Consider the following 144,179-nt stretch of genomic DNA (forward strand, 5'->3'; position numbering starts at 1 on the left):
GATGCCATGGGCAGGGGAGATAGGGGGAAAGGAGGAAGGGGGAGGGGAAGCCCGGGTGAGGGAAGGAGGGTGGGGATGGGGGAAAAGGAAAGAGAAGGGAGGGGGTGCCTAAAGGAAAGGACACAGGAAGTGGGGGGGAGGATCAAAGTTGATAGGAGCGATAGATGGAGGGGAGGAGGACATCATCAGGGAGGGGGAGCTGACAGAAACCACCTTGGGTGAGGGTGAGGAGGGTGGAGAGATGGAGACCGGGTGGGACGTGGGAATAGAGGCGCAGCAGCGGGCGGGTGGAAGAGGATGGGTGAGACAAGCGGATGAGGAGGATCGAGATTGCGGGAGGTGTACAGGATCCGTAGCCTTTCAAGGAAAGGAGGAGGTGGGGGAAGGCGATGAGATCATACAGGATCCGCGTGGGGGAAGGGAGACGGATGCGATAGGCAAGGCAGAGAGCATGGCGTTCAAGGATTTGTAGGGATTTATAATAGGCAGGGGGGGGGGTGGAGATCCAGGCTGGATGGGCGTAACAAAGGATAGGGCGGTTGAGGGATTTATAGATGTGGAGGATGGTGGAGGGGTCCAGACCCCACGTACGGTCGGAAAGGAACTTGAGGAGACAGAGTCGGGAGTGTGCCTTGGCTTGGATTGTCCGGAGATGGGGAGTCCAGGAGAGGCGATGGTCGAGGGTGACGCCAAGGTACTTAAGGGTGGGGGTGAGGGCGATAGGACGGCCATAGATGGTGAGGAGGCGGAAGGAAGGGATGGTTTTGCCTACAATGATCGCCTGGGTTTTGGAGGGATTGACCTTGAGCAACCACTGGTTGCATCAAGCAGTGAACCGGTCAAGATGGGATCGGAGAAGGTGTTCGGAGCACTGCAGGGTGGGGGCAAGGGCAAGGAAAGTGGTGCCATCGGCAAACTGGAGGAGGTGGACGGGGGTGACGGCGGCGGCATGTCCGCCGTATACAAAAGATACAGAAGGGGGGAGAGGACGGAGCATTGGCGCACACCGGCGGAGGGGATAAAGATGTAGGAGTCGATGTTCTGGATGGTGATGTAGGAAGGACGGTGGGAGAGACAGGAGCCGATCAGACGGACGTAGTTAATGGGAAGGGCGAAGGTTTGGAGCTTGAAGAGGAGACCGGAAGGCCATACGCGGTCATAAGCTCGTTCGAGGTCCAGGGAGAGAAAGAGTGCGGAGCGATGGGAATTAAGCTGGTTGGAAAGGAGATGAGTGAGGTGAAGGAGAAGATCGTCGGAGGAGAAGGACGGCCGAAAGCCACACTGGGTAATGGGAAGGAGGCGGTGGTGGCGGAGATGCTGGTGGATGCATCGGGTGAGGATAGATTCCAGGACTTTACTGAAGACCGAGGTAAGGCTGATGGGACGGTAGGAGGAGACAGCAGACAGCGGTATGCCAGGCTAAAGGAACATCAGGATACGGGAGGTTTTCCACAGGTTGGGGTAGTAACCGGTGGACAGGACTACATTGTAGAGCCTGGCCAGTGTGGAGAGGAAAGAGACAGGAGCTTCACGAAGGTGGCGGTAGGTGACACGATCATGACCAGGAGTGGTGTTGTTTTTAGTGCGGAGTGTGGCAATGAGATCCTGTGTAGTGATAGGGGCATTGAGTTCCGTGTGTGCAATGTTGTCCAAGTACTGGAAACCAGGTGCGAGGGAAGGGACAGAGGCGTCTGTTCGATCGCGGACATCTGGGAAGAGGGAGTAATCGAACAGGGGATCATCGGGGTTGGAAAAGACATCGGAGAGGTAAGAGGCAAAGTGATTGGCCTTACTAAGGGTGTCAGGGAAGGGGTGATTAGCATGGAGAAGAGGATAGTAGGGGGAGGGTTTAGTTCCGGTAAGGCGATGGAAGGCTGACCAGAACTTGGACGAGTTTATAGGTAGGGTAGCATTTAAACTGGTGCATGTCTGTCGCCAGTCCCGGCGTTTCTTAGCCGCGAGCAAATTTCGAACGTGTCGCTGGAGTTGCCGGTGGCATCGTAGTGTGTCCAGGTCACACGTGTGGAGGAAGGCACGGTAGAGACGGCGGGATTCATGGAGGAGGAGGAATGCCTGTGGGGGTAAGGTAGGATGGTGGGGATGGATGGCGACAGTAGGGACGTGGGCCTCCATGGCCTCAGACAAGGTGTGCTGGAGAAAGGAGGTGGCATGGGTAACATCGTTAGGGTGGTGGTAGGTGAAGGGGTGGCTATCGAACTGTGTGGAGAGGGTATCCCGGTAGGCATTCCAGTTGGCACGGGAATAGTCATGGACGTACTTTGGGGGAGGGTCATTACGAGGGTCAGGGCGGGGCCGACGACCGTCTGAAATGGTGAGGAGGACAGGGAGATGGTCGCTACCAACAAGCTCCAGGACATCCACCATTATGTGGCCAAGGAGGTTAGGGGAGGAAAGGAAAACATCGGCAGGGGAGTTGGATTCGGGACGGGTGTGCTGGGGAATGGAGATGAGATCGCTTTGAAGGGAGGAGAGGAACCGATGCCACTGCCATAACTGGGCGGCGGAACGACTATGGATGTTAAGGTTGGTGGCGATCACGTAGGAAGAGAAGGTATGGTTAATGTGGGAGAGGAAGTCGATGGGAATAGGGGCGTTTATGCGGACATAGATGGTGGTGCAGGTGACACTAAGGCCGGGGAAGAAGAGACTAAGGATCAGGTGTTAGGTGGTGTTGGGAAGGAGAGGTTGGTGCCGAACTGGGATCTGGCGGTGGTGACCTATGGCAGGGGGGGTCGGGCATTACATTTCTGGGAGTAAGTAGGATGAGGGAGGTTACAGGTATTACAGGAGGGAGGACTGGAGGTTGGGACACTGCTGTAAGAAGCGGGCTTGCTTACAGTTCGGGCAGGTGGGGTCCTCGCAGTACTCAGATTTCGGGTGTGCATTATACTGCAAGCACCTCTGGCAGCGGAGGGATTGAGGAGGGGAACGGGAAGGGTCAACTTGGTAGCGTTGGTGAAAGAGAAGGGCACCCTCCTTCAGGAGACGGTCTATGGAAGGGGCGTGTTCAGTAAAGACCCGCATAAGGCGGGTGGGGCCAGCGGAGTTGTGTATACGGTGAACTGCGTGCACCTCCAGATGGGGATGCGCCTTGAGCTCCACCAACACCTCCTCCTCCGTGATCGTCGGACTAAGCCGAGTGATCACGGCGGTGAGGGTTGGCAGGCGATGCGGGGGTTGGGGTTGGCAGGAGGGTGGTGGGGAAGGGGCAGGTTTGAGGGAGTCATTAGGGCCAAAGCGGGTGGCAGGGATGCGGGAAAGGAGATCTGTGTGAATGGTAGGTCTGGTGGAGGAGATGAGGACCGAATCACGGCGAGGAGTGAGGAGGGAGATGGGGGCACCAGGAAGATGCTGGCAAATGAAGAGGGCAAGGTTCCGGGCCTCAAGAAGGGAGGGATCAGGACGGGAGAGAAGGTACGGTAGGAGGAGGTGGAGGAGGAGGGGAAGGGGCAGGGACGGGTGGGGAGACATCCATAGCATCATGGGCTGGGGAAGGGGGACGAGGTGGAGAATTTTTAGGAGTAGAGGAGGCAGGGGTGCCACTGGGGCGTTTGACGGCGGCGGAGGAGGTGTGGGGGATGGGAGCAACTGGAATGTGGCAGGGAGTGGCAGATCCCGGTGCTAGAGTCGGCGCCGGAGATGGTGAGGGCGATGGCGAAGGCGATGGTGAAGATGAAGGCGAAGGGGAGAGTTGAGCATGAGCCGTGGCCCTCCAGGCGACCACCCTAGCGGGGGCTGCGGAAACGGAAGGAGCAGAGGGAGGGAGTGGAGGGAAGGGATCAGAGGATGCGAGGGAGGGGGGAGCCGGGGATGGGGTGGCAAATAGTGAGGGAAATAGGAGAGTGAGGAGTGGGGGGATGGCCACATTGGTCAACCATTACTGATTGTATACAGCATTCGTCAGAGAATGCATCAACGATTGTGATATATTCTTGTCATAAATCGCTCAAGCGCAAGATGATTCATAGGAAGGTAATCAAATAATTAAAAATATATACCTATTGGCCTGAGCTTTAATTCAACTATTCTCCCTTGAAACGTTAAACTGCGGAAAAAACTCGACTGCCACAATAGGCTATTATCGAACGGTGGAACGGCCACGGCACTTTTGCTTGGCGCCACCAACAGATGGCAGCGCGGTAGCTGCTCTTGCAGTTACTCCAGTGTTTGTTCGTGGGAGTGAAGTTTTTAACGTTAGTTTAAAAGGAAAAAAAAGCGAGCTGAATGTGTGAATTAGGGTCTTCAACGTGTCCGATAGGTAAAGATGACAGACTAGCGTCGTATGTATTAAGGCCAGTTCCCAGCAACGACAGCGGCAACCATTTTTTGTGGTGACGCGTCTTCTGGAGCAATTGCATTCCCACCTGGAAGTGGCAGACGCTAGCGGCAGCCAATGGCTACTTTGCTTGTGACATATCCTTCCATGTGTTTCATGATTCATGTTCACTTGTTTCACCGTACAGAGACTGGATGAAATATAGCTCATGATTGGTCCCTGTTTCATTATGTAGTCGATAACATTTAGAAAACTAATGGCCACTTGCTGTGACCCCTATAACAACTTTTAGTATTGACAGATGCAGTACCTAAATACAATTTACGAGAATTATAATGCTTTATGCAGCAGACATTTACCACACATTCGAGGGTTGCATCCCCTCAAAAGCCACCCACTTGCCCCGACCTTTCCCCAGACGAACTACACGACGAATACGATGTCCTGATAGCTGTTGCCGCTTTCCGCAACCATCCACCTCTGTCTGCCCCCTGACGCCCATGGCAGCGGATCCTACGACGGAAATGTGGCCGGTGAGCCCCTGTATTGGACGGAATTTTCAATGAACATCATTGCCGCCTTCCGCATACACCTCTCATCTTGTTCACGAAGATTTTAAATGGTTGTCTCACGTCTGGCTTTTCCCCCTTCAGTGGAAGCATGCCCAGCTGATTGCGATACCCAAGTGGTTCAAGGACCCTGTTGTCCTCACTAACAAAAGGCCCGTCAGCCTCTTAAATACCAGGGCGAAGGTCCATCAATCTGTGATCCCCCATCGACTTTCCCAATCCCTGGCGGTGTTTGGGACGATTCGACCTGAACAGTTCGAATTTACTTCGCACCTCTCTGCCGAACTTCAGGTCCTACGAATCACTGAACAAGTCACCAAAGGTTTCAACACCATCAAGTCGACAGCTGCCATTTTTATCGACTTGAAGAACTCCTACAACAAGTTCTGGCATGACAATTTTCGTTGATTTGGGGGAAGAGACCAAGCAGTGAGGTCATCGGTCTCGTCGGATTAGGGAAGGATGGGGAAGGAAGTTGGCCTTACCCTGTGAAAGGAACCATCCCAGCATTTGCCTGAAGCGATTTAGGGAAATCACAGAAAACCTGAATCTGGATGGCAGGACGTGGGAATCAACTGTCATCCTCCCAAATGAGAGTCCAGTGTGCTAACCCCTGCGCCACCTCGCTCAATGGTATGACAACCTAGTGCACAAGATGCTGATGCAGACCCCTACACCGGATATCTATGTCAAGATTGTAGATGACTTCCTCTGCAGTAGGTCTTCCCTAGTGGCTCAACAGGGAATGTGTTCCAGCATTCACCAATTGTCGGTAGGCACTCCACAAGGATGAGTGCTGTCTCCCATTCTTTCTAATATCCATGTGAATAATATGCCAGTCACCCTTGAGTGCCACCTGGCACAATATGCTCACGACATAGCACCATATGCCACTGGCCATATCATTGATGCCATCATCGCCCGCCTCCAGTGACTGACAGATGCCACCATCATCTGGTGCCGGAAAAACAGAATAGATCTTAATGTCGCCAAAACTATGGCTGTCTATTACATGAAACACCGCCCAGTCCTCCACTTCAATCTTTTGGTTGCAGGCGGGCAGGTGAACTGGTCCCTATCTAGGGGTCTGGATAGACCAAAAGTTACTATTCCGCTGACATGTGGTGTATGTAACCAACAAGGGGCAAAATTTGACCAGGGCTTTGTACCCCGTCTTTCGCATTAGGGAACTTAACTTGCATACCAAACTCCGCATCTACTGAGCAGTTATCCTGCCTGCCCACACGTATGGCTCCGCTGTATAGGCCACAGTTAGTGTCACTAGGGTGCGGGCGTTGCAACACTTGTAGAACAAGGTTCTCAGGTGCAGCCTGCATGCCCCACCACTCAAGAGAATAGTGACTCTCCATGAGGAAGCAGATATTGTCCCTCTCAAGACAACCACATGCAACAATGCACAGTGACTCTATGAGAAAGTGAATGCCCTGCAGTACGCTGTCCATGGGCTACGCCATGTTCGGACCACACTTATACACCGCTGGCATCGATATCTCGTTCCTCTAACCATCCTTGAGGAATCGGATACTGATCTTGGTTAATGATAGACCTGGCACACCCCATCCATCCATCCTCATTCCTTTGGTGGTACAAGCCCCAATTCTAAACCCAATGCTTTCCCACCCTACCCACCAATGTCGGGCTATGTTTTTCTGCCTGACTGATGTAGTACTGTCACCATTGGAGGGTGGTACAGTAAGTCCCACCATCACACCTCCAAAGTGTATTGCAGTGATGCAGCATCACTGCCGTGTGGATAAATTTACTGCCTCACAAACACAGTTAGACCTCGAAAGACCAATGATGCAGTATCACATATGAAAAAACATCCTCTACTGGATATGAGGGTTGGCTACCCTCAGTTGCAAAGAGTAGAATTACGCTGTTTGGGCTACAGTCAGGGCCTAATCGTCGCTTTGGAAGAGCCCCTGCCATTGCCGTCTGTCTGCTGGCCACTGCCATCTGTCGGTTTGCTCACCATCGCTGCTACCCATCACCTGCCACCTGACGCTTGCCGCCGCTCTGTGCTCGCCACCATTGGCCCCTGTATTAGTTCTTTTCCCACTTTGGCGACTCCTGTCGCCAGTGGACACTGCCTTCAATCATGGACACCCCCACTACCGTCATAATCTACACCTCCCCTTCGCCTGTACCCACTGTAACCTTGTGGGCCAAACCCTTCTACTCCAGCTCCCCTCTTCAGTCTCCTCCCCTTCTATGTCCCCCTCATTCCTATAAAACCATCAGTATGTTGCTCCTGCTCCTGCTCCTGCCCCCCCCCCCTCCCACTGCTATCGCCAACCGAAATGACTCCCTCCCCCCACCTGCCCTGCTACAACTACTCATGCTTCCCCTACCTGAGTCACCACCTGCGGCACCACAGTCGCCACCACATAGTGCCCCACCTCCATTCCCAGTGCTGTCACCTCACAAGAGGGGCCTGCCTCCCACCACCCCATCCATCCAGTCCCTCACCTCACCTTCCAGGCCACACCTGGCAAAAAACCTCCCAAGCACCCAAGTAGTGACCTCATCTCCTCCCCTCCTCCAAAAAACCACTGCCCGCCCCACTTTCCTCTGATCCCTTCATGGATTCCACCCCTCCTCCTGCCTCCCGAGCCTCCACCCTGTATACCTTCATCCTTGCCAACTGAGATCTGAAATCCATAGATGCCCGCAGCCCCACCCTTGAAATCTGAAAATACATCCCCAGTGCCCCTATTACTCAACTTATCCCACACGGAGACTCTGTTCTCATCCAATCCTCCTCTTTGTCTTTCCATACTGATCTCCTCTGGCACCTTCCCCGTATCACCTTTGCCCCCATACATCCCTCACCCCCTTCCTTATATCCTCCTCTCCTCAGCACCCCCAACCCCCTTGTCATCTGCCAACCCTCACCACTGTGATCACAAAACTCAGTCCTGTGATCACCGAGGTGGAGGTGTTGGCAGAACTGAAGACCCATCTCACCCTGGAAATCCGCTCAGCCTGTCGTATTAACAACTTCTCTGACACTACCTTCCATAGGCATATCTGTACTGAGTCCGCCTCCTCCATCAACCACCTCCTCACACTGGGAGCCCTGAATTTCATCACTACTACCCCATTGACCTGTCCCGTTTCCCTCCTCAATCCTACCACTGCCAATGCTGTCTCCTGTACAATGACCACCTCACCAAAAACTGCAAGAACCCCCACCCCCACCTGTCCCCATTGTAAGGCCTGCCACTTCCTTAAACAGTATCCCAGCCTCGCCTCTCCTCCTTATTGCAACACCTGTGAGCTGCAGTAAAATTTGCTGCTTTGAAGAGCACGCCACAGCGCGTAGTGTGAAGCAGTTGTCCTCCATTTCTGGCGGTGGCGCCGCTGTGGCAATTGCAGCTTTGGTGTCTCCCTCTGGTGCGAAAGGTTGCCTGTTCACGTGCATTTAAGGGGTCCTATGAGCTCAGCAGTCGGTCAGTCTGTCAGTCTCAGGATTCTGGAGTTGGTCAGCTGGGTCAGTGTGGGGCAGTCACTGTCTGTCTGCCGTCAGAGTGCTAGTATGACTGTAGTTTGGATCAAACTTTAAAGCCCGAAAATGAGAGTCTTGACACTCCGTCAGTAACAGAACTCAGCTAGGGGTCACCCGGTCGGGGCTGCGTTCCTGCATCTGAGTCTGCGTGTTAGGCCGCCAGTCTGCTAGAGTTGCTTGGGGAACAGTTATTGGTGGTTGGATCAGTCGATTGGTTGGTCACACACTGAGACACAAGATGACTAGTCCGCCTTGAGCGCCGGTGCATGTGAGGTCCCCACGTGAGTCCAGTGGGCCGCGCCATATAGAAAGGGGTAGTGGCTTCGTGGTCGACACGAGAGCAACAAGACTCAAACCATGACATGGGGATGGCTGGGGCGAGCTGCAACGCCATGAGACGGGAGATCAGTGCGCCTTCCTGCGTCCGTTGAAGCGGCTGGCAGCGGACGATTCGGGAGAGTGTTGGGGGTGCTGCGCCAGGTCTTCGACAGAAATCACAGTTTATTAGAAGTTAAGTGAGTGGAGATATGTTGTTTCATTTTCTTGTTAAATTCTTCCTGTTTTCTCGGTGAGCTCACCAGCCGCTTTGTTTTGGGGTTGTCCCACCATTCTTCTCCCTTTGCCCACCTGCAGGAAGGTGGTTATTTATGAATTTGGTGGTCCGTTTTCCCTTGCGGAGTTGCGGCAGGTTAGAACAAGCTGCAGTTCGGGTTGTTCAGTAATCCCCCTGTCAATCTGCCATACGTTAATAGCTGCCTCTGTCATGTTTGTCAGATTCGATGTTAACGAATTTATAGAATTAAAATGTAAAGGCAAAATTCCTGAAATATGTTTTTATCTTGCCTATCATCTTGTGAGGTGGTATATGTGTAATGTAGAGCATGTTGGTACATTTTGTGTAAAACTGCATTTCATTGATTTTATTTAAGTGGTCATTTTAGTATATAAAGTTGCCACCCTTCCACCGTAAGAGTTCTTTTAAAAACAAGTTGCACTTTCGGTGGCAAATAATTTTTATTAGTGTTTTGTACCATTTCCATCCCTCTTATGTGTTTGTGTGAGTTGTTAAAATTTTTTGTTTAAAGTAATCTGGTGTGTTGCAGATTTGCACCAGTGTAGTCTCAAAGGTTGTTGTGAGCGGTCGTGACTACAGCTGTGTTAAAAGGGAGCGGCAAGGTTCTCAGCCCAGAAGCTCATACTATAAAAAAAAATGTTATTTCTGCCTCTGAATAAATTGTAACTTGATATTTACAGGGTGCTTTCTGATTATAATTTTAAATCTGTTTGAAAAAAAAAAAAAAAGGCTTTTAGGAATAAAATTTCCATTGATTAAAAAAAAAAAATTGTGTCTTCAGTTACCATTGGCAACTACTTCCACACTCACATAGTGTGTTAATGTTCTTGATGAATCGCTAGTAAATAAAGTAAATTCTTAAGAAAAGGTTTTGAAAGTAAATTCACGGTTCAACCTGCAATGAACTCCCACCCCACCTACTCCACCAAATGGAAAGCCAAACCCACTACCACCAACCCTGAGCTCACTATCCCCGTTTGCCCCATTGACCAGCCCACCCTCCCCAACAATTCCGAACGCCCTCCCCCTATGCCTGAAGACATAATCCAGTTCCTGACCATCATCCTGCAGAGCATCCACCACTTCCAATGCCCCCACACCCTTCCGCAGATTTCCCTTTCCGTCTGTTCTGTCTTCCATCTGAATACCTACGCCACCTACTCCCACAACCGGGCCCGCTTTACCTTCAATTGCCTAGACACCCTCGTTTAAGTCCCTCTCTCCTCCCCCCTCCCACATCCTATTGCATCAACACTATCATCTCCTCTATGTCAAAATTCGCTCCCTCCCTGTCAACAAATACCTCTATCCCAGCACCAGGTCGACTCCTTCATCATTAATGAAACCTTCCCCCAACCTCACAATGTTGTCTGCACCTCTTCCTATCCTCTTCACCACACTGACAATCCTCACCTGAGGTAGAGTTACTGTTGGCCACCTTAAGCATCTCCCTGTCCAGCCAGCCACAACCCCCACTCAGTGACCCAACTGAAAACCTTCTTCCCCAGCATCTTTCTTCCCTCCCTCCCCATCACCTGTGCCACCATCTATATCCGGAGCGCCCCCCCCCCCCCCCTCCCTTACGACTTCATTTCCCAGATTGATTATACCTTCTCCAACTATGTGATTGCTGCCAACGTCAACATCCACAGCTGTGACCATGCCACCCTTTGGCAGTGGCATCAGTTCCTTGGCACTCTCCATGGTGACCTTGCTCCATCCATACAACACACCTGTCCTGAAAGTAACTCCACCCCAGATGTTCTCGACCCCATTGGTAGTGACCACCTCCCTGTCCTTCTCACTGTCTCCTCTGCCCATGATCCCCCCTCACAGCCCACTGCTAAGTTGCCCCTCCAGAGTCCATCCACAAGTACAGCCACACTGCCTGGGATGCCTACTGCGAATCCATTGCCTCACTGGTTGACAGCAACCCCTTCACCTTTCCCCATCCTGCTGATATCATACACGCCTCTTTCTTCCTTCCGAAGACCATCACTGATGCTGTGGAGGCCCACGTTCCTACCAAACTCGTCCACCCTCACCGTCCTGCACTTCCTCCACAAGCTGTCCTCCTTCTTCATGAATCCTGCAGGCTCTACTGCTCCTTCCTCCACACTGATGACCAGGATACACTTATCTACCACCGGCAATTACAGCGACACATCTGGAATCTCCTTACAGCAAAGAATCGCCAGGACTGGCGCCAGACATGCACGTACCTCCATCCTCCCTGTCATGTCCTCAAGAACTGGTCAGCCTTCCACCACCTTACTGGTAGCCATCCCACCCTACATTACCCTATTCTCCATGATAATCACCCCTACCCTGACAACCTCAGTAAGACTAACCATTTTGATTCCCACCTATCTGAGGTCTTCCCACTGTCCTTGACACAACTGATATCTCTCTCCCACCACTTGCCCCTAGTTTCAAGTACTTCATTTACTTAATGGAGCAGAAACTTTAAATTTAAATAGAAAGAGGGATATTGACGAAATTCAAAAGAAAGAAAGAAAGATAGATAGATTAATAGGAAAATATTAGGCCCACAGTTACTGATGGAGAAACTTATAGGCTGAGAAGTAATAAGGAAATACATGACTATACGAGAAAACAAAGACTTAAATTTTATGGGCGCATTAAAAGAATAGTACACACTAGGTTGACAAAAAACAAATTGCAGAATTCTATGAAAACAGAAGTAAGGCCAAATCTGAGCCAATTAAATGGATCACAGTAATTAAGGATCTTAAAGAAGCCGGTATAATTCAGGCAGATGTTAAAGATAGAAAAACATTCAGACAAAAGATATTTGATTGGAAAGCTGGTCCGAGGGAAATTAGAAAACAAACTGGAACACCATGGTCTGATGAAAGAAAGCGACATCACTCTGAAAGGATCAAACGAATTTAGACATAAAGGAAGGCCAACCATAAAAAGTGCCAGAGATGGATTGTACCTCACATAGTCTTATTGGGCCTGTATGTGAATAATAATAATAATAATAATAATAATTAAGCGTGGAATATACCAAGGAGACTCATTAAGTCCTTTCTGGTTCTGCCTTGCTCTGAACCCAGTATCCAACATGCTAAATAATACAAATTATGGATACAATATTACTGGAACATACCCACACAAAATCACACATTTGCTATACATGGATGATCTAAAACTACTGGCAGCAACAAATCAACAACTCAACCAATTACTAAAGATAACAGAAGTATTCAGCAATGATATAAATATGGCTTTTGGAACAGACAAATGTAAGAAAAATAGCATAGTCAAGGGAAAACACACTAAACAGGAAGATTACATATTGAATAACCACAGCAACTGCATAGAAGCGATGGAAAAAACGGATGCCTATAAATGTCTAGGATACAGACAAAAAATAGGAATAGATAATACAAATATTAAAAAGCAACTAAAAGAAAAACATAGACAAAGACTAACAAAAATACTGAAAACAGAATTGACAGTAAGAAACAAGACAAAAGCTATAAATACTTATGCTATACCAATATTTACCTATTCATTTGGAGTAGTGAAATGGAGTAACACAGATCTAGAAGTACTCAATACACTTACACGATCACAATGCCACAAATATAGAATACATCACATACATTCAGCAACTGAAAGATTCACATTAAGCAGAAAGGAAGGAGGAAGGGGATTTATCGACACAAAAAACCTACATTATGGACACGTAGACAATTTAAGAAAATTCTTTCTAGAATGAGCAGGAACTAGCAAAATACACAAAGCAATCACTCACGTAAATACACTCCTGGAAATGGAAAAAAGAACACATTGACACCGGTGTGTCAGACCAACCATACTTGCTCCGGACACTGCAAGAGGGCAGTACAAGCAATGATCACACGCACGGCACAGCGGACACACCAGGAACCGCGGTGTTGGCTGTCGAATGGCGCTAGCTGCGCAGCATTTGTGCACCGCCGCCGTCAGTGTCAGCCAGTTTGCCGTGGCATACGGAGCTCCATCGCAGTCTTTAACACTGGTAGCATGCCGCGACAGCGTGGACGTGAACCGTATGTGCAGTTGACGGACTTTGAGCGAGGGCGTATAGTGGGCATGCGGGAGGCCGGGTGGACGTACCGCCGAATTGCTCAACACGTGGGGCGTGAGGTCTCCACAGTACATCGATGTTGTCGTCAGTGGTCGGCGGAAGGTGCACGTGCCCGTCGACCTGGGACCGGACCGCAGCGACGCACGGATGCACGCCAAGACCCTAGGATCCTATGCAGTGCCGTAGGGGACCGCACCGCCACTTCCCAGCAAATTAGGGACACTGTTGCTCCTGGGGTATCGGCAAGGACCATTCGCAACCGTCTCCATGAAGCTGGGCTACGGTCCCGCACACCGTTAGGCCGTCTTCCGCTCACGCCCCAACATTGTGCAGCCCGCCTCCAGTGGTGTCGCGACAGGCGTGAATGGAGGGACGGATGGAGACGTGTCGTCTTCAGCGATGAGAGTCGCTTCTGCCATGGTGCCAATGATGGTCGTATGCGTGTTTGGCGCCGTGCAGGTGAGTGCCACAATCAGGACTGCATACGACCGAGGCACACAGGGCCAACACCCGGCATCATGGTGTGGGGAGCGATCTCCTACACTGGCCGTACACCACTGGTGATCGTCGAGGGGACACTGAATAGTGCACGGTACATCCAAACCGTCATCGAACCCATCGTTCTACCATTCCTAGACCGGCAAGGGAACTTGCTGTTCCAACAGGACAATGCACGTCCGCATGTATCCCGTGCCACCCAACGTGTTCTAGAAGGTGTAAGTCAACTACCCTGGCCAGCAAGATCTCCGGATCTGTCCCCCATTGAGCATGTTTGGGACTGGATGAAGCGTTGTCTCACGCGGTCTGCACGTCCAGCACGAACGCTGGTCCAACTGAGGTGCGAGGTGGAAATGGCATGGCAAGCCATTCCACAGGACTACATCCAGCATCTCTACGATCGTCTCCATGGGAGAATAGCAGCCTGCATTGCTGCGAAAGGTGGATATACACTGTACTAGTGCCGACATTGTGCATGTTCTGTTGCCTGTGTCTATGTGCCTGTGGTTCTGTCAGTGTGATCATGTGATGTATCTGACCCCAGGAATGTGTCAATAAAGTTTCCCCTTCCTGGGACAATGAATTCACGGTGTTCTTATTTCAATTTCCAGGAGTGTACATCGGCTACACCACTGCAATTTCATGACCACTTCTACAACCCTTTAGATCACATAACATCAACAGATACGAAGAAAGTAAATTGGAAAAAGAAAACACTACTTGGCAAGCACCCGTATCATCTAACACAGCCACACATCGATCAAGACGCATCCAACACATGGCTAAGAAAAGGCAATATATACAGTGAGATGGAAGGATTCATAATTGCAATACAGCATCAAACAATAAACACCAGATATTGCAGTAAGCATATTATTAAAGATCCCAATACCACAACAGATAAATGCAGTCTTTGCAAACAACAAATAGAAACAGTAGGTCACATCACAAGCGGATGTACAAAACTAGCAAATACAGAATACCCCAGAAGACATGACAATGTAGTAAAAACAATATATCAACAGCTTGCCTTACAACATAAACTCATAAAACAACACGTTCCCACATAGAAATATGCACCACAAAATGTACTGGAGAATGATGAATACAAATTATACTGGAACAGAACCATTATAACAGATAAAACAACACCACATAACAAACCTGACATCATACTCACCAATAAAAAGAAGAAATTAACACAACTAATCGAAATATCCATATCCAATACAACAAATATACAAAAGAAAACAGGAGAAAAAATTGAAAAATACATCCAACTGGCTGAGGAAGTCAAGGACATGTGGCATCAGGATAAAGTTGACATTATACCAATTATACTATCAACTACAGGAGTCATACCACACAATATCCACCAGTACATCAATGCAATACAGCTACATCCAAACTTATATATACAACTACAGAAATCCGTAATTATTGATACATGTTCAATTACCTGAAAGTTCCTAAATGCAATATAACATATACCGTACAGTTAAAAGGAAGTCACGCACGATCAAGGTCCACATCACTTTCCATTTTTGACCAGACATAACGTCTGAGAAAAGAAAGAAATAATAATAATAATAAATAATAATAACAATAATACAGTAAGTATAAAATTCATTGCTTGTTCTGCATGTTTGGCATAAATTTGGGGTGATAACTGTTTGTTGGCTGAATTATATGCCTGAAATTGATAACAGTGTTTGAAACAATTTTGTATGTATGTCGAAATAACTTGATGTGATAATTTTTAATTTTAATATCTAAAGTCTGTACTGTTAACAATGGAGTAATTGTTCAAAAGCAACTGTGAGAGTGTGAGTTAGTTCACTAGACAGCACTGTTAATCAGAGGATCTGTAACAGACTACCTGTGCCACTTTGAGCAATGAAAATGTAATGAAAAGCATAAAGGGACATCTGTAACTTAATCCAAATAGCACACTAAACGAACTTTAGAGCTGAATCCAGTTCTTGTGAAGAATTCCAGGATAATGAGTAAGAAAACAAGATAAGTATCCTAGTTACATCTGCCATACAGGCTGTTCACATTTCATCAAGTTTAAAATTGCAGCAAGCTCATATCTTTTTTTTTGTCAAGATGAAAATACATTTAGTTCAGAGAAAGAAAGAAGTTACTGCACTGAACCATGAAAATGCTGCTATGCCCCTTGCACTAGCTCCAGGCCATAAACAAACAAGTATGCCCGTTGCATGTCTTCATATCCTAATCTCAGTATGCCTGGAAAAACTGTGTCAGCACCCCCGATGATGAAAGAGAAGTTGAGTTCAGGAGAGTGAGAACATATTACTATCAAGCACTGTAGATCTTGGCACATGATTTTCTTGCAAAAACATTATATTGTGATCATACTTTTAGATTAAAGAAGACCACTCACCAAAAAGCAGAAGCGCTTAGTTGGGTTGGATTAGGTTGTTTGGGGGAAGAGACCAAACAGTGATGTCCCTTTCAGAGGAACCATCCTGGCATTTGCCTGGAGTCATCATCATCTTGGACAGTTTCCAGCCACTGGCTGGGTCTGTCGGGAACACAAGCCTCTCCACCGTGATCTGTCTTTCCACCATTCCCCCTCTTCCACCTTCGTCCAGTTCTCTCCTCTTCTCACCACACATTCCTTCACTCCCTTCACCCATCTATCTCTTGGTCTTCCTCTGGGCCTCTTCCCCTCCAGTTGCAGATCAAACATCCTCTTTGGAATTCTTCCCTCATCCATTCTCTTCATGTGTCCATACCACTGCAGTCTTGATTTTTCTATCCTGTCCTGTACTGGTTCCTCCTTTAGTCTTTCCCTCACATACAAATTTCGCAATCTGTCTCGTCTTGTTACACCCAACCTGCTCCTCTGGAACTTCATTTCACTAGCCTGTATTCTACTTTTGTCGCTTTTGTGCATTACCCATGTCTCACTTCCGTATGTCAATATGGGGACAAAGTAGGTTCGGTATATAATTCCCTTGGATTTCTGTGGCACCTCCTTGCTCCAAATAAGCCCCCTAATGCATTTGTAGAACTGCCCTGCTTTTCTGCATCTTTCATTTATTTCCATTGCGTTTCCCCCCTTACTTTCAATCACGCTTCCCAGGTACTTGAAGTTCTCTACCACTTGTAGTTTTTCCCCTCCACAAGTTATATCCACATTTGGCCTATTCTTCTTCCTTGTTGTGACGATTATTTCACTTTTCTTTGCAGAGAAATGCATTCCATATTGTGCTGCCGTTGCCTCCCATGCATCTAACTGCTCTTGCACCTCCTTCACGCAATTTCCCCATAACATCAGGTCATCGGCAAAAAGCACTGCTTTCATTTTATGATCTCCAATTGCATCTGATACTTGCTGTAGGATTTCATCCATAACAATAATAAACAATAAAGGCGAAAGTGCACTTCCCTGTCGCAGCCCATTTTCCAGCTTGAACCATGCAGTACGTTCCCTCCCCACTTTCACACAACTCTCACTTCCCTCATACATTTTTCTGACTTTTCGTGTAATCTCTTCATCTATCCCTTTTGCGTTCAGCACATCCCAGAGCTTGTCCCTACAGATACTATCATACGCCTTCTCAATATCCAAAAAGGCCATGATTAAGTCCTTCCCGTACTCATAGTGCCTTTCCTGCAGTTGCCTTACCGCAAATATGAGGTCCGTTGTTGATCTTCCCGGTCTGAAACCGTACTGCTCCTCTTGCAGTCTACTTTCAATACTGCTTCTTATTCTCTTCTCCAGCATCTTTTCATAGATTTTTCCACAGTGGCATAGCAGGGTGATTCCTCTGTAGTTCTCACATCTCCTTTTATCCCCTTTCTTGAAGATCGGGACTATAATTCCTTTCTTCCAATCCTCAGGAATTCTGTTCTCCTTCCACACCACCCTCAGCACTCTGTATAGCCACTGGGTTCCTACTTCTCCTGCTGCTCGTATCATATCCACTGTTACTTCGTCCCAACCTGGTGCCTTGCCCCCTTTCATCCTCTTTATGGCTTCTTCCACTTCATTCCAAGTTAGATCATCAATTTCCCCACTATTATAATCGTCTGCTGCCTTAGGCTCTCCATCGCTGTTAGTTACCTGCTTGGCAGCATTCAACAGATCTTCAAAGTACTCCTTCCAAATCTTTTTGAGCTCATGCATTTCCTCCACAACTCTTCCATTATTATCCATGATCCTCAGGCACTCGCTTCTGTCATTCCTCTTATTTCTTACCATGGTGTAAAGTACTTTTTTGTTCCCTTCACTGTCCTCTTCTAACATTCTTGTCCATTTTTCCATCCACTTCTTCTTCTCCGCCCTTACTATGGTCTGTGCCGCTTTCTTGCTTTCCTTATATTTTACCCTAGCTTCCTCTGTTCGGGTCTGGAACCATTCTCTGAAGGCTTTGTTCTTTCGAAGTACTGCCTCTTTACATATGTTGTTCCACCATGGGGTTTCCCTACTTCTCCTCTTTGTGCTAGTTCTTCCGCACACAGTCTCAGCTGCCTCAACTAGAGCCCTCTTAAAATCGCCCCATTCTTCTTCCACTGTTCTCTGATCTTCCTTTGGCAGCTTCTTCCTGATCAGTGTCTGGTACTGGGTCCTCCGTTCATCCTCTTTCAGCATCCATGTCTTCAACCTTTTCTCCTGTATATCTGTTGCCCTCCTATCTTTTTTCTCTCTTAGGGTGGCTACCAACAGCCAATGGTCGCTGTCTAAGGCCTCAGATGGTATGACCTTAACATCTGTGAGGCTGCTCATCATCTGCCTATCCACTAGTACATAGTCTACTACTGAAGTTTGGGACCAGTCCCCACTGTACCAAGTTATTTTGTGACTACTCCTCTTCTTGTACCACGAATTTGCGATCGCCAGCCCATTCCTCTTGCAGAATTCCAGCAACAATTTTCCTTCTCTATTTCGGTTCCCCCAGCCCTCTGGTCCCATTATCTCCTCGAATCCTTTCCTGTCTGTGCCAACATGTGCATTGAGGTCCCCTATTATAATCTGATCTCCTCCATTTAGCTGCTTTTGCATGTCATCTTCAAATTCCTCCTTCTCCTTTTTTGTACACCCCACCTGTGGGGCATATGCTTGGATGATTTCAATGCTTTTTCCTTTCACCCGTACTCTGGCTTTTATCATTCGATCATTGATACCTTCCACCTCCTCCTGCAGACCCTCTCTGACCACTATTGCCACTCCATTTCTTCCCCTCTCATTCCCTATCCAGTACAGTTTACATCCTTTACTTAGTGGTTTTTCACCAACTCCTCTCCACCTAGTCTCAGCAAGTCCCAAGATGTCCAATTTCCTCCTTTCCATCATTTCTACAATTTCTTCTAACTTCCCAGTTAGAGTCCTTATGTTTAAGGTGCCCAGCCGTAAACCATCTCGTAATCCTTTTCCATTGCTTGGTCCGTTTCCTTTAAATCCGTTCCGTGATCCGAGGCATGTTCCCTTTTTGAAAGCAGTTAATTTATCCACTACTGGCTTGCTAGGCCTATCGCAGCTTCACCAGAGCCCCGTTAGCCGTCACGTTTCAGGGTTCCCATAGGGCCTTCTCAGCTACCGTAGCGGTCCTGGGGCACACGAAGTCCCCGCTGTACATCGCCCCTAAAGGCAATCCCCTACTTTGTGCCGTTGCCCATCTCCCACGACTTGGACGAGGGGTTGGACTTATGGGAGAGTGATTTAGCGAAATCACAGAAAAAATAAATCAGGATGGCTGGACGTGGAATTGAACCATTGTCCTCCCAAATGCGAGTTCAGTGTGCTAACCACTGCGCCACCTCGCCCAGTACAGCCACACACATAAAGAAAGGAAATGTGGTACAGTAAAAACACACAGACACACACACACACACACACACACACACACAAACACACACACACACACACACACACACGTGTGTGTGTACTTTGTGTTACATATGAAGAATGTTTATACTGTCTTTTTAAACAGATATATTTTAGTAACATTTTTTAAATTTATTTCATTATGAGCAATACTGTTTTGCGTTTGTTTCTCCATGGTGAATATAAGTCCAAAGTGGCACTTCCTCCATGATTATGAATAGAAGTGTCGGTGAGATACTGAGAAAAGTTTTCTCTGATTTACACAACACATTGGTAGATTTACTCCTTGGTGAAGTAAGGATACCAACTTTGTTACTTAGTTCCATACAGTGAGGTTGGATTATCTGTTTTTTTGATAATCCTGATGGCCTATGGTCTCACCTAGTCTAAATAAATGACGTCTCACTGTAACTATGCTTTACTGGTTCATGAATCTGTACAGGAGGTAGAGTTAGGTAAAGAAAATATTGTCATTAATAGATTATGAGAGATGGAACAATGATTGCTGTCTAACATGAAGTGAGGCCACTACCTGTACCATCCCACATTACATGGTTGCATAGAAAATGGAACTATAATACTATGAAACTGGTACGCAGAACAAATGCATTTGGTAGATGAACAATAAAGATGGGAAGGACTGAACAGAAACTTCCAAGAAAGTAATGGTTCAGTCCAGTGAAACTGGAAGGAAGAGGTGTAGAAAGAAGCAAGTCTGCATTTAATTCTTTACACTACAAGCCACCTTGCAGTGGTGTGTGGCAGAGGGTACTTCTGGGACCACTGTCAATTGTCCCTCCACCTGTTCCATTTGCAAATAGTCAAAGGAAGGATGGCTCTCAATAAACTTCTGTAGGAGCTCTCGTTTCTCTAAGTTTCTCATTGTGGTCATTTCACAACATGCATGTGGGAGTAAGTAATTCAATGCTTGGCCGTTCTTGGAATATACACTCTCACAATTTCAACAGTAAACACCTCCACGATCCACAACAGCTTTATTCTAGACCCCCCCCCCCCCCCTGTCGTCTCTCTCTTTCTCTCTCTCTCTCTCATTTTGAGGTAGAAACCACCAATGCTATTGCAAGATGGAGACATCGGTAGAAACCACCATTGCTATTGCAAGATGGAGAAATCTAATGGTATACTGAGGTACTTCTACAAATATATTGCATTATCACTCTGTGTTTATTAACCAAAGTGGCAATTCTTCTGGAACCCCTGGAATTCTTAGGGAAAAATTTGAGGCATCTCATGGAATTTTGTAAAATGTTGGGGATTCTTTTTTTTCGTTTTTTTATGCAGTACTGAATTTTAATTTTATTGAGTTTTATGAAACACAAATTTTAAAATACTTAGTTGTTTCTAAATGTGTTAATTATATGAATATTATTCCATCTAAATTATCGATGTTTAAAAACTGCAATTGAACAACAGATAATATATTTTAGCTGAGAAGAAAGGAACATCATTATTGTGTCCCCCCCCTCCCTCCCTCCTGCTCACCATTGATTTATCACGAACTTCTTATGGCACCATCTTTCCCCCATACCTGGAATTCTCAGGGATTTTTTTTCCCAAGTATGAGTAGGCACTGTGTTAATAAAACTTGCTGTTCATATGTTTGGCAACTACTTTCAAACAACTTTTTCAATCTCAAGCCTGACCTACTGAGGCTACACCTAAAGTTCCTGATCTTCATAAGACACATCCGAGTCGCAGTACGTGCTTTACAAAGTGATCGCAGGTGACTGTCCCACTCAACATGCCCCTACTTAGCATGTCAAAGTGATCGCAGATGACTGTCACACTCAACATGCCCCTACTTAGCATGTCAGAGTCAAACTTACAGGCGATGTTTGCTGTGAAGATCAGGCACTTTCAGTGCAGTCTCAGTAGGTCAGGCTTGAGTATGAACCATCTGGTTTAAAACTAGTTGTCAAACTATGTACTGCAACTGTGACTGATCTGTTAATAAACACTTAATGAAATACCAAAAAAAACATTGCTCGTCATGTATCAACAAAATGTTGAAACTGAAAATTGTGCATTATACAGAATTTAAAGCACCAGTCAGCACAAATGCAACTCACACACACGACTGCAGTCTCTGGCAACTGAAGCCACACTGTCATATGTGAGAGAGTTGTGTGTGTGTGTGTGTGTGTGTGTGTGTGTGTGTGTGTGTGTGTGTGTGTGTGTGTGTGTGTGTTTGTGTGTGTGTGTGTGTGTGTGTGTGTGTGTGGGTGGGCGGGTGGGTGGGTGCGTGGGTGGTCTATTTTCAATGAAGCCCTTGCTGGCCGAAAGCTTATTTGTGACAGTGTTTTTGTTGTGCCTATCTGCGACTCCGCATCTCCGCCATGTGGTGAGTAGCAACTTTCCTCCCATATTGTTGTACTGTAAATTTAATTTTATGCTACTGCTTTCATGAGTGGTTTCAAAATGAATTTATTACATTTTATGCCTAATTTTATTGTTATTTTGGACTATAGTTTGTTTTAGGCATTATGAGATCATGGGAGTTTTGGAATGTCGGATCGTGTCTAGGAAAAATGTGATATTGCTTTCAATATATCACTTAAAATAATGGGTGATTAAAACCGTATGTCCCATTGGTTCCAAAGTGAAACCACCTGCTTAAAACAATTGACTTTTTACTTTTTACCCATTTCTTCTTATACTCATTGCTTCCTATGATAATAGAGATTAATTATATGAAAAATGTTTAAAAATTATATTCCAAAGTCAAACCACCTCCTGAAAACAATTCATTGTTTGCATTTGCCGATTTCTTGTCATATTTGTTGCTCATGACAACGATAAAGGTTAATTTTGTGAAAAAAAATTGAAATAGTTTTTTCTTATTGTTGGGACTGATGAGAAAATAGTCCGGAATTGCTCATACAAATGTTCTGTAAGCCACTCCTTTCATGTATCATTCAAATATCCTTACTATTTTTTGAATGAATTTCAGCCTGTCATCAGGCTTTCCTACATTTAATTTTATATGGTCAATCCAGTTTAGGTCATTGTGAATGTTTGGTCTGTGGTATGTCAAGTTTGTTGATTTATCCGGTGGTTTGTCAACAGTAGTGTAATTGGACAGTAGTGAATCTCTCTAGCTATTTACACACAGCATGTTGTTATTTGCATTCTGGGCCAACTGCAAGTCTGTACACCAATAACGGATTCATCGCAAGACTTCTTGCACTTTACTACAGCTTTCTGGCATTTCGACCTTCTTACAGAGAACAGCATCATCTGAAAACAGCCTCACAGAGCAACTGGCATTATACGGTAGATCTTGATTGTATACTGTAAATAGTAAACATCCTTGGAGTTTGAGCAGCTGCTTATGGCAGGTGCTCTGTCACATATTGGTGTGGATCCAATTGATTCTGTTAGCAGATGGGATTATACTAGGTACAGCCTTCGCCTCAGATAGAAACTCAATGGTAAACTGGCTGGGCTAGTAGCAGGGGACTTAAATGGGGGGGGTCACTCTCATGAGTGGCAAAACATCAGTGCTTACTGGTGTCACAGCAGCACATTTTTTTAGGACAGGAAAGTCAGAAAGAAATAGTTTTAAGAGAAGTTAGGATGGAAATAGACCTTCAGTTTAAGAAAGACACTGCATCCGCACAAACAGCTGTTGGTAAAAAATTTTCAGCAATCAGCAGAAATTTTTATTTTCAACCACTTACAAAGGGCTGACAGATAAAAACTGAACGCCCATCACAATGGGACCATGCAATGGTTCCATTCAAAAGTAATCACCTCACAAATCAAGACATCTATATATATACTAAGATGGTATCTGTTCTTTCAGACATGTCCGAAAGAACAGATACCATCGGTGACCATGCAGCTCGTTAGAATAAAATTATAATGAAATGAACACCCTTAGCTGCTTACAGGCATTGACATACGTCAACGAGGACAGATGAAAATGTGTGCCCCGACCGGGACTCAGACCCAGGATCTCCTGCTTACATGGCAGACGCTCTGTCCATCTGAGCCACTGAGGACACAGAGGATAGTGTGACTATAGGGATTTATCTCTGGCACGTCTCCTGCGAAACCCACATTCTCAAAGTATTGTCCCACACTACATTTGTAGTGCCCCCACCCATTATACTCATTTCTCGCGGTGCATTGCCTATTCCTGTAAGAGTTCGGCCACTGTTTGTGCATTTGCACAGAAGAAGAAGATGGTCAAGTGGCCGGTGAGCCTTAACTTCTTCTGTGCGAATGCACAAACAGTGCCAGAACTCTTACGGGAATCGGCAGCGCGTCGCGAGTAATGAGTATAATGGGCGGGGGCACTACGAATGTAGTGCGGGACAATATGTTGAGAATGTGGGTTTCGTGGGAGGTGTGCCAGAGATAAATCCCTGTAGTCACACTATCCTCTGTGTCCTCGGCGGCTCATATGGATAGAGCGTCTGCCATGTAAGCAGGAGGTCCCGGGTTTGAGTCCCGGTCGGGGCACACATTTTCATCTGTCCCCGTTGACGTATGTTGATGCCTGTAAGTAGCTAAGGGTGTTCATTTCATTGTAATTTCAAGACATCTATCACATTGGCACAAAAGATCATCAATTCACGTTTCACAGAACACAGTCGGCTGCTGACATATCCACAACCTCACCCTCTTGCACTTCCTAGGCTGACTGAAACTGATGTCCACACGTATTTCTTCAGGTCATCAAAGATGTGAAAATCACAGAGTCAATTCAGAGAACCATAGCCTTCATCTGATTGGAGGTGTGGGGGTGGGTGTTATCGTGCAATAGGATGATTCGATCAGACAGCATTCCTCGATATTTTGATGTTATAGCACGTCACAGTTTTGCCAGAGTGTCTTTCTGGCACTGCACATTGATTGTGGTTCCACACTTGAGGAACTCGACAAGCAGAGGAGCAGAGGAGTTGAAGGAGGAGGTTATCGTGACCTTACTGGAAATTGTGTGAACAGCTTTGGATTTCTTAGGCAAGGGAGACGTGGGATCTTTCTGCTGTCTGTTTTACAATTTGCCCTCTGGCTGGAATCAACCTGTTGCACAATTATGCCTGCCGCCACACCACCAATCGGACCAAAGCTGTGCCTCAACAATTTGGTTGGGAAATACTGCAACATCCTGAATACAGTCTGAACCTTTTGCCGTAAGATTTTTACATCTTTGGCAATGCCTTAACAAGTTTGGTGATTACTTTTGAATGGAACCATTCCACGCGTTCAGTTTTCGGATCCCTTATATATTTAAGTCATCATATATTTGAGTACTAACAACTAAAATTAATGAACTACAGTACTTATCTGCCTTGGTGAATAAAAGACATCAAATCATCTGACATAATTTACCTCTATGAACATTATATGCCCACTGATACATAAGTGATAAGTATAACAGGATTTAGATTAGTCTCTTGCTTCTGTAGAGCAGAAATGGAAACAGAAGGAGCTGCTGCATTCATCAGGAATTGTCATCTGCCTAAAGCAGCTTGTGGAAGCATGCAGGACAGAACTAGAATTTCATAATAAATCATTTATAATGGTAAGGTTGTACTGAACGCCACTGGGTAATTTTAATCTGTTCATAGATCACATTGATGTTATATAGGCCTATGTAACAGCAATAAAAAAAGATAAATAGTGATTCTGATAACTTTAATGTAGATTATCTTAAAGACTTGTCCAGTACGGATTTATCAGTTAGTAACACTATCATTCACGTAATCCATACTGTCACCTTCCAAAATAGGGTAGCTAATTGCTCAAACACAGCTATTGATAACAATGCACTATTAATATTATCTGCAGGGTCATTTATATACAACAGGAACAGCAAGGTCCCAACACGATTTCCGCACATCTGAAGATACTTCTACATCTGACAATAAAATTCTATGACTTCTCTACCAAAAAGTCCTCAATCCAGTCATAAATTTCACTCGACACCCCATAAGATCGTAGTTTTGATAATAAGCATAGGTGAGTTACTGAGTCAAATGCTTTTCAGAAATGAAGCAACACAGCATCTTCCTGACACCCTTGATCCAAAGCTTTCAGTAGGTCGTGGGAGTAAAGAGTGAGTTGGGTTTCACATGACTCATGTTTTCGGAATACATGGTGGTTGGCAGTGAGGAGATCATTCTGTTCAAGATGCCTCATTATGTTAGCGTTCAGACTATGTTCTAATATTCTACAACAGATCAGTGTGTGGGATATCGGACAGTAGTTTTGTGGTACACTTCTACTACCCTTCCCGTATACATGTGTGACCTGTGCTTTTTTCCAAGAACTGAGCGAGGATTTTTGTTCGAGGGATCTGCGATATATGAAAGTTAGACGAGAGAGGCCAACTCGGATGCGAGTGCAGTCAGACCTGCAGCGAGAAAGAGAGGAGACGAGGATGAAGGGAAAGATGTCAGAGAGAGTAGCTCAGGGATAAAGTACACTGCCAGCTTCAGTGCAGAAATGACACTGGCACAGTTAAAAGTAAAGATAGATTAGAAGGAAGAGGAATGAATAGTACAATTAGGAACTATGACAGTATAAGGGGTGGACAGAAAGAGGGCAGGTAGGTAAGAGAGTGAAGGTGGACAATAAAAGGAGAGAAAAGCTTAGTGAAACAAAATGAGGAGGAGGGATGTGTTAATGAAGATTAAGATCAGGATAGGATGGTGTCGAAATGTGAGGATGTCACAGATGGGCAGCTCCAAACTATGGAGTCCAGGAAAACAGTACCAGGTGGGAACTGGAGGGGGGAGAGGGGGGGGGGGAGGATGATCCAAATGGCCTGTGTTGTGTAGCACCCTTGAATCATGTGGTGGAGTATATTGAGCAACTGGGTACTGGATGTCCCAAAGGCAGAAAGTTCTTCCATGCACATTTGTATGCTCCACCAGTTTAGTGATGGTCAGGTATGTATATAACACAGCGCAGTGGACACAAGTTAATTGATAAACAACATGCACGGTTTTGCAAGTTGATCTGCCCTTGATATTGTAGGATTTACTAATGGTGAAACTGGAGTAGGTGGTGGTCGGTTGGTGCACGGAGAAGGATTTACACTATGACAATCCCAATGGCAGGAACACTGGAGTGTGGGTAATGGTTTGGGAATGTCATATAGTCTGACTAGGATGGTACGGAGATTAGGAGGGTGTTAGAAGGTGACACTGGTTGGTGCGAGAAAGATATAAGGGAGAGAGGATCCCATTTCAGGGCTCAACTTGAAAAAGTTGTAGCTGTGGCCTCATAAAGTAATACCCGATATTTGAGGCTGACTGCTGAATGAATCCACTGCTCCCAAAGTACATTTTCCACAAGGTCCATGACGATAAGATGTGAGATATTAGGACTTGTATTGACATTTTTAGGCAGTTGTTTTTTCCTCACTCTTTTTTGCTAGTGGATTAGTACAGGAAATTACTAGTATGGTAGAAGTTACCCTCTGTCGTGCTCTGTGCAGTGATTTGAGCAATGTGTATGTAGATGTAGAAAATATAGAATCATTTGAGGCCCGGGTGGTCCTGGGCACAAAGAGGGGTCCGTCAGCACTCTTTTGTGATTGAGAACTGCATTAACGAGAGGGAGAGAGTATGAAATTGGCCAGAAGATTTGTTTGTGAATAAAATCTGTGAGGTAGCTGTAGTTGAGGACAGTCAGAGAGAGACTGTCAGTGTCAGTGTATGTGTTGAGGGATTTTGTGTTGTTGTTGTTGTTGTTGTTGTTGTGGTCTTCAGTCCTGAGACTGGTTTGATGCAGCTCCTCATGCTACTCTATCCTGTGCAAGCTTCTTCATCTCCCAGTACCTACTGCAGCCTACATCCTTCTGAATCTGCTTAGTGTATTCATCTCTTGGTCTCCCTCTACGATTTTTACCCTCCACGCTGCCCTCCAGTACTAAATTGGTGATCCCTCGATGTTTCAGAACATGTCCTACCAACCGATCCCTTCTTCTAGTCAAGTTGTGCCACAAGCTCCTCATCTCCCCAATTCTATTCAGTACCTCCTCATTAGCTATGTGATCTACCCATCCAATTTTCAACATTCTTCTGTAGCACCACATTTAGAAAGCTTCTATTCTGTTCTTGTCTAAACTATTTATCGTCCACGTTTCACTTCCATACATGGCTACACTCCACACAAATACTTTAAGAAATGACTTCCTGACATTTAAATCTATACTCAATGTTAACAAATTTTTCTTCTTCAGGATCGGTTTCCTTGCCATTGCCAGTCTACATTCTATATCCTCTCTACTTCGACCTTCATCAGTTATTTTGCTCCCCAAATAGCAAAACTCCCTTAGTACTTTAAGTGTCTCATTTGCTAATCTAATTCCCTCAGCATCACCCTACTTAATTCAATTACATTCCATTATCCTCGTTTTGCTTTTGTTGGTGTTCATCTTATACCCTCCTTTCAAGACACTGCCCATTCCATTCACCTGCTCTTCCAAGTCCCTTTCTGTCTCTGACAGAATTACAATGTCATCAGCGAACCTCGAAGTTTTTATTTCTTCTCCTTGGATTTTGATACCTACTCCAAACTTTTCTTTTGTTTCCTTTACTGCTTGCTCAATATACAGATTGAATAACATCGGGGATAGGCTACAACCCTGTCTCACTCCCTTCTCAACCACTGCATCCCTTTCATACCCCTCGACTCTTATAACTGCCATCTGTTTTCTGTACAAATTGTAAATAGCCTTTTGCTCCCTGTATTTTACCCCTGCCACCTTCAGAATTTGAAAGAAAATATTCCAATCAACATTGTCAAAAGTTCCTCTAAGTCTGCAAATGCTAGAAACGTAGGTTTGCATTTCCTTAATCTTTCTTCTAATATAAGTCATAGGGTCAGTATTGCCTCACGTGTTCAAACATTTCTACGGAATCCAATTTTGTGGTGGAGCAGATATTTTTGCTGCAGATGTGAGTGTTTATCAGAGATGAGAGTATTGCCACCAGTGCCCCAGGGAAGTGTAATCAGACTGCTGTTGTTTTCTATATACATAAATGATGTGGCGGACAGGAGGGGCATCAATCTGCTGTTGTCTGCTGATGATGCTGCAGTGTATAGTAAAGTGTAAAAGCTGAATGACTGCATGAAGCTTCAAGATGACTTAGACGAAATTTCAATTTGGTGTGATGAATGGCGGCTAGCTCTAAATGTGGAAACATGTAGGTTAATGAGGATGAGTAGGAAGAACAAACCTGTAATGGTCAGATACAGTATTACTAGTGACCTGCTTGATACACTCCAGTCAGTTAAATATCTGGTCATAATGTTGCAAAGCAATATGAAATGGAATGGGCATATAAGGTTTGTGGTAGGGAAGGCGAATGGTCAACTTCAGATTATTGGGAAAATTTTAGGAAAGAGTGATTCACCTGTGAAGGAAATCACATACAGGATGCTGGTGTGACCTATTCTTGAGTATTATTCAAGTGTTTGGGACCTGTACTAGGTCAGATTGAAGGAAGACATTGAAGAAATTCAGAGATGGTCTTCTGGATTTGTTACTGGTAGGTTGGAACAACACGTAAGTGCTACGGTGATGCTTTGGGAACTCAAATGGGAATCCCTGGAGGGAAGGCAGCATTCTTTTCGAGAAATACTATTGTGAAAATTTAGAGAACTTGCATTTGAGACTGAGTGCCGAATGGTTCTACTGCCAGCAACATACATTGCGTGTTAGGACCAAAGATATAAGATATGAGAAATTAGGGCTCCTACAAAGGCGTACAGACAGTCATTTTTCCCTTGCTCTATTTGTGAGTGAAACAGGAAACAAAATGATTAGCAGTGGTACAGTGTACCCACCACCACACACCATATGGTGGCTTGTGGAGTATCTCTCTAGATGTAGATGCAGATGCCTGGGTTGTAGGGAAGGAAGCATTTGATGTAGACGGGGTGGTAGCTTTCATAAAGTGTAGGTATTGTTGGTTTTATATGGACTGAGGTTTGGATGTGAGCTTCAGTGAGGCAGAAGTCAGCATGAAAGGAATTTGCTTTGGGTTTGAAAAAAGACCAGGTGAATTTGATTTGGGAAAATTAGTTAAGTTTTTGCAGGAAGAGGAGGAGAAATTGTTCTTCACCACGAGTCCAGACCACAAAGATGTTGTCGGTGAATCTGTATCAAACCGGGGGGGGGGGGGAAGCTTATAGGTCTTGGGGAATGCATCTTTCATGCACCCATGAAATTGTTGTCGTAGGAATGGGGTGCCCTGGTCCCCATGGCTTTGCCTCTGGTTTGTTTGCAGGTCTGGTCCTCAAACGTGAAGTAGTTATGGGTGGGGCCGGAGCTGGCTTGTGTGACAATAAAGGAAGTTTTAGAAAGACTTTCAGGCAACTGTTGGAAGAGGTGGCATTCTAGGACAGAGAGACCATGTGTATGTGGGTATTAGTGTAAAGCAAAGTTGTGTTGATGGTACATAACAAGGATAGCACACTGTGGGAGAGCATTGGAAATAATTTGGACACATTCCAGGTGGTGATTGGTGTAGGAGTTGGACACAACTATTGAGGTATTTGAGCAATTAGAAACACAGATTCTTAAGATGGTGAGAGGTTTTGTTCAAGTTTATGGCTGGCTTCAAGGAGAACCACACTGAGTGTGTTAGCACATTAAGGGGCTGAGAGGTAGGGTTTTCAAGAGAGAAAGCAGCTGTCAGGAATGGCAGTTTGGGAGGCAGTTTATTTGTCAAGGGCAAGGTGGGTAAGGAGTACAGATTTTTCAGTCTGGAATATAAGGAGGGAATGGTAGAATAAAGGGCCACATCCAAAGATGGGTCTTGGCCTTTGGGAACAGAAACAAAGGTTAAGCATGTTGGGAATGTGCGTTTCGCGGGGAGCATGCAAGGGATAAGTGCCTGCAGGTGCACTATTCTCTGTGCCCTCGGTGGCTCAGATGCATAGAGCGTCTGCCGTGTAAGCAGGAGATCCCGGGTTCGAGTCCCAGTTGGGGCACACATTTTCAACATGTCCCCAATGAAGTATATCAACGCCTGGTTACAGCTAGGGTGTCCATTTAATTATCATTTCGTTCTAGCAAAGCTGCATGGTCATCTACGGTAACTGTTCTTTCGGGAACAGATACTACCGTCATATATAGTTAAAAAATATGGCTTCCCGGCCATTGACCTTCTTGTGTGAACGCACACACTATGCCCGAACTTGTACGGGACTTGGTAGATTAATCTGCCACGAGTAATGAGAATGATGGGCGAACATCTATTAGGCGCACTACGAATGTAGTGGTGTGGACATGTTGGGAATGTGCATCTCACAGGGAGCATGCAAGGGATAAGTGCCTGCAGGTGCACTATACTCTGTGCCCTCGGTGGCTCAGATGCATAGAGCATCTGCCATGTAAGGAGGAGGTCCCGGGTTCGAGTCCCAGTCAACGCACACATTTTCAATATGTCCCCAATGAAGTATACCAACGTCTGGTTGCAGCTAGGGTTTCCATTTAATTATCACTTGATTGTGGAATTAATCAAGCCTTAAAAAGGAGTAATTTTGCTGTAGTGTTTCTAAAACAGTTTTGACATCTTGTGCTGAGTTTGAGAGCGTTATCTTTATGAACAATCAGTAAATCACTCAGAGCATATTTCCTGACGGACTTAAATACGCTGTCACACCAATCTAGAAACTGGACAAACACAGAAAATCACTTTTAATTACAGAACTATATCACTCCTTTCAGGCTTTTCAAAAGTGATTGAGAAAGTGGCATGTGATAGAATACGGACTCAATTAACTGAAGAGAATTTGTTAACTGCCTCCCAGTTTGGCGTTTATAAAGGATTATCCACACACAAAGCAATACAAGGCCTCTGAAATAAAGTCTTAGCTAGCGGAGCTAAACAAGAAAAAAATCTTATTGTCATATTCTGTGAGCCAACCAAACCCTTTGATTGTGTGGAACGCAAAGTTATACTTTGCAAAATAAAGCATTACAGCATTAATGGTGTCTCTCTTGCATGGATGGGACCTTACCTTCATGACAGGAACAGACTGTACCTCAGGCTTGAAAATAACTTCAGAATGGAGGAACATAACACATGGAGTGCCACAATGATTGGTACTAGGCCTGCTCTTGTTTCTAACCTACAAACACTGATCAGCCAGACCATTATGACCACCTGCCGAATGGCTGGTTGGTACCACATCTGCACACACAAGTCACCTAATTCCTGTAAGGGGGGTGATGAGCTCTGATGCCAGTTTCAGTCACATCCCAGATGGGTTTGGTCGGGTTCACATCTCGAGAGTTGGGGGGCCAGCACATCAATTGGGACTCGCCACTGTATTCCTTGAAACACTCGATCACACTCTTTTCATTGTGACATGGTGCATTATCTTGCTGAAAAATGCCACTGCCATCAGGAAACATGAACATCATGAACTATGTGGTCTGCAACGAGTGTACAATACTCCTTGGCCCTCATGGTGCCTTCCACAAGCTCCAATGGACCCATGGATGTTTACATGAAAGTTCCCCAGAGCACAATGTAGTTGCCACCAGCTTGTATCTATCCTGAAGTATGGGTGTCAAGGAGCTGTTCCCTAAAAGACTGGGACTCATCACACTGTGCAATGCTCTTCCACTACCCCAACGTCCAGTGCTGATGGTCACGAGTCCATTTCAGTCGTAGTTACCGACATTATAATGTTAACATTGGCACTTGCCAGGGTCTTCAGCTGCAGAGGCCCTTCGTTAGGAGTGTTCCGTCTTCTGTGTGTTCAGACACACTTGTACTCTACTCAGATTAATGTCCGATGGCACAAGTTGCTACCTGTCCTGTTTTACGAGTCTACTCAGCCTACAATGTCCAACATCTGTAGTGAGCGGTGGCTACCCAACCCTCTGACATCTAGACTTGGTTCCACCTCGGTTTCGCCATGTGTTGAAGACACTAATCACAGCACTCCTTGAACACCTGACAAGTTGTGCTGTTTCCGAAATGCTCGTGCCAAGCCTCCGGGCCGTTACAGTCTGCCCTCGCCCAATCTCAGATAGATCATGTACCTTCCCCATTGTACACACAGACAGCATGCTCACCGATACAACATATACCGTGCATGTGCTGGACTATGTTATTCCTCGGCAGGTGACACTGCTATCACCTTGACGGATTTATATTTATAGTAGGTCGATGGTTTAGTTCTGTATCATTTTTTTATGGTACAATCTACATCCCCCAAAATATTGTTCAAGCTTTTAGTAAGGGTTCGAAGTTTTTTTAATAACCCAATAGTCCAAAATACTTTGAGTTGCTTTCATGCTATGCCCCCAACCACGGCCGCCTGTATTAGAGGCCGGAGGACTGAAATGTGGCAACGTTACGTTAAGGTCTACCGCATGGCTGTGACTATAAGGTACCGAACGGAAGCAGTTGTTTACATACTTTAAAGGTGACTGTTTTATCCGAAATTACAGTGTAATTACGCTATACTGGACTTATAGCAAGTAGTCGTGACTACAGTTGAAGATATAACACAATGTAAGTATACAATTCTGTGAAGTTTGCAGTGTTTTTACATGTATATGTGCAAGTGTGCTACGTGAACAACTTTCGTCTACACAATTGCAAGAAAAGTTCTACTATATTCTAGATACAATTTGAAAATAAAGTTTTGAATTCATAAGTTTAGTATCAGAATCTTCTCCTAAGTGATTTTGTGTTAACAGTATGAATATTTCTACACATTTGATTCTGTTTGTAGACTTCTGTTTCGTGATATCCAAGCAGTAGAAAAAAACCAGTCCACTCAAATTCTCATTTGCTATTTTTACATAATAGTATTTTGATTTAAGATGTTAGCAATTAATGCATCATTCTATTTGCAGATGCCAGAAAAATGTTGTGTTCCTGGTTGCAACAGCAACTACAAATCCAGCAAGGAAGAGGGTTACATCTCAGTGTTCAGATTCCCTACTGAAGAGGAAAACAGAAAACGGTGGACAAGAAATATCCCCAGAAAGGACTGGACTCCATCAAATAGAAGTGTCGTTTGCATTAAACATTTTGAAGAATGTGATGTATCAAGAGTGGAGATTTACAAGGACTCTGATGGGAACTGTCACGAGTTTCCTCGTCAAAGGCCATTGCTTTTACCAGAAGCTGTGCCAAAAATATTCCCTGGGTTACCATCGTATTTAAATAAGGTGCAGCCTCCAAGAAGGTGTGACCCAGAAATAAGAAGGAAGCGTGCACGCCATGAAGAGGAGGAGAAGAATGAAGCCATGCTAAATGAGGACATTATTGCAAATTTTCAATGTTTGTGTGCTGAGTACCAGGATAGAATAAACAGTGTAGGAAAGTGGAGTGTTAGTGTTAAAGAGAATAAGATATTCTTTTATACTATAGATTTTTCTGAAGACATTCCTCAGGTCAGAGCGAGTATGGAAATTAATGACAAACTCATTTCAAGTGTGTGTGTGAATGGTTTCATTCTGTCACATGAGCAGCTCAGCTGGATTTTACCTTCCTCACTTAGAGTAACCAGATGGTCACAAATTGAAAATATTTTGAGTAGAGTTATCAACTGTGATAGCTACACACCCACCTTTAGTTCTCTTTTAAATGAATTAAAGAATATTGTAAAGAAACTTACTCTGCATTGAGAAGCTAATCCAAATTGCTGTGCCACACTCTTGTTTCTGTTGGAACAGATAGATTTGTTGGCAATGAATAAGCGGACATATTCGGTTGATATGATGATGCATGCATTTATCATCCACAACCAATCTCCAGCATGCTATGCAGCACTCCGGTCAAGTGGATTGCTTACCTTACCACATGTGAAACACATTCAGCAGCTTTCATCTTCACTGAAGATTTGTCCAACCAATAAATCACAAAATGCCCATTTTCTTAAAATTGTTATGGATAAATTAGATGAGAGAGAAAAATTTGTAATTCTGCAAGTGGATGAAATTTATGTTAAGCCATGTATTCAGTTTAAAGGGGGGAAACTCCATGGATATGCAGAAAATAATGCCCCATCTGAGGCAAGAACTGTACTTGCCTTTCTCACATCATCTTTATATGGCAGTTTCAAAGAAGTTGTTCATTTGGTTCCTGTCAAACAGTTGTCAGGCTCAGATCTCCATAAATTAACACTTAATGTGTTGCAGTTTCTTTCCTCATGTGGTCTGACTGTTGTTGTTATTATATCTGATAACAACAGAATTAATAGGAATATGTTTTCACTATTGGTAAAAAATTCCAGCAGTCCATATTCCTTTCTGTCATGTGGTTCCCCTGTATTTGTAATGTTTGACACAGTTCATTTGTTAAAAAGTATTAGGAACAACTGGTTGAACCAGAGGGACAGTGACAGAACATTTAAATTTCCCCATTTTGACTCAACAGCCAATGATCTGCTAATGCTCGACCAGCTTTTGAAATTAGCTCCTCGGTTGACTCACAAGTCAGTGTATCCCAGTAGCTTAGAAAGACAAAATGTCAGTCTTGTCTGCAATATTTTTAATGAGACAACACTTGCAGGCTTAAAAGCTGAATATGGTGAAATTTCAGGAACTGTACACTTTGTTGAAATCATTCTCCGTTGGTGGAATATTATTAATGTTAAGAACTGTACAAAGGGAATTCACAAACAAAATGAATTGTGTCTGCCTTTCACTAGTGCTTCTGATGACAGGCTTGAATTTCTTGACAAATTTTTAGCTTGGTTAGAGAGATGGAGGGCTTTGGACACTACCAGTTGTCTGACCACAGACACTCATCAGGCACTGTATCAGAGTACTTCTGTTATTTCAGAAGTTGTTGAATATTCTTTCAGTGGTGTAGGTGTGCAATATCTTCTCACGGGAAAACTACAAACTGATAATTTGGAATCAAGGTTTAGTAGGTATCGTCAATTATCGGGTGGAAACTATAACGTTTCTGTAACCCAGGTATTTGAATCTGAAAAGAAGTTGCGTATAATGAGTGTTTTGGGAATAAAGTCTGCAAAATATGGCCCAGTAAAATTTTCTCCAGAAATAATGAATGACAAGCATCTCAGATGTAATGTCTACACATGTTGACGTGAATCCGTTTGTTAGTGTTTTGAACTACATAGGCAATGAAACCGTTTATGTACACCAATCTGTGCTTCTGTATGTTTGTGGTTATGCAGCACACAAAACAACACAATTGCTCAGTTGTACAACATGCACTGATTTTGTTTTAGGCACACATACCACAGATAAATATTTTGATAACCTTGTCCGAAGTGGATTGACTGTGCCATCAGATATTGTTGTGGAACTTGGCACTTTTGTATATACAATTATGCAGCTTTTAATATCTGAAGAGTATGAAACAAAATTCTTCACTTGTCAAAATCAAAAGCAGTTACTACTCAATCTGGTTGGCCAAGGAGTTAAATCACATGTTTCTCTGCAAATATTTGTAACAGATTCATGTCTCTGTGGAAGGCCAGTTACTGATATCTACAAAAAGCTGGTTTCCATTATGTGTAACATATCGTTAAATAATTATACCAAACTCCAAAATGATCATTTAATATGTTCCAAGAAGGAGGGAGTTAATAGAAAATTAAAAACATTACATAACTTTTGACACAAAATTATGAAATTTCTTTCTTACCCATAACCTCAGTCCTTAAATGCTTCGATTAGTACTGGTAAGGAGGAGGTGGCCACTATGAAATAAACTTTAATGCACTGATAAATTTCAGTCATGCTTCTTATTCAAATCCTACAGCAAGGTCCCCAGTTCATTCTGACTCAGAAAGATGTGTGAAAGTATTTAAATAGATTGTGTATCACCTATGATTTTAAAAGAAATCTAACATACCAATGAACAATACACAAAAAACGTTCGTTAAAAATTATTATTATTATGCCACCCTCATATATAAAGGTGTGAAAGATATGTTGCAGCTGCCAGAAACTTTTATATTAGTTTGTCATTTATATAGGAAGGAACATGACAATACATTTCAAATAACAGACTGAAATAATTGCAAGTCTGCAAATAATGTTTCTAGGCACCTCACAAAATTGTTTGCTGAACTTGTATCTCCAAATCTCGGGTAAGAAACGTCATAGTATACTGCTATGAAGCACATGTGAGTTATTTAAAAGTTCATCGTTGCAAGGAAACGAGAATAAAATGCGTAATTCCGACATAAAGTCGGCGTAATACTGCGAGAAATTAGCTTTTCCAGGGTACTGTGTTATTTATAGGGCCCAAATCTACAAAAAAAGAAAGTGATTGCGTATTTATATCTGACACGTCGTCTGCAATCGGCGAAATCTAAACTTCAGTCTGACATGCGTAACCGAAACAGATTTTCGGGATTAGCAATGACTGATGCAGCAAATGGGCGATCGAAATAATTTGAAAAAAGCAGTCTCGATATAAAAAAATTCTCACTTCCATGTCAGTGAGAGAGTGATTTTCGATTAAGTAAAATGAAGATACAACAGGTTCACGTAATTTAAACGCCTTTAGAAATAGAATTAATGTTTGAAACAACTTAAAAAAAATAAATTTGTGATATTGAGGAGCGTGTAGTGATACTTTCGCGATTTTGATCTGCCTGCAGCTGTTGGGTAAAAAGCAATAATTTGGTTTTTGTCGCCAAAGCTACGTAGTACGTTGGTAGCTTTGGTCTCTGTTCATTTGTTTTAGTTATTCCGTAATAATATATGGAGCAATATGTTTGTTATTGGTTACAAACAAAAACAAATGAATAATAGTGTGGTAACGGGATTACTGTGTTCAGTCATGCCCGATTTGAATTCAAAAAACGTTACCGAAGATCTGCAGTTTTTGTACATTTTAATACATGGCTGTAAGTGGTTGTACGTCACTAGTGTACCGCTTTTGCTGTTAATCAAGGCCTGTGAACAAATAGTACAGTAACTTGAAGAATGAGCATGTAATGTGATGCAAGTATTTATCATCCTTGTTATTCGTTTATTTTTGAAACTATGTTAGGTACGTCACGTTACACTGAAAAATGCGTAAGCGTTGGCAGACAGACAGATGGTTTCAGTTTTGCCGTAATTGAAGCTCATAATATACATTTGAACTTCATCTCACTCATACCACTACTCTAACACTTCTTCCACTGCCTTAATTTTGTACCCAGCGTAGTCTATACTAGATCAGACAAATTTGATAAAGTTTTGGACCTTGATGTCCCAGTTGTCTCAGATTTTTTGAACATCTGGCCATACCCAGGTAGTTAACAAACACCGCGAATTCCAACAGCGTTTCCCTATGCTAGACTATTTTCTTCGAAATCATGATAAACTGCGTGAATTCCCAAACCTTTTGAGAAATATTTCTGCATATAGCTCTATAACTATTGAAGCTAGATAGTTAACACTTGTCAGTTGAAAGCATGTGAACTATACGTTAATTACTGTCAGATTAAATTTTCCTTGCAAAAATTGAAGAAAAAATCTATTTGAAAATCTCAAAAACACACTTTTTATTTTTCTAAGAAAAATGTGTTGCTGCCGTATTTCTGTTTGCCTTTGATAAAATTTGAAGGTGAGGAGAGGATGAGTAGAAAGGGGAATTGATTTTTAAATGTACAAGTCTACTGCACTACATTGATTTTTCTTAAGTTACAAGGGATCATCAATAATGAGGAGTGGAAGTTTTGGTGTAGCTTCTATTCTACTTTTAGATGATAATTACGCTGTTATGTTATTGGAGAGATTTTTTTAGAAATTTGTGGTAAGGTCTTATGAGACCAAACTGCTGAGGTCATTGGTCCCTAATGTTATTAAGGGGCAATCAGTTTTCTTATGATACAAGATGACTCGCAAGTTCTCATAACCTATAATTTTGCTGAAAATTACTCATTTGTGCTTTGATGTATGAAATTCAGTCTTACCGGTGGACCGTCGGCCAATCCACAATGCATCCTTCGGTTGCATACTGCAATGAGGATAATACTGAATTCGGATACATGTATTACACATAGACATTTTAGAATGCGTAAAATGCAGCACAGTGATATTTAATGTTTTCCATTCAACAGCCTATCTTAAAATGGCAGCATTCACAAGACTTCAACAATAATGAAGGAGAATTCACTGTCTTCTCATAACAAATTGTAAAAGTGCTTATAGCATATTTATGGGCCAGTGACAACAGACTTTCTGCTAATGCGATGTCGATTTGAAAATGAAATTATGACACACAAACAGCTGTGCAATAATAGCTCAAGAAACCATTGTCGGAATCTGTTTTGAACAAAGGAATACCGTCAGAACCAAGCGATTCAGAAATCATCCGAGGGACTTCCCTCTCTCATTCCAATGTGTGAATTTTAGGTTGCAATTCAGCCATATGCTGTGAATGATAAATCAGGTGCACAGACCATAGACCATTCCTAAACAGAAGACTTCTACAGAAAATGTGTCATTGGACCTCGATTGATTGCATCTGCTTGAACCAAGAGTAGCCTACCATTTTTCAAAGTTGATGGTATGTTGCTTGCCAACATTCAAAGAAATTAAAAGTTAGTGTTCTGTGCCCAAAAGGATCAACTGCTTCATTGTTTTTCCTTATCTATATCTTGAAATATCTTACACATCTTAACTGGTTGTACTCTAGGATAAGCTGAGCCCAGTACGGCCACTGGGGAGTCTGTACTTTGATTTTTTATAAACTATCATAATAACCACTTTGTTTGTTCTTGTTTACAATTTGTTGTAAAATCCAAACAAAAGGCATCTTACAAATGAGACTTCAGGTAACATAGCTCAAGTGACTGCTTTGTGTAATCTTATTTTATTCATTTTTATTCTCTTGTGGGAGAAAGGGATTGCTTAAACCTTTCCAAACAAAATGCAAATGATTTTCATTAAAGTCATTGTTAGCCTTTGTTTCTATGGTGGGTAACTTTTATTACTTAAATATATCATCATATTCATACTATATATAGGATTGATAAACATGTAGTTCAGTTCTTAGTAAGACTAATACCATAGCTTTGCTTCTGGAGGAAAGTTGTTGGTAGGTCGATTTGGGAGAGGGGACCAAACAGTGAGGTTATCAGTCCTGAAGAAAAGTCATCATTTCGCAGCTTGTTACTTAAACAACTTAAAATGTACATAATAGAATGGTCTTAACATTGTATCTCAAATACCTTGCTTTCTTTATCTTGAAATTTAACCCATTGTACGAGGGCCGTTCAGAAAGTAACCTCCGGTTGATTTAAAAAAATACACCAAGTTAAATAAAAATATTTTAATATATACATCTTACAACTACATCTTTGCACTATTTTTCTACATAGTCTCCATAGCGATTGAGGCACTTATCGTATCTCTTCACAAGCTTTGAAATTCCTTCTGCATAAAAATCACCCGCTTGTGCCTGGAGCCAGCCTGTGACCGCACCTTTGAGCTCTTCGTCGTCATCAAACCGCTGTGACCCGTGTTCTTTTGTCTCAGGGTTCACGTACTTAATCCAGGTTTCGTCACCGGTCACGATTCTGTTTAACAATGGTTCTCCTCCGTCCTCATAACGTGACAGAAAGTCTAATGCAGAGGCCATTCTTTGAGTTTTGTGGTGGTCGGTAAGAATTTTGGGCACCCATCGTGCACAGAACTTACGGTAACCCAATCTTGCTGTCACTATATCGTACAAGAGAGTCTTAGAAATCTGTGGAAAACCAGTAGACAACTCCGACATTGAGAAACGTCGATTTTCACGAACTTTTGCATCAACTGTCTGAACGAGTTCGTCAGTCACCAATGATGGTCTACCACTCCTCTCTTCATCATGAACGTTTTCTCGTCCACTTTTAAATAAACGTACCCATTCACGGACAACTCCTTCACTCATAACTCTTGGTCCGTACACGGCACAAAGCTCACGATGAATAGCTGCTGCAGAATATCCTTTGGCTGTAAAAAACCTTATGACAGCACGCACTTCACATTTGGCGGGGTTTTCTATTGCAGCACACATTTAAACTGCCACAAAAACTAAACTAGCGCAGGTACGACGTTCACTCGACCACGGCTTGATGCCGACTGACCTGTTGAGTGCGTGAACGCACAGATGGCGTCGCTACTCCCCCCACAACCCGCACTGTGACCAATCGGAGGTTACTTTCTGAACCGCCCTCGTATGTAAACAAAAGGACTGTTTTTGACACATACCAAACTTTTTTTAATTTTTTTTTTTTCATTTATTTAAATTGAGCATCACTTTAGATTTCTAATCAAAGCTCAAACCAAGACATTTACATTATTTATGTTGCTGGTGATTGACAACTGTTTGAAATTAATTCGCTAAATAGGAATAACTTGGTACCATTGTATTAGGTACAGATGCTGTACCTTCTGGTGTTATATGAAAATATGTGCCAGACTGGGACTCGAACCCGGATTTCCCGCTTGTCGCAAGGACTCCTCTTACCATTAGGCTATCTGTTCACACCTCCTGGACCGATCCAAACACTGCGTTCCTATACTGTAGTCTTACTTTCATCACTGAATGCCTGCAGCTTAATTCTGTATGCCTGCATTAGTGGGAATAAGACTGCATAGCTATTCATTATAATCTAGGGGCTGCACCAGTATGGAGTATTACGTTAATAATGATTAACAGCCGCTTGAATTCAGATCAAAATAAATTAACTGAATGTGAATTACCTGGTGTCAGCTATTTTAGGTACTAATGTTTTACCTGTTGGTGACATTTGAAAATTTGCACCGGACTGGGACTAGAACCCAGATACCTTGCTTATCGTGAGTGGTTGCCTTAGAATGAAGCTATCTGTGCACACCTCTTGGATCGACACAAACTGCTATACGTTACGTTGTCCTCATCCCGACACCATAGGTGCTGGTCGGTCTGGGAGGCAAGTACAGACAGCCTAATCTTGAGGCGAGCACATGTGATAAGTGGGAAAACTGGGTTCGAGTCTCCATCCGGCACAAATTATCACGTAACCATCTGGTAGGACATCCGTATTGTAACAACTGATGTCAAGTTACTTGGATTCGGTGAATTTATTTCGATCTAAGTCATTTATGTTAACATCAGTTTCAGATTTCTAGCAACAGTAGTTTTGAAGTTTCATGGCAATCTCAAAAAATGCTTCTCTTGTTATTTGAAAAACAAATAACCTGTGCTTCAACAGAATATTACATTTGTTAGGCCTACTTTTTGTTTAGTCTGTGGGTATATACTGTAAATAAAAAATAATAAATACCTGACACTTTGATGTCAAAATCTTTTGGCGATTTGTTATAAACTAGCCCACAGGTACCAGAAGCACGGGTGATAATTTCTACATTATCCATATTGGTATCATATATCACGTTTAATAATGATGACGATAAGATATGTAATAGTAGTCCTAAGCCTCGACAGTACTAAGAAGAGGAATTGACATTTTGTATTAAATAGTCACAAGGGGACAAGATCACAATAAAGCAATGGACAGCACTAGATCTGCTGTTCCAAAAAGCTGACAAAACAGAATGGGGAAAAATAGCACTGCATTGCACCACATGATCAAATAGTGTTCACTCTGTGACAAACCCCATTGCAGTGTCCTTGCTAATCAGTGAAATTACCTTTTCACCTGTCAGCCCCAAACACACACACACACAAACACACAAACACACACACACACACACACACACACACACACACACACACACACACACACACACACACACATTGATTACATTTTGTGTAATGTAGAATGGAGTATATGGGAAGCGGCCTGTTCTTTTCAGTAATCACAAAGTTTTTCATGCTCAAATTGTAAACATTCTTAGTGTGGTATCCACATTTTTAGTGTCTCCCAACTTATCTTCAACCACGTTGTTGCCATTTGACCTGACTTATATCCCTAGCCGTATTGCTTAGCAATCTCCCACCGCAACCAAGATTTCAGGTGAGAAACAGTGCCTTAGTGTTGGCAGTAATAACTAACATTTAGAAGGGTGCATAAACATTTTCAGGAAGCTGTTTCTAGGAGTTCTATGTGACACGGTGGGGGTGGGTGGGACTAGTGAATACAAAAGGGGGGGACCCCAAAATCACTGGAATTTCTTTGTAGAAAGCATTTACTTTATTGTTTTTCAAACACAACCTTGACCTCCTCCTAGGTACACTCCATCAGCATCAATGCACTTGTCCAAATGTTTATTCCAATGTTGGCAATACCTTCTAAATTCATCCTCTTTGTGAAGTGCTAATACCTTCGTGACACTGCGTCTTACATCTTTGATATCGGCAGAAAAGTTCCCTTTAGAGTCTCTTTTTATCCTCAGGAACAGGAAGAAGTCAGAGGGTGGTAAATCTGACGAATAAGGCACAGGGTCAAGGTAGTCGTCTTTGCTGAGGACAAAAACTGGTGAACACTGAGAGCTGTGTGTGTGTGTGTGTGTTAGTGTTGACAAGATGCAGGGACCAATTACTGGAATCCCACAAAGTTGGACGTTTTCACACCAAACTCCTGTGCAGACTTTTCATAACTTCCATATAGAATTGGTGTTCACTGTATGGTCTTGAGGGACAAATTATGAGTGTGCAATCCGTTTGATGCAAAAAAAAAAAAAAAAAAAAAATTTGACAGTGTCTTCACGTTCGATTTCACTTGCCGAGCTTTTTCTGGACAATGTGGGCCAGTTAACTTCCATAGAATTGACTATTGCGTACTATCTGGATCATACTGATAGCACTGTTTCTCATCACCTGTGATGATTTTGTTGAAAAAGTTTAGATCGTCTTTGAATGTATCCTTCAGTTTGTGACAGGCTCAAACGTGATGATCCTTTTGATCTGTGGTGATAATTTTCAGCACAAACTTTGCTGCCTCTTTACACCTCCCCAAATCAACAGTCAAAATGCTCTGAATTGAGCTCCAGGACAACCCTGGCATGTCCTCAAATTGGTCAGTTGCCTGCATAGATCTTTGTTAATCAGATCACGCATTTTGCTGACATTGTCCTCGTTCCGAGCAGTCGAAGGGCGATTGGAATGAGGCAGATCTTCAGTGGCCATTTCTCTGATTTTGAACTGAGAAAATTGTTTGTACACTTGAGTTTTGCTGAGAGCATGTTGTTTGTGCGTTGTTTTAATCATCACATCTGTTTCCGTTACTTGTCAAGAACATAGCGGAAACAGCTATGATGATGCAAACAGCTCACAAACAACATGCTCTCCGTAAGACTCAAGTGGTTATGTGAATTTTGAAAATAAAATGAAAATGATAGTAATGATGAGGAAAATAATAAGAAATGGTAATAGCAAGAAAAAAAAGCATATGTTTACCTTATGTATCAGGAACGTGTGCCTTTTAAAAAGCAGACATAATTAACATGAAAGTTTAAGTAAAAGGAATTGAAGAAAATATGTTTAAGGTCAGAAACTGGTTATTTTCCTTGACTTCAGTAAGTGTGGTAAAACTGTAATAAGCCTGATCATAAACTATTTGTACTGACATTGTTTCACTACTTCTGTGGACTACACTGCAAAGAGAGCCAATTAGCTGTTAGCATGTCTTGCTTAATCATTAATCTTTTAGTTAAACCAGGTTAAGCAATTAATGTAACTACGTGAAGTAAGTTAAATTAACCTTCCCTGAAAATCCATACCAATTAATATTACTGCACCCAGTATAAAACAGTGTAATCCCAGTTTTGTCATGTAGCAGATGAAATATACAAAACCCATTTTAACTTATACAACATAAGAACTTCTTATGTAATTTGTTGTTGGAGAGACCTAATCATTTATTCACAAAAAACCTTAATCTACACTTGTTAAGGCACCAACATCAGTAAATAATAACTTAACTCTCATAGAAGACTTAGAGGATGTTCCTTTTCTTCAAGCATTTTGATTACTGTTAGCATTACCATTTCTGGAGGACTCTCCCTTCTGAGCAATTCCAGCCAAAAACTAGCCAGTGTCTGTAGCAGGGGAAAAAGGAAAAGAATTGTGTCTCTGCAGAGAAAAAAGGGTTTAATTACTATTAGATACATGGGTAAATCAATTGTTATCCACAATTTAGTTATATTTTTGTTTATTTTGGTAGTACTGTCATTTTACGTTGATGACGCATACTTTGTTCATTGGCTGCTCTGCTGTCTATTTGCACCAAAGAAGAGCAATGTTCAGTGATGCTTTTATTGTGGTCAGAAGGCGTATCGGGCCGAAATTCATCGAAGACTTTCAGTACAGTACGGGAATAGTGTTTTGCCACAACGGAGTGTCTAGGAATGGATTGAAAAAATTCTGAAATGGTCGCACAAGTGTTACACACGATGAAGGAGCCGAACAACCGTTTACCGCCACAAATGAAGAAACCACTGAGCATTCATGTGAAATGATTCTCTTAGATAGACGATTAACTATCGATGAAGTGGCACATCGTCTGCAAATCAGTCACAGTTCTGCCTATGTAATCATCCACAACAGACTTGCGTTTCATAAAGTTTGTGCAAGATGGGTCCCAAATTAACTCACACAGTTGCCTAAACGAATGCGGTTGGACACCTGCAAAAAATATTTGGATTGCTATGGTAATGAAGGGAACAACTTCTTAGACAAGATCATTATTGGTGACGAAACATGAAGCCATCATTACAAGCCGGAAAGTAAACAGCAGGGTGTGGAATGGAAACAACCAAATTCGCCATGCAAGAAAAAGTTCAAGAGACAACCGTCTGCAGGAAAACTGATGCTTACTGTTTTTTTCGACGCACAAGACCCAATACTGGAACATTATGGGGAAAGGGGCACAACAATAAACAATGTACATTATAGTGAGATGTTTACTGCCAGGCTAAAGCCTGCAGTTCGAAGCAAATGCCCAAATGCTGAGGATTGCTGTCAAAAGGTGTTGTGTTGTTGCACGACAAAACCCTTCTGAATACTGCTGCCCACACTGCTGAAACGCCCCAGAAACTCAAATTTGAAGTACTGGATCATCCTCCATATAATCCTGATCTTGCCCGTTCTGACTATCACTTGTTTGGTCCAATCTAACAGGCATTAAGGGGCCGTCGATTTGCCTTGGATGAAGCAGTGAAAGAAGCGGTGCATTCCTGGTTCACAGCTCAACTGAGAACCTTCTTTTATGAGGGAATCAGGAGGCTTATACAACGATGGACCAAGTGTGTTGAAACGCAAGGAGGCTATGTCGAAAAATGATGTTCTTGTTAAGTTTCCTGTTTGATTACAATAAAATTTTATAACTACTTTGTGTATAATAATTGACTTACCCTCGTAGGTTCTTCCTTGTAGCAAGGGGAGAAAGATTTCGCACTACATTAATCTACACCGTGTAGGTGCTCACCCCCCTCCCTCTTTTTTTAATGAAAAGAAGGAAGAAGAAACATTACTTGACCTCAATACTAATTTTAACATTCGCAATTTTAACATTCGCTATGAATTTTTACATCATTTGGTTCATCATAATAGACCCTAACAAATGGTACCTCCTAATCAGGGCACAAAGTCCTTAGGCCACCATCCAGTCACACTTATACAGGGTATGAATGATAGAAGCTGCCATAATTATACAGCAGGTACATGTCATTGTGCTTGACAAAAAAAATCTATTGAGATATCACTGTATCACATTCTTTATTTTGGTACTCCTAAAAGGCAGATATTTGTGGGTTTGATAGTTGATGCACTTCTGTTTACATTGTCATCTGACGGCATACAGCGTTTCTTGTCTATTACAGACATTGACACAGTGGTCAGAGAAAGGTAATGGATGAAGCAGAGCAATGTAAGCATTGGACGTGTACAAGAATGCTGCGTGGTGTCTAGATATTAAAATACTACCGAAACAAACAGTTTAAACAGTCACTGGGTGGTTGACAACATATAATCCATTTTACATGACCAATGAATTAAGTATAACCAGATGTTTTCTCTTTTACAACATTACCATAAAGGAGGCCATGGTAGTAAAGAAAAGCTACATAAAATAAAATGTGTTTCCCGTAGTACAAAATGAACCAATTATAATTTGTTGTGCATTAATTACAATCAACTGTTTTCTCTTTTTACAATAAAACTGCAATGAAAATTAAATTCAGGTTGTTTCCCTTTGCTACAAAAGTACTGTAATGAAACCCACATTACATTGTTTAGTGTTACACCAGTGTTCAAAATGCCCACCATTCATTTCAACACGTGCTTCATGATGGCGAACCCAGTCTTGTCACACTCATTCACATGTGTGCTCATATGCCTTCACGGTATTGGCAGCATCGAATATCCTCTGTGTAAGTTCATCCACACTATTTACTTTCTGGACATAAGTAATTCCCTTCATAGGGCCCGAAAAGTAAAAAAAATCCAGTGGATTTAAATCAGGACTGCATGCTGGCCATCAATGTGCACAAAAACATCCTATCCATTGTCCTAGAAATCGTCCATTCAAAACCTCCATACTGTGTGACCAGTGTGGGGTGGAGCACCACCATGGAGGAACCATGTATTGTGACATATGGCTAATGGAACATTTTCCAATGAAGTTGTTAGCAATGTCTCCTCTAGATAGTTTCGGTAATTGTTAGGAATCCATCATGCAGGTAAAACGTAAGGCCCAATAATTAAATCATCGATTATACCTGCCCGTACATTTACAGAAAAGTGGTACTGAAAATGTGTTGCTACTACTTGGCATGGATTGTGTTCATTCCTCGTGTGCACGTTATGAAAATTAGTTATTCTGTCGTGAATCAAACACGGTTCAATCTGTGATGAGTATTTAGTTTACCATGCGATCTGTTGTTGCCTACCTGTTTCCGATTCACTCTCGCTATATCTTTATGCGCAGGGGCAGGGGTGATCCTAGAAGTCGGTCTAGGGGGGTTTTGGGGGAATGGAATATCGCTTAACTAAACGAGAGTTGGGGTCCTCCACCGACAAATTGTTAAAATTTGGTGTTGCTTAAAGTAGTTTTTGGTAACATGTCTACAGAATGTGTGTGCTCGTGAAAATAATACGATTTGTCCCAGATGTCTGGCAATTTCGAATTTTTTTGTCTGGGGTCAGCAGTTTGTGTTGGTAGGCATACCCAGCATAGGCCTATTTAGCTTCCTTGATTGTTGTAGGTGGTATTCGTACGTTAATAATCATCCAGTGTATATTAATAAATAATAAGATGCCCTTTTTAAGTTAATAATCATCTAGTGTATATTAATAAATAATAAGATGCCGTGTTTAAGTTAAATGATATTTATTGGTTTAGATAGTAAGCAATTTGCTGCTCTTATTCTTTTGTTGAAATGTGTTTGAAATACATAGCCCCATAGCTAACTCCTTGCCACCGCCCCTGCACAGCAGTAAATAATGCGAACCGATCGCTTACATAAGCGTACCTGTGTTGGAGGACGTGTGGGACAGGCTACCTTAGTTTTTCATTCTCTTTAATGGATTCTTCCAGTCTACTATGCATAATGTTTCCACAAGTCACATCTAATCCGTGTGCGCTGTCCAGTGTCAACTTTTCCAAAAACATTGTCCTGAGCCGAACTTTTTTTTTTTTCCCTGGAACATTTGTAGGAAATGGACAAACATTTTACTAGATGTTTTAAATCATTTGGTTGTGATTTACTAACATGATTTTTTTTTTTTGGCAGCTTATACCAATTACATCTTGTATGTCGGTTCGTATATGCCTAAAATACTTCTCCTTAACTTTCTGCCAGTTACTCGTCTTGTTCGCATTGTGATAATCTAACTACTTCTCATCTTGTAGCAGACTCTTACAGTTAATGAGACAAATGTATTGTCATCTATGAAACTTCCAAAATAAATATAATCTTAAATCATTGCAGTGCCAAATGTTTTATCTGCCAAGTGCCTAAACCTAGTCTGAAGAGCCAGTAGTTACTCAGATACCCTGAATTTTGAAAATACGTGTTGGTCAGTTGATAAGACTGTCAGGTTTTCCATGATAATAGCTTACCCTTGCTCTTTGTAGGAAGGTGCTCCCACAAACAGTGATGTTATTTTATTCCTTATTTGTCTTCCGCATGTACACTACTGGCCATTAAATTTGCTACACCTAGAAGAAATGGAGATGATAAATGGGTATTCATTGGATAAATATATTATACTACAGCTGACGTGATTACATTTTCATGCAATTTGGGTGCATAGATCCTGAGAAATCAGTACCCAGAACAACCACCTCTGGTCGTAATAACGGCCTTGATATGCCTGGGCATTGAGTCAAACAGAGCTTGGATGGCGTGTACAGGTACAGCTGCCCATGCAGCTTCAACACGATACCACAATTCATTAAGAGTAGTGACTGGCGTATTGTGACGAACCAGTTGCTCGGCCACCATTGACCAGACGTTTTCAATTGGTGGGAGGTATGGAGAATGTGCTGGCCAGGGCAGCAGTCGAACATTTTCTGTATTACATTTTGCCATTCGTGCACCCAGGTTCGTCATTGAGTACACCATTGCAGGCGCTCCTGCTTGTGATGCAGCATCAAGGGTAACCGGAGCCGTGGTCTCTGAGCTGATAGTCCATGCTGCTGCGTCGTCGAACTGTTTGTGCAGATCGTTTTTGTCTTGCAAACATCACCATCTGTTGACTCGGGGATCGAGACGTGGCTGCACGATCCGCTACAGTCATGCGGATAAGATGCCTGTCATGTCTACTGCTAGTGATACGAGGCTGTTGGGATCCAGTACGGTGTTCCGTATTACCCTCCTGAACCAACCGATTCCATATTCTGCTAACAGTCATTGGATCTCGACCAACGTGAGCAGCAATGTCGTGATACGATAAACCGCAATTGCGGTAGGCTACAATCCGACCTTTATCAAAATCGGAAACATGATGGTACGTAATTCTCCTCCTTACACGAGGCATCACAACAATGTTTTACCAGGCAACGCCGGTCAACTGCTGTTTGTGTATGAGAAATCGGTTGGCAACTTTCCTCATGTCAGCACGTCGTAGGTGTCGCCACCGTCGTCAACCTTATGTGAATGCTCTGAATAGCTAATCATTTGCGTATCACAGCATCTTCTTCCGGTCGATTAAATTTTGCGCCTGTAGCACGTCATCTTCGTGATGTAGCAATTTTAATAGCCAGTGGTGTAATAAAATAATCGTCAGTCTTGATAAATTTGCTACACGATCAAAGTCCAAACAGAAAAGGGTAATAAATTCCTGTAGTAATTTCTTGATGCAAATACTTAGTCTCCTCATGTATTATAAGTTTCAGTACAGTCCAGATATCTAAATCCAAGGCATGAGATGACAAAAATATAGTAAATTTTGATTACAAATATGTGTAGCAAGGTGTTAGTAATTATTTTCTATTTTAACTGTCAAACCAAATTTCTTCCATTCCAGATTCATGTTACACTCCAGGACTGCCATGTGAGAGAGTCTGCTGTATGTAAAATCCATTAAAATTTTGTTACTCTTAAAGTGTTTTCCTTTTCACTATATTCTTTACTATTATTTATCATTATTATTTACTCCTTCATACTGGGAAATAGTTATCGACAGAATTAGATAACAGAGTACCTTGTTATATGCTACCTCTGTATATACATCAGAGCAACTTTTAGTACTCACTGTCAGCTTTTCTGTACAAGTTTTTACAGAAGCATTTTTGCGTGTAGCTTTCATTGACGACATGCTCCCTGCCCTTTTACTAGATGACTCTGCCATGGTGGACTTAGTTTTGCGTTTTATTCGGGCAGGGGTTTTTTATAGTTTAAACTGAGTGTTTTTTTTTTTTTAGCGTTGATTCTGGCTTTTAGCCTCTGATTTTAAACTGAGTTTTTAATGTGTTCTTGGTGGTTGGCTTTTCCTCTTTTTTTTCTCTGTGGTCGGCCAACCACCGTCACACTCTGTGTGTTTTACTTTGTTTTGTCTGATCTCTGTCGGAGTCTTTCTCATCCTGTGTCGTCTGACGTCTTTCCTGCTGTTTGTTTGTTTTATTCTCTTTGGGCGGTTTTAATTTTTTTTGGAAAAAGGGACCGATGACCACGCAGTCTGGTCCCTTTAATCCCACAAACCAACCAAGCTTTCATTGACAGTGTTAGATATCTCTTACTCTGAGGCGCTCCTTAAGACATCCATGTAGAGTTGGAAGCTCTGTCATGTACTTGGTGTGACATAAAGGCATTTGCTGACAAAATTCTAATGCCACACGTCTCCCAAGGAATACCTCAAATAAACAATAATACAACACAAACAAAATATGTGTACTAATATGTAACAATACATGCAAAATGTGGGCCTATGTGCCTTACATTATTAATAAACTGCACAATTCCTCATTTCTAGAGTTCCGTATCTCAGCTGATAAGAATGGAACCCATACAGGATCACTATGTTATTCGTCCGTCTGTCTGCCTACCCGTGCGACCATTTTTATTTTATTTATTTACACGTCAAGTTCTGTAAAACCAAATTGAGGAGCAAATCTCCAAGGTCCTGTAACGTGTCAGTACATGACATTACAACATAAAAGTAATAACAGATAAAAATAAAATGTGTATGAGCCTGAAAAACGTCAAGCCATAAGTTTCAGTAAACCCAGTCAGCAATATAACGTAAGAATCAGCTTAATTTTTAAGGAACTCCTCAACAGAATAGGAGGAGTGACCCATGAGGAAACTCTTTAGTTTAGATTTGAAAGCGCATGGATTACTGCTAGATTTTTGAATTCTAGTGGTAACTTCTTGGAAATGGTTGCAGCAGTATACTGCACGCCTTTCCGCACAAGAGTTAAGGGAGTCCAATCCAAATGCGGGTTTGATTTCTGCCGAGTATTAACTGAGTGAAAGCTGATTATTCTTGGAAATAAGCTAATATTGTTAACAAGAAATGACAGTAAGGAATATATATATTGAGAGGCCAATGTCGAAATACTCAGACCTGTGAACGGGGGTCTACAAGAGGTTCGTTAACTTACACGACTTATTGCTCGAACCACCTGTTTCTGGGCCAAAACTATCCTTTTAGAATGGGAATAGTTACCCCAAAAACATAATACCATACAACATAAGTGAATGAAAATAAGCAGAGTAGACTAATTTTCATGTCGGGAGATCACTCAATTCAGATTGCATTCGAATCATAAAAATGGCAGCATTAAGTCTTTGAACAAGATCCTGAGCGTGTGCTTTCCACGACAGTTTACTATCTATCTGAACACCTAGAAATCTGAACTGTTCAGTTTCACTAATCATATGCCCATTCTGTGAAATTAAAATGTCAGGTTTTGTGGAATTGTGTTAGAAACTGTTAAAACTGAGTCTTACTGTGATTTAGCGTTAGTTTATTTTCTACAGGCCATGAACTTATCTCATGAACTGCACTATTTGAAACCGAGCCAATGTTGCACGCAACATCCTTTACTACCAAGCTAGTGTTATCAGGAACAGAAATATTTTAGAGTTATCCATAATTATTTATTTATTTACATAGTTTATGCCCACATTGGAGCACTAAAATCAAACATAATACAACAGAGTCTACAATGATTAAATTTAGGTCTTAGCAGTCAGCAATTTCTTCGTTTTCCAAAACTTCTTCATTCGCAGTGATCTGGCTGCTCGTTCTTCTGCAGGTATGACATATTTCTTCCATTCTGATGGTTTGAATCTCAGCCGTGTGTATTTGTTCTTCAGAAGCAGTTTCTCTTCACTTTGTTGAATTTGGTGTGTGGTGATGTTCAGTTCATCCAGATCACTTTGTACTTCTTTAACCAGATGTTTTTGGTTTTACTGTTCCAGAAGTAGTCAAAAAGTTGCTTCAGGATTCTAGTATTTGGAAGGTGAGATATGTGGCCGAAAAATGCAATCCTTATTTTCTGCATTTTAACAAATATGGATTCACTTTCTTTATACACTACTGAATTTGGCAAAAGTCTCCTCTGCCCATTAACTTGATGTTTCTTACTGATAATTGTTAGGAGTATTCTTATCTCAACTTTCTGCAATTTGTCAGTTGCTTGAGTATTTGGTCGGAATAGTGTTTCGCTTGCATATGTTGCTTCCAGTTTAACGATGGAGGAGTAATGTCGAAATTTAGCATTTACTGAGAGAGATTGTTTTTAGTAGGTGGCCACATTGTTCTCTGCGCTCACTGAAGTTCTAATGTTCTACTATCTACTGATGCTCTTTCATTAACATTCCAGGTAATAATCTCACCAAGATATTTAAACTTTATTTTAATTTTTTGATCATTATGGAGTATGATATGGGATGTGTCAACCGAGAAAGCTGGGCATCATTTCTGTTTTCTCAAACGAAATTTGCAATCCAATCTTTGCAGCTAGTCGTTCTGTTTGTTCTGTCTGAACATTTTCTTCATTAATATTGTTTGCTAACAGCGGCAAATCATCTGCAAATGCAAGGCAGTTAAGTTGAATCTTTCATCCAGTCTTAACAGGTGGTGGGCATATCTTTTTCCATTTACACATGATTTTCTCCAGCACCCAATAGAACAATAATGGAGACGATCCATTGCCTTGTCATAGACCAGTATGGATCTCAAAAGGGTTAGAGAATTCATTTCTGAACCTTACTCTAGCTTTAGTATTTTGAAGGGTGACTGCAACGAGGTTGACACGTTTCTGATGTAAACCAAATTCTTTAAGAATTGACAGTAGAGATTCACGAGGGATACTATCGTAGGCCTTTTTAAAATCGACAAACGTGATCATTAGTTTCTTGTCCCTGACCCTTTGATGTTTCATTATCCATATGAGACTAATAATTTGATCAGGACAGCTTCGTCCTGGACGAAAGCCTCCTTGATATTCGCCTAGTTCACAATCAAGCTGTTCATGAATTCTGAAATACAGAACCTTGGAAGAAATTTTATAAGTAATATCCAGCCAGGATGTACCCCTATAATTATTTGGATCCAATCTATCTCCTTTTTTGTGTAGTGGATGGATTATCGCAACATTCCATTCCTCTGGTAACTTCTCAGTATTCCAAATGTCAGTAAGATGTTTAAGTTCAGGATAATTTGTACATTTGCATATTTCCAAAGTTCTGCCACTAGTTGGTTCTCACCTGCTGCTTTATAATTCTGAAGTGAGTTAATCGCTGCTTGTACTTCATTTGGAAGTGGTGGTATAAGTCTTTCTAAATGTGTTTTGTTTCTTGGATACGGGTCAGATTCAGAATGATGTTCAGGTTCCACACTATTTAGTAACTGTTTGAAATATTTAGCCAATATCATTGAATTGTCATAATTGTTGTGTGCTACCTTTCCGTTTGTATCCTTCAGCATAAGAGTAGGTGGAGTGTATTTCGACTGGTACTGTTTGAATGTCTGTTAGTAATGTCTGGTTTTGTGGTGATTAAAAGCATCCTCAATAGATTTTTAGCGATTCCTTATGAAATTGCCTTTTGAACCAACTGATTTCTTTGGCAGTTGATCATCTAGCATTTATTAATTCCTCCCTGGAGCTTTCAGTTCTCTTTTGTTGGTAATTTAACCAGGTCTTATGTTTACATTGAATCACTACATCGCATTCCTCATTCCACCAAGCATGTTTCTTGCGTTTCCATACAGGAGCTACTTCTTCAGCTAAGGCTTTTAATCAATTGACAGTGGCTTCTAGATTGTCACTTAAAGGTATTCTTGATCTCTCGTAATATATTTGATTATTAATATTATAACTAGGATCATATGTTCTTTTTGTATCTAACTTTTGAGGTTTGCTTTTTCTTTTAGGTGTCAGTTAGATTTTAATTTTAGAAATGTGGTGGTCTGAATAAACATCAACGCCATGCAGCACGTAAAATAGACTTCCTTATGGTATTTCTGATCCATCACCACATCTATCTGGAACTCTACTAGCTTGACGTTAGGACATTTCCATGTCATTAACTTATGTGATCTTCTCTTAAACCTTGTTGTCTTAAACACCAATCCATTTGTAGCATAAAATTTAATTAATCATTCCTGTTCATAAGTTTATGAGCTGGCCATCGCCCCACCACACCTTCGAAATTCCTTCTCTCGTCTTGTCTTCGCATTACAGTCTCCAAGCATCCAAGCAGAATTTTAATGTTAGTTTCTAGTATGGTCCTTACTAGTTGATCAAGTTCATCCTAGAATTTTTCTGTTCCATCCTTGTCAGTTCTATTTTTAACAGTAGTTGGAGCATGAATATTTATCAGTGTGTATCTTTTGTTTTCCACCTTAATAATGCCATTTTGAGGAATTGGACGAAAGATCGTCAATGGAATCAAATATTCTATTGTGTACCAAGAAACCCGCACCAAATTGGGAAAGATTTTCTATTACCCTTTCTCCTGGTGGTCCCTTATAAATTCGATATCCCCCTGATTCGATAGTGTCCTGGTTAACTCTTGAAGGGCTGTGATAACTATGTTCTGTTGATCTAAGACATCTGTTAAATGTTTCAATTTACCAACTTTCCTTAAAGAATTAATTTTAGCACCTTCTTATGTGGAATATGTTGCTTGTTTATTCATTCAGTGCATCGCTAGGTGCTCAGACTCGCCTTTGTACTCTACGTGACACCCCACAGTATTCGAATGGTGTCTTCGCCTGGATAATCTCTACGTGACTGTCCAAACCGGTGGATTCTTTTAATAGAAGACTCCTCATATTTGTTTGATTATCTGATCAATGATTAAGTGTCTGACCAAGGTCAGGGTTTACAATTCCAGTTACCCGTAATACTAGAGGGCATATCATTTATATAAATAAGGAACAGGAGTGGCCCCAACATTGATCCATTTGTTGAGACTCCTTTTTTCTGGGAATGGGTACAGGTATCAAGTGTGCCAAGTTGAAATTTTTTGTCAGCTACTATGGTTCCTTGGCAATGTAAAATATTTAAGCTTCTCCAAGTCAGTGCAGTATGGCCACTTATTTCACATATTTGACACCCATAAACCCACTCGCGAAATCCTATAGCGTGCTTTACATTGGCTTACAATAGTAAAATTTGGCAAGAAGCACGGTTTCACAGTACAAGTAAAGGAATAAAATCCAGAAACTGTTGAGTTCTTACTATGTCACATAAAGCAATATTTTTTTGCTATTTATTGGCCCCAGTATGCTGTTCGCCTGCCTGTCAAGACACCTTTTCCTCAGGAGCAGGTATAGGTATGACAATGAAAGTTATGTCAAGTACTAAGCTCTATGGTTCCTTGACTGTGTAAATAATTTAAGTTTCTAATTAATTGCAATCAAAAGATATCACCATATATGTCACATTTTATATATATATATATATATATATTTGCAATCTGTAGGTGAACTATCCAAGCACATGTTGGACCTGGTGGTTTAATGGTAAAGTGCATGCCTAAAAACCGAGAGGTGTGGGATGGAATCTCAGTTGAATAATGGCTTTTTCAGTCTTCATTTTAAAATAGCCTTCACCTCCCAACAATGTGAGAAGTCTCCAGAAAGCCCCATATCTAACTACAGTCGGGAATAAATCCGAGATTCAACAGTGGGACTGGATTGTGTACGTAGCATACACTTATGACACCAACTCCAGCTGGTTCATACCAACTTGTGTCAAAAATATACACAAAGACAAAAATGGTGAACAGTTTAGAGTCAGAAAGAAAAAAGTTGCAGAAAAATACCACACTCAGGTTCCATGAAAACAGTTGGAATTTATGGATCTGCTATGTGATATAAGGCATGCGCATATGTAGTGTATGTGTGTTCGCAAAATGACTGGACAGAATTCACACCTACACACAGAAATACACCTCCTATTGTTGTAGTCTTTCCAGGATTGGAAGGTAACTGTTGATGGTGAATACTTTGGAACACCAGCTCCTTCCCAGAGAGCACTAGCCTCCTCCTCCAAACCCTACAAATGCTATCGGCCGACTCCTCGATTTCAAGAATTCCGAACTGCTTTCACCCGATCGATTTAAGCAACAGAATTCAGGCATTTCCATTGCCTTTTATTGACACCCACTAACAACACGTACTGCTCAGTAATTCGTGGGACATATATCGAAGAGACATTGATAAGAATATTTTCTCGATTGAGTTTTAATTAGAGTGTGATGGAGAAGTTGTCTGGTCCTGTATAAGGACAGTTTTAGAGTCATTCGAAGATAGTTTGACCACTGCACAGACCCTCATATGGAAGATACAATAACAGATACACTACTGCTAATTAATTTCAGTACACCCAATGAATGACATCTAGATTCTGTAGATAAGGTCTAATACCGTGGGTACGGTTGACGAAGCAAAGGAATAGTACAACAGTTGTACACATGTCATGATTTTTGTTTGTGGTCATAGAGATACAACAGTATCCAACAAACAATGTTGTATACATAAATATTATGTACCTATCTGATACGTTTGTTTACCTATTTGGCGACAGATGCCGCATTAATGGACCTGCATTTTCCCTGTAGTGATGTGATGTCCGCAGCGAATGACAAGCGTTGCTAAGATACGTAACGTGTGGTTCCTGCATTTCAGTTCCTTCGTGACATTGAAGTGTGCACACTGCTAGTATGGCTTCACGAGTGGAGATGTCCATAGAAAAACTGGCTGGTATTGTAGCACTTAGCCAAGCAGGTTTCTCTATTTGCCAAATTGTGAAACAGTGTAGTGTGTCTGTAGGGGGAGTGCAACACACCTTTCACTGCCAGGAGACAATAGGTAGCAATAAGGACATACCATGACCAGGACGACCTCGTAAAACAACCAAAAGTGAGATAAATATATCAGAATTACCAGTAAGAGAAACAGATTTAAAACAGTGCCCCAAATTCATGCAGAATTGGTAGAAGTGAACACGACAACAATATCTGTTGCAATAGTAAAAAGGAGACTGACTGAAATCGGGTTGAAAGGATATGTCATAGTAAGGAAACCCCTTCTAAGGCCCATAGATAAACAGAAGAGATTTGAATGGACTAGAAAACACCGTAGTTGGACACTGGAAGAGTGGCTGAAGGTGTTATTCACCGATGAATCAGAGTTAGAGATTTTTGGAACCAGAAGGATAATATTTGTTCGCCGATTTGTAGGGCAAACGGTAGTCCAGAAGTGTGTTCTACCTACAGTTAAACACAGTGGAGGTTCTATTATGGTTTGGGGATGTTTTACTGGGGATAGAGTTGGTGACATAGTGAAAATAGAGGGGTGTATGGATCAGAAGCAGTACCACTGCATACTTCAGTATCGGGCAATACGAAGTGGATTGTACTTAATAGGGAAAGGGTTCACCTTAAGACAGGATAATGACCCAAAACATTGGTCAGCATACTGTAGAACTACATTGCATCAAAGGAAGATCAGAAAGTACTGAATGATATGGTATGGCTGTCTCAAAGCCCTGATTGTAATCCCATTGAAATAGTCTGGGATGAAGTGTACAGATATATCATGGAAGTTAATATATCCAGCAAGGAATATCTCTGGAGTATTGTTAAGGATGTGTGGAATCATATAGATCCACAATACCTACAAAAACTGATTGACCGCATGCTTCGACTTTGTGAGACATTCATTAAATCCAAAGGAGGGTACTGTAATGAAAGTGAAATATAATGATTGCGATTGTATTATATATGTGGAAGTTAATATAATAATATTTTGTGAGAAATAATGTTCGATTTGTGTTGTAAATCTGAAATAGCAGGGTGTGTCGAAAATAATGAGCGGTAGTGTACCTCTGGCATAGAGAAACAAGGGAAACAGCTGAAAACAAGTGTCACCAGGTTGGTTTCAAAGAGTACTCTATGGCATTGGTTCTGTACTTAGCTTGCATTTATCTTGAATCTCCTGCCCAACTCAAAGTCCAAAGTGAGTGGAAAAAAGCGTAAAGGTCTCCTGTATGTAAGAAAGTTTGAAGAACCGATCCACAAAATTACAGACTAATATCTTTAACATTGATTTGCTACAGAGTTCCTGAATGTATTTTCAATTCAAATGTAATAAATTTCCTGAATACTGAAATGCTTCTGTCCTTCAGTCAGCACAGTTTTAGAAAGCATCACTCATGTGTCATGTGAAACTTGGCTTTTCCTTTTCCCATATGATATCCTTTGAACTGTGGATGAAGGGCAGGGTGTAGATTCCATATTCTTAGATTTCTAAAAAAACATTCGACACAGTGCCTCACTACAGACTGTTAACGGAGATACGAGCATATGGAATATGTTCTCATGAGTGGCTCATAAGTAACAGAACACAGTATGTTGTTCTCAATGATGAGCGTGTCATCAGGAGTGACCCAGGGAAGTGTAATAGGAGCTATGTTATTTTCTGTATACAAAAATGATCTGGCAGATAGGGTGAGCAGCAATCTGTGGCTGTTAGCAGATGATGCTGTAGTGTATCGGATAGTATCATCACTGAGTGACTCTAGGAGGATACAGTATGACTTAGACTATATTTCTAGTTGGTGTGATGAAAAGCAGCTACCTCTAAAAGTAGAAATATATGAGTTAATGTAAATGAGCAAGAAAAACAAACCTGTAATGTTTGATTATAGCATTAGTAGTGCATTGCTTGACAGTCATGTTGTTTAAATATTGAGGTGTAACATTGCAAAGTGATCTGAAATAGAATGAGCATGTAAGGATTGTAGTAGGAAAGGCAAATGCTTGACTCGAGTCTATAGAGAGAATTTTGGGGAAGTGTGGTTCATCTGTAAAGGCGACAGCATATAGGGTGCTAGTGCGACCTGTTCTTGAGTAACCTATTCTAGAGTGCCAGGGATGTGCACCAGGGAGAATTAAATGAATACATTGGAGCAATGCAGGTGTGGGCTGCTAGATTTGTTACTAGTAGGTTCGATCAGCCTGCAAGTATTATGGAGATGTTTCGGGAACTTGAACTCAAATGGGAATCCCTGGAGGGAAGAGTTAGAGATTTTTGGAACCCAGTTTTCGAGGAACACTGTTGAGAATATTTAGAGGACCGGCATCTGAAGCTGACTGCAGATTGATCCTACTGCCACAAATGTACATTTCATGTAAGGACCACGAAGATAAGAGAAATTAGGACCCTTAAGGAGGCATGTGGACAGTCATTTTTCCCTCGCTCTGCTTGTACTTGTAGAAGGGTTATGGATATCTCAGCCCTCTCCCTGGGAAACCGTATCCCCTATCGCCAGAATACCAGAAACCTAGTGTAGCACCCACAATGGCGAACACGACAAAGACACGTATGTGGCCAGGAAATGATACACAACGAGGCTTTTTGCTACTGTGTGTTTCTTAAATATGAATAAGTTTTTGGAATACTGATACCAGTCACAAAATTTGTTGACTACTGAAATTATTTAATTAGCAACATACTTTGAAGTTAGGCATCATCATTGAGCTGCAGTGGCAGTAGAAAAATATTTAGCGCAAGGGTGCGTAGATGTTAAAGTTTATGTGTGTAGTCTTGGCAGCTGCTGTGGGCATCCTGCAGAGAAACAGAAGGATAGCTTAATAAGAGGCGATGCCTCTTTGTTTGTTGGTCTGCTGTTCACACGGAAAAATTTTAAATAACAACTCACTTTGTTCATCTGAAGTGGCTGTCTTCTTACGATGTGTTCAGCAACCTCCATTTCTATGAATTTGTTAGCCATCATTAACAAATTCCTGAAGGTAACTCGAAACATGATATCGCAAAAGAACTTGACTGTGGAGCAAAGCAACATGGCAGTCAGAACAGACTGTGTTTTGATCTACCTATCAGTATGTCTACCTGGCTGTTGGAAGTCACTTGCGATGCATTCTACATATTATACTGTCACATCACTGATATTGCTCTACAACATATATTACAGAATGGGAGACTGTGACAATTTTATTGTAGAAATGACACTATAAAATTTTATTTTAAAGAATTTCAATGGTGTTGCTCGGACCTAGGTGTGTATATGATCTTAATGTGTATATGTTTTCTATTGAATTGAAGTTGGTCAAGAAATGTGAGTTCTTAAACTCCACTGTTTCATTTACGATCTTGTTTTTCAACTTTTAATGTGGATGACTCGTCCATTTCCCCCGAGATGGCCATTTTGCAGCTCTTTTTGAAATTATGCTGTTGCAACACTGTGGCCTGTTTTGTCCATGTGTTTTGCTGTGGCTGACTTCTTAGGTTCATCAAGTCTGAAACGGTCAACAAGTTCTTTAAAATGGGTTTTAAAATTTCTGTCCATTTGATCATTGTAGTATTACAGTAGTTGCAATGACTGCATATAGCTCTGTAAGTTTGTAATTTGCTCAGTTCTTCTGTTGATTGTGAGATGTCATGAACCAGTTAAGTTGTTGTTGGCAGAAATGATCCTGATACCTCTGCTTTCGAACAGGTTGGCTGTTTTGTATAAAATGGCTCTGAATTGCGGTATAGTTACACAGTTGGGTTTTTGTATGTTGGCTGATGGCCCTGTCAGTTTGTTTGCTTTTGTTTTCTGGTATGTGTTGTGATAGCGCACCTAGTTCATATTCATCATAGCCATTGTTTTGTGAAATCTATTTGATTGTGTGTGTTTGTGGGTCATTGTCGCCAGCACAAATTGGGAATTTCTGTATTCTGTTTAAGAAAGCAGTGAATGCAAATTGTTTTGCATGTGTTGGGGTGTGTGTGTGTGTGTGGTGGGGGGATTTGCAGTGACAGTGACTGTTTGTGTTGGTTTCTGTGCACATTGATGTTCAGGGTCTGCTTTGTATTTGTTATTGTCATGTGAAAGAAGTTTATATTGTTATCTTTCTGGTGTTCTCTCTGTGTGAAATGGCTGTTGTTATGAAAGCTGTTGAATCTACATAACAACATCTCTATTTGCTCTTCAATTTGATTATATGTTATGAATGTGCCATCTACATATCTGCTGATTTTGTTACTGTTAAGTCAGGTATATGTACAATGCTTAAGTTGCAACATAAGCAGTAGTAGCATGCACTAATAAGTATCCCATGTGCATACCAAAGGAACCAACTTTACTTCCCCACCAAAGGGGTGACTGAACAACCTAATGAGTAGCAGACAGTTCATCTACGGAGGGGAGCGGTTGTCCACCATTGCAGTTATGTCCTTAAGTGCACATTTTAATTTTAAACAAGTAGCCAATGAAATACAGTCAGTGAATTTTTTAAAAATACATTGAGTGATATATTTAAACAACTGGAATCAGGGCATTTCTGATGAATGTAAACAAGACTTTTGAAACACTTGATTTATTCACAATATTTCAGATTTCGAGCTCTAACACCTCGACACAGGATTCGTTGACACCAAATATAAAATGAAAGATGAGATCTTATGATATCGAGATGCTGGAACTTGTTCAATATTATAACAAGAACAAATGAAATAGGCCAAATGACTTACAGTCTTTGGATAAACTATGTATGTGAATCTAAAAAAATAGTTAAGTCGTGCACAAAAGGATGCCATCTACTGATACCTCAGAACCACTGAACGAAACACTGATATGTTTCAGTTTAAACATTAAAACATTAACTTCCAAAATTCTTTACTCAACACTGATGCACGAGTAGCATTTTGCTGCCTAAACAACATTACCAGATTGGCGTCCACTGACAAAAGACCCCAAAACACCTCACATGCTCTCGGCTCAGCAAGTCACCTGAGCAAACTGCCCTAGTCAGAAGTCCACTGTGGTCAACCACATTTGGTTGCAAAAAGTAGTTTATGCTTAACATTTAAATTATAGACTATTGAAACTTATTAATTACAAATATTGAAACATCCTTTCATTTCATGCATAATTGTTATAAAACTCTCTTATTTTTTTATATCATTACATCACTGGAATACACACAGTAGACAAAACTTTTACTTTAAAAATGAATTAAAAACAGTTTCGACTGCAATAAAACATTTGTTTACAATGTTTATCAGTTTCGGTTGCAATGTGACCATCTTCAAAAGATTTATACCACGATGCTAGGTAGTGGCAGTGAATGGAGCTGGTGTTATTACTCCATGAATGTCAAAAACTCACTTTGTGGAGTTATCACACCTGTCCCGTTCAGCACTGTGCCACCGCCTACCGTCATCAAATAAATGGTCTGAAGATGGTCACATTCTGACTGAAACCGGTAACACTTTTAAATAAATGTTTTATTGTGGTTGAGACAGGTTTTTATCCATTCTTGAAGTACTGTTAGCCAGTCTGATGTTTCTACATGAGAATTGTTCGCAAAAATTTTTAGAAGTCTTTACTAAGTTTACTCCTACCATTTCCAAACTGTGTTATTCAAATATTATCTTTATCTTTATCATACCAATTTCCAAATTTTTGTTCAATAAACATACAGTCAAATCTTGTCAGGATTAATGCAGAACCGTAACTGTTTCTTGGTGGATGACTTGTCTCGGCACTTAAATTTCGAAATCAGTTTCCTCTTCTCTTCTCGGAAAATTCTCAGTAAAATTCACACACATTACACAGGGTCAGTGGACAGCAGTGCCACAACTATGATAGCTTTGCTATTTTGTTACACTTACAGAGTCACTTTCTAAAAACAGCTATTGAATTAAATTAAAACTTAGTTTCTGTAGGGAGTAATTCATCTCTTAGAAAATGACTTTCCATGACTGCTACACGAATTACAGCTCTGTGGTACTGACAACGAGGAGATCGAGTCACTAATTAAATTGCCGAAGACTAAGGATTCCCGTGGATTATAATGGGATGTGTAGCAGAATATCTAAATGCTGTGGCACATACAGGGTGTTTCAAAAATGACCGGTATATTTGAAACGGCAATAAAAACTAAACGAGCAGCGATAGAAATACACCGTTTGTTGCAATATGCGTGGGACAACAGTACATTCTCAGGCAGACAAACTTTCGAAATTACAGTAGTTACAATTGTCAACAACAGATGGCGCTGCGGTCTGGGAAACACTATAGTACGATATTTTCCACATATCCACCATGCGTAGCAATAATATGGCGTAGTCTCTGAATGAAATTACCCGAAACCTTTGACAACGTGTCTGGCGGAATGGCTTCACATGCAGATGAGATGTACTGCTTTAGCTGTTCAATTGTTTCTGGATTCTGGCGGTACACCTGGTCTTTCAAGTGTCCCCACAGAAAGAAGTCACAGGGGTTCATGTCTGGCGAATAGGGAGGCCAATCCACGCCGCCTCCTGTATGTTTCGGATAGCCCAAAGCAATCACACGATCATCGAAATATTCATTCAGGAAATTAAAGACGTCGGCCGTGCAATGTGGCTGGGCACCATCTTGCATAAACCACGAGGTGTTCGCAGTGTCGTCTAAGGCAGTTTGTACCGCCAAAAATTCACGAAGAATGTCCAGATAGCGTGATGCAGTAATCGTTTCGGATCTGAAAAATGGGCCAATGATTCCTTTGGAAGAAATGGCGGCCCAGACCAGTACTTTTTGAGAATGCAGGGACGATGGGACTGCAACATGGGGCTTTTCGGTTCCCCATATGCGCCAGTTCTGTTTATTGACGAAGCCGTCCTGGTAAAAATAAGCTTCGTCAGTAAACCAAATGCTGCCCACATGCATATCGCCGTCATCAATCCTGTGCACTATATCGTTAGCGAATGTCTCTTGTGCAGCAATGGTAGCGGTGCTGAGGGGTTGCCGCGTTTGAATTTTGTATGGATAGAGGTGTAAACTCTGGTGCATGAGACGATACGTGGATGTTGGCGTCATTTGGACTGCAGCTGCAACACGGCGAATGGAAACCCGAGGCCGCTGTTGGATCACCTGCTGCACTAGCTGCGCGTTGCCCTCTGTGGTTGCCGTACGTGGTCGCCCTACCTTTCCAGCACATTCATCCGTCACGTTCCCAGTCCGTTGAAATTTTTCAAACAGATCCTTTATTGTATCGCTTTTCGGTCCTTTGGTTACATTAAACCTCCGTTGAAAACTTCGTCTTGTTGCAACAACACTGTGTTCTAGGCGGTGGAATTCCAACACCAGAAAAATCCTCTGTTCTAAGGAATAAACCATGTTGTCCACAGCACACTTGCACGTTGTGAACAGCACACGCTTACAGCAGAAAGACGACGTACAGAATGGCGCACCCACAGACTGCGTTGTCGTCAATATCTTTCACATCACTTGCAGCGCCATCTGTTGTTGAAAATTGTAACTACTGAAATTTCGAAAGTTTGTCCGCCTGAAAATGTACTGTTGTCCCAAACATATTGCAACAAACGGTGTATTTCTATCTCTGCTCGTTTAGTTTTTATTGCCGTTTCAAATATACCGGTCATTATTGAAACACCCTGTATGTTAGCCCAGTAATTAGCCACATTTGTAATTTTTGCTTTGGGAATGGTCAGTTGTATGAACTGCTCTATGAGAAAAGGATAATGTAGGGAATTTTAGACCCATTCCTATGCTATCTGTGTTCTCTGAAGTTTTTAAAAAGGATGTGACAAACAGCACTCGATTTTCAGTGAGCCTTAAGAGTACAGAGGGAACTCACAGGCTGTGAGTTTGTGAATGGGTGTAGAGGCTACTATGATCATCACTAGGAGAATCGTAAATGGGGGGCTGGGTAAACATCATTGAAAATTCTGATATTATCAGGGTTGACACAGATTATGGAAATCAGGGAATATCAGGGAATTTCAAACACATGAGGTAAATCTGAAAAAAAAAACACTGGAAATATTTGGTTTTTGTCTCAGAAAATGGAATGGTTTGTTTACTGAGGTGTCGTGCATCATCGCGGCTGGGTGCAGCCGAGTGTGTGCGCCGCTTCCTTACTTCCTCATTCCCACTGCTTCTTCCCTTCCTACCACTCCCCTCAGCTTGCAGTCAGTGCTGCCACCACTTCTTGCCCCTAGCCTAGCAGCTGCCAACGAGAGCCAAGGAGCAAGAGTAGTAGTTTATTTGGATCTGATTCTCAGAAACTGCAGATGCCGTGGCCGGAGACAGAGGTTATGTGTGACTGAGTTGTGTCTGAGTGGAGAGAGAGAGAGAGAGAGAGAGAGAGAGAGAGAGAGAGAGAGAGAATGAGTGAGTGAGTGAGTGTGTGTGTGTGTGTGTGTGTGTGTGTGCACGCGCGCGCTCTCATTTTGTGACAAATACTTAGGATGAACATTTGGTTGTGAGAGTGTGATTGTTTTTTCTACATGTCTGTCTGAGCCTCAGCAATCATCTTTATGGTGAGTTACCGTACTACCTATCCTCATTATTATTGATTGTCAGAGTATTTGAGCAAGTTACCTGTTGCACGGATTGATCACCATGGTATCATTTCTTCAACTAGCTGTCTGTTGCTCGTGAAGAGCTGGCTGTGTGCGGGATTTCCGAGGTGGGCCAAAAGTGCAGGCTGCTTCTGTGGGTATCTGTAACGGATCGGGCCTGCCGACCTAAAGCCATTTGGTTCACACTGAGGTGCAGGCCCTGCCTGTCGGATCTAGTCTCACCGACCTGCCCGCAGGCTGGGTCTGTTTGTGTGTGATGTAATGCAGCAGATTTTCACGGATTATCCGTGGGCCTAGGACTGTGGTGTTCGCCGGCAGGCCAGAGGCCGTGGGCGATGAACTTCAGGAATTACAACTGTCTCGTCATAAGTATGTTGTACAGTGTGGCATTTTATAGACATTTTATTTGTTATAGTTCATTTTGGCGCTTAAAAGTACTGTACATGTTATAAAGCATGGAAAATAAGAAGAAAAAGATTATGCCAGTTGCTGGCGGTTTGTGCTTATATATTTCTTGAAAGATAAATCCCTGAATACCTGTAAAATAATAGATGTAGCACAGTGGGTAATAACCGACAATAACAAACATTGTAGAACCGATATTTCATTGGGGGTCCCCTGCAGTGCTGCTTTACGCAATTCTTTCCCACCTTGTACACTTCTTTCAAGGGGCCAGCTTTTTCCTGAGGTTATTTCTGAAATCAGTGAAGGTATTTTAAATCTGTCTTGAAACTCCAAGGAAATATCCATTTTTATCACAATGTGTGTTTCGTTTTATTGAAGTAAAATAATATCATTGGTCTGAAGGAAACACACATACCATTTGGCTTGGTTTCTCCATCTAAACGCAGTTCATTACAAAAGAGTTTGATGTTAGTACTTAAGATTTTTGCTCACATCAGGAAACCCCATCTGATTGCTAGCTTTTTAAAATATTTCCTCATTTGCACTATTGTACCATAGCTGCAAAGACAGATTGTCAACTTATGTCTTAACTTACCTTTGAGATCTCAAAATTTGTCATGGAAAAGTGCTAAAACTTGTCCGGAAATCAGGGAAATATCTTGGAAATTTGTGGCAACCCTGATTATTGTCTGTTAGTATTTGGGGGCTGATGTATTGCACTTTTAGTTACAGTTATGGAGAATGTTCTAGAAGTGTTGAAATGTAGAAGCTTTTTTCTTTCTTTCTTTTTTCTATTGTGGTATTTTCTGAGAAATTGTTCATCTTCCTAAACACAAAGAGGCACAGGTAAACCTACATTTATACTGCATCTAGTTGATACAGGGTCTCTGTTAAACAAGAAACTATAATCAAGTGGGGAAGTTGGTTTATTTGAAAAACTATATGGTGTGTCCTCAGATGGAAAACCCGTCGTAAGCAAAGAAGGGAAAGCTGAAAGGTGGAGGAGTATGTATAAGGTCTCTACAAGAGAGGTGAACTTGAAGGCAATATTATAGAAATAGAAAATGAAGTAGATCAGATGAGATGGGAGAAACTATACTACGAGAAGAATTCGACAGAGCACTGAAAGACCTAATTCGAAACAAGGTCCTGGGAGTAGATGAGATCCAACTACTGGTAGCCTTGGGGGAGCCACACCTGACAAAACTCTATCTGGAGTGCAAGATGTATGCAACAGGCGAAATAACCTCATACTCCAAGTAGAATGTAATAATTGTAGTTCCAAAGAATGTAGCTACTGACAGGAGCGAAAATTATCAAAATATCATTTAATAAGTAATAGTTGTAAAATACTAACAGGAATTATTTGCAGTAGAATGGGGAAACTGGTAGAAGCCAACGTCGGGGAGGATCAGTTTGGATTTCGGAGAAATGTAGGCGCACACGAGGCAATACTGTCCCTATAACTTATCTTAGACGATAGGTTAAGGAAAGTCAGACATACATTTATAGCATTTGTAGACTTAGACAGTGTTGACTGGAATACTCCCTTTGAAATTCTGAAGGTAGTGGTGATAAAATACAGGGAGCAAAGGGCTATTTACAACTTATACAGAAAACCAGAGAGCAATTATAAAAGTCTAGGGGCATCAAAGGGAAGGAGTTGTTGGGAAGGGAGTGAGATAATGTTGTAGCCTACCCTTGATGTTATTTAGTCCGTACATTGAACAAGCAGTAAAGAAAACCATAGAAAAATTGGGAGTAGGAATTAAAGTCCAAGGAGAAGAAGAAGTAAAGACCTTGAACTTTGTCAATGAGATTGCAATTATGTCAGAAACAGGAAAGTACTTGGAAGAGGAGTTTAACAAAATGAGTGGAATATACAATGAACAGCAGCAAAATCAAAACAAGGATAGTGGAATATTATCAAATTAAATCAGGCAATTGTGAGGAAATTAAATGTAGTCAAATTAAATCAGGTGATGGTGAGAAAATTAGATTAGGAAACAGGACACTGAAAGTAGTAGATAAGTTTTGCTATTTGGGCAGAAAAATGACTGAAGACTGTCATAGTAGAGGGGATATAAAATGTTGGCTGGCAATGGCAAGAAAAGCTTTTCTGAAGAAGATTATGAAAAGGAAAGTTGCTACTCACCACAAAGTGGAAATGCTGAGTCACAAATAGGCACAAAAAAAAGACTGTCACAAGTAAATAAAGCATATCTAATATATGGTGAGTAACAACTTTGCTTTTCACAATACTGTTACATTCCATCCTGGATTTTCCATTGTTGCATTTTCTGAAAAAGAGAAATTTGTTAACATCGAATACAGATTTAAGTGTTAGGAAATCTTTTCTGGAAATATTTGTCTCGAGTGTAGCCATGTAGAGCAGTGAAAAATGAACTGTAAACAGTTTAGACAAGAATACAACCTTTTGCAATGTGGTGCTACACATGAATGCTTAAGATTAGATGCGTAAATGATGTAACTAATGAGTAGGTGCTGGACAGAGTTGGGGAGAAAAGAAGTTTGTGGCACAACTTGACTGAAAGGCACAATTTGACAGAAAGAAGGGATCAGTTGAGGGGACTCATTCTGAGACATCAAGGGATCACTAAAGTGTGGTGGGTAAAAATCGTAGAGGGAGACCAAGAGAGGAATACAGTAAGGAGGTTCAGAAAGATGTAGGCTGCAGTAGTTAGTATGAGATGAAGAGGCTTGCACAGGATAAAGTAGCATGGAGATGTCCATCAGACCAGTGTCGAGATTGATGACCCTGACAGCAACGTGTTGCTTCTGTAAAATTAAATTTGCCCAAAAATTTATGTATTCTTCTCCCAGAGAGGAAGCTAAAAATATTATTCATAGTCAAGTTTTATGTTACAGTGCATTGAGTGTGTAAAATATGTTGCTTTATAATTGGTAGACAGTACTTGTACTTTTAAAAATTTGTTTAATAGAGGACTTGCATAAATAAATAACTGTGCAGTGGTGAGTAATCAGCTGGCTTGTTATGAGAATGATAAGCCTTGCCTTAGATATGTCAGTGTCTTTATCAGAGCAACTAAAATATTCAGTCCTGTAAGTTCAGGTTTTTTAGTGTTAAATGAGATGGAAGAAACCTATGCAATATAAGAAGAATATTTCAACAATTAAATGCTGCCAATCAGACTACTGGGGGTCGTACTTGTCATCAACATCTACACTCCGCCTACCACTGTGAGGTGCATGACAGAGGGCATGTCCCATTGTATCAGTTACTAGGGTTTCTTCCTGTTCCATTCACATAAGTAGTGTGGGAAGAATTGCTGTTTGAATGCCTCTGTGCATGCAGTAATTATTCTAATCTTATCCTCATGATCCCTGTGTGAGCAATACATAGCGGGTTGTAGTATATCCCTAGAGTTATCATTTAAAGCTGGTTCCTGAAGCATTCTTATTAGATTTTCTTGGGATAGTTTATGTATATCCTCAAGAGTCTGCCATTTCAGCTCCTTGTGTATCTCTGTGACACACTCCCGTGGATTAAACAAATCTGTGACCATTTGTGCTGCCCTTCTCTGTACACGTTCATTATCCCTCGTTAGTCCTTTCTGGTACGGACCCCACACACTTGATCAATATTCTAGAACCAGTTGCACGAGTGATTTGCAAGCAATCTCCTTTGTAGACTGATTAACTTCCCCAGGATACTGCCATCTGCTTTACCCGTGACTGAACCTTTGTGATTATTCCATTTCATATCCGCACAAAGTGTTGCACCCAAGTATTTGTATGAGCTGGCTGATTCCCAACAGTGACTCACTGATGTTATAGTCATAGGATTCTACATTTTTTTCATTTTGTGAAGTGCAAAATTTTACACTTCTGAACCTTTAAAGCAAGTTTCCAATCTTTGCACCTCTTTGAAATCTCGTCAAGATCTCACTGAATATTTATGCAGCTTCTTTCAGACAGTACTCCAACATAGGTAACTGCAGCATCTGCAAAAAGTCTGATGTTACTATTAATATTGCCTACTCACCAAGCGGCGGCAGGGGAACACACACACAAAAGGATTTGACTTTTGCAAGCTTTCAGAGCCAGTGGCATTACATTGTATTATCAATAATTGATTATTTCCATTGTTATATTAATATTGTCTAAAAGGTCATTAATGTACAACACATATAGCAAGGGTCCCTACAAACTTCCCTGGGGCATACCCGAAGTTACTTTACATCTGATGATGACTCTCCATCCGAGATCATACGCTATGTTCTCCCTACCAAAAAGTCCTCAATCCAGTCTCAAGTTTCACTTTATACACCATATGATCATACTTTTGACAATAACAACAGTCATTCTTGTCCACTGTACCCATTGAACACTGTGTAAGAGAATTTGTAACTTCATATCTAAATGCCCTTATAATATTGTGTAATGTTGATTTTTTTTTTAAAGAAAGAGAAAAAAAAAGAACAACAAAACCATTTGTAAGATGGCTAAGCGAATAAAACTAATTTAAAGGAAAAAAAAGAGGAAATAAAGAAAAGAGGACATATAATTGAGTGCCTTTTTTTTCTGCTTTCAGATACCTGGCCAATGAGATGAAGTTGTACCACTTCCATCAGTCCCGACATTTGTCAAAGAAGTGCAGTTTGTAAGTATTCTGAAACGTTGACTGTCGAGTACCCACTGCAGTTATGTGAATATTGACTGAATTCTGTCATGTTGAGAACTTGGATGACACAGTCTGTGTTTCGTGAGGGAGAAAAAGGTTTCATTAGCAAAGATCACAGAAGTTAGTCTGTATTGTTAACAGTCGGTTTCAACAGTTGGAGCTGTCGTTTTCTGGTCTTAAGAAATTTCTGTGATGAAACACGTGCCATTGTGAATTTGTAGCTTATGGATAAAACCCAACACATTATACATAGGTTTTTCAAAAACACAACCATTTACAGTTAAAAAAGCAGCTTGTGCACACGAGCATGTTCACATACATAGCACTCGCAGAGGCTCGTTAAGTCTTAAAATGTACAGTATACATTAAACTGTAGTTGCACCGTATACTTCGGCTGAGGTGTGGATCCACAATGTGTGGAACATTCCTGCAAACATAAACAGATGTGCATTTTGCTGTATATCATGTGCTTCAAGAATTAACAAGCCTCTGTGAGCACTACTTATGCAAACGTGCTCGTATGTACGAGGTGCTTTTTAACTGTAAATGGTTTTATTTTTGGACAATATTATGTATAATATCCTGCATTTTAAGCAGTGTGGTATAAGGTACAAGCTCACAGTGGAACATGTTTCATAACAAACTTTTTTTGAAGACCAGAGGATGACAGAACTGTCAAAACCGGTTGTCCACAATAAAGACTAATTTATGCAATATTGGGTATTGAAAGTTTTGCTCAAGGAATAAATATTACTTCTGTTCCTTATAGCTATCGCAGAGAAGCTGTATGGATGCAGTTTCATATCATATCTGCTACAGTGAAAGACTGAAGTTGAAACAAGGCTGCTGGATAGACACAGGGTGTATATACCCCAGGCTACTGGGAAATCTTGGGAGAACACAGGAATCTTTAGGATTTCTGATAATTTTTCGTTGTTTTAGTTTCCAGTTAAATTTTTGTAATTTTGACGAGTAAGAACTGATATTCGTAACAAAAATTTTACTTTGGCCCATTACAGCAGGATAATATTGCAGAAAGAAAACATAAATGAGAGAATAACGCTAAAATAAAATTTTAGTTGCAAAGAAAGTGCGCCATTTACTACAAAACAAACTGCACACACAAGTGTCTGCCAACAGCAAAATGGGTTGAAGGCTTTAGGATGAAGACTGTGTTATATTTTGTAACAACAAACTGCTTTCAATGAGTATGATGTCACAACAGTTTACTTTTATAACAGGTCATGGGAAAATATTGAGGATGGTGGTTTGAGAAGCATTATTTACGAAGTAAATTTCCTATTATGCAAGATGACTTACGTCGCATGTGAGAATCTGTGATTAATTTCTTAAATCACAGAGCATTTGACTGTCACTCAAAACTTAACACTTTGAGGGGCAGCCGTCTAGAAAAATTTTGAATCTAGAAGACCAGCCATTTATGCCATTATTTAAATATTTCCAGAATATTAGACTGAGTAACACCTTACAGTGGTTAGCACACTGGTCTCCCATTCGGCAGGACGACAGTTCAGGCCTGCTTCTGGCCATTGTGATTTAGGTTTTCCATAAAAAAAAAACTCTCCGAACAGGCCTCGGAAGGCTCAACGGTACCAAACGGCCGCCGTGCCATCCTCAGCCCACAGGCATGACTGGATGCGGATATGGAGGGGCACGTGGTCAGCACACCGCTCTCCCGGCCGTATGTCAGTTTACGAGACGGAAGCCAGTACTTCTCAATCAAGTAGCTCCTCAGTTTGCCTCACAAGGGCTGAGTGCACCTCGCTTGCCCACAGGGCTTGGCAGACCAGATGGTCACCCATCCGAGTACTAGCCAAGCCCTAAAGGGCTTAACTTCGGTGACCTGACGGGAACCGGTGTTAATGACAGCAGCAAGGCCATTGGCTAGGTTTCCCATGATTTCCCTAAATCGCTTCAGGCAGACGCTGGGATGGTTCCTTATAAAAGGGCATGACCGACTTCCCCACCCTTCACCTATCCGATGGGACTGATGATCTCGCTGTTTGGTCCCTTCCCCCTAATCAACCAACCAATCAGCGTATTTGTGTTCGATATATCTTGAAAGGTAACACACTAAAAAAGGACAAGCTTAGTTTTTCATATCTGTTTTATTTCTGTCATAGATTACAAATTATGCAATAACGGTGGCAAAAAGTAAAATTATCCTTCAAAAGCAGTTCGAGGTGAAATCTTGAGCAATTTTCCATGTAACTGGCTTTTCTATGGAAAAGTTGGAGTGCTTGTCAAAGGATCCATCGTATCCTAAAAAAAAAAAGGCAAAAAGCTTTCGATGACTGGTATATTGTAGGTGATAGCTTATCTTTTCATGTAGCTATACTGAATGTATGTTAATTTAAACCATTAACTTTTCCTATTTGCATATTCGCTCTACTTAACAGTGATGTTGCTATTGGCCGACTACAACACAAGTCCTGTGCTCTGAATATCTGCTGTCATTGGCTGGGGAGTACTGTAACTTGAGCTATGATTGGTGGCAATGGCTCATCGCAATCTCGTTTTCGGTGCTTCGAAAGATACCGTGCTTTAATTGGTGGAATTCGTATTTATACTTTTGTAATTTGAAAATATGCGCTGTACATGATGCTGCGCATCAAATATTTTGCAAAACAAGTTATTTTTTGCTGAAGTACCGGGAAGTTCTACACTTGTATACAATACCTTTACAATTCAAAAGATTTGTCAGTTCGGCAGTACCAAGGAAAAGTATATTGTCACTTAACACAGGGAAAGTTTTTTTTAACTGGGAAATTTGGGAAAAAATCCATCGCCCCCCCCCCCCCCCCGCCCCCCACTTCCTTATCAGCGTATATATCCTGAGACAACATTTGCCCAGTATTACTGATATTTTTGAGAGCGCCAACCATTATATAATTATTACATGGTTAATAATACTCATACTGAGCAATCACCAGTTTGGTAATGGGAAAGTAACTGGGGGGGGGGTTAATAATTGGAGATAATGACCAAGGTTTGGCTACTGCTAGCAGGTTCTAATGGATGTAGGTTGCAGTATCGTGCATAGATGAAGCGGCTTGCTTAGCATGGACTAGCATGGAGATTTGCATCAAACCAACCTTTGGACTGAAGGCTGCATCATCAACAACAACACACTTAATATTGAGGAAATTTAGAAACCACACATTATAATAACAGCAGAGTCTTCTTTTTATTTTTGTTTCACCCGACTTTGCGATATGTTAAATTAATCACTTTTTAATGTTTTGTGCCTTTCTGTTAGCATCTCAGTATTGTTTCATTCTTTTGACCTTGCTTTCCTATCTTCATCAGAGATGTGGATGTTCGTTTGAATATGATTTTGGAACCTACCCCCCCCCCCCCCCCCAACCTCTCCTTCCCTCCCTCCCTCCCACTGTGTTCTTTTCCTCCTCTCTCTTTTTCTCCGTTTTATTTTTGAACATAGCTCTTGTGATTTGGAGTTATCTGAAGTCCTTCTCCATTTCAGTAATCCATTTTTTTCCTGCAGAAGTAGTCATAATTTATTCAGTTGATCTATTTTGGTTCAGAATGAAGATGTATCCATAAAAATGAATTCTTTTTGTCCTAATTGTGTCTGAGAGTTTTTCGGTAGTTTGGTAAGGGTTTCATTTTTTGGTGCGGATTAATTGTTGTGAAATCTGGGGTCAAGAAATGTTTCTAATATCTTTGTTTCTTCTATCTCCAGTCTTTCAACTAGGCCATGGTTGGTGATAGTGTTTCAGCTGCATACAGGGCTTCTGGTTTGACTACTACACTGTTACAATGCTTATTTTTGCATTCTGTGAGATGGACCTTTTGTTGTATGTGTTTTTTGCGGGATAGACCAGATCAACTTCACTTCTAATTTCCATTGCCTTTTTCTCGAGCCCATTCCAGCCGATGGATTCTCCAAGGTATTTGAGTTCTTTGATTATCTCTACTTTTTGTTGTCCCACTTTAAAATGTTGTGGTGGGTTTTTTATGTTTGTTGTTACATTGGTCTTTTTAAGGGTTTTGAGACCTGTTTTTTCTGTTCAAGGGTCTGTTCTTTAGCTGTTTCCCAGGTCTCAGCTAGTAGGGTTATATCATCTGTAAAGGCTAGATAGTTGGCTTTGAAGCCTTTTGCTTTGTGCTCCTAGGCAGATTCCAGTATCTCTGTGTTCAAGTCTCCAACAAGTTTTTCTTGGGAGCACTTAACTAGCAGTGGGGGATTCCATCTCCTTAGCTTATACCAGTTTTTATTTCAAAAGGGTTAGTGTTCTCCCATGAATTTGGCTTTGGAATATGTGGTGATAAGGGTCTCTGTGATTGGTTTTATATTTTTTGTTATCTAGGGTTAATTCTTTTAGTATATATAAGGGATTCCTGGTGTATTGAGTTGCACGATTTTAAAAACTCAATGACAGTCATAACATATCATTTTGCTCTTCATTTTTAGTATGTCATGAAGTTTTTGAGGTTTAGGGTTTGTTTTGGGCAGGCTCTTCCTTTCCTGAAGCCAATTTCATATACTTCAAGTTAATTGTCTAACTGGGATTTTGCTCTGTTTAGTAAGACTGTGGAGAGTATCTTGTATGTTATGTCTAGGGGGAGATTCCTCCATAGCTGTGATCTGCTTGGGACACTTTCTTATGGAGTGGGTGGACGAGGGCCGTCTTCGATTCATCAGGGGTTTTTCATGTATTCATATTTCTTCAAAAAAGTTGTGGTGAGCGTCTGTGACATTTTTTCCTCAAAGTTCAGCTTGATTTGGTGTCTCTGAGACCTTGTGGTTTTTGAGATTTGAAATGACTGTAATTCCTCAGTGATGGATGATTCAGAGTTAGGGCTGGTTGTCGAGCTCTTCGAGACCACTTTTCTGTGTTCTTCGTAGTTGAGATGGTTTTGGAAATATTGGAAATTGTTTGCACGTATTTCCATTTCTGTCTTAAGTTTCCAAGTTCAGTGGGCTGTATTTGGTTATTTTTCGTTTAAAATTCGTATAAAAGTTCCTTGTGTGTTTTTTTTTTTTATGAAGATCATTGACTAATTTGTTTTCCACCTGCAGGTAAATGACCAAGTGGATGAAGCACCCACACTCTCACCGGTCCAGATATTCCTCAAAGAAGAGGAAGGTGTAAGTATTCATGAAATACTGACTGTCAGTTACACACTGAAGTAATGAGATAACTGTTAATTGTATTTCATTTACCAGTAGTAGAAAACGCATATACATATAATTTCTTACATACTATAGTTGAAAGTCAAACTGGAGAATACGCATTATAATAAGCCACAATTGTACTGTGTATACACACACAGATTAGGTAGGTATTTGTAAGGGACTCATTGCAAATGATACAGTTGTGTACAGTGATTTCACATAACTAGAAAATTATTGTAAAATGCTGGAGGACTTGATGATGATGTGCATGTAGTTAAGGGACAGGCAAGTGAAGTACTGTAGATGTGTAAACAGATGAAAAGACTGTCATTGCTCAGTTACTGGAAAGGACACAACCAGCAATAGCTGCAGTTTCAGGAGAAATCAGATGGCAGAAAATTCGTGCTGGACTGGAACTCAAACCCGGATCTCTGGAACTCGAACCCGGATCTCTGGGACTCGAACCCGGATCTCTGGGACTCGAACCCGGATCTCTGGGACTCGAACCCGGATCTCTGGGACTCGAACCCGGATCTCTGGGACTCGAACCCGGATCTCTGGGACTCGAACCCGGATCTCTGGGACTCGAACCCGGATCTCTGGGACTCGAACCCGGATCTCTGGGACTCGAACCCGGATCTCTGGGACTCGAACCCGGATCTCTGGGACTCAAACCCGGATCTCCCGGTTTATGTGTTAGGTCGCCATAACCACTTTGGCTATCCGTACAGGAGTCATGACAAGAAACACTTCCATATGTCGTCATCTGTGCGTCACAATCTGCATTCTTGCACTTAATTTATAGGGATTGGAAAAATTTACGTTTCTGCTTCAAAATGCAAAATTACGTTTTAGATGCTATTTTGTAGTAAACTGTATCCAGATGAACTATTTTATCAGAGATAATTTGAAATATCTTGATTCCTGCATAAAAATATTGAAAATGTAACCAGTTTTTGGTTAATGGTATTGTGCATCTTCTGGTGAAGGCCAATTTGTAAAGGTAATGTGTATAAGAACCTTTCTGCAAAATGAAAGTGTACAAATGCAACGACATATCAGTGCACTAAATGATCTGATGCCAGGCCAGTTGTGGGCAGTTGAATGGTCTATTTAAGATACGTGCTGTGTAATACAATGTAGTACTCAGCTGTGGGACCTAGTATTTTATAACAAAGAAATGTGTACATTTGTTTGTTAAAAAAGCCCAAAATATGGTTTAATGTGGACATTTCTAAAGTGGCAAATTAGGTGGAGTATGTTTTGAGCAGTGGTTGTATCGAATACTGCTAGATATCAGGCCTGCACTGAGTCGTTAACAATAGTCCGCTAACATCAGCGAGCAGTTGAGCTGTAGCTTTCCCCCAAATATTTTGTGTCACGTGTTGCTTATCATTTTCTGATTTTGAAATAAGTGAAGCTACTAATCCTGATCTGTTACGGATTTTGATTACGAACCTTACAACGTTAGAAGAGATGGGTGATCCCTTTGACAATACTGTTGGCTGTTGCCATGTGAAAGGGAGGCGGGGTTTGTTTCTGCACACCACTCTTCTTCCCTCTGGCAGTCAAAATTCTAGTTTGTTTATGCTTGTGGTCATCTGTCACTACAGCCTGTAGTGTCTGTACTATGTGCCAAAATTCTTCTCCTAATGTTAGCATAGCATTATGATATGTTCAGTTCTGCTTCTATGCTAACTGCCTTGTCTGTTCTGTCTGTTGCATTGTAAAGCATGGGTCGCACACCTACGAATGCCCACAAAAGATAGAAATTAATAGTTTGTAGATTTTGTTATCATCGAATTGTGCAGAAAAGAGAGATAATGTCCAGAAACACCTTAAATTAGAGACGCATTCAGCTCACTGTCAGGAAAAAGCTGTGGCTTTTCAACAGAACAATCATTTTTAAATTCTTAAATATAGCCAAATGAAGAAAACAAAGGCTAGTTTGGAAGAAAAAGGTTTTGGAAGTTTTTGCAAAAGCAAACATTACTGTCACAAAGTTCTCAATCAGCACCTTTCTGTAGCAGTCAGTTTCAAAGAAATAAGGCTTTGTTTATTTTCACTCACGTGACAACCTTTGAGGTATATGCATCTAATCATTAAAAGAAATATGAATCTCAACAAAAATAGATGCGAATTTTGCCAAAAAGACAGAGAGAGAGAGAGAGAGAGAGAGAGAGAGAGAGAGAGAGAGAGAGAGAGAAATAGAAAGAAATTCCAGTACGTGGGGTACATATAGAAGTTTGGGCCTGGCCAAGAGTTGTGCACAGATAGCCAAAACAGTTAAGGTGACCGCTCGTGTAAAGCAGGAAACCTAGGTTCGAGTTCCAGTATGGCACAAATTTTAGTTGTTTTCATTCCATTATACAGCTGATGGTTGTCCGTATTTGCAACTGCAAATATGTTTTGTGTATTCCATGTGGGCTGTCGTCAGCACAGAGCTTGTTCTTGTGGGCATGCATGTATGTGCAAAGGAACATTGCATCATACTTTTAACAACACAGGCCCTGCAATATCATAAAATGCTGTGTTTATACAGTGTCTGCATCGTCACAATATAATGCTCTTCAGACACGCATGCCTAAAAGCTGTGGATTAACATTATGAAATAAATCTACTTATTTCATATCTGCATTGATGTCAGCATTTTGTGACACACGAAAGTTTGTGCCGGACCGAGACTCGAACTCAAATTTTCCACTCGTTACGAGCATTCACCTTAACTGCTTCGGCGATCTGAATGTTCCCCCAGGGCTGATCCAGACTTCTATATATCGTGTAGTCACATCCCGTATGCCCACACAACTTGCGATCCTCGTGCAGGGAGAGAAGAGTGTTATATTGTCATTTTAGCCTCTCATTGGTGCATATTTGTAATATGCGACCTTTTTCACAACATTACATTACTGTATATAAATTAGTTGTCAGTTGACAGCTCCCACCAGCAATACACAAATGGGACCTGTGCTGGTTTTGCAGGCTCCAACCCTGTTGGCAGTTCCACTGTGCAAATCATTGTTCTTGCTGGTACTCAAGTAGCAAATGTATTTTAATGCGAAAATGTTGTCTAAATGAAGAAAAAATGTAACCCTGGCCCTAATGACAATTAACAGCACTACGGAGGTCTAGATCGAAGTCAACTTAGAGAATTTTTATGTACTTTTTGTAGGAAGTACAGACATCAAACTTAATACTTGTTACGAGTTAAATGTTGAGAAAATTTCAAAACGATGTCATCCTCGAGCATTATGCACGAGTCTCTATAGACCGTATGCTGAAGCTGTGGCGCGATCCCAACCGAGGGATGTTTGGTGAAGACTAGGGACTGTATTATACGCATTTGCATGCTGCATACGCATTTGCATATTTCGCCCCTTTTGACCAGTTATTGCATATTTTAATAAAAACTGGTGACAATACATATTTCACTCTGTTTACAATATTTTAAAAATTGAGACGGGTAGTCTCTAGCTCTATCTAGTTTTTATGTCTCACACATTCACCGCACCTAAAACTGCATGTAATAGCTAACCGAAAGCCCACTGCATGGCGAAATCATTACAGAATAGGAACAGGAAGAGGCGTACAGAGTCAGTGCTCCTGCGCCTGTGCCCCCCGGTTAATCCCCCCCACTGTCCCGCCGTATGCGTTCGCAACAAATAAATTAAATTACGCGAGCTTTTAGTCGCACATCCGTTGTTTCAGTTTAGCTTTCTGCTTACTTGTACACAGTTGAACGTGTTAATGATGTGCAGTGTATAACGTGTCGTGTGCCATACCACCCGTAAAAAGAATGGTCGTTTCGTGGATAGCTGACCGTCCCGGAACATTTACATATGACGGAATTATTTTATGTTGTCAAGTCTGTGAAAAAAATGTTTTGTGCAAAAAAAAAAAGTTTCAAGTAGATCAGCATGCCGAGACAAATCTTCCTATCACAGGAATGCAGAAGAAAAGGTGATGACAAAAATTTCTGATAACAGCAAGTTGCAGTAGCAGGGACTTGTCCAGAGGTAACCAAAAAAGTCTGTTTAACATGGATCTGTGCAGAGCATTCATTGCAAGCAATATTCCTCCTCACAAACTTATAAACTCTATCCTCTAAGGCTTCCTGCAGAAATATTGCTTAAATCAAAATATACCAGATGAATCGACATTGTGTAAAAATTACATACCGACAATGTGCGTAAATGTTCTGGAAGAAATACGCAATGAACTCGAGGGCAACATGATCTGGATTTCAGTTGACGAAACTGCAGACAGTTGTGGCCTGTACTTTGCAAATTTAATTGTTGGTGTTTTAAAAGAAGAGCCTTCTTCTTCCTATTTAGTGTTCTGCAAAGAACTTGAAAAAGTAAATCATTCTACGATCACTAGATTTGTGATTGAGGGTATTAGAAAAATATATCCAGAATCTTCTGTAGACGCAAGTGTGTTTGTGTTTATTTGAGATGCTGCTCCCTATATGATCAAAGCAGGAAAAGCCCTCAGAGTATTTTATCGTAATTTGATTCGTGTGATGTGCTTTGTTCACTGAGCACATCGCCTTGCTGAATGTAAGTAAACTGATTTCAGCCACAGAGAAAGTGTTTCTAAAGGCTCCTGCTCACATCAAGACCTACAAAGAAAAACTACCAAATGTGCAATGATTATAAAGAGTCCGCCTCAATTGCAAATAGAAACCGGATGTTCGCCTAGGTTTCGGTGCAGATAACCATGCCTTCTTTGGAACACACTAAAACTACAAACTGCCTAAATAGGCATCGCCCAGCATTAATACAGTTTGTAGTTTTAGAGTGTTCCGAAGAAGGCACGGTTATCCGCGCCGAAACCTAGGTCAACATCCGGTTTCTATTTGCAATTGAGGCGGATTCTTTATAATCATTAAATTATTCCAGTCGTAACTCATTGGGGTGCGTAGGTTGAAGCTGTGTCATTTTACAATGAAAATTTCAAGGCCATTAGAGGGGTAGTAAATAACTTTAATAGTGCAGAGGCTTTGGCAGTTTGCCTATCCAAGGAAGCTTTTAATGATTCAGGTATTAAAAAAGACATTGCTGTGATTAGCACTACTTTTCCCATATGCCTGCAAGTATTAAAAAGCTTGAAACTCAAGGTTTGGCATTGAATGAATCTATTCAGTTAATGAATGAAATTATTCTAGTGAACTGTTCATTGCCGGAGGTATTCCTGAGAAACCTTATAGAAAAGTTTGAAAACACTTTATACAATAACCCAGGCTTTGAACCCTTGTACCATATTGATAGTTTTATTAATGGGACAGGTGAACTTTTACCAGAAACGGTAAGTGCCAACATAGCACCCAAATTCAAATACTGCCCAGTCACCTCAGTTGATGTAGAATGGTCCTTTTCTACTTATAAAAATGTTTTGAGTGATTGAAGACACAATCTTACCACCAAACTTTTGGAACAGTACTTGTTTGTATGTATTTACAATAGTAGAAAAATGTAAAATAAATTGTAAATGATGCTTTGGTCCAATAGTATTAATTAAAAGTTAATGTTGTTAAAAAAATTCATGATTGTGTGTTGTTTTTTAAATAAAATATTACTGGGATTTTGAGTGTGCCACCCCTGCATGCAGTATATCTCGAACTTGGTCCTGTATGCATTGTTTTGCCGTGACTCAACTCACATTGCGTCTGTTTGTTACCGACAACAATAGTGAAGAAGGAACAACTCTTGAAAATAATCCCAGAAAGCCTCCCCCCCCCCCCCCCTTTCTAACCTCTACCAGAAATTATTCAGAAAGTGATATCAACATTCTAAATGTACCGATGTTTGGCATGGCTGGCACTCTTCCTCGTAATTGATATGCACAGGTTCGACTTTGAGATGTAATGCACGCAGTAACTCCTATGTTTTTTTATTATTTGATCTTGCAGATTTCTGCACTTTGTGCATTTTTAAGCATTTTTCATGCATATTTTAAGATTTTTATGATGCATATAATCCAGTGATGACACACCCACAAGAATAGCATTTTAGAGCAGTTTTGAAAAAATTGTAAGCTTTCATCAACCTGAAGGTGGTTTTGAGCAGCACAGTGCTCTACTAGGGACAGTCCTACTCAAGGCCATACACCATTGCCCTCCTCTGACCTTTGAACTCATTCATCTACAGTTTGTCAACTCCAAACTGTGGTGGAACTTGCCGTTTTTCACAATAACAGATCCATCAGGAGGTTAAGGAAGTGATTAATGACAAATAAAAACGTGTAGCTACCTCAGCTCTTACACCACTCCTCACCTGTCTGTCAGCGATGTCGCGAACGACCGACGGTGGAAAGATGGTGTGCTCCAGCAGTCAGTACCTCGCTACCTGCCATGGCGCGAGCATCAGTGTGTGTGCAGATAATGGATGTGTGTTACTTAAAATAGCAAGCGGGACTATGATATTACGTGTGCTATCAGTTGCTTGTCTTATTACTGTGCTGACTAATAAAACATTATTATCTCGAAGTGTAGTGTTTGATTAGCTGCAAAGGTGTTACTCATACTGGCACACTGCCAGCTTCATACTGTATTTACTTGAATGTAAGATGCCCCTGAATATAAAATGGCCCAATTTTTAAAAATTATTTATTTATTCATTTTTTTAATGAAAGGCTCCTTGAGAGAAATTTATTTTTAACAGATTCTGATTAACTAGAATTACAAACTGTTTTATTGACATAAAGTATCTGCCAAAAAGGTAACCTTATAACTATTGTAAACTTTTGCCATTTATTGATTGTCTAAATTTTGATAACACTTGGTGAAATAAAATAAACACCAAGAAATTGTTCACATGAATTTTTGGACTGTTTTCTTTTCTGCCTTTTATGCTTACAATCCCTGTAGTGTGTGCTACCACTATCTTGGGTCATCACCATCATCAACCTAATGGCACAGCCGTGAAATTTATACCTTCATTGTCACAAACATATGGCTGTTTCTTCAGAATATGGGGCTATTTCTGAGGTGGTTGTTATGTTGGAATTTGAGAACACAGCTATTTTTTCCTGTATACATACCAGATTTCACCTCTATCCTGAAATGTGTATGTTATAATCTCACTTCCAAACATGTCACCTCCCCCCACTCTGTGTAGAACCACCTGATATACCCCCTTTCATTCTTGTCATACGTCACGGAGAGTGTTGACAACATTGTAGCAAGAAACACAGAAGTACTTCACTTGCCTAGATCTAGGCTTTTATTGTCTCATGCAGAAATGAATACTATTGTTGAGTATTTATCCAATTTTAAAGTCAGTTCAATTCCGACTACAAATGCATTCGGGCAAACTGCAGTTTAAACACAGTAGATGTTCATACACTGAAGTGCTGAAGAAACTTGTATAAGCAGGTTTATTATAACACAGAGATTTGTAAACAGGCAGAATACAGTGCTGCGGTCGGCATTGCCTTTACAAGACAACAAATGTCTGGGGCAGTTCTTAGATCAGTTACTGCTGCTACAATGGTAGGTTCCCAAGATTTAAATGAGTTTGAACGTGGTGTTACAGCCAGTGCATGAGTGATGGGGCACAGCATCCCTGAGCTAGCAATGAAATGCAGATTTTCCTGTACGACCATTTCATGAGTGTACTGTGTACTGTGACTATCGGGGATCTGGTAAAACAGCAAATCTCAGACATCACAATGGCTGGAAAACAGTCCTGCGAGAACGGGAGCGACGACAACTGAAGACAATTGTTCAATGTGACAGAACTGCAACCCTTATGCAAATTGCTGCAGATTTCAATACTGGGTTATCAACAAGTGTCAGTGTGTGAACCATTCAACGAAACAACATCGATACGGGATTTCGGAACCGAAAACCCACTCGTGGACCCTTGATGACAGCATGACACAAAGCTTTAGGCCTTGCCTGGGCCCGGTCAACGCCAACATTGGACTTATGATTACTGGAAACATGTTGCCTGGTCGGACGAGTTTTGTTTCAAATTATATACAGTTATGGAGACAACTTCATGAATCCATGGACCCTGCATGCCAGCAGTTGACTGTTCAAGCTGGTGGAGGTCCTTAATGGTGTGGGGCATGTGCAGTTTGAGTGATATGGGACCCCTGATAAGTCTAGATATGACTCTGACTGGTGACACATACGTAAGCATGCTGTCTGATCACCTGCATCCATTCATGTTCATTGTGCATTCCGACAGACTTGGGCAATTCCAGTAGGACAATACGGGGCAATTACAGCAGGACAATGCGACACCCAGAATTGCTACACAGTTGCTCCAGGAACACTATTCTGAGTTTAAACACTTTTGCTGGCCATCAAACTCCCGATCATTATTAAACATATCTGGGATGCCTTGCAACGTGCTATTCTCAAGAGTTCCATCTCCTCACACTCTTAGGGATTTGTGGACAGGCCTTCAGGATTCCTGTTGTCAGTTCCCTCCAGCATTACTTCAGGCATTAGTAGAGTCCATGCCACGTCGTGTTGCGGCACTTCTGCGTGCTCGCAGGGGCCCTACGTAATATTCGGCAGGTGTACCAGTTTCTTTGGCTCTTCAGTGTAGAAAGCAAAAGTACTTGGTATAGATTACCACGCATAACAACATGATGAAATTTGCTGCGGGCTCAGTGCTTCCCTCCATGCAATCATAATACCTCTCAGCCAAGCTGGTGTCACTGTTCTCCTTCCAAGCTTGAGTAACTGTCAAAAACAGACTGCAATATCTGCTAGTATGCAGGTCATATTTAACAACACCAACTAATATGTAAATAAAGGATTGCATTTAAGATTCCGTTCCACTCTCGAAGTTTTGCTCATCCCGCGATCTCCTGACGTCTGTCGGTACTATCTCCACAATGGGTCTTGCGACTGTAATTTATTTTTGCTTCGACAATTACGGTCTGTTTAATATGATCTACTTCCTTTGTTAGCCACGTCATTCTATATTAATTTTCCTTCTTGTTTCAACTGAATTTCACCAACGTGGTATACAGCTGAGTAAAATCAGGTAATGTTTTTACATGGTATTACAATACATGAACAGTGGTCAAATTTCTCATTTGCAATCAATGTAGTAAATCATTACAGTGTCTCATAACCAAATAAAATTTTGATCTGGTTTCTGAATCAACTAATGTTTTTGAAGGACAAAAATTTCTATATTTGAATGTTACCTTTACTTAAAAAATTGCATTAATGTTTGTATAGAATATTTATACATGTATGAGAATGTTTATTGGAAACCTGTTAAAATACAACAAAAGCTTGTAAGTTGATAGATTTTAATTCTATTTCCTCCTGTGTTTCACAAAACTGTCAAATGTCAATCAGTGCAATAGACTGTTGTGGCTCGTTCATTATTTCTTGTGTATCTCTTGCACTAGTCAGTGTCGTGTGATCGTTCGAGTAACGTCGATACTGTACCGAGCACAATGTGATAATGGTGACCTCAGAAAAGTAGTTCAATCAGCCAATTTAAGACAACCCTGTAGCTTTTGAATGACACATTTGGAAAGAAACCTCGTCTTATAATTATGTAAATACTCTAGAGGATGCAGGGTTTTCAATATGTTATCAGCTGATACATATTTCATCATGAGTGATCTGAAGATGATTGTGTGGTCAACTGAAATTAGTCTTCACATTTTAATGTTTTATAGTGCATGGGATCTAGACAGTAAAAAAGTTTTTACTGACTTGAGCTATTAATACCTGCTGGGTCGAAATGGAAACACAGTTTCCTTCTTTAATGTGTTTCTGTTGTTTTAGGGGAGGACACCAGACAGCAAGGTCATCGGTCTCATCGGATTAGGGAAGGATGGGGAAGGAAGTCGGCCGTGCCCTTTCAGAGGAATCGTCCTGGCATTTGCCTGGAACGATTTAGAGAAATCAAGGAAAACCCAAACCGGAACGGCCGGACGTGGGATTGAACCGTCGTCCTCCCGAATGCCAGTCCAGTGTCCTAACCACTGCGCCACCTCACTCGGTGTGTGTGTTTCTGTCGTGGCCGGATGACGGTGGGTCGAGTGGTGTCGCTAAATGACTGCCACATCTGCGAGTGTGGTGGCTCATCAGTTTGCACGAGGGCCACACTGTTTTGGAAGACTTGCAGTGTTGAGGGCTGCAGTGTGGCGGGAGCTCTGTGTCTAGTGGTAGCCTGCATTGAGGTAGGCTGGCTTGCACCAGGACGTGGACAGTGCTGTGTCTACCCCTTTAATGTGGAGAGTGAGTGTGCTAGTGTTGTGTCCTGGGAATGGATTTGAGCCTCAGAAGGGCGGTTCTAGTGCTCCACGCAGTGGACCGTGTCAGAGGAAAATGTGGTACGTCATTGCCAGCTCTCTGAGAACAGAAGTAGTCCGTTTTCAGTGCCGTGTTGTACCACTCGGTAAGTAAGTGTGGAGGGTAAGAATTGTAGGTGTAACTACGGGAAGCAGGTCCAAAAAGATATAGATTGTGGTAGTTGCGCATGAAGAAGAGGTCTGATCGGGATACACCGATGTGGGAAGCTGCTTATCTGTTGCAAAGCCATTGTACAGCAGGCGTGTGAATCGGTACTGAGGATGTTATGCCACCAGTTGTCAGATGTGTGATACTTTTACCGCAACATGTTTGGGACTGTGTTACCTCATTATTGAGTGCTATAAAATATGGAAACCAGTTAAGAAATCACAATACTACACATACTGACCCATATAAAAATATTTATATCTCCCTTTAATGTAACATACCATAAAGCTTCTGTGCCATTAGGCATCATCAGCAGTAAAATCCAGCAGCAAATGTGCATTGTCATACATAAAACTCTTCTCAGAACATCTCATATTGGCACGTTACACTCTCGAGGCACAGTGTGCGTGTTAAATTGGACGACACTAGTGTCACTTTAGCGATATCACCTCAGGGAACAGCAACAGATTTATTCGAATTAGCGGCATTAGGTTTAATGTTTTCAGTTGTCTTCCGTATGGATGCACACAATGAAACACAGGTGTAGTAATTGTTTTTAGAATTTTTAGAACTTTTGATTTTCATAAATTTTACAGTAGAAAATAACATTGTTGAGGGCTCTGACATATGCTTTGCAGTCGAGTGCTATTTTTGGTAGGTGACAGCAGCAGCTTTAGTTTAACAACTGTGCATTGAGAGCATAACATACTAACATGAGATGTTAGAGGAAGAGTTTTATGTTTGACAGTGCATGTTTGCTGTTGCCCTTTGCTATTGATGATGACGCCTAATGGCACAAGAGCTTTGAGGTACATTACACTGTGGGCCGACATAAATATTTCGGTATAGGTCAGCAGGTAGTGTTGTAATTTATTGGTGGGTTTCCTTGTTTTATAGCACTTGATAAATGCATTGTGGTAAAAATACCAGACATTTGACCGCTCATGGTGTAACATACTCAGTACCATTGGGGTGCAGCGTAAAACAGAAGTCTTTTGAGTGAAGACCACAGCAACATGCAGTTGATATTGATGAAGTTATAATAAGTGACAGATAATTATTATTTGCGTATGGGCCCAGTAGGACCACGCGAGGTACAATCCATCAATGTCACGTTTGATGGTTGGCCTTTCTTTGTGCCCAAATTTGTTTCATCCTTTCAGAATGAAGTCTCTTTCTTTCATCAGACCACGGTGTTCCAATATGTTTTCTAATCAGTGGCAGATTATTGACTGATTTCTTCCCCCCCCCCCCCCCCCCCTGTTGACTATTCCTATTAATTGAATGTCCTTTAGCTGTAGCAGAGAAGGCCTGTGGATGCAATTTCTTATCTACTACAGTTGATAGTGAGTGAATTGGAAAATACACATTGTATAGAGTCAAAATTGTAATGCAGGCTACACTCGATATTTGCTTTTTACCAGGATAATGTGTCATACTTATAGGTACAGCCCGTATTTGCGTGCAGCCTATTGTGGATAATGAGGTCATAAATATTGTTTGATATCGCATACAGTTTTACTGTTGTCCATAAGCATTGCCATCATACCAACTCAAATGCTTTTTGAAAGTTTAGAAATAATCTGTTCAGCTGTTTGGCCCAATCTGTGGCTCTCACAATGTCATAAGAGAAGAATGAAAGTTGGGTTCTGCACTGCTGATCCTTCTGGAATCAGAGCTGGTTGACACAGAGAAAGTAATTCTGTTAGAGACAGCCATTGTAATGCTACAAGACATAATGTAGGGTAAGTTCATATGACTCTGTTGTGGACTTGGACTGGTTGCCAAACCACAAATGGGGTCTGCTTAGCACCACGGTCACGCACTCTCCTGTCAAAATTGTGTACAGTTAGTACCAATTGTTCGTTGGTAGGACTGAGGGTGTTGCTCAATGTGTAGTTGGGTATGTTGCCTAACTTTGCATTTTTTATTTTAGTTGTGATTGCGCTCCCTTTTGTTTGGATTAAAGTTAATGTTAACTAGTCACTTTTAATATCTAGTGTACAGAGATACAGGTTTAATTCTTTTTTCAGGCGTATTGTAAGGCAGAAGTGCCTGTGCTGGTCTCACTTGTCCCAGTTCTTCTCAAAGAAGAACATGTGGTAAGTTTTGTTATTAAGACATTTGCATTTGGTAATGAATTGGCTTAAGTGGAGACAATAATGACCCATGATGTATCTTAGAAGATAGATTGAAGCATACATTTTAGATGGGTGTGTTAAATCTCTGACACTGTGGACTGGAATACACTATTTAATATATCAAAAAAATTAATCAAATTTTGAAAATATGATGTAATTGAATAGGTAAAAAATCTACTCACCAAGTGGCGGCAGGAGGAAACACGTATAAAGATATTGAAATCTGCAAGCTTTCAGACCCAGTGGCTCATTCTTCTGACAGAAGAGTTGAGGGGGATGGACAGAGGGGCGAAGGAAAAGGTCTGGTGAGCTTTAGGTACTAGAGAGGAGAAGACACTGATTTCAAAAGCCTGCGGATTTTAATATGTTTATATTTTTCTCCTGCTGCCACTGCTCGGAATGCACTATTTGGAATTCGTAAGTTGTCACGCATAAAATACAGGGAGCGAAAAGAAATGTCTTGTACAGAAACAAGACTGCAGCTGTAAGAGTCAAATTGCTGCGGCGCACCTATTACGGACTGCTGGCAGCCCAGTGTCTGCCAGCTGCACAAACCACGGCAGGGCCGAGAAGTCGGCAAGTAGATTGTGTTAAGAGGGCACTGCCAGTGGCGGCACCAAAACGACACTTGCTGCACGCTGTTAGCATTGGCATTAGGCGATTGAGGCTGTGTTCCGCTTCTGTGACCCAGTCGAAAAGCTGTAGTACTCTGCACACTGAAGATTTAAGTTCGTGCTATGGTAGCAGAAGGCAGTGACATTGCCAGTCCGGAACTGTCGAATTCACCACAGCCACCGCCGTCCAGTTTGCCGTCCACTGCCACTCGCAACTGAGATGTCGCACGCCCTAGGAATGGTCTCCGCCAGCTTGGCGTATCAAATGCGTTGCCACAGTTGCGTGCAAATCGTTTCTGAAAAACAGAAATTTTTAATATAGAATATTAATTTAAATCTTTGGGAGTCTTTTGTGAACATCTTTATATGAAGTTTAGCCTTGTATGGAAGAGAAATTTGGACGGTCATCATTTCAGGCAAGAGGAGAAGAGCTTTTGAAATGTCATACTACAGAAGGCTGCTGAAGATAAGTGGAAGTGGATAAGTAGTGAAGTAGTTCTGGATCAAATTAGAAAGAAAAGAAATTTATGTCACATCTTGGCTAAAAGAGGATGTATGCTGGGGCATCAAGGGATTGTCAGTTTGGTGATGGAGGGGATAGGGTTAAAATTGCAGAGGAAGAACAAGGTTTGAATACACTAAGCAAACTGAAGTGGATGTAGGTTGTTGTATCTATACTGTGATCAGGACAGAGGCTTGCCAAAGATAGACTTCACGGAGAGCTGCCTCAAACCAGTCTTTGTGCTGAAGACCACAGCAGTGTTGAAACCCTAATTTTGTATGAAAGGTCAAATTGAGTGAGTTCACCATAATGTTCCAAGCTATAGTGTAATTAGTGGCTGCTTAGAATGTGTGAACTGTTTCAGGAAGTGTTTAGGCCATACGGTATATAGTGCCGCACTTAATGCTGGAAGTGGGTACTGCACTCAAACATGGTGGCAACAGAAGTACACATTAATGGTCACACAGTAAAGGTAACACTGTTTGTAGCATCTTCCACTTTGTAAATGTAAAACAAACTGTTGGCTTGTTTTATGAAAATGGAAGTTGCTACTCACCATATAGTGGAGATGCTGAGTCGCAGATAGGCACAACAAAAAGACTGTCACAAATAAGCTTTTGACCTACAAGGCCTTTGTCAGAAACACACACACACACACACACACACACACACACACACACACACACACACACACACACACACACGACTGCGGACTTTGGCAGCTGAAGCCACACTTATTCGTAATATATCATTCTTTCTGAATTTTACATTGTTTGATGTTGGCTTACCCCCTCCCCCTCCCCCCTCCCGCCATAGTGTTCATAAGCAGTTGTCCTCTGGGATAAAGCACATAAAATAAATAGCTATTGGCACCCATATGGGGTCATTCTATGCCAAAATATTCATGGGCCATCTAGAGCAATATTTTCTAACTTCCCAGAATCCAACCCCTCACCATTTCAGATTCATTGGTGACACCCTCATGATCTGGACTGAGGGTGAGGTCACCCTAGCCACATTCCCCCAAAACCTCAACACCTTCCTCAATGCTGACCTCCACCTCAAGGATAGCTTCATCAGTACCTCTGTCCATACCAAACCTTCCAAACCCCGACAGTACCTCCACTTTGACAGCTGCCACCCATTCTGTACCGAGAAATTACTTGCTTACAGACTAACCACCTGTGGTCATTCCATCTGCAGGGACGAGCAGTGCCAGAGCAAATATACCGAGTATCCCACCGAGACCTTCGCAGACCGAAATTACCCTCCCAACCTTTTACAGAAGCAGATCTCGCATACCTTGTCTCTCCAGCCATCTACCACCTCCTACTTACTCACCATCTGGCTACAGAGCAGCATTCATCTCGTGCCTCGGCACCACGTACGACTGGAGCAACGGTTTTGACTACCTCTCACTGTGCCCTGAAATAGACCTAGAGGTAAGACCTATCTCGTACATTCTCCCAACCACATACTCCAATCAGACATCTTCTACCCCATCAGAGGTAGGACTACCTGTGGAAGCAGTTTTTCTGAACTGTGCAGGTGGGAACTCTGCCTGCAATATATTCTATATTACCGTAACCCCCCTGGCCTCAGCCTTCATTAGTCCCTGTCCTCCACTTACCTATCCCCTTCCCTGCTCTCACTCCAGCAATACACGGTTTTCTATTCCACTAACACACCCATTAGTCACTAGTCTTTTTCCCCATCTCTTCTTCTCTCCTCCTTTCCCAACCGCCTCCCCTCCCATCCTCCTCCCTCCCCCCTCCCCCACTTCCCACACATACAAACCTCCCAACTGCACCTAAATGCCCTACCCTATCCCCACTGCCCCCTTGCAAGCTCCCACAAGCAGCACGACACCTTCCCCCACCCCACTCTGCACCCCATGCCGCCTCCTTACCATCACAACTGGATAGCTGCTCCTGTCGGGCACATATACGACTCAGCTCAGCCACAGTGGCCACAGGTGGCAGAGAGACTGTATGGCTTTTCACAATATTGTTAAAATAAATAATGTTTTTATTCAGGAGAAATGAGCAGCAAGAATATTGTGTAAAGTAGATAGATGGTGGTGCCCCTTGCAGAGGCTGCTTTACGGATCTCGAAATTCTTGCACTCACTTCCTGGTACATTTATGTCACAACGATTTTTGTTGCTTATAATAAAAATTTCCTTCAACTGAAAAGTGATTTGCACAGGTTCCTTTGGGTCTAGTATTCAGAGTTAAGTCACGTACTCTGGTGCAAAGGATTTCAACATATACTACAAACATAAAGCAAAGATATTTGGGCAGGAACATTTGGCAGTTGATAAGAAAATGGAAAACATTCCTTGTTGGCCATTCCTTCTAAAATTATCTGAATCTGTAGATTTAAGAATTGAAAATTCATATTAGCTACATGACAAATAACAATGTTCTTAGGAATCTACATCTACATTCAGATTCCGCAAGCCACTGTATGGTGCATGTTGGAAGGCATGCTCTACTACTACTAGTCATTTCCTTTCCTGTTCTAGCTGCAAATAGAGCGAGGGAAAAACAACTGTCTATATGCCTCAATGTGGCCCCTAATCTCTCTGAGCTTATCTTCGTGGTCCTTACGAGAACTGTACATTGGCGGCAGTAGAATCGCTCTGCAGTCAGCCACAAATGGTGGCGCTCTAAATTTTCTGGATAATGCTCCTCGAAAAGAATGCTGTCTTCCCTCCGCTGATTCCATTTGAGTTCTTGATGCATCTCCATAATACTTGATTATTGTTGAAACATATTAGTAACAAATCTAGCAGCCTGCTTCTGAATTGCTTCGATGTCTTCATTTAGTCCGAGCTGATGCGGATCCCAAACATTCGAGCAGAGCTCGAGAAGAGGTTGCACTAGTGTCCTACATGTGGTCTCCTTTACAGATGAACCTCACTTTCCTAAAATTCTCCCAACATAACCAAAGTGGACCATTTGCCTTCCCTACTGCAGTCCTTATATGCTCATTCAATTTCATATCGCTTTGCATTACGCCTAGATATTTAATTGACATGACTGTGTCAAGCATCTCATTATTTGTAAACTGTGGGTTTGTTTTTCCTACTCATCTGCATTAACTTACATTTTTCTACATTTAGAGGTAGCAGCCATTCAACACACCAACTAGAAATTTTGTCCGAGTCATCAACTATCCTCCTACAGTCACTCAACGATGGCACCTTACCGTACACCACAGCAGCATTAGCTAACAACCGCAGACTACTGTCCACCAAATCATTTACATATGTAGGAAAACAACAACTTTCCTGTCACACTTTCCCAGGGCACTCCTGTCTCTGATGAACACACACCATCAGGCACAATGTACTAGGTTCTGTTACTCAAGAAGTCTTTGAACCACTCACAAAATCTGGGGACCTATTCCGTATGCTCGTACCTTCATTAACAGTTGGCAGTGTGGTGCCATGTCAGATGCTTTACAGAAATCTAGGAGTATGGAATGCTGCATGACAAACAATTTTGTGTTTAAACAGCACTGTTTTGACCTCTCTGGTTATCTCAGGGTGACTGATCAAAGGTGTACACTCTGGTGTTTTGCTGAGTTGTCATTTCCATCTCGTGCACAATATTTCAACAACTGGACGAGCCTTCTTCTTTAGGTGCTGTGAGTTTTACTGTTTTGTGCACTTGCTGGGTGGACCCCACTCCACACAGTCTGGTTGGAGTCTGGGAAGTGAGTAACAGCAAAACTCATAGCATCCGTGGAAGATGGCTGCGTGAGATGTCGAAATATTGTGCATAAAATGTAACTGATAACTTGGCAGAACGGCCGGTAGCACACAGCTAGAGATTTTGTTCTTAGGATCTGCACCTGTTTTCTTTTAAAACTGACAGTGTAATCAACTAAATGCACTCACAGAAACAGCAAGTGTCATATCATGAAGCACCAGTCTGATACTTGTCAACCTTCACGGTGATGTTTATCATGTAACAGTTATTTCGTGATTAAAATTTCATTCCATTTTGAACTTATTTATCAGTAAAAACTTATCTGGTTTTGATGGTGTTCCAGTAGAGTATGTAATGTCCCCACAGAAAATACCCTCTACCACGCACCAATTAATCATTGTCAATCAAACCATCCACATTCATTCACTTTGGAAAAGTATCTGATCTGATTTTCTCGTAACATATGCGGCGACAGCTCGACGACGCCAAAGTATTTTCTAGTGCGTTTATTCTTTGAAATAACAGAGATGCATATATGCATTCTCCATGGTTGTTAGAGTGGTAACTAGGACAGCTTCTGTAGTATCTGTTGAGGGATTGAGGTGTTTCTGAGAGATACATATTTTGCTTTTCTTCTCGCTAAAGCGAGCCAATTAACATTTGTACCGCTAGCGGTTTGTTTGAAGAGAAAGAGACTGTAAACGGAAAATAATTAAGACGTGGAATCACCGGAGATCTGGACATGTAATGGAGATGGATTGAATACACAATTTCCTTCATAAATAAAGTTTGTGACTTTTTTGTTCTGGAGTGAATGAACGAATGAGTTTTTTTCTGAATCATTTGATGATCACGTTTGCCCTGTAATTAGTGGGGAAGTTTCAGCTGTGTCGAAGAGAGCCTGCAATCACCGAGTCTGTGTTAAATCGTCCAAAAAGGCTTCGTACACATCTGGAATTCGCAATCTTTCGTAAAAGGAACAAATTGTCCACACGATTGATTCTCCCGACTGAATGCAGTGTTTAACAGTAATAATAAATGTAAAGATCTCTTACAGCAAGCCAGCCGCTGATTACCAAGACGAAGGACTCCACCAAAGATTATATTTGGCTGATTTCACGTAATGAAACATTATATTAAAAACTGTACATAGATAAAGGAGAGAAAGAGAGAGAGCGAATGAAAATAGAGAAAATACTAATAATCCTCCATTACTCTAACTTTTCGCCTGTCTTATCACGGATCAGCCGACAAATGGGAGGCCCTTACTTCACTGTAAGGATTTATGTGTGAAGGTGAAGGGATCTTAAAGGCAACAGATACACGTCTATACAGACAAGACATTACACAAAGTTAGTGTAAAGACCTCTTTCACAGTTTTGGTAGCACTTGATTCATAGCTATTGAGCTCACAAAAGATTACCTTTCTTTTAGTGTGGATCATCCAGTAATATTCAGCAGCATTAAGCCAGGAATCCAATCATCTAAGCACAAGATGGGGGAAGGAGGGGCAGTGAAGGTGCTCGTTCCTTGGATTTCTGCACCTGTAGCGGGATGTTCACATTAATTGTCGTGCCACAAGTAATTAATTTTCCTACATCAGAGCAATTTGATCGCAGCTCTTTTGCAACTCTGCGTAACGCATGCACGAGTCAAACGACATAAACCATACTGCTGTAGAGAGTTTGAAGCCCTCGGCTGCTTTAGCCGTGTATGAAGCACCATCTGTTGCCAGAAGCAAAACATTTTCTCTGCTCACAACATCTTGTCACAGTAGCTTCACAGAGTTGTGAAACAAAATGGCAACTGTTGAATTTTGTACTCTCTCTCGAGAGCTTCACGCATTAGGAGGAACATTTTTCCAGGCCTGTCAACTTTCAGAACACCCCATAACATCTGCAACATGATGTCCACCCACATTGGTACCTTTGAATAGGGACGTTGATCTTTAGTTCAGCAACACTAATTCATTTTTGAGCTACTCTTCGTAGTACACTGATAAATAGTTCTTTCTCAATATAGATTAACCTGGAACAGGATGTTTTGTGTACTTCTCAAGAACTGTCTGAAATGTGGATCCTTCATCTTCTCAGATGGGATGTTGCAAGACACCATCATTTCACCTGTCTTTAAATGTTTGTACAACTGAAGATGAACCTGTCTGCTGCCATTTTCAGCACTTCTCTTCACACAGCTGCTGTATTTGGTGGTATTACAGCGCTGTTGCACATTAATGTACTTTTCTGCACTAACTTTGACTTCACTTAATTAACAAAATAACATTTCCCCACCAGTGCCGAAGAACTTATCATCAAACTCACGAACGAAACCTTGCAACTCCATGCTGATGGACCACTTTTGTTGAACCACTTGAGTTTATATTCTGACTGAATAGTGTGACCACGTGTGCGATGTTTTTCATGTCGGGAGGTGCCTTTGTTAGTTTTGAGAATGTTTTGTTGACCCCACCCAACAGTGTCTTGCATCAGCAAACTGACTAGTGTGTAATGCTACTTGTCTACTGTTGTTGTGATCTTCGGTACAGAGACTGGTTTGATGCAGCCTTCCATGCTACTGTATCCTGTGCAAGCTTCATCTCCAAGTAACTACGGCAACCTACATCCTTCTGAATCTGCTTAGTGTATTCATCTCTTGGTCTCCCTCTAAGATTTTTACCCTCCACACTGCCCTCCAATACTAAATTGGTGATCCCTTGATGCCTCAGAACATGTCCTACCAACCGATCCCTTCTTCTTGTCAAGTTGTGTCACAAATTCCTCTTCTCCTCAATTCTACTCAGTACCTCCTCATTAGTTACATGATTTACCCATCTGATCTTCAGCATTCTTCTGTAGCACCACATTTCAAAAGCTTCTATTCTCTTGTCTAAACTAATTATCGTACTTGTTTCACATCCATACGTGGTTACACTCCATACAAATAGTTTCAGAAAAGACTTTCTGACCCTTAAACTTATACTTAATGTTAACAAAGTTCTCTGCTTCAGAAACACTTTCCTTACCATTGCCAGTCTACATTTTATAGCCCCGACCATCATCAGTTATTTTTATCCCCAAATAGCTAAACTCCTTTACTACTTTAAGTGTCTCATTTCCTAATCTAATTCCCTCAGCATCACCTGATTCAATTCAACTACATTCCATTATCCTCTTGTTTTGCTTTTGTTGATGTTCATCTTACATCCCCCTTTCAAGACACTGTTTATTCAATTCAACTTCTCTTCCAGGTCCTTTGCTGTCTCTGACAGAACTAGTATGTCATCGGTAAACCTCAAAGTTTTTATTTCTTATCCGTGGATTTTAATTCCTTCTCCAAATTTTTCTTTTGTTTCCTTTACTGCTTGCTCAGTAGACAGACTGAATATTGAGGATAGGCTACAACCCTGTCTCACTCCCTTTCCAACCACTGCTTCTCTTTCATATTCCTTGACTCGTATCACTGCCGTCTAGTTTCTGTAAAAATTGTAAATAGCCATTTGGCTCCTGGCACCTTCAGAATTTGAAAGAGACTATTCCAGTCAACATTGTCAGAAGCCTTCTCTAAGTCTACAGATGCTAGAAACATAAGTTTACCTTTCCTTAATCTATGTTAAGATAAGTTGTAAGTCGTAGGTCAGTGTGCCTCACATGTTCCAACATTTCTACAGAATCCAAACTGATTCTCCCCAAGGTCGGCTTCTACCAGTCTACTAAAGTCGTGATAAATAAAGCTTTGTAGTAATTGTTGTGTTTATTTGTGGCATTATAATCTGAAACATTGTCATGTGAGCAACATTTTCATGTTTTTCTTCGTGTGTCCATATAAGATACAACAAATATATAAAGTTTTGCAAAAGTTGGTGGAAATATAACCTGTTACTGAAAAAAAGATGTAAATATGACTTTGGATGCATAATAGAAGTACATTTATCTATACTATAACACCTGAATTTATGCATAAATTGTTGTTAAACTCACCATGAAGTTCAGGAAAAAATATGACTTGTCATAAAAATGTGGACCCTTGTTATGATTACTTGAAGTGAAAAGTGAAGTGTCAAAAGTATTCAGTAATGTACCACAAGGAAACAGAGAATTAAACCTTTTAAACATAATTTCCGTCATGTAAATTTCATACACCATGAAAACATTATAAATCTGACATCTTGTAAATTTTTCCAGCTTGATGAATCGCTGGAGGACTTTGAAGTTGGCAGTCACCCATTGCTAATAAATCTGGTGAGTCACTGAGTTTTATAATATTTCAGTACTTACAACTAGAATACAAGTTGCAATAAGCTCAGTAAGAAGGCCTGACTGCAACTCATTTTCTCAATGAAATTGTGGTTCTGTTGTTTGTCTTCTTCTCCTTAGTTCTTCAATCGTCAGGTTGGTTGTCGGCAGTGCACAAAGCTTTCTTTCTTGGGCCTTTATCTTGAGAGTGGTATGTGGTGCAGTCGTTACTGTCCACGATCTAGGCAAAGTATTCCAGTCTCGGTCTGCCGCTTGTGTTCTTATCTCATTCTGTACAGCGAAACACTCCAAACAAATGCCTTTATGAGGTCTTTCCTGAAATGTCTGTCTATGCAGCTGGGTGTGAAAAGGTTCCGCAGTTTATAAATATTTTAGCGTACAGTCACTAATATTAGGAACAAGTCGAGAGCAATGTGTTTCGAGAGTCGAGCTCTCATCATCAGGCTGTCTAAGTTAACCCTACATAAAATGCACTTCAGAAGCACTGGAGGTCAAAATATAAGATTATTCAGACATGGAGACTATCATCTTACTTTAAAACTGGAAGCACCAGATTCCCTGCATCCTTATCTGCATATTCTTCAAAACATTGTTTATGTAAGGCAGTAAACATCAGCCACACCAGCTGCCTCTCAGTGCACGTCAGAGCTGCACACGTGTTTATAAATAAGTGGTGCCTTAAAAGCAGCACTTCGAAGGATGGGTGTTAACGTGGATAAGGAAGCAGGGAATCTGATGCTACCACTTTTCAAGTAAGACAATGACTTTGTAGCTGAGTAATTTTATTTGTTTTTCTATTTTTACCTTGAGTGTTTTTGAAGTGCATTTTATGTAGGATTAATTTTGAAGCCGGATGATGGCAGCTTGACCCCAAAAACATGTTGCTGTGGATTATGTTCCTAAAATTAGTGGTTGTATGCTAAAACATGTATAAAGATTGCCTTAAAAAATAGCTACCTTTGGTGCTTAAAATGGACAATATTAGAAAGTTTCTTCTCTTGTTAAAATCAGTCTTTGTGTGATAGATTTGGCTTGCAATATTCTTCTTTGATCTTCCATTTGATGTGATTTTACTCCATCAGTAGGTGAAGGATTCGGTGGTTTACAGTTGCTCACTGAGCTTTGAGCAGTGATATTTTGCTTACTCACCACAAAGATCTTTTTTTTAGCTTCATTAATTTCCATATTATAAGAAAAACTGAGTGTGGTTCCATCTGGGCCAGCATCACTTCTAATTGAAGGGACTGGTGGAAGAAAGTGCTAATTCACAATAGCATAATTTGGGTTGTTACATGTTGTTCGATTAACCCTTTTGTTACAGCAGTCTGCTTCGCTGAGCTGGTGCCACTGATCGGTGTAGCATGCCGCGAACTGTGTACATTGCACGTCAGTAAGATGATGTGCCAACACACAAACCCACATTACAATTTTTACACTTGTACTTAGATTCTCATTTTCTGTCATTTGCACTTCAAACAACACACCTTCTATTTCGGTTTCTTCCTACTGGTTTGTAAACCGAAGAAAAGTGTCTTTCTGTTACGCTCAGTGGATGATTATTGCCTGTTCGGTGTTGATATTTTATGCTTCGATGATACTCTTCCAGTATCTCCCTAATTAACTGCAATTGAAGTTTTCCCATAGATACCAGTTCTTTCCTCTTGTGTTTATAAAGACAATAGGCATTCCACACACAAATGTCCAGCAAGTGAAGGAAATGTTTGTGATGCCATTGCAGAGATTTCAGTGTTGATTCCACAGTGCTTATAACCGTGTCAGTTTTATCAACTGCACCCATTGAATTATTATAATTCAATACGCATACAGGTTTTTGGATAACTTTTACTGTATCAAATTCATCTGAGTGCATGGTAGAAAGCATATAGACTTCTTTTTTATCCATCCACTTTTTTTAATATTAAATTTTTGCACGATTGACAGGTTGCCTGTCCTCATTTTAATCGTTCACCAGTTTTAGGCATTCCTTTTCTTCTCTTTCTTATGGTCCCGCACACATTTGTGCAATTATTGTGTAGCTTTCTAAATAAAGCTGCACTGAAATACCAATTATCTATGTGAACGGTATGGCCCTTTCCTAAATAGGGCTTTACAAGTGCTTCAACTATCGCTCCTGACGTTCCAGTATCCTTATTTTTGGTATCCACCAGGGCAGATGATCCCATGTAAACAATTAAATCTAGTAGAAATCTTGTCTCACAGTCACAGAGAAAAAAAGATTTTATTCCAAATCTGTTTCTTTTTGACGGGATGTATTGTTTGAAAGACAGCTACCCTTTATAAAAAAAAAAGTAAACTTTGTCTGTGCACAGCTTTTGGAATGGCTGAAATGACTGACAAAATTTTTTTTTGTAATAAATCAGTGATGATCTGTATTTTGTATAACAATCATTGGTAGAACCGACATCATGGTTGAAATGCAGCATTCATAGTAATTGGAATAGTGGTCTCTAGCCATTACTTCTCCAAAATATTGCTTTGCAGAAGTTTGTCTTTACTCCAGTACTCTACTAAATATAATTTCTTGTTCCATGTCATTCAAAATGATATGGCAAAAAAACATAGTTTGGCTACTCCAGTTCCTTCTGAATTGTTTGTTACTATTATCTTGCTGAGGCCAACAGTGATTTGTTTCATTTTCAATTCACTCTACGAGATCTTCAGAGGTAATCACATTTCTGTTTTTCCCTTGGTCTTAAGAATGAAAGCTCTCTTCAGCTTCTATCTGTTCCTTCCACAGAAAGAACTCCGAAAATAAAATTACACTGCATAAGTAGCGCAAACGTAAGTGCAGCATTTATGTGTTATTCTGAAGAAATAATTTAGTTGAAACACATAAGGTAACGTAGTAGGTGAATATGGTTTGGGGCTAAGAAATGAAAGAGGAAGCTGCCTGATAGAATATTGCACAGAGCACAACTTAATCATAGCTAACACGTGGTTCAAGAATCGTAAAAGAAGGTTGTATACATGGAAGAAGCCTGGAGATACTGACAAGTTTCAGATACATTATATAATGGTAATACAGAGATTTAGGAACCAGGTTTTAAATTGTAAGACATTTCCAGGGGCAGATGTGGACTCTGACCACAATCTATTGGTTATGAACCGTAGATTAAAACTGAAACTGCAAAAAAGTGGGAATTTAAGGAGATGGGACCTGGATAAACTGACTAAACCAGAGGTTGTACAGAGTTTCAGGGAGAGCATAAGGGAACAATTGACAGGAATGAGGGAAAGAACTACATTAGAAAAAGAGTGGGTAGCTTTGAGAGATGAAGTAGTGAAGGCAGGAGAGGATCTAGTAGGTAAAAAGAATAGGGCTAGTAGAAATCCTTGGGTAACAGAAGAAATATTGAGTTTAATTGATGAAAGGAGAAAATACAAAAATGCAGTAAATGAAGCTGGCAAATCGGAATACAAACGTCTCAAAAATGAGATCGACAGGAAGTGCAAAATGGCTAAGCAGGGACGGCTAGAGGTCAAATGTAAGGATGTAGAGGCTTATCTCACTAGGGTTAAGATAGATAGACTGCCTACAGGAAAATTAAAGACACCTCCGGAGAAAAGAGAACCACTTGCACGAGTATCAAGAGCTCAGATGGAAACCCAGTTCTAAGCAAAGAAAGGAAAGCAGAAAGGTGGAAGTAGTATATAGAGGGTCTATACAAGGGCGATGTACTTGAGGACTATATTATGGAAATGGAAGAGGATGTAGATGAAGATGAAATGGGAGATACGATAATGCGTGATGAGTTTGACAGAGCACTGAAAGACCTGCGTCGAAACAAGGCCCCGGGAGTAGACAACATTCCATTTGAACTACTGACGGCCTTGGGTGAGCCAGTCCTGAAAAAAACTCTACCATCTGGTGAGCAAGATGCATGAGACAGGCGAAATACCCTCAGACTTCAAGAAGAACATAATAATTCTAATCACAAAGAAAGCAGATGTTGACAGATGTGAAAATTACCGAACTTTCAGTTTAATAAGCCACAGCTGCAAAATACTAACGCGAATTATTTACAGACGAATGGAAAAACTAGTAGAAGCCGACCTCGGGGAAGATCAGTTTGGATTCCATAGAAATGTTGGAACACATGAGGCAATACTGACCTTACGACTTAGCTTAGAAGAAAGATTAAGGAAAGGCAAACCTACGTTTCTAGCATTTGTAGACTTAGAGAAAGGTTTTGACAATGTTGACTGGAACACTCTCTTTCAAATTCTAAAGGTGGAAGGGGTAAAATACAGGGAGCGACAGGCTATTTACAATTTGTACAGAAACCAGATGGCAGTTACAAGAGTCAAGGTACATGAAAGGGAAGCAGTGGTTGGGAAGGGAATGAGACAGGGTTGTAGCCTCTCCCTGATGTTATTCAATCTGTATATTGAGCAAGCAGTAAAGGAAACAAAAGAAAAATTTGGAGTTGGTATTAAAATCCAGGGAGAAGAAATAAAAACTTTGAGGTTCGCCGATGACATTGTAATTCTGTCAGAGACAGCAAAGGACTTGGAAGAGCAGTTGAACACAATGGACAGTGTCTTGAAAGGAGGATATAAGATGAACATCAACAAAAGTAAAACGAGGATAATGGAATGTAGTCAAATTAAGTCGGGTGATGCTGAGGGAATTAGATTAGGAAATGAGTCACTTAAAGTAGTAAATGAGTTTTGCTATTTGGGGAGCAAAATAACTGATGATGGTCGAAGTAGAGAGGATATAAAATGTAGACTGGCAATAGCAAGGAAAGCGTTTCTGAAGAAGAGAAATTTGTTAACATCGAGTATAGATTTAAGTGTGAGGAAGTCGTTTCTGAGAGTATTTGTATCGAGTGAAACATGGACAATAAATAGTTTGGACAAGAAGAGAATAGAAGCTTTCGAAATGTGGTGCTAGAGAAGAATGTTGAAGATTAGATTGGTAGATCACGTAACTAATGAGGAGGTATTGAATAGGATTGGGGAGAAGAGAAATTTGTGGCAAAATTTGACTAGAAGATGGAATCGGTTGGTAGGACACGTTCTGAGGCATCAAGGGATCACCAATTTAGTATTGGAGGGCAGCGTGGAGGGTAAAATACATAGAGGGAGACCAAGAGATGAATGCACTAAACTGATTCAGAATGATATAGGTTGCAGTAGGTACTGGGAGATGAAGCAGCTTGCACAGGAGAGAGTAGCATGGAGAGCTGCATCAAACCAGTCTCAGGACTGAAGACCACAACAACACACGCAAGATAACACTGAGCAAGTATTACCCGCTCTCTAATAATTATTATAAGCAAGGTGCCGGAGAAATTGTGGTAATGGAGACAGTCTGCCCCATTCATGTGTTGTATAATCTGATAATTGTTGTGGTATGTAAATACAATCCATGTCAGAATGCTTTATGCCATACTTCCAACCTAACCTAAGCCTAGGGCTACACCACAGATCAGCCTGTCACCACAACGAAATTTAGAAACATGTTGCATGCTGGGGCAAATCCAGATTAACAATTTAATAAGTCTATCTGACACTGTAGAGTTGTTTAAAGTTATATCCTGAAAATATATTGCCAGTCATGGATTACCCTAAATACTTTCTTATCTGTATTTAGATTAATAATACTCAACATAAACACTAATGATTACTGTTGTTGTTGTTGTTCTTGTTGTTGTTGTGGTCTTCAGTCCTGAGACTGGTTTGATGCAGCCCTCCATTCTAATCTATCCTGTGCAAGCTTCATCATCTCCCAGTACCTACTGCAACCTACATCCTTCTGAATCTGCTTAGTGTATTCATCTCTTGGTCTCCCTCTACGATTTTTACCCTCCACGCTGCCCTCCAATGCTAAATTTGTGATCCCTTGATGCCTCAGGACATGTCCTACCAACCGATCCCTTCTTCTAGTCAAGTTGTGCCACAAACTTCTCTTCTCCCCAATCCTATTCAATACCTCCTCATTAGTTACGTGATCTACCCATCTAATCTTCAACATTCTTCTATAGCACCACATTTCGAAAGCTTCTATTCTCTTCTTGTCCAAACTATTTATCGTCCATGTTTCACTTCCATACATGGCTACACTCCATACAAATACTTTCAGAAACGACCTCCTGACACTTAAATCTATACTCGATGTTAACAAATTTCTCTCCTTCAGAAACGCTTTCCTTGCCATTGCCAGTCTACATTTTATATCCTCTCTACTTCGACCATCATCAGTTATTTTGCTCCCCAAATAGCAAAACTCATTTACTACTTTAAGTGACTCATTTCCTAATCTAATTCCCTCAGCATCACCCGACTCAATTTGACTACATTCCATTATCCTCGTTTTACTTTTGTTGATGTTCATCTTATATCCTCCTTTCAAGACACTGTCCATTGTGTTCAACTGCTCTTCCAAGTCCTTTGCTGTCTCTGACAGAATTACAATGTCATCGGCGAACCTCAAAGTTTTTATTTCTTCTCCCTGGATTTTAATACCAACTCCAAATTTTTCTTTTGTTTCCTTTACTGCTTGCTCAATATACAGATTGAATAACATCAGGGAGAGGCTACAACCCTGTCTCATTCCCTTCCCAACCACTGCTTCCCTTTCATGTACCTTGACTCTTGTAACTGCCATCTGGTTTCTGTACAAATTGTAAATAGCCTGTCGCTCCCTGTATTTTACCCCTTCCACCTTTAGAATTTGAAAGAGAGTGTTCCAGTCAACATTGTCAAAACCTTTCTCTAAGTCTACAAATGCTAGAAACGTAGGTTTGCCTTTCCTTAATCTTTCTTCTAAGCTAAGTCGTAAGGTCAGTATTGCCTCATGTGTTCCAACATTTCTATGGAATCCAAACTGATCTTCCCCGAGGTCGGCTTCTACTAGTTTTTCCATTCGTCTGTAAATAATTCACGTTAGTATTTTGCAGCTGTGGCTTATTAAACTGAAAGTTCGGTAATTTTCACATCTGTCAACATCTGCTTTCTTTGTGATTAGAATTATTATGTTCTTCTTGAAGTCTGAGGGTATTTCGCCTGTCTCATGCATCTTGCTCACCAGATGGTAGAGTTTTTTTCAGGACTGGCTCACCCAAGGCCGTCAGTAGTTGAAATGGAATGTTGTCTACTCCCGGGGCCTTGTTTCGACGCAGGTCTTTCAGTGCTCTGTCAAACTCTTCACGCAGTATCTTATCTCCCATTTCATCTTCATCCTCTTCAATATCCATAATATTGTCCTCAAGTACATCGCCCTTGTATAGACCCTCTATATACTCCTTCCACCTTTCTGCTTTCCTTTCTTTGCTTAGAACTGAGTTTCCATCTGAGCTCTTGATATTCATACAAGAGGCTCTCTTTCCTCCAAAGGTCTCTTTAATTTTCCCATAGGCAGTATCTATCTTACGCCTAGTGAGATAAGCCTCTACATCCTTACATTTGTTCTCTAGCCATGCCTGCTTAGCCATTTTGCACTTCCTGTCGATCTCATTTTTGAGACGTTTGTATTCCGATTTGCCTGCTTCATTTACTGCATTTTTGTATTTTCTCCTTTCATCAATTAAATTCAGTATTTTTTCTGTTACCCAACGAGTTCTACTAGCTCTCATCTTTTTACCTACTTGATCCGCTGCTGCCTTCACTACTTCATCTCTCAAAGCTACCCATTCGTCTTCTACTGTATTTCTTTCCTCCATTCCTGTCACTCATTCCCTTATGCTGTCCCTGAAACTCTGTACAACTTTTGGTTTAGTCGGTTCATCCAAGTCCCATCTCCTTAAATTCCCACCTTTTTGCAATTTCTTCAGTTTTAATCTACAGTTCATAACCAATAGATTGTGGTCAGAGTCCACATCTGCCTCTGGAAATGTCTTACAATTTAAAACCTGGTTCCTAAATCTCTGTCTTACCATTATATAATCTATCTGAAACTTGTCAGTATCTCCAGGCTTCTTCCATGTATACAACCTTCTTTTATGATTCTTGAACCAAGTGTTAGCTATGATTAAGTTATGCACTGCACAAAATTCTACCAGCCGGCTTCCTCTTTCATTTTTTAGCCCCAATCCATATTCACCTACTATGTTTCCTTCTCTCCCTTTTCCTACTGTCGAATTCCAGCCACCCATGACTATTAAATTTTCGTCTCCCTTCACTACCTGGATAATTTCTTGTATCTCATCATACATTTCTTCAATTTCTTCGTCATCTGCAGAGCTAGTTGGCATATAAACTTGTAGTACTGTAGTAGGCATGGGCTTCGTGTCTATCTTGGCCACTATAATATGTTCACTATGCTGTTTGTAGTAGCTTACCCGCACACCTATTTTTTTATTCATTATTAAACCTACTCCTGCATTACCCCTGTTTGATTTTGTATTTAGAACCCTGTATTCACCTGAGCAGAAGTCGTGTTCCTCCTGCCACTAAACTTCACTAATTCCCACTATATCTAACTTTAACCTATCCATTTCCCTTTTTAAATTTTCTAACCTACCTGCCCGATTAAGGGATCTGACATTCTACGCTCAGATCTGTGGAATGCCAGTTTTCTTTCTCCTGATGACGATCACTACACCATATCATTAACTCATTGGAAAGACCTACACATACAAACAATGTACAACATTAGTTATCTGGCAAATACGTACATACAATACAGTACACTTTAGTTTCGTCACCTTCTACAGAATTAAATGTCATTTCTTTGAACTCCATTTTCTGTTGTGAACACTCTCCAAGTGGTATATGAGTTCTTGCCTCTGAGAGCATCAAAACGTATTGCACTCAGTACATGTCATCTCAATAACAAAGAAAATGGGTTTTTGCTTAATATCTTAATATCATACTGTGATGGAAAAAGAACGCGTAAACAGAATTAATGCACTTACTCATCCATCATGTTTAATACTGCCAATTATGAAGCAGAATCTTCAGGGATGTGGAACAACACGGTCAAGGTGCAGTAAGGAACTAGGGCCTACATTACATAAATATCTCAAATAAGTTATTTGTGCTTCATGAAACTACTTTAAAAATTCAGGGGAAAGGCCGCACCTCCAACTCTTCGGAAACGATCTATCCAGAGGGCCTACATCACAAGTGACACTTTACTTTGCTTAAGTGTACTAGTTACCTGTTAATTGTCAAAGAGTTTTACAGCAGTTCTGGCATTCGCCTCCCATGACTTGCCTAGTAATTAACCCTCTCAGCCCTTTCTTTTATAGCCTTAGCTTGGACCCATTTGTGGGCTTTTTGTGATATGTGAACGTTTCTGCTCAGTCTGCAATGCAGAGACGCTACTGCAGACGTTCACACTGGTGATATCTCCATAACATTTTTGCTAATATAGCACACTTGACTATAAACCAGCCATCTGGTTACGGCAGTTGTGTTACATTATTACATTAAGGTTCACGCAGCATTTAAATGGTGACTGAGAGGTAACCAACATTTCTCCTACCTTTCCAGAAGCAGAACTGTGTCTCTTCATGTGTTTGTTTACGTCTGTCACCAGCTAATCATAAATATGTAATATTTCTTTCCTAGGCTCTACTTGTATATTTTTGCGATGCTTCACCCCCATACGTCACACAAGCCTGCCACACCACCAGTCTGTGCAACATCAGCCATGGTGTAACGTACGGCGAGAAATTAAGAAAAGCACAACACACACACACACACACACACACACACACACACACACACACACACACACACACCAAGATAGCTCCTGGGAAAATCATAATAACGAAGTGTTCAAAGATCTACATACCGGTAGCTACAACTAACCGGCTCTTACGGCCAACCAATGAGACATCGGTGCCAGTTGAAATAGCTACGTATAATGCCTTGTGGCTGTAGAAGGTGTAATGACAAGCGGCTCGCAAGCCCTGAGGAATTATGGGGTCAACAGAAGCGTCCGATTCCACCTGTCTGCATTGACGTAAGGGTGTTGTTGTGGGTGATGTCATTACGCCACGGTGTTTATGAGTTGGTTGTGTTTGTAGATGATGTCTTGTTGTGTTTCATGGTGCCCTCCCGTGTGTGTTTGGTTGGTTGGTTGGTTTTTTTAAAAAAACCTCTTATATTTAGCTTGACCTCTCCCTAAACCCCACAATTTCCCGCAGTTGTCTCGTTAATTTGATGGAAGTTTTGGATGGAGATGTTATTGTCTTATTTATACATATTTTCATGTTTGTTGCCATGTGTATGTAGTAACATGACAGGTGCCATATTGGAGATGCTTAGAATAGCCATTTCTGCCATATTGATGATGTCATGGGTCAAAGCAGACGGCTGGAATCTGACACTTCTGTAATCCCGGGATCATGACGTCATCTCTCCCGCTAGTCAATATCGCTGGCAGTTTTCAAACCACTGATCTCTTTGAACCTAGCCATCCTTTGCAGAAGCAGCTCGCAGGCCCTCAGGAATCATGACGTTATATCATGACATGAGGTCATCTCTCACGCTAGCCAGTATCGCTGGTAGTTTTTGAACCCCATTCTTTGTGATGCTGTGTGGGTGTATGTACAATGCCAGGTTTTGTGTTGCATGTGCGATAAAGCATTTCAGTTATGGAAAACTTTGTATCCTTCATTTTCCTTGTGTGTGCATATAGAGCCAAATATGGAAGTTACTGTGAAGTGCCTGCAGGATGACTGCAATTTTTTTTTCAACGTCTTGGCAAATTTGAGAACACATGCTGCAAAAGCACATGCTTGCAGAGGAGAAAGGAAAGTTTATATTCCAGACAATGGATGGTAAGTAACTTCGTATAATAATTTTATGATGTGCAAGAAAAGTAAAGTGTCTGGTAAATCTACAGAATTTCCTTCTTTGTGCCTATAGTATTGTGATGCACTGTGTTACCCTGTAAAGTTTCTTTCAGTACAACTATGAGGATTATTTGTGGTAACAGCATATTATCATAAGAAATGGCTTCGGTATTTAAGTTGCAATCTTTGTAACTTTTGTTGGTCAGAATTTGTGTAGTAACTGTATTCTAATTTCAGTATCACTCTAATATTTTGTTCCAGTCACATGTTCCTTCACACTTGAAAATTTCTGAATGTTCAAAATGACATCAGTGACCATAATCAGTATTTTTATAGTAAAATTGCTATGAATTGCAGTGACAGAATCCAGATTTGTGAGTGGTGTTACCTATTTTTGTAATGGATGTTTCAGAGTTTCTGAAGTGAAAGTCCAAAGAAGAGAAGACAGCAAGGAGTAGCTATTTGTGTTTTTCATGGTTTATAGGCCTACTGGGGAAACTTGCCGTGTAAAAAAAATGAGGAACGCATGAAGCTTGGTACCTCTATGGTGATGTGGAAATCCGAGCTTTGTTAATAAAGAAATTAATTTTGTGTTATTTTCGTTTGATTCCTTTATCGTGTTGCCTATAGTTCACAAAATTTAATTGAAATACCGAGTTGATAATTTCAACATAAATTGGACAATCCACATAGCTGTCTCTAATGGCTTTGCTGCTTTTCACAGGTAAAGTATGGCTATTCACTAGTCCTTCAGTTCGCATGTTTCTTAATCAATTGTGGCAAAAGAAATCACTGACTCAAAGCATAATTTGCTTGGTACACATAATTGGAAATTGCTTATTTAGTTGTAATTTTACATTTTTAGATTATAGTATTCTCTGAGAGTTTATCTTGCTGCCTTTCTTGGGTGTGGTTTTTCTATATTTAACAAGTTTACTGATATGGTTAATGACAGATGTTTCACCACCAGGTAAGGTATACAGCATTAAGTGTGCTGTGCTGTTGTCGCTGGTGGCAGCAGCATGATAGTCAATGCGTTAAGGGGGCACTTAGGAACCTTGAGAGTAAAGTATATGCATCTATAATAGTCTTGGCTAAAAAGATACAGCTAGAATGCTAATTACTGTTTGAGCTATTATCCTTTAGACAGTTAATATCTTATGCCAAATATGTATCTAAAACTGAATTCGTAAACAACTTTCTAGTCATTTAATCGTTTGGCTTTGTAGAAATTGAAATAAAAATACTGCAGACCCAAAAATCGCCTGGAAATGGTAAGGAATATCAGATACAAGTAAGTCATTTTGCTCATTAAGAATAAAATGTAAAAATGCTGCTATCTGGTTATTACCATGAGACCACTGCACACAAAACAGGGCAGTGTAAGACTTTGTTCCCTGGTTCTCATTGGCTGAAGTAACTAAAATTAAATTTCTGAGAAATGCGGAAACTTTGTTATCCGTATATCCCCAGCATGATTTAAAATTTTTGCAGTGAAATGGCACTGATAGTGCATAACATATTTTGCAACTAAGTAGTTAGAAATTGATGTGGGGTATGTATTTCAAGACACACTTGAGAACCAAACCTGACATTTGTATTGACACACAAGTAAACACATCTGAAAGGCACACTGGGTTACACAAGCATTAGCTGTAGGTATGGAATGGGTAATTTACTCAGAAAACTTGCTGTATGAATTTTATTGTAAAGCACACTAAAGTTAAGGGAAAGATGCAGTGCACCGATGAGATACACTTGGATGGGCATGAATTGGTTTTGCTTAGATATATGGAAAATGAAATGTAGTATTATATTGACATATTTGGTGCAGTTTCCTGTGATAGCAACATGTGTGAGGTGCAAATTTGTGGACAAGAGAGATTACATTGAACCTGTCGTGCATGGTGCACTTTTAGTTGCAGTGCAAGGATGATGCCATCCAGATTTGAAAATTAGGGGCCTAGAAATGAACCTCCCATCAGTTTTAATATTTAAAAATAAACATGCATGAAAATGGAAGCTTAATTAGGACTTTCAAATAAATTGCAAACATTTTCTTGTTTTGCACATTAAGTGCAGCTGACAATTACAAGCATGGGGTTAGTGGCTTATGTTGACATTTATAAGTGTCGGCCACAGCTAACATATTGAAGATTTTAAAGTAACAAAGTAGTTGTTGACATTCTGATATTAATGGATAACAGTAAGAACCACAGCAATGAAATGATGTAAATTACTTAAACCAGGAGTTAAACAAATGTACATAGTCATCACACCCACTTCGTAGTCACTGCATATTTGTGTGCTATAGCTAAGACAGTAACCTTTTGTTTTCTCGTCTGATCTGGGACACATGTCAGACCTTACTTGTTTTGCTAGATCAACTCCAGGTTTACAAGTTTCACCTTTCAGAATTTTGGTAATTTGTAGTCCTACCTCCTGTGGAAAGTGGGATTGATAGCTGTTTTTTCAGATATGGTCTCATCAATTGCCATTTAAGGAACTTTAAGCAAAAATGTGATTATTCAATTTTCTGTCAGTGTAGAATATACCACTAATGTATTTACCAGAGAAATATTCATGATGGCACAGAACAGTGAGAGTCCATCTTCTGGAGCACCTGCTGTGTGGAGTAAATTGTGCACTTCACATCCAGTGGTGCATAAATTTCTTCTTGGGTGGTATCACAGTACTCTACTATCTCAGGCTGTTTATTGTGATGCTCAGTGGAGCAGCATTATGCCTTGAAGATACGAAACTAACAGCCTTCTTAAAGCTTTTGGATGTAATATATCCAAAAACAACCGACTTTTACATTTAGGTGTCAGGAACTCCTTTGGAATCTTTCTTTTTATTATTATTGTGTGTGACCGTTTTGTGCCCTCTTCCCAGTTTGATATGTACATCTGATAAGCTTAATGAGGATATTTATGGCTACAAACAAAAAATAAAAAATCAAAAAATGTGGTGACTATGCAAATTTAAATAACACACAAGTTGGAATTAAATCTGCAGATATGATCCACCAATCCAAATACAGTTTCAAGATTATCCTCCAAAACTTTACAAGCTGAGGAAGTAAGCACAAATATTTGGACATCATAGCATGTGTAACTAAACCAGATGTTTCAGGTAGTACAGAGCACAGGTATACCAAAAAAGAACCTTATGATGCACCCATTAACAAAGCATTTCTGCTCATCATTTAACAGGGAGATCAAGCCTTAAGGTGATGTTGCAAAAGTGGCAAAAATTCGGGCCCAAAAGATGTAAGTTCTTTAAGTGTTGAAGGTGACACTGAACTTTCTGCAGTTAACTGTAGTTGTGAAAGGACACACAATTTTGGATATAGACAGACCTCCATCTGCAAGTACAGATATTGTTTTAGCTAATCTCCATGAGTTGCTTATAGAGAGAGATAGTAAACACTCAGGGAAAATTGCTGGGTAATTATGCTGATAATTGTTCAGTCTTGTTGTTGTTGTTGTTTTTGTGGTCTTCAGTCCAGAGACTGGTTTGAGTCCAGAGACTGGTTTGATGCAGCTCTCCATGCTACTCTATCCTGTGCTAGCTTCATCACCTCCCAGTACCTACTGCAACCTACATCCTTCTGAATCTGTTTAGTGTATTCATCTCTTGGCCTCCCTCTACGATTTTTACCCTCCCTGCTGCCCTCCAATACTAAATTGATGATCCCTTGATGCCTTAGAATATGCCCCACCAACTGATCCCTTCTCCTAGTCACGTTGTGCCACAAATCTCTCTTCTCTCCAATTCTATTCGATACCTCCTCATTAGTTATGTGATCTACCCATCTAATCTTCAGCATTCTTCTGTAGTACCACATTTCGAAAGCTTCTATCTCTTCTTGTCCAAACTATTTACTGTCCACGTTTCACTTCCATACATGGCTACACTCCATACAAATACTTTCAGAAACGACTTCCTGACATTTAAATCTATACTGGATGTTAACAAATTTCTCTTCTTCAGAAACGCTTTCCTTGCCATTGCCAGTCTATATTTTATATCCTGTTTTTAGTCTTAGAAAATCTGATCTCACAAAAATCAGTTTTCACTCTTAAGAATGATGAGTGGCACACACAGATCTGTGTGCACTGATATATAATACAGGGTACCCTCGGCTTTGTACTTTGCTGCCTTCGTTTGTTGATTTTTTTTTATGTAAATGACAAAATACTGCTCCCCAAATTCAAAACTAGTTCTGTATACTGATGCTACATCCATTGTGTGCAGGCATAAAGATCACTATGAAACTGTATTACAAATTATATAGTTCTATATAAAAACAAAGACGAGGTGACTTACCGAACGAAAGCGCTGGCAGGTCGATAGACACACAAACATACACACAAAATTCAAGCTTTCGCAACAAACTGTTGCCTCATCAGGAAAGAGGGATGGAGAGGGGAAGACGAAAGGAAGTGGGTTTTAAGGGAGAGGGTAAGGAGTCATTCCAATCCCGGGAGCGGAAAGACTTACCTTAGGGGGAAAAAAGGACAGGTATACACTCGCACACACGCACATATCCATCCACACATACAGACACAAGCAGACATATTTAAAGACAAAGAGTTTGGGCAGAGATGTCAGTCGAGGCAGAAGTGTAGAGGCAAAGAAGTTGTTGAAAGACAGGTGAGGTATGAGTGGCGGCAACTTGAAATTAGCGGAGATTGAGGCCTGGCGGATGACGAGAAGAGAGGATATACTGAAGGGCAAGTTCCCATCTCCGGAGTTTGGATACGTTGGTGTTGGTGGGAAGTATCCAGATAACCCGGATGGTGTAACACTGTGCCAAGATGTGCTGGCGGTGTACCAAGGCATGTTTAGCCACAGGGTGATCCTCATTACCAACAAACACTGTCTGCCTGTGTCCATTCATGCGAATGGTCAGTTTGTTGCTGGTCATTCCCACATAGAATGCATCACAGTGTAGGCAGGTCAGTTGGTAAATCACGTGGGTGCTTTCACACGTGGCTCTGCCTTTGATCGTGTACACCTTCCGGGTTACAGGACTGGAGTAGGTGGTGGTGGGAGGGTGCATGGGATTGGTTTTGCATCGGGGGCGGTTACAAGGATAGGAGCCAGAGGTTAGGGAAGGTGGTTTGGGGATTTCATAGGGATGAACTAACAGGTTACGAAGGTTAGGTGGACGGCGGAAAGACACTCTTGGCGGAGTGGGGAGGATTTCATGAAGGATGGATCTCATTTCAGGGCAGGATTTGAGGAAGTCGTATCCCTGCTGTAGAGCCACATTCAGAGTCTGGTCCAGTCCCGGAAAGTATCCTGTCACAAGTGGGGCACTTTTGTGGTTCTTCTGTGGGGGATTCTGGGTTTGAGGGGATGAGGAAGTGGCTCTGGTTATTTGCTTCTGTACCAGGTCGGGAGGGTAGTTGCGGGATGCGAAAGCTGTTTTCATGTTGTCGGTGTAATGATTCAGGGATTCCGGACTGGAGCAGATTCGTTTGCCACGAAGACCTAGGCTGTAGGGAAGGGACCGTTTGATGTGGAATGGGTGGCAGCTGTCATAATGGAGGTACTGTTGCTTGTTGGTGGGTTTGATGTGGACGGAGGTGTGAAGTTGGCCATTGGACAGGTGTAGGTCAACATCAAGGAAAGTGGCATGGGATTTGGAGTAGGACCAGGTGAATCTGATGGAACCAAAGGAGTTGAGGTTGGAGAGGAAATTCTGGAGTTCTTCTTCACTGTGAGTCCAGATCATGAAGATGTCATCAATAAATCTGTACCAAACTTTGGGTTGGCAGACTTGGGTAACCAAGAAGGCTTCCTCTAGCGACCCATGAATAGGTTGGCGTACGAGGGGGCCATCCTGGTACCCATGGCTGTTCCCTTTAATTGTTGGTATGTCTGGCCTTCAAAAGTGAAGAAGTTGTGGGTCAGGATGAAGCTGGCTAAGGTAATGAGGAAAGAGGTTTTGGGTAGGGTGGCAGGTGATCGGCGTGAAAGGAAATGCTCCATCGCAGCGAGGCCCTGGACGTGCGGAATATTTGTGTATAAGGACATGGCATCAATGGTTACAAGGATGGTTTCCGGGGGTAACAGATTGGGTAAGGATCCCAGGCGTTCAAGGAAGTGGTTGGTGTCTTTGATGAAGGATGGGAGACTACATGTAATGGGTTGAAGGTGTTGATCAACGTAGGCAGAGATACGTTCTGTGGGGGCTTGGTAACCAGCTACAATGGGGCGGCCGGGATGATTGGGTTTGTGGATTTTAGGAAGAAGGTAGAAGGTAGGGGTGCGGGGTGTCGGTGGGGTCAGGAGGTTGATGGAGTCAGGTGAAAGGTCTTGCAGGGGGCCTAAGGTTCTGAGGATTCCTTGAAGCTCCGCCTGGACATCGGGAATGGGGTTACCTTGGCAAACTTTGTATGTCGTGTTGTCTGAAAGCTGACGCAGTCCCTCAGCCACATACTCCCGACGATCAAGTACCACGGTCATGGTACCCTTGTCCACCGTAAGAATGACGATGGATTGGTCAGCCTTCAGATCACGGATAGCCTGGGCTTCAGCAGTGGTGATGTTGGGTGTAGGATTAAGGGTTTTTAAGAAGGATTGAGATGCAAGGCTGGAAGTCAGAAATTCCTGGAAGGTTTGGAGAGGGTGATTTTGAGGAAGATGAGGTGGGTCCCGCTGTGACAGAGGACGGAACTGTTCCAGGCAGGGTTCAATTTGGATGGTGTCTTGAGGAGCACATCTTGGCACAGTGTTACACCGTCCGGGTTATCTGGATACTTCCCACCAACACCAACGTATCCGAACTCCGGAGATGGGAACTTGCCCTTCAGTATATCCTCTCTTCTCGTCATCCGCCAGGCCTCAATCTCCGCTAATTTCAAGTTGCCGCCACTCATACCTCACCTGTCTTTCAACAACTTCTTTGCCTCTACACTTCTGCCTCGACTGACATCTCTGCCCAAACTCTTTGTCTTTAAATATGTCTGCTTGTGTCTGTATGTGTGGATGGATATGTGCGTGTGTGCGAGTGTATACCTGTCCTTTTTTCCCCCTAAGGTAAGTCTTTCCGCTCCCGGGATTGGAATGACTCCTTACCCTCTCCCTTAAAACTCACTTCCTTTCGTCTTCCCCTCTCCTTCCCTCTTTCCTGATGAGGCAACAGTTTGTTGCGAAAGCTTGAATTTTGTGTGTATGTTTGTGTTTGTTTGTGTGTCTATCGACCTGCCAGCGCTTTCGTTCGGTAAGTCACCTCGTCTTTGTATTTATATATAATTTTTCCCACGTGGAATGTTTCCTTCTATTATATTGATATCATTAATTTGAATCCAATAATTACGTTTGTTATTGTCACTGTTGCATTTCGAAATCTTTTCTGTCGTCTTATTTTCCTCTTTCTGTTTTTGCCAGTAGTTTCACTTTGTATTCACCTTCTCCTTTTTACCGTAATCTGCTATACTATTTTATCCCGCCTATATATATATATATACTCAATAATACGTAACCCACTTCCAAACCATAAACAAAACAAATTTTTTTTTTTTTTTTTTTTTTTTTTTTTTTTTTTTTTTTTTGCCGCTTTCAACACTACCGCCGCTATAATATCCACCGTTTCTAGTTCACAAACAACTCCTTTCACCTTTTAAACAACCATTTCGGCCAGTTCTAATAACTTTCGCTTTATTTCCATTTCGGTTTTTCCCACATCACTTATAATTCTTAGCCGCTTCCCACAGGTTTTAACGTCATTATTTCTTCGTCAGACAATTGTTAGCCTCATTTTCATAATCTGCCACCACAATACCACTCCTTTTAATATACTACACGCAGTTTTTTCGAAATTTTCCCGAATTTCTCCATCCTTTAACGTGTTTTGGCGGCAACACAACCACCTAACCTTTATGCACATCGTTATCTACCAACCCATGTCCAACATAGCCGAGCTGTAACCAACACCTTTTCGCCTTTTTTCATTCCAGATCTCCAGTTACTTTCCGGTTCACCTTTATCTCTCCCCATATATTTTTATTTTCATTTTCATTTCACCTCATGTTACATTTTCCACCTTCTAATACCATGTCACCCTCACAACACCCCCACAACGACCCCATTAAGTTTTATTTACATTCCCTCCACAAACATGCCTTCGCCCTAGCCAGATTACGCTCCCATATTCTATTTTCTCAGGTTTGTCTGACATTTGGCATCGCCCCCAAAGGCCTCAAAGTTCCCATCTCTGGCTGCAACCCTTCCTTCCATCAGTCCCTATACCAGTTCCAAACTGAACAATCCATTGCCCTCACCCACCTAATCCTTCACCTACACATCAACTCAGCCAATGAACACACCCGTCAACTCCTATCCTTAATAAAAGTCCTTAATCTTTCCTCTCCCACATCCACACCGGCTGTTCAGAGCATCCTCCTACAGGCCAACCGTAAATTAGAACAGCATGCCACCCTCCACCTCAAAAAACTATCCAATCTCCTGGTTTCCCACCTCCGGAAAGGCAACTCACTCACCCTTCACAACCTTTCCAGCAAACCTCAACCTCCTCTCATTGCACACAAACTCAGTCTCTCCCATCTACTGAATCTCCCACTTCCAGCTCCACTCCCTCCAAAACCTCAAAATTCCGATCAACACAATCTGGAACCACAACACCCTAATTCAGTAGTTAACCTTTCCTCCAAACCTCTCTCCCAATCCGAAACCTCTGTCCTATCCAAAGGCCTCACCTTCAGCCCCACTCCCAGATTCAACCAAACAGCCCTCGTCAAAGCTTTACTGTCCTACACTCGTACTCTCTGCTGGAAGTATCACTTTGCCACGAAGAAAAATGATCCTAATCCTCCTCCTAATGATCCGACTCCTCAAGACACCATCCAAATTGAACCCTGCCTGGAACAGTTCCGTCCTCCGTCACAGCGGGACCCACCTCCTCTTCCTCAAAATCACCCTCTCCAAACCTTCCAGGAATTTCTGACTTCCAGCCTTGCATCTCAATCCTTCTTAAAAAACCTTAATCCTACACCCAACATCACCACTGCTGAAGCCCAGGCTATCCGTGATCTGAAGGCTGACCAATCCATCGTCATTCTTCCGGCGGACAAGGGTACCACGACCATGGTACTTGATCGTCGGGAGTATGTGGCTGGGGGACTGCGTCAGCTTTCAGACAACACCACATACAAAGTTTGCCAAGGTAACCCCATTCCCGATGTCCAGGCGGAGCTTCAAGGAATCCTCAGAACCTTAGGCCCCCTGCAAGACCTTTCACCTGACTCCATCAACCTCCTGACCCCACCGACACCCCGCACCCCTACCTTCTACCTTCTTCCTAAAATCCACAAACCCAATCATCCCGGCCGCCCCATTGTAGCTGGTTACCAAGCCCCCACAGAACGTATCTCTGCCTACGTAGATCAACACCTTCAACCCATTACATGTAGTCTCCCATCCTTCATCAAAGACACCAACCACTTCCTTGAACGCCTGGGATCCTTACCCAATCTGTTACCCCCGGAAACCATCCTTGTAACCATTAATGCCATGTCCTTATACACAAATATTCCGCACGTCCAGGGCCTCGCTGTGATGGAGCATTTCCTTTCACGCCGATCACCTGCCACCCTACCCAAAACCTCTTTCCTCATTACCTTAGCCAGCTTCATCCTGACCCACAACTTCTTCACTTTTGAAGGCCAGACATACCAACAATTAAAGGGAACAGCCATGGGTACCAGGATGGCCCCCTCGTACGCCAACCTATTCATGGGTCGCTTAGAGGAAGCCTTCTTGGTTACCCAAGTCTGCCAACCCAAAGTTTGGTACAGATTTATTGATGACATCTTCATGATCTGGACTCACAGTGAAGAAGAACTCCAGAATTTCCTCTCCAACCTCAACTCCTTTGGTTCCATCAGATTCACCTGGTCCTACTCCAAATCCCATGCCACTTTCCTTGATGTTGACCTACACCTGTCCAATGGCCAACTTCACACCTCCGTCCACATCAAACCCACCAACAAGCAACAGTACCTCCATTATGACAGCTGCCACCCATTCCACATCAAACGGTCCCTTCCCTACAGCCTAGGTCTTCGTGGCAAACGAATCTGCTCCAGTCCGGAATCCCTGAATCATTACACCAACAACCTGAAAACAGCTTTCGCATCCCGCAACTACCCTCCCGACCTGGTACAGAAGCAAATAACCAGAGCCACTTCCTCATCCCCTCAAACCCAGAATCCCCCACAGAAGAACCACAAAAGTGCCCCACTTGTGACAGGATACTTTCCGGGACTGGACCAGACTCTGAATGTGGCTCTACAGCAGGGATACGACTTCCTCAAATCCTGCCCTGAAATGAGATCCATCCTTCATGAAATCCTCCCCACTCCGCCAAGAGTGTCTTTCCGCCGTCCACCTAACCTTCGTAACCTGTTAGTTCATCCCTATGAAATCCCCAAACCACCTTCCCTACCCTCTGGCTCCTATCCTTGTAACCGCCCCCGATGCAAAACCAATCCCATGCACCCTCCCACCACCACCTACTCCAGTCCTGTAACCCGGAAGGTGTACACGATCAAAGGCAGAGCCACGTGTGAAAGCACCCACGTGATTTACCAACTGACCTGCCTACACTGTGATGCATTCTATGTGGGAATGACCAGCAACAAACTGTCCATTCGCATGAATGGACACAGGCAGACAGTGTTTGTTGGTAATGAGGATCACCCTGTGGCTAAACATGCCTTGGTACACAGCCAGCACATCTTGGCACAGTGTTACACCATCCGGGTTATCTGGATACTTCCCACCAACACCAACGTATCCAAACTCCGGAGATGGGAACTTGCCCTTCAGTATATCCTCTCTTCTCGTCATCCGCCAGGCCTCAATCTCCGCTAATTTCAAGTTGCCGCCACTCATACCTCACCTGTCTTTCAACAACTTCTTTGCCTCTACACTTCTGCCTCGACTGACATCTCTGCCCAAACTCTTTGTCTTTAAATATGTCTGCTTGTGTCTGTATGTGTGGATGGATATGTGCGTGTGTGCGAGTGTATACCTGTCCTTTTTTCCCCCTAAGGTAAGTCTTTCCGCTCCCGGGATTGGAATGACTCCTTTCCCTCTCCCTTAAAACCCACTTCCTTTCGTCTTCCCCTCTCCTTCCCTCTTTCCTGATGAGGCAACAGTTTGTTGCGAAAGCTTGAATTTTGTGTGTATGTTTGTGTTTGTGTTTGTTTGTGTGTCTATCGACCTGCCAGCGCTTTCGTTCGGTAATTCAGCTCGTCTTTGTTTTTATATATAATTTTTCCCACGTGGAATGTTTCCTTCTATTATATTGAAATTATATAGTTCAGTGTTTAAATGAAAGTACTCTCATTGTCAACACAAGATAACAGCAGTAATGGATTTTAATCCCGCAAGACAAAGCTGTGCTGTGGAACTGATATTGCCATCAAAGCAATATATATCTAAATCATGGGAGTAACAATACTGGGATACATATGTTCACTCACTGGGAAGTAAACTGGCTTAAAATGTATTTGCGATAAATATGTAGAGCAAATACCGAAACAATACCCACGTATTGTCTGCTTATCATATGTCAATGTATTCTAGTATAAAGTATCGATTAGAAGTATGGGATGCCAAACACGAGCAAATCTTCAAAAGCTTTTAAAGTTGGAGTAGAAGGCTGTAAGAATAATTTGTGGTGCAGAACTAAGAGACTCATGCTGTGTTCCATTCCCTAAAGCTGGGATATTAACTGTTATAAATTTGTACACTGATCAGCCAGAACGTTGTAGCCACCTACCTAATACCCTGTACGATCAGCTCGGGCACGGATAACAGCAGTGACGCATCACGGCACGGAAGCAGTGTGGCAATGGCAGGTCTGTGAAGGGAGCTGACAACCCATATGGACACACAGGTCACCTAATTCCTGTAAATTCTGGGGAGAAGTGCAATGAGCTCTGATGCCACTTCCAATCACTTCCCAGATGTGTTCAGTCGAGTTCAGGTTTGGCTATTTAGGGAGCCAGCATACCAATTGGAACTCACCACTGTGTTCCTTGAACCACGCCATCTCACTCCTGGTGTTGTAACATGGCACATTATATTGTTGAAATATGGCTCTTCTAACAACCCTACCACAACAAAGGTCAAAATTTAATAATGATTGTGGTGTTGCTAACGCTGCTAAATACTACATTTTCGGGCAACAACAAAGTTATTATGTGGCAGGTGTCATTGGAGCACAGTTAATAAAGTCATTTCATGTAATAATGAATAAACTAGGCACTTATCTTTTCGTATTTCCCACGCTGGTCTCATTGTAAAATTGTGGCTCAATTGTCGAAAATCTAGGTGGTGGTGATTCCAAGCTCGGATGCAAAGATGCCTAGGTTTTATTCTGCTATATTCAAAAGTTTTATAGATGTGTTTCACAAACCATTCTTTGAAGATTAAACCTTTGAAAGTTAGCACAATGATGATGTAAAAAATAATCAGCACTCTGAATTTAAGTTACACTTCCTTTTTATTGCGTTTGTTGCAATATCTCTAACACACAAAACATCACTTCACAATACAAAACATACTTGAAAACATCTTCCTCACTGTTCACATTTTATAAGCTGACTACAATATACATCTTTTCAACATGACGTCCAAGATTTGACTTTCTCAAGGTCCGACTCTGTAACTAACTGATAATTGCTTACACGCCCAAAAATCAAGAGTTACAAGTACGTCAAAGATCATAGTGACAAAAGAAAGAATACACATAAGAATAATATCATTGCAACATAAACATATCAATGTATCAAAGTACCTCTACATTAATGAAATCGAATCTGAATGTTGTCTCAGAAATATGTTAACTACTTTACAGAAACACAGTAGAATCTACATCTACATACATACTCCGCAATCCACCATACGGTACGTGGCGGAGGGTACCTCGTACCACAACTAGCATCTTCTCTCCCTGTTCCACTCCCAAACAGAACGAGGGAAAAATGAGTGCCTATATGCCTCTGTAAGAGCCCTAATCTCTCTTATCTTATCTTTGTGGTCTTTCCGTGATATATAAGTCGGTGGCAGTAAAATTTTACTGCAGTCAGCCTCAAATGCTGGTTCTCCAAATTTCCTCAGTAACGATTCACGAAAAGAACGCCTCCTTTCCTCCAGAGACTCCCACCCAAGTTCCAGAAGCATTTCCGCAACACTCGCGTGATGATCAAACCTACCAGTAACAAATCTAGCAGCCCGCCTCTGAATTGCTTCTATGTCCTCACCAGAATAATGCTGGTATCGAGAGGTTCAGGTGAGCTGCCATAATGGTTACATAATTCAAGTACCATTACACTCTGCACGATTGTCCTGAAGGAGTGTACATGCGCAACCAGTGTACGACACTCCTCGGCCATCGTGGTGCCTCGCACGAGCTCCACTGGACCTGTGGATGCCCATAGCATAATGGAGGTGCAGCCAACTTGTTGGATCCTGCGGTACAGGTATCGAGGAGCTGTTCCCCTGGAGGACAACAGATTCGCGCCCATTGCAGTCACACTTGCCAATGTCGTGGTGTCAAGATTGGCATATGCCCGGATTGTCAGCTGCTGCATCCCAACATTCACACACACACACACACACACACACACACACACACACACACACACACACACACACACAGCCCAGAATTAAATTCCGATGTTCATTCCGCCAGTCTTCCCAGCCTACACTGTCCGACATCTCTACTGAGGGGTGGTCATCCAACCCCGTGATGCCTGTAGTTAGTTTCACCACCTGTTGAAGACACTCACCACAGCACTGCTTAAGCACCCAACAAGTGGTGCCGTTTCTGAAATGCTTATGTTGAGCCTGCAGGCCATCACAATCTGCCCTTGGTGAAATTCAGAAAGGTCATGGGTCTTCCCCATTCTATACATGGACAGCATATTCACTGATACTACAATGCACCATGCGTGTGTCTGACCAGCAGTCATTCCTCGCCAGGTGACGCTGCTATTGCCTGGATGGGTTTATACTGATCGTAGGTTCATGATCATAATATTCTTGCTGGTCAGTGTATACTTTTAAACCGATTATGTTGCCCGAAGCTCGTCTAAATGTGAACACTGACCTGAACAAGCATAATACCAGAAACATACACCAGTTTCATCTTATAAGCCACCAAACTGCACTTTATCAGAGAAACCTACTATATGCAGGATTGATGCTTGTCAATTCAGTCAGATCACTCTCCACTGCAAAATTTAAAGCCAAACTAGAAAGAATATCTATTGCCAACCCACATTAGCCACTGGATGAGTATCTCGGTTTTGCACTGAATAAAGGCATTTTCGTATAGGCCTCATTATGTACTTTTAGCATCATTTAATAGAAACGCTTTATTATCCAGTATTAGTTTTAAGTTTTTAAGTTATTTCTTAAATAACTAATGTAATAAATTATATTTCAGTTGAAATCAAACAGTGGAAACTTCAGGCTGGAATAACAATAATATGAGGAAAAGGTAGATAGCTGCTCACCATAAAGAAGACATGTTGAGTTGTCAACAGGCACAACAAAAGGACGTGAAGCATTACCTTTCTGCCAAAGCCTTATTCAGAAAATTAAACACACATACACAGTCATTCATTCACTGTGTGTGTGTGGGGGGGGGAGGGGGGGGGGTGTGTGTTTGTCTTTCTTTTTTAAAACAAAGAAGGCTTTGGTTTAAAGTGTCCTTTTATTATGCCTGTCCTGTCTGTAACTCAATGTGTTGTATTTTTAGTGACTAGTAATCTGTATTTTCCTTATATTGTTGATACACGTCTTAGCTGTTAAGGTGAAAGGCTCTCTTCCTTCAGATGAAGGCTCACCTACAAGTAAATTACTTTTAGACCTGTGCCTTATTGTATCAAAGTTTGTTGTAAAAAATGTCCATATGTGTAGCCCTTTGTTATGAACTCATGGATTAAGCAAAATTATCCTTGTATTATAAGATGATGAATAAAGTTCTTGTCATTATAATTACTATTATTATTATTATTATTATTATTATTATTTCTTTCTCAGACGTTATGTCTAGTTAAAAATGGAAAGTGACACGGATCTTGATCAAGCATGACTTCCTTTTAACTGTACAGTATATGTTACATTGCATTTAGGAATTTCCGGGTAATTGAACAGGTATCAATAATTACAGATTTCTGTAGTTGTATATATAAGTTTGGATGTAGCTGTATTGCGTTGATGTACTGGTGGATATTGTGTGGTATGACTCCTGTAGTTGATAGTATAATCGGTATACTGTCAACTTTATCCTGATTCCACATGTCCTTGACTTCCTCAGCCCATTGGATGTATTTTTCATTTTTTTCTCCTGTTTTCTTCTGTATATTTGTTGTATTGGGTATGGATATTTCGATTAGTTGTGTTAATTTCTTCTTTTTGTTTGTGAGTATAATGTGAGGTTTGTTATGTGGTGTTGTTTTATCTGTTATAATGGTTCTGTTCCAGTGTTCCAGTATAATTTGTATTCATCATTCTCCAGTACATTTTGTGGTGCATATACTTGTATGTGAGAACGTGTTGTTTTATTAGTTTATGTTGTATGGCAAGTTGTTTATGTATTATTTTTGCTACATTGTCATGTCTTCTGGGGTATTCTGTATTTGCTAGTATTGTACATCCGCTTGTGATGTGACCTACTGTTTCTATTTGTTGTTTGCAAAGACTGCATTTATCTGTTGTGGTATTGGGATCTTTAATAATATGCTTGCTGTAATATCTGGTGTTTATTGTTTGATCCTGTATTGCAATCGTGAATCCTTCCGTCTCACTGTATATATTGCCTTTTCTTAGTCATGTGTTGGATGCGTCTTGATCTATGTGTGGCTGTGTTAGATTATACGGGTGCTTGCCATGTAGTGTTTTCTTTTTCCAATTTACTTTCTTCGTATCTATTGATGTTATGTGATCTAAAGGGTTGTAGAGGTGGTTATAAAATTGTAGTGGTGTAGCCGATGTATTTATATGAGAGATTGCTTTGTGTATTTTGCTAGTTTCTGCTCGTTGTATAAAGAATTTTCTTAAATTGTCTACCTGTCCATAATGTAGGTTTTTTATGTCGATAAATCCCCTTCCTCCTTCCTTTCTGCTTAATGTGAATCTTTCTGTTGCTGAATGTATGTGATGTATTCTATATTTGTGGCATTGTAATCGTGTAAGTGTATTGAGTGCTTCTAGGTCTGTGTTACTCCATTTCACTACTCCAAATGAGTAGGTCAATATTGGTATAGCATAAGTATTTATAGCTTTTGTCTTGTTTCTTGCTGTCAATTCTATTTTCAGTATTTTTGTTAGTCTTTGTCTGTATTTTTCTTTTAGTTCTTCTTTAATATTTGTATTATCTATTCTTATTTTTTGTCTGTATCCTAGATATTTATAGGCATCTGTTTTTTCCATCGCTTCTATGCAGTCGCTGTGGTTATCCTATATGTAATCTTCTTGTTTAGTGTGTTTTCCCTTGACTATGCTATTTTTCTTACATTTGTCTGTTCCAAAAGCCATATTTATATCATTGCTGAATACTTCTGTTATCTTTAGTAATTGGTTGAGTTGTTGATTGGTTGCTGCCAGTAGTTTTAGATCATCCATGTATAGCAAATGTCTGATTTTGTGTTGGTATGTTCCAGTAATATTGTATCCATAATTCGTATTATTTAGCATGTTGGATAGTAGGTTCAGAGCAAGGCAGAACCAGAAAGGACTTAATGAGTCTTCTTGGTATATTCCACGCTTAGTCTGTATTGGCTGTGATGTGATATTATTTGAATTTGTTTGGATATTAAGTGTGGTTTTCCAATTTTTCATTACTATGTTTAGGAACTGTATCAATTTAGGATCTATTTTGTATATTTCCAATACTTGTAGTAACCATGAGTGGGGTACACTATCAAAAGCTTTTCGGTAATCAATGTATGCGTAGTGTAGCGACCTTTGTTTAGTTTTAGCTTGATATGTCACCTCTGCATCTATTATCAGTTGCTCTTTACATCCTCGTGCTCCTCTGCAACAGCCTTTTTGTTCTTCATTTATAATTTTGTTCTCTGTTGTATATGTCTTAACTTCTGTGTAATGACTGAAGTTAATATTTTGTATATTGTTGGTAGGCATGGTATGGGGCGATATTTAGCTGGGTTTGCTGTGTCTGCTTGATCTTTAGGTTTCAGATAAGTTATTCCATGTGTAAGTGTATCAGGGAATGTGTATGGGTCTGCAATGTAACTGTTAAATAATTTAGTTAGATGTGAATGTGTTGAGGTGAACTTCTTTAGCCAGAAATTTGCTATTTTATCTTTTCCAGGGGCTTTCCAATTGATTAGAATTAATTGCTTGGGTGACTTCATGTTGCAAAATTATCACTTCAGGCATTTGTGGTATATTCTTGTATGTGTCTGTTTCTTCTTGTATCCACCGTGCATGCCTGTTATGCTGTACCGGGTTTGACCACATGTTGCTCCAGAAGTGTTCCATGTCTGTTATGTTTGGTGGATTGTCTATTTTAATGTGTGTGTTATTTATTGTCTGGTAAAATTTCTTTTGGTTTTGTTTCCTTCTATTTTCACTTTTTTTGTATCTTCTAAGTCGTTTGGTCAATGCTTGTAATTTCTGCTTCTTTTCATCTAATTGCTCTATCGCTTCTTGTTGTGAGATTTTACCTAACCTTTTTCGTTTTTTGTCTGATATTTCATTTCTTATAAATTGTGTTAGCTGTCCGATGTCTTTTCTCAGTTTTTCTATTCTGATCTGTAGCCTGTGTTGCCATGCAGGTTTTGTGGGTTTCTTCTGTGTGTTGGTTTGTTCTGATCTCTGTCTAGTGTGTGTATTTAGTGTAGTGAGTGCTACTATATAAACCAGTAGTTGTAACTCTTCCATAGTTGTATTTTCATTTATTTTGTTGTGTATGATTGTGTTGATAGTTGTTATTGTTGTTTCAACTTGTGGGTTATTTGGTGGTCTATGCAAGAATGGTCTAATGTCTGTATTTGTGTCTTTGTATTCTGTATATGTCAGCTGACATTTTTCTTCTATATCTAATATGTTCGTCACTTCGTGTTCTATTTGTGCTTATTCTGGTGGCTGTCTTAAGATTTCGTTTTCCTATGATTGTTTAATTGATGCATGTTGTTCTTTGTTTGTTTGCTCTGGGATGTTTGAGTCCATTAGTGTATTTTCTTCTTCTTCTTCTTCTTCTTCTTCTGATTGCGCATTATTTTGTTCCAGTATTTGTTGTACTTCTTGTTTGATGTTTTCTAATTCTGACTGGGGTATCCCGTTATTTTTGATTATTACATGGATCTGATCAGCGAGTCGTTGTTCTGTTAAAAATTTTAATTCTGGGTATCTGGTAATAAATTTTGTGTATACTTGTGATCTGTATCCAGTTGTGTTGGTTCCTAAGTTTGTTGCTTGGTAATAACAGAACGTGAGGTGTCGGTTAACGGTTAACTTCATCTGACCATCTCATCCTCTGTCTTTGTTTTCCTTCTAGGGTGGTTGCAGGAAGCATATCCTGCAAAACACCTCTATTTGGATTTAAATCATTTTCCGTGTGGCTAGCAGTGTCGTTACCATTGTGGACGGGTATAGGGTTCAAGCGTCGTCCCCGACCATGACAGAGCTTGTCCGAGACTTCATTAGTTCTGTCCTGAACCAACTAATCACACTAAAATGGGGGTTAGCCCTATTAGTGGTTTGTTCATTTCATCGCCTTTTACGACTGGCAGAACATACCGGAGGCCTATCCTTTTCCCGGGCCTCCACGGGGGTTATTATTATTATCTGTCACAATTATTATTATTATTATTATTATTATTATTATTATTGAAGAGAACCATTTATCTGTCACATTTCTAAATGACGAAACCATTTCGAGAAACCACTGTAGGCTGTCTGTGTTATTGTGCAAGATGCCTTCATTGCATTACTGGCCAGTTCCAAATGTTAGTGATGTGTGTGTCACAATCTGTAACCAGTTTCATGCTATGTGGACACACGTATACAACAGCTTTTGTACATAGAAACACAACCAACAGCAAGCTTCCTGGTCCTCATAAATTCATGTTACACCTCAACATTAACATATCTGTTCACTTACTTTCATTTCATTATGAGAATGTAACACCACTTCTGTCTGGGAGAGCAATCTTTCAAGCAGTAGGATGGTGTCAGTCTCACCACACTAAAACAAAAAATGGTGTAGTCACAAACTTCCTTGCTGTAAACACGGCCAATCTGGTGGTACTAGTTACAGGTTAAATATGTTCGGCCTGATGAGTTGGCAGGCATGTGTCAGAACAATAAAATTCAAGAAAGTGAATTGATGCAGTGAAATAAAAGAACCAACTGAAAGTAAAGAGTACAGATAATTGATTTCAGATGCACTTTAAAAGCAAATACAGGAAGTAAATTTTTTCTAATAATTGGAATATATTTTCAAATCTCATGTATTCTAAAAACCACTGAACTTTCACGTTAAGTCAATAATATATTTGCCAAAATAAACACTGGCATCTCACCAAATACAGTGGTAAACTGCAACATGAGACTTTAAATGATTGTTTAGAGAGTTCTCTGTAAAGTGATCTTAACCACAGTATTAACTCATTCTATAGAATTTCTGGGAATGCTGTGATTAAACTCATCTTGGTATTTCAGTAGCTTGTATGAATCACCTGCTATATATTTTTAAATACACTAAAGATAGCAAAAAGTTGTAAAATGATTGAATTTTAAAAAAGGTAGAAACAAACAATGGCAGGATCATGAAATAGAACAAATAAAGGTGGGTTTTCTAACAACGAAGTACTATTATTTCTAAGTTGTGAGTATTTTCAATTATTATCTTTTTTTAATAAATGCACGAGGAAATGAGGTGGAATGAAAAATTTTAATCACCAGATAGTTGACTAAATGTTAAACAAGCAATAACAGGTAAGTGACAGCTAAATATTGTAACTGGAACACAGAAGCTGTTTTGAGATGCAAGATATGTAATTGTAGTGATAATTTATTGCAGTTTCCAGTTAAATTTTCAAACTGAAGTCACTCAAGAGGCCCATGACGATTATATGAGTAACTGAGCATGTATCTATTACCGTTTTGAGTCACTAACAAGAAGAGCCCAATTGTAATTTAAATTTTCTTATTAATGCATTTTAGGCAATGCCCGTCTTTAGACTGTCAAAAAACATCACAGCTGCCATACGTGCACAAATTCTGTATGACACATTAAAAGCAAACATGTGGGTTCATCAACAAACTAGTTAACATATCACAGGAAAACCTAATTTCAGAATATCATGTCAAGAATTGAAACTTCCTGGCATATTAAAACTGTGTGCCGGACCGAGGCTCTAACTCGGGACCTTTGCCTTTCGCGGACAAGTGCTCTACCAGCTGAGCTACCCAAGCATGACTCACGCCCCGTTCTCACAGCTTTCCTTCTGTCAGTACCTCATCTCCTAGTGGAAGAAAAGCTGTGAGGACGGAGCATGAGTCATGCATGGGTAGCTCAGTTGGTAGAGCACTTGCCCACAAAAGGCAAAGGTCCCATGTTCGAGTCTCGGTCCGGCACAAATTTGCCAGGAAGTTTCATATCACCGCACACTCCACTGCAGAGTGAAAATCTCATTATGTCAAGTATTATCTATTGTAACATTGGTGCTCAACTGACAGTGCTATGCCATTACAAAATCAGCAATCATAACATATAACTAGGTAGCATGATTGTAGTGGTGCTAGGATCTAGTGTCAAATTTTTATGGACAGTTAACAAAATCAACTGTAACACCATAAAATAAATGTAAAGGGTCTTTTCCTTCATGATAACTAAGAATCATAAAGGCACAAAAGATCACATCCCAACAAAAGTTCATCATTAATATGTGTGGTATGAGTAAGGGAGTATGGTTTGGAAAGTGGAGGGAAGGCAGAAGGACAAGACAACACAGTGGGAGGAGTACAAAATAATCTCAGCTTATACATCGTGTACAACTTTGCTTACACCGTTTCCCGATACGTGGCGACAACGTTAAGTAGCTATACTGTATATGGGCAGGGAAGGGGGGAAGGTTGTTACATATGCCTCGTGACGACAGTGTGCAGGAGGTCGAGTGGACGGGAGTTGAGAGTGGGCATCCAGGGCTGCTGTTAAATTACAGAACAGGAAAGATAATATATTTCAGCATATGGCATACGAGGGGTGCGCCTACGGTCAGAAGTTAGCAGGCTTGTCTAGGACGTCAAACAATTAATTGATATGGGCAACGGAAGGGGAAGCGGTTCATGTTAACTTACATTGGTGGCTGGTCATGAAAAGCAGAGCCAGAGGCTCTGCCTTCCAAAAAGACGTCTGTTCTGCTCGAGGTCTGGATTGCAACAGAGTGAGGCAACTGTGTTCCACACCGCAGAACACTCTAGCATCCACACACGTGACCTGTATCCCACACACACTATTGGCTAAAACCAATGGCGTGAATACGTTTCAGCAGAGGTCTCAGGGTGTCTCTTGTCAGCAGCTTCAACTCGACAGAACTGCCTCAGTTTTGAAAGACAGGTTATTTGTGTCACATAGGCACAGCGTAAGTTGCTCTAGGAGCAAACTTGTAAAGATTTGACTGGGCCTTTGAAATAATTTTTTTAAACCAATTCCCTAAAATATTCCTTGACTAGCTGCCACCATGTACATAGCGGTCAAAAGAAATAGATCGCAGATGTCAGGCAGTTAGCTTGAACCTCGGTCAGCACAGTCATTACTCTATTTGTGTATGCATCATAAAGTTGTTCTTGATTCAAAATGTCTGTGTACGAGCCTAATTCTTGTCATTTGTGGGAGGTGTTACCGTTTTGCTCGAACAGTACACCCGTGGACTGTTCGAGCAAGAAATACACCAGGTGAAACTGAAGAGTCATATGTTACTGTTTTGTTTGAATATGAAGAAACCAGCGGCTGAGTCTCTTCAAATGCTCTCAAGTATGTATGGTAAGGATGCTATTAGTGAAAGAATGTGTTGCGAGTGGTTTCAATGCTTCAAGAACGGTGATTTTAACGTCGCAGACCAGCATAGTGGTGAAAGAGAGAATGTTTTTGAACATGCAGAATTGGAGACATTGCTGAGTGAAGACTTTCTTCAAACTCAAGAAGAATTGGCACGATTAGTGGGAGTGACACAGCAAACCATTTCAAAATGTCTCAAGGCTATGGGCATGGTTCAAAAAGAAGGAACTTGTGTCCCCTGTGAGCTGAAACCAAGAGACGGTGAACAGCATTTGTGTGTTTGTGAACAGTTGCATCAGAGGCAAAAATGGAAGGGATTTCTGCATCACATTGTAACCGGGGACAAAAATGGGTTCATTACGATAGCCCTAAACAATGGGGATATCCCGGCCATGCTTCCACGTCGACGGCCAAACCGGACATTCACGGCTCCAAGATCATGCTCTGCATTTAGTGGGACCAGTTTGGCGTCTTGTACTATGAGGTGTTAAAACCAAGTGAAACAATGACGGGCGCATTGAAAGACAAACTGCCGCAATACAGTGAGAGGCACAATAGATTTTGCAGCATGACCCCACATTGCAAAAGAGGTCAAAACGTACCTCTAAACATTAAAATGGGAAGCCCTACCTGACTCCCATGTTCTCCAGACATTGCCCCCTCTGACTATCATCTGTTTAGATCAATGGCACATGGCCTGGCTGACCAACACTTCCGATCTCATGAAGAAGCTACAAATTGGATCAATTCGTGGATTGCTTCAAAAGATGAACAATTTTTTCGATGCGGGATTCGTACATTGCCCAAAAGATGGGAGAAAGTAGTGGCCAGCGATGGAAAATACATTGAATGATACATTCGTAACCAATTTGTTTTATTAAAGCCTCAATATTGGGGAAAAATGGCAGAAGCAAAGTTTCACACCTTGTATAAATGACAGCTAGCAATCTGTAGCATTGCCAAACTTAAAATACGGGAGGGAGACCTACTGTAAGTCTATCAGGTGTTGCAAAAACACATAATAAGGCGAAAGTGAAATTTCATAGTGCATTAACATGTTATTAAATTATCGCAACTGTGTATAGGTATGTATTATACATAATATTATTTACAATCGATGAGTGAGTCGGAATAGGAAGAAGCATGGATAAATATGCACCAGAACAGGCAGGAGGATTGTGGAGAAGCATTGGGCCCTTGGCAGGTTTATCTTTATTGACTTATAATGCCACTGCACTATAGAAGTCACATTACAATAAAGTGTCTTAAAATTTACAAACACCAAAAATGCAATGAAGAGAAGCAATAGTTTAAGAGATCATGTACTCCAACATTATATATAAGAAAATGATATGCATTTGAATACACAATGAATAGCATTAAAATTACAGTTCTGTTTTTCATATCTGATAAGATGTCATCTATTGTATCTGTTAAACACAAATCACTCATCCTGGTTAAAAGAAACACATCAATTTATTTTTACAATGATTACCAGTGGGATACGCAAGTGAGGGTAGGGGAGCAAGAAAAGAAGATGGAGTTGATTGTGTGTGATTAAATGGAAAATGATCATGCATGATCAAAGGAAGATGTAAACAGAAAGTACCTGGTACTGGTGACTGCATATGCCAACACTAACTGGTAAATGTAGAGGTCATCTTATAATGACTGATATTGACAGACATTAGGTGCTGTGTGCAGTTATACAGTCTTTGTGAAACTGGTCTGGCCTGTGGTTTTGCAGATGGGTGAAGGCTCTCTTTCTTCTCCCCGTGTTTGGATATTGTCTACTGTTTTCTATTTTTAATGACTTTTTTTTATCTTCATGAGTAGTATTGAAATAATGTTTGTGTTTGCGTATTCATCCAAGCATGAGATTGTTCACATTTGTTGAGATATTGTGTAATTTAGGTATTGGCTATCTAACAAATTATGTGATGAATGTGGGGCTGCTATTAATTCGTATAATACAGTGCTATAAAAATTTCAATTATGCATTAGGATGTGCATTCCACAGTCTTATCTTAATGTTGTGATATAATCTCTTATGGCTCTGAACATCTCATCACCTCAAGCCCTCACCCTCACCCCTTTATTTCCTATTTAGCGTAGTTTGTCCCTTGCCCATGCCTGTTCACCTTTCCATTACTCATGCATATTCTGCCTGTGTAATTAGGTCAAATCTGTCAAAGAAAACAAGGCTTGATACCATTCAACTGAGCCATGCGGTCCAGCATGTAGAATGCTTCCCATTCTGTGGTGCAACAACAAGTAAGATAAGTAGAGTCTAAACTGGCGACAGAATCAGATCGATCTTTTGGCCAACCAGGCAAATTAGAGAGACACGATCTGTCAAAAATACTCTTAGCCTCAGAGTACTGAGGATTTATAAAATTACTTGTAATTGCGGTATCTGTTGTGAAGGGCACTCTATACAGACTGTTACTAATTGTTGTGTTGAACATTGCCACCTTAAGTACAGGAACACTAAAAGCAGCAGTTTCCAAGAACAGCCTAATGAATAAACAGGCTGTTTGTACAGACGAGGATTCAGGCCCGTGACTCCAACTGTGTCTGTGATTAGGGAAGCAGTAGAAATTAGACTGTATGGTCACAGCTTCAAGAGACACTGGTAACACACCTAGCTATTTATTTATTTGTTTACTTGCTCTTGGTTTTAGTTTTAGCTAGATACAAGAACAGATCAAATCTCACACACAAGTTAATATATCTGAATATAAAACTTAATATTTTAAAACAGTTTCAAATTAGCTAGTATAACTAAATCAATACATGGAAACATGCACTTGAGAAAGAAAAATTGCAGAGGAGAACTTTACATAGTTTTACATCTACACACATACTCTGCAAGCCACCATGTGGAGTGTGACAGGGGGTATCTTGTACCGCTACTGGTAATTTTCTTGCCTCGGAGTTTTCAAATTGACATGGCTTGGAAACTGATGATATTTTATTCATTTCCTTTCCTGTTCCACTCACAAATAGAGAGAGGGGTATATGACTGTCTGCATGCCTCTGTAAGAGCCCCAATTTCTCTCATCTGATCTTAGTAGTGAAATGTACGTTAGTGGCAGTAAAATCTTTCTGCAGTCAGCTTCAAGTGTCGGTTCTCCAAATTTTCTCAAAACTATTCCTCAAAAAGAACATTTCTTTCCCTCCACAGATTCCCATTTGAGTTCCCAAAGCATTTCCATAATACTTGCATATTGTTCATAACAAATCTGCAGCCCACCTTTCCTTTAATCCTGGTGGGGATCCCAGACACTCCAGCAGTACTCAAGTACATGTCGCACTAGTGCCCTGTGCGCAGAGACCGTTACAGATGAACTACACTTTTCCAAAAATCTCCTAATAAACCAAAGTCTACCATTAATACCTTACCCTAACATGCCTGTTCCATTTCATATCACTTTGCTACATTATGCTGAATTATTTTAAAAACTTAACTTTAATGCAGTATTTCGAACATTACACAACAGTTTCTCCTACTCATCTGCGTTATATACGTTTTTCTACATTAGAGCTAGCTGCCATTCATCACACCAACTGGAAACTTTGTCTAAGTTATCTTGTATCCTCCTAAGGTCACTCAATGAAGACATCTTCACATACACCACAACATCATCAACAAACAACTGCAGATTGCTGCACACCCTGTCTGCCAAATCACTTACATATACAGAAAATAATAGCAGCCCTATCACACTTCCCTGTGGCACTCCTGATGGAACTCCTGTCTCTGATGAATATTCACCATCGTTGACAATTTACTGGATTCTATTACGTAAGAAGTCTTGAAACCACTCGTATATCTGGGTACCTATACTGTATGATAGTCATCATCCGATATGAGTGATGGCACTGCAAGCCATGCTGGACAGCAACACTATTATAGCCTATGAATGCAGAGATTGTCATCTTAGCATATGCCATCACCATGTTGTCATCATGATGTAATTTAGCCAATCATGTGCCATCCACTGGGCATAAAACTGTGAACCTCACCAGTTTTATGACAGTCAGACTTAGTCCATGCTGACAGTGATTGAGGCTATCTGAAAATCTTGGGATTTTATACAAATTTGATGTGGAAGTTTAACGTAACTTTTTAGCCACATGAGTAAAATTATTGTGTAAAACTGATAGCTGAGCACCTTACAAAACTCTCTTCAGTGTCCTTGGGAGTCTTACACTTACATGTTAATATATTTACTCACTAATAGTATTTGTTGTTAATAACAGGGATAGTTTTACTATGTTCAGTGAAATGAACTTGCAAAATGCTGGAAGTAAAAATATTGTTCATGTAGACTACACATCCCTGTCTATGATTCAGGATAGAATTTTATATTCTAATACAACAGTCAAACAGGTTGCTGCTAGGTACCAGGTAGAAAACTGGAAATTCTAAGATATTAAAAAAATACAAAGTGAAAAACTATTTTATTAGCCTCTCCTTCTATAATTAATTATAATTAAACATAATGCTTGGACTGAAGGATGCATATGCTGTTTAACACTAAGGTTCATATTAAACAGGATTTTAATGTTACTGCTATATGTGAGGCTGATAATACTCATTGTAAAATTATGAAATGCTTTGTGTGAAGTATGAGATAAGAACAGCACTAGAATAAAATAACATTTCTAATTTTCAGGTCCATTAGTTCCTTCCTCTGGGAAGATGGATATGTTTTGCAAGATTGGGAATGAGGGGAAGACCACTTAGACCACCCATGTAGAGTACTTGTGTGACCCATTCATGAGTACTTACCTAATGTTTGGACATCCACCAGGTCAGATTTGAAGTGACTCAAAGGTGGGCTTCTAGATAGGTTACCAATATTCTTCTTGATGCAATAATTTACCAACAGCCGTACGCACTGTAGAAATTTATTTTATTTTATGAATTTCTATGTGCTACTCACTTTCAGCATTACATTGATGCCATCTTCAGGCCCCACTCACCATAGTCATGAAATCTGTATACACGGAAGGAGCCATATAACTGGATCCGTGAATCAATCGTCCTGCAACAGCTCTTGGTGGCTAGGCGACACAGACTCAGGTGTTAAGCTGTTGTAGGACGATTGATTCACGGATCAAGTTATATGGATCCTTCCGTGTATACCAATTTTACGAGTATGACGAATGGGGCCGGAAGATGGCATCAATGTAATGCCGAAACTGGGTAGCACTTGTTGTTGTTGTTGTTGTTGTTGTTGTTGTTGTGGTCTTCAGTCCTGAGACTGGTTTGATGCAGCTCTCTAGAGTAAAGCTGCATTCCCTTGGGAAGAATTACGACTGTAGTTTCCCATTACTTTCAGCCGTTTGCAGTACCAGAACAGCAAGGCCATTTTGGTTAGTGTTACAAGGCCAGATCAGTCAATCATCCAGACTGTTGCCCCTGCAACTACTGAAAAGGCTGCTGCCCCTCTTCAGGAACCACACGTTTTTCTGGCCTCTCAACAGATACCCCTCTGTTGTGGTAGCACCTACGGTATGGCTATCTGTATCGTTGAGGCACGCAAGCTTCCCCACCAACAGCAAGGTCCATGGATGGTTCATGGGGAGGGGGGGAGGGCTGTTGGTAAATTTCCATAACGGATCGACGAAGGTTACCGATAGGTTCAAATAATGTGCGAGTATTATAAAGACGCTTGACAAACTAATATGAGAATAGAGGGAAGACAGAGTTCTTTTTCTACAACACTACTGAGAAAATTTAGAATATATGAGAAATCGGGGCTCGTATGGAAGCATATAGATAGCCTTTCTTCCCTCACTCTACTTGTAAGTGGAACAGGAAAGAAAATGATTTGTAGTGGTACAAGGTACCCTACACCATGTATCATTTGGTTGTTGTGTAGTATGTATATATATCGAAATACGGAAGAAAATTGTGACTATCTACTACATAAAAAATATTAGTTGAAACTGACCGAAAGCTTCATGATTTATTTAAAATGTTTTGTTTCACATTTATCTCTACCTGATACACTCTGACAATCAGTGACTTGCAACTATAACAATCATACAATTTGGAGATCTCAGTATTGCTTAGATACTATTAAAAATCCCTCATTAATCTCTTTTTGTCAAAAGATCACATAAAAATAAACTGGATTTGAAGAAAACATAATTGACATATAGCTGTTTGTTTACAGATCAACAACGATCTAAATTTAAGCATATCGGTAACACAGATTGGGTAAGAGCATGTATCTGAGCTAGAGTACTATATTGGATTTCATGCCCCAGTGCCCCCTTTTTCCTTGAATGCTTGGCTGGAGTAACAAGTTTAATTGTAATATAGCCTGAGGTCTACATTAGGTTGAAAAGTGATAACTGGAATTGTGGAACTCAGTGGATGAGAAATAAAGGTTGTGATAACAGACAGATATCTGGGTTTGCCTAATACTTTGTTTGCGCCATATTTAAATGCACTTTCCCATAACTAACACATTTTCATAATAAAAAATAAAGCTACTAGGTCAAGCCCAAAAACATATATTAGAAAATAAGCAAGCATCCAACGTGTGTTTTGATGTATATTAAGTACAGATATCATACAGAAACTGGAAAAATGTAAGAGGCATTTCACTACATATCCCTTACATTTCATCCATTTTCCCACATTTGCTACTGCTTGTATGGGTGCAAAGACAAATTCTTACTGTAAATGTCTTAGTAAGCTGCACTTAATAAATAAAACATTGTCCTGAATGCATAATATTTGTTATACTATAAAACTCTCTGCCATTCAACCAATAATTCGTAATCATTTGGCTTCAATCAATCACGTAAGACTATTATGTAACTCCAACGATATTGCAGATTAGTATGTCACCTTAATCGAGATTATTCACATTCAAAGATTGTTTCTACATTTAATTCTTTTTATGGAAGCCTCATTCAAACAATCTGGAGTGGCTTGACATTCCAAAACGACAACTGAAACAAGTCTGTATAATGGCTGTGGCCAACAGGTGATGATGTCAGTTATGTCAACAGAGCTGCTTACAGGTCTAGATACCAGGCAACACTGTCACGCTTTCTGACGACACCACGAAGCGATTCCTGCAGGCTCGCGAGACGCACTTCTTACACGTTTGTGCTTTACTGGGTGTCTCACGATATACAGCATATGCTTCAGTGTCCCCCGCCAAATGCCTACTATCAACATACAGTGTTCTTTTGTCTGACTACCTGTGCACTTCCACAGCATCCCTAATGTCCTATTAAAAACCATCACATCCTCTATTGCCTCGTCTGAGAAGCAACTAATTACTGCGAACACTGCCAGGTCATACGGAGCAGAAGGCACTGTCAACCCAGACTTACTTTCGGCTGATTCCAACTATGCTGAACCTGACACTTCCCCAGTGTCTACTCACGATTAAGTTCGAACTTTCTCTGCCTCTCGTTCCAAAATTCATGTTTTAACATTAGTAGTTACTGTATTACAGCAGCAACTGCATCCACACTAGTACTAGCTAGTGTTTCCACCATTTGCATACTCTTAATTCTACTGCAATTCAAGTGATGGGGCATCCTCGGAAAACACCTGCATGAGGCGAGTGGGGTTGGCAGAGTTGTGAATGCGATGGGTGGCACAGATCTCTAGGTATGGATGGTCCTGGAGTTCCGCCAACACCTCCTCCTCCGTGATCATCAGGCTAAGCCATGTGATCACGGCGGTGATGGACGGCATTTGGCCCCCAAGATACGAGATATGTTGCACCCTGTTATGGACAGCATTGCTCTTCAAGTGTGTGGTGTGTGTGATGCACCCCGTGAAATTGGGAGCAGGTATATGGGACAGACTATCTGCACGATTGCGGAGCATTGTGCTGAGCACAAGAGCCATATAAGACGAAGGAAGCTTGACAAGTCGGCTATAGCGGAGCATTGCCAGAAAACGGACATAAAATACAGTTCGAAAATATAAAAAGTGTTTCCTATGCATTTATATATTGGGACTCTGTTATAAAGCAAGTGGCCGAGATTCGTATAAACAACAACAAATTCAACACAGACCGGAAATACACACTCAGCAGGGCCTGGGGGTGTGCGTTGTACATCAAAAGAGGGCAAATACAGATGCGCAATGTGGGAGCGGCAGTTTCAAACGTGGCGCCTGCCCCTGGCGCCACGTGACGTCAGTGGTGCTGTCACAGGCAATAGCTCCACTAGCTGCTTGGATCCTCTTACACACACATGCGCCACATTGAGTCTATCTGATTGGCTGCTGATGATGTTATCATGCCTATATAAGTGAGAAATTGTAGTAGCTCCAGACCTATGGAAGACTTCCCACATCCTCTTGTTCCTCAAACCCTACAAACCCCCTTGCAATGCTTCATCCTATCGTCACATCTGCCTCACTTTCGTCTTCAGTAAGGTCATTGAATCCATCCTCTCCTGTTGTATCTATCAACACCTTAATCAACACCACCTCCTCCCCCTTACCCATTGTGGCTTCCGACATTCCTCTGCCGAAGACCAACTCCTTAACCTAGTTCACCTTCTCTCCCTCCAGCTTACCTCCTGTCGCTCAGCCATTTTTGTTTTCCTCGGTCTCCAAAATGCCTATGACTGTCTATGGCATCCGGGTCTCCTCTTTAAAATCTAATCCTACGCACTGCCTTTCAAATTTGTCCATCTGGCGCTTCCTTCCTCTCATTCCCTCCTTATGTCACCCACCACAACATCAGTCCCATATCTTTTATCCCACTGCTGACGTCCCCTAGAGCTCCATCCTCTCCCCTATTTTCTATCTCCTGTACACCATTGAATGCCCAAGTCACCCAAAACTGTCCACATTCTCAAATATGCTGATGACACCACCTTCTTGTCTCTCTATCCTACCATTCAGTGGTCCCAATGCACCTTCCAAACCCAACTTGACCAGTTCACCACTTGGTGTAACCAGAGGTTACTTTGTCTCATCATCTCCAAAACCCAGGCAATCGTCATAGGTACTAAAATGTAGACTTTCACAGCTGGGAATCTCATGTATATTATAACTATCCGGGCTGTTATGTCATGGTCGGTTGATGAACTCCGTGTCAATTCCCAATGTTTCATCCCCGTCTGCAGAGGACATCTTCAAGGGGGTCTGTAGCTCAATGGAAGGTCCAGCACACCCAGTGGCTCACTACTGACAGTCAGTAGCGAGCCAGTGGGTGTGTTGGACCTTCCATCGAGCTACAGACCCCCTTGTCCTCTGCAGATGGGGACGAAACGTTGGGAATTGACACAAAATTCATCAACCGACCACAGCATAACAGCCCGGATAAGTGTAATGGACAATCGTCATAGGCCACACCACCCACTGCTTCCACCTCCATGACTTCTACCTCACCCTTTATGGTCGTCCCATCCTGGTCACCCCCACCATGAGATACCTTGGCCTCACCCTTGATTGTCAACTCACCTGGACCCCTCACCTCCTGACCATCCAGCAGAAAGTCCATTCCTGCCTCCTGTCTGGCTTATATGGGGATTACATACTTCCACCATCCTCCACACCTACAAATCCCTCATTCATCCTCTCCTCTGCTATGCCAGCATTGCCTGGATCTCTGCACCCACCCACATTTACATGGCCCTCCAAATCCTTGAACACCACAATGGACAATCGCCATAGGCCACACCACCCACTGCTTCTACCTCCATGACTTCTACCTCACTCTTTACGCTCGTCCCATCCTGCTCACCCCCACCATGTGATACCTTGGCCTCACCATTGATTGTCACCTCAAATGGCCCCCTCACCTCCTGACCATCCAGCAGAAATCCCATTCCTGCCTCCTGTCTGGCTTATATGGGGATTACTTATTTCCACCATCCTCCACATCGACAAATCCCTCATCCATCCTATCCTCTGCTATGGATCTCTGCCTGGATCTCTGCATCCACCTGCCTTTACATGGCCCTCCAAATCCTCGAACGCCATGCAGTCTGGCTTGCCTTCTGTATCCACCTTCCTTCCACCACGTAGCTCGCGATTGACCTCATCCCCTTCCCTCACCCCCTCTTTTTCCTCCAACATCTCTGCATCCTTTACACTGTGTGTAGGCTTGATCCCCCCCCTGGTTTCCTCCTTCCTCTCAACCTCCCGCCAATTGCCAAGCCTCTATCGCTGTATTGCAGGAACATGTCTTAACCAACTGAAGTTCTCAGTTTCATCCATACTTATTTCGTTTTATTTACACACCTGATACATGTGAAAGTGAAGAGTAATCATTCGAAATGGTGTAGAAGTGTTGTGTGCCTTGTTGCAGAGGAAATTATGAAAATGTGCCATGAGTAGCGGTGATTTCTTTTCCTAGCCCTACTTCTGTGTCACTGCACATCCTCCTGTGCCCACCAGCTTTCACAAGGCCCTCCAAATCCTTGAACGCCATGCCCTCCACCTTGCCTTCCATATCCACCTTCCCCCACACGGCTCTGTATGAACTGATCCCTTTTGCCCACCTCCTCCTGTTCCTCCAACGTCTTCGCATCTTTTACATTGTCTGCAGGCTTGATCACCCCCACCCCCTAGTTTCCTCCTTCCTCTGCACCCCCTGCAGATTGCTGTGCCTCTATTGCTGTATCCCTCCCTCTCTCCACCTCCACACCCCCCATCTCCTTCATGAAGGCAATTTCCAGTACCTGCCCATCATGGATGTTGAACTTCGCTGTGACATCTACCCTTCCTTCCAACTGTAACCTGGCCTTGTTCTCTCCACTCCCCAGGCTCCCCGTTTCCTCTCCCCTCCTTCTCCCCAAGTGGATTTTCCTCCTTTCCAACCCTGAGTCCCTGCACCCTCTCCTCAACTGTGTCTCTCCTAGTCCTTCCCTCCAGTCCCTTTCGACACATCCCTGCCTGTCTCCCCCCTCTACCCTCCTCCTTCCCTCCCTCCCACCTTATCTTCTTCCCTTCTCCCTCCTCTCCATGCACCTGACAGATCCTGTGTTTTGTTCATTGTCATCAGTGTGTGACGTCGGTGATGTGTTGTGTTTGGTGCTGTTCTCCTGTCCATCAAGAGCTGTGATTTAAATTGTGTGCTGGGCTTGTACATAGTATTACTGTCAGTGATCGTCATATGCTATACCATCCATTGATACTTTTATGCTGCAGCCACACTTCGCCTTGTGTTCTTTTAATTGTACCAGTGTGAGGTTTTTTGTGCACAACACTTTTAAGGTTTTTATCTCCATTTTACAGTCGCCCCCTTTTTGCCTGTTCTCTTCCATTGTGTTCCCCCTTTTTCTATATTTCTGTCTGACATGTTTTCTCCTTTGTAATTTTAAATGTCTTCTGTTGTATCATAACTGTCTTATGGCTGAAGACCAGCACATATGATGCTGCCAGCCCTCCCCTGATTGGGAATTGCAAATACAATAAAGGAGAAAAAAAACAGCCCTGGCAGTCAGTGAACTCCTGACGACAACGGTGGAGATGGTCTTAGAAAGTTCGAGGATTTTATTCGAGTTGACGCAGCTTGAAAACTGAGAACGGTTTATTCATGTGGTAGTCATATTGGAGCAGAGGGAGTTAGTTGAATTTGTATTGGGATAGGCTATGGAGTGTATGTAGGTGTAGCGATGGAGGGATGTGTTTGTGAAGAAGCAACAGCATGGTAGTGCTTTTGATCAAAGGGGATACAATGGGGTTATTGGAATCTAGTTTGTAGATAGTACAGTAGATGTGGAGATGTTCAGTATGGTTTAGGATTTGTGGGGATTTGACAAAATGTTGGAGGATCCATGTGGGAAAAGATAAATGGATGCAGAAAGCATGGCATTTGAGGATTTGGAGGAACTTTGGTTGGGTTGAGATTCATGCAATATTTGCTTAGCAGAGGATGGGATTTTGTATGTGTGGAGAATAGTAGAGGTGTGTAATAATCAAGTTCAGCCTGTTAGTAGTTGAATTCTTTTATATCTGGTTCAACTTAAAAAGTAATATTTAATTTTCATAAGCAGGTTTTAACACTACTTTGGTGCTTGTAGTTCAACTTTGGCTTAATACTTAACCAGGGAGTTCGATGAAAAATGACGTGATACGTTATTCTGACACTGCATACAACTGCCACACCCGAAGCCCATCTATTGGGGGCTTTCTGTTTAATGGTTAGTAGGTGAGGTTCCACGTGACTTGTCATTCTATGGTTAGGCCAAGACATTTTAATGTGTTAGTTAACTGAATGGGATGGTCGTATGTGGTAGGCTAGAGGTCATGGAGATGGATAATGTGTGTGGTTTGTCCACCAATTATTGCCTGGGTTTTGGTGGGGTTGGTCTTGAGGAACCCTTGGTTGCATCAGGAGGTAAACCTACAAAGGTGGTTTTGGAGGGGCCATTGGGATTTCTCAAATGTAGGATTACTGCTAGGAAACTACTATCATGAGCATTCTGGAAGAGAGGCCTGGGGGTGGGGAGGGGGGTGGATGTTTGGGGATATCGGCCATGTAGGGAACTGGTAATGTTAGTGCTGACAAAGGATGGGCGATTAGAGAGGAAAGATGCCACAAGGTGGACATAGTTAACTGTGAGTGGGTATATATGGTCTTTGAAAAGGAGACTAGTGTACCATATACGGTTTTGGGCTTCCTCTAGCGCGAGGGCACTAAAATTACAGATTTATGGAAGTTGAGTTGATGGGATAGAAGATGGGTGAGGTGCAGAAGAGAAATTGGGAAGGAAGATATGCTGGTTCACTGGCAGATAGTGTTGTTAGTTCAGGTGTTGATAGATGCATCAGGAAAGGATGGATTGGAAGACATTGTCAAACACTGAGGTGTGGCAGATGAGGTGGTATCAGGTGGTATAAGTAGAGGTTTTGTGCAGTTTGAGGAAAAGCACGGTTTCGAAGATTTTCCATAGTTGAGGGTAGTAAAGAATGCAGTGGATAGTGGTGTGAAGAATTGCAAGGGTGACTAGAAAGGGGACACAACATTCTTTGACATGAAGGTAGGTAATGCAGTAGTGACCAGAGGAAGTACCTGAAGTAGAGCTCATCTCAAGATTTGCATATTCTTTGTTCTTTAAAGACCTTGACGTAAGCGCATGAGGATTTGCTATACTTATTCCGAGAATGTTTAACACTCGTTTTAATAGTTTGTGACCAATGCTATGTAATCTATGGCTACATAGAAACGTGTGAAACTTTTGATTGTCAAATTTTACAGACAGGTTTTGAATGGTTTCATATGCAAACAAGCGTTCTGCGCCATCCATATAAAAGTATAAGAAGGATCGATCGGACTGTAACATTATTGCTGTTAGCACACTGTTTGCCATGAAGTGTGTTTGGAGCACCGACTTCGTTCCCTACATCTGGCTCACTCAATAATTCTTCATCATTCATACTTCCACACTAATACTATAAACGCGAAAGTAACTGATTACATTTTACGACAAAATGGCTGAACATATCTTGGTGAAATTTGGTGTGCAACATGGTATCATGCATTGAAAGGACTTCAGTTACTTTAGAAAGTTGTGTTTGTACATTTGAAGAATATTACACGAATTGGGAAGAAATACTTACTCTCCGAAAAAAGTAGTTTACTCTTTGACTGTTAATCTTTATCCTGTTTGATTCTCCCATTTAAAAAACCATTAAATATATTTTTTCCGATATTTATTTTTCATATGTCGAAAAAGCGCGCCTTGGGCTGCACAGTTAAGAGCATAATACAAGTGCCAGTGGCTGGTATTTCTGTTCTAAAAGTTACCCTGAAGTTTGTCTCAAGTTCCAGACTCCGT

The 144,179-nt window shown here is 41.3% G+C and overlaps 1 long non-coding RNA gene across 1 annotated transcript; it reads left to right on the forward strand.

Moving 5' to 3' along the window:
- Window positions 1-37,149: 37,149 nt before the first annotated feature.
- LOC124720300 lies at window positions 37,150-108,777 on the forward strand. Its single transcript, XR_007006122.1, has 6 exons — window positions 37,150-37,279; window positions 70,616-70,684; window positions 75,771-75,839; window positions 88,344-88,412; window positions 97,467-97,523; window positions 108,723-108,777. It is a non-coding gene; the product is annotated as an uncharacterized LOC124720300 (long non-coding RNA).
- The last annotated feature ends 35,402 nt before the right edge of the window (window positions 108,778-144,179 follow it).

The sequence above is a fragment of the Schistocerca piceifrons genome, chromosome 11 (genome assembly GCF_021461385.2).
Source record: "Schistocerca piceifrons isolate TAMUIC-IGC-003096 chromosome 11, iqSchPice1.1, whole genome shotgun sequence".
In the NCBI taxonomy this organism is placed as follows: Eukaryota; Metazoa; Arthropoda; class Insecta; order Orthoptera; family Acrididae; genus Schistocerca; species Schistocerca piceifrons.